This window comes from Lolium perenne, chromosome 4, assembly GCF_019359855.2.
Source record: "Lolium perenne isolate Kyuss_39 chromosome 4, Kyuss_2.0, whole genome shotgun sequence".
Classification (NCBI taxonomy): domain Eukaryota; kingdom Viridiplantae; phylum Streptophyta; class Magnoliopsida; order Poales; family Poaceae; genus Lolium; species Lolium perenne.
In genome coordinates, this window is record NC_067247.2 from 13,625,340 (window position 1) to 13,742,517 (window position 117,178).

General features: G+C 43.7%; 1 protein-coding gene and 4 long non-coding RNA genes across 7 annotated transcripts; 4 read left to right on the forward strand and 1 right to left on the reverse strand.

The window, feature by feature from the left end:
* Positions 1 to 5,999: 5,999 nt before the first annotated feature.
* LOC139830808 (uncharacterized) lies at positions 6,000 to 7,793 on the forward strand. Its single transcript, XR_011744287.1, has 3 exons — positions 6,000 to 6,264; positions 6,388 to 6,509; positions 7,497 to 7,793. It is a non-coding gene; the product is annotated as an uncharacterized lncRNA (long non-coding RNA).
* An 8,049-nt stretch (positions 7,794 to 15,842) lies between these two features.
* Positions 15,843 to 79,781, reverse strand: LOC127291808 (phosphoribosylglycinamide formyltransferase, chloroplastic). Of its 3 annotated transcripts, XR_007844741.2 has the most exons (6): positions 79,106 to 79,774; positions 78,898 to 79,009; positions 78,334 to 78,510; positions 74,984 to 75,110; positions 74,509 to 74,779; positions 74,240 to 74,425 (listed from the first exon to the last, which is right to left on the reverse strand). XR_007844741.2 is itself a non-coding variant. In XM_051321136.2 (5 exons), the coding sequence occupies exons 1-5, from the start codon at positions 79,428 to 79,430 to the stop codon at positions 16,015 to 16,017; spliced, it is 855 nt and encodes a 284-aa protein (XP_051177096.1). In that variant the 5' UTR covers positions 79,431 to 79,781; the 3' UTR covers positions 15,843 to 16,014. The 3 variants fall into 3 exon arrangements, 2 of the variants coding, with proteins under 2 accessions (XP_051177096.1, XP_051177094.1); XM_051321136.2 differs by lacking the exons at positions 74,240 to 74,425; positions 74,509 to 74,779; positions 74,984 to 75,110 and adding exons at positions 15,843 to 16,128; positions 16,337 to 16,463 and having other exon boundaries at positions 79,106 to 79,781; XM_051321134.2 differs by having other exon boundaries at positions 74,240 to 74,779.
* Positions 23,791 to 24,915, forward strand: LOC127291810 (uncharacterized). The gene is made up of 4 exons (XR_007844742.2): positions 23,791 to 24,182; positions 24,263 to 24,334; positions 24,552 to 24,675; positions 24,793 to 24,915. It is a non-coding gene; the product is annotated as an uncharacterized lncRNA (long non-coding RNA).
* Positions 38,827 to 39,633, forward strand: LOC127291811 (uncharacterized). Its single transcript, XR_011744288.1, has 4 exons — positions 38,827 to 38,900; positions 38,981 to 39,052; positions 39,270 to 39,393; positions 39,511 to 39,633. It is a non-coding gene; the product is annotated as an uncharacterized lncRNA (long non-coding RNA).
* Positions 52,691 to 54,356, forward strand: LOC127291812 (uncharacterized). The gene is made up of 4 exons (XR_007844746.2): positions 52,691 to 53,623; positions 53,704 to 53,775; positions 53,993 to 54,116; positions 54,234 to 54,356. It is a non-coding gene; the product is annotated as an uncharacterized lncRNA (long non-coding RNA).
* Positions 79,782 to 117,178: the final 37,397 nt, after the last annotated feature.

The following is a 117,178-nucleotide window of genomic DNA, read 5'->3' on the forward strand; positions in this document are numbered from 1 at the left end:
ACCCTACCGGCTCTCGTCATCGACTAACCGGCCTCGCGAAGCTGCTGCTGCTGCTCCTCCTCCTCCCCGACCTTCTACGCCGCATGGCTGGACTGGACCCCCTCGTCGGCGCTCCGGTCCGGCGACAAGGAGGCCGACCTGCTTCTGGCGCGCCTCTCCAACGTCAACGACGACGACAGGCTGCTGCTGCTCTCAACGACGACGACGGGCCGCCGCCGAGTAGGCCGGTGAGTACGATGGGGCGTTCTTCCCCGACCACCCACGCGACATGCACCGCCTCCCTGTCTCGCCTCTGCTCTAGCGGCGCAGGCGGGCGGCCGGCAACCATGGCGCATCCGTACGGTGACGGCAAGTAGCGGCAGCTGTGGCCGTGGATGGAGAAGGGGGTCCTTCTCCACGGATCAGGTTCGTCCGCGTCGAACTCTCTCTCGATGGTAACCCCCATATGTGATCCCCACTACGAATTCAGACCTAAAAAGGGAAGATTTTCAGCTGCGCTGTGTATGTTTGCTTGGCGTGTATGTGTCTGAAATCGGTTCATAAAAACTTCAGGCCTGTCACTATTTACAGGCACGCGTAGGTTCAGTTGTTAGCTTGAAACGACTAGTAGGATTGTTTTGCATCAAACTGCATTGAACCTCGCCTACTGTGATGATGCGGTGATTCACATGTAACACTGGGATGCATGTGGTCAATTGAAAGACGAGGCATAGTATGGACTTGGACTATGCAGGGGTACTGCTTTTTGTTTTCAAGCTAACAGTTAATGACTAGGATTGTTTTGCAAAGCCTTTGCTTGGCTATGAATCGAAGATTTTGAGCTGCACTGTGTATGTTTGCTTCGACAGCAGGCGCTCGTGTGTGTCTGAAAACACTTGGACTGAATCGGCATCAAACGCTGATTCAGTTAGTGAATCAATGTGGCGTACTTGGTTCAGGTGATCAGGTCAGGCGTGCATATGGTAGTTGTTGGTGTGAAAAGAACCCACGGCATGAAACACGGTGATACCTTAGACATGAATAATTATTGAGTTTCCAAGTTGACGTTACATGCTGATTCAGTTAGTGAGTCTTTGGTGTCATGTTTCTTGCCAAGAGTTTATTGGTGAGCTAGGTAGCAACTAGTAGCATGGCAGTGTTTATGGTGCCTGTTCATAGTACTAATCATCTCTTCGCTGACTTTTTCTTATCTAACAAACGCCCTTTAATCCTTTATATATCTCACCATGATAAATCTATGGATTTGTTAATTGACTTTATTAGGATAGTATATTAGTGATTAGGGATGAACAAAATATTGAATAAATATGTTCTTGGAGGCTCGTAGCTGTTGTGAAAGCTAAATGGGAGAAAGTATCTTCTTCGAATTTGTAGCTCCAGTAATCTTGAACACTAGTGTTTGTGGGGAGGGAGATATGTGGCGTAGGATATTCGGGGATAATGAACAGGTAGGAGGGAGGCTATGTGACCCTCGCATCGACAACTAGTTGTTGCGATAGGGGGTGGGGGACTAGCACTCCTAGGAATAAGGTCACAAGAGCCGAGGGGTGTTGTTGAATACTTTTAAGTACAAATTACATATATACTAAGAATATAAAATTAATAAGTACCTTTATGGGCAAAAATCTCCACACGGCGTGTTGATTCAGTACTATTTTTCTCCTTCTGGTAGCTGTGTCAACAACAAGACCATGAGTAGACTGTTAAAAGCTCGGCAAATTCAGTTTTTATCACGTGGTGGTTAACGCCGATATGTGTGCATGACCTGGATTGTTGTTAGTAGTTTAACTAGGGAGTGTGCTACATGCTAATGTATTCAATTTTTGAGTCAGTAACCAAGCAAAGGCTTTGCTTTCAACAGCTGCATTTTGGCTATAACCAGGATTTTTCTTTTCAATGTTCTTTTGGTACCCCGCTACTTGACCCGATTAAAAAGATTGTTGTCCTGTTTAACTAGGATACAAATTAACTAATGTAAGTACCAATAGCCTTTTCTTGCATATGTAGTTATATTCTTGATTACAAATCTACAATATAGTTTATAGAATTACCTCATAGTTTCATATATAAATACTAAATGAAAGAAAATTAGTAAGAAAGAAAAGAACTTGAATATATTGGCTATTTTAATACTCCTTTTGCGCAAGAATGAATCATGGAGTTTGACAAGATCCAAAACTTCAGTGGTCTTGAAAATATGACCTTCCTTTTCTATAGCAACCCTAAACTCTCCATTTTTGGTTCAGTGATTCTTCTATAATTATTATGAGTTTTTTCTGAGCAATAGAAGAAAAATAATTAATCATGGATGATTCTTTTATCCTTAAATACATTGTGTTCCTATTGAAGAACATCAGAACTCAAATTCAGCCCAAGCTTATTACGCCATATCAGCAACCTTATTGACTAGTCGCATTGACATGTGCTGGTCGTCGATTGGATCATGTTTCTTTACCCCTAATTATTCTGCTAGTCAGTTTTGTTGTTGAATGGGGCATGTATCACTGGCAATGAAATTGGAGTAAAAACCAGTCTTGATTTTTTTTGTACAATTAAGCTTGCTTAGTATGTATGAATCTGTCACTAAGTAGCTTGACAAACTGCTACCATTTGCTGTATATTGTTTTTTCTTTCTATAGAGTGTTTTTTGTACATGAAGAAATACGTTTACATGCTCAGTGGTCTTCATTTCACTTGATTGTTGTTGCAACCATACACTTGATTGTTGTTGCAACCATATTCTCAGTTTGTCATATCATCATGCAAGTAATTGTAAACATTTTTTCACTACTTGTGTATGGTGATATCTGCATGTACAACTGTCAAACTGATTTCTTGTGGATCATATATTGATCGGAACTGTGATGCTTTTGGTGAATTTCAAATTCATATGCAGCAAGCTGCTGGTGTTGGAGGCCGGCAGCAAAGAACAAGGACACACTGGGTGGTGGGAGGGCACAAGAATGGCAACAGGAGGCACGGAGGAAGAACTAGAAACCATCTGCCTGAGCTGCAGCTGCTGCTGGCGTCCATGTTACCAAGCTGCCGCAGCTGCGACTTGTGAGGTCTCTCTTCTCCTCCTTTCATGTATTCTTCCACGTAAAGTTTCCATCTTTTTCTCCGTTGATGAAATGTGTACATAAGAAGAACACATGTTTGGGTTTTGTTTATTTCTGCAATGCGACCAACATTTTTTGTATTTGCTAAGTGCAGTGATGCTCTGCTATTACCTACTTGGTAAGTGTGGTGGTGTGGTACGCTATTCTATTTGTACTTTTGTAGATGTCACTACACGTTATCCATTATTATTTGGCACTATAGGTCTGTAAATAATTTAGATATGCCAAGCTATATGTATTTCGATTTTTATGGTGTATGTATTAGCAAAGGTTTATGAGTAGATTTTTTTTTCAAAAGCACAAATGTTACTGTGATCCTCCAGTTTTTTGAAAGGATTTCTTCATTGGTATTCATCTATGTGGTCTTGATTTAATTGTAGCGTCATTCATCTATTCCATAAGTATTATTTACTTTTTATTGTATTTTTTATGATGGATTCATATTTTGCATTGGCGAATGCATATTTGTGGAATCAAAATTAAGTTAACTTGATATGTAAATGTGTAATTCAGACCCTGCTATTACAAATTGTTTATTCTTTACTTATATGAAAGGATGTTTCCTTCTTGATACATGACCCATGTATATAGCTTGTGAACCTTTTCCTTGGTAACGGGGTTGAATGGTGTGGAATCCGAAAGCGACACCCTTTGCCTGGGCAGTAACAGTGAAACTCAGTGCGACCTTAGACAAAATTTGTAACATGGAGAACTTTTCTTACAATCACCATTTTCTTCAGCGAGTCACATTTTGCTACTGGCTGTGCAACGGAATTTCAAGGTTTTGAGTCTCAAGTTTAGCATAGTATGGTCTGAAGTTTTGGTTGTCCTAGCCTACTTCACAGGCTGAGTTTCCAGTTGCTGTTACATGCTGATTCAGTTAGTGAGTCTCTCGTGTAATGTTAGCTATTGAATATGGTAGGAACAGAATCATAGCACACTTGATCCTTGCAAACTGTTGTATGTCTAATTGGCTACATTATACTATATAATAGATGTATTTACTGATATATTTCGGTTCTTTCTGCTTATGCTTATGCAGGTGCTGAAAACTTGTATATTTTCAGGTTGTAGGTCTAGTTGGCCCTCAACTTTGACTACTTCTGCCTTCCTATTGCGCGATGGCGGTGAGGTCACCGTGCCACAACCATGGGAGCGGTGGCGTTCTTCTACATGAGTGCATGGTAGCTAGTTTAACCATGTCCATTTTTTTAGATGGCGCTAAACAAGAAAAGAAGCGTCGTTGTCGCTTTGTTGACTCGCCGGATAATACTTTGGCTTGTAAATTTTCAGCAATCCTTTCATCATCTTTGACCTGTTGATTTTTCAGGCGACGGCATCGGATCTCTCCTACATGTGTAGGAGGATCTTCCTCGGTCGTTCTACTCGGCCAATGCAACGGGGGCGACAAGGACCAAGTTCCAGGATGGTGCCCCTCGTCTCTCCTTCCTCTTCGAGCTTCCCCGATTTATGCCAGAAGCTTGCCTTCTCACAGGCACAAGTAGAACTCATGACATGTTGTGTTGGAAGGTAGGCCTTCTTTTCTTTTGACTATAAATATCTATTACATGATCTTGTGTGTCACTGTGAGTTCAAGAAATGATTCGAAGGGGGTGAACAATTAGGATGAGCATGCTTAGCATGCTGTGTTTAAGTTCTTTCCTCTAAGTTGTATTCAGAGAATACACTCTATGATGATGTGTGTATCGGTTGATACTAGTACCGCATACTTGTAAATTCGAGTTGTTTCTATCCTATAAGAGTCTGAATATTTTGTCATTTTTGAATCGAGTATTGAAAAAACTTTCATCTTTGACTAACTAGCTTGACATAGGCTTTCTCTACTTGTGTACTTTGACACTTTGACTAGTGTCATGTTTCTTGCCAAGAGTTTACTAGCGTCTGGTTTTGTTAGTGCTAGGTACCAACTAGTAGCAAGAGTTTACTTTTTACTATCTTGGTTTCACTTATATAATTGCAAAGAAAAAACAGACAAGTTGGTTAGATGATAAACTGTCTCTTAGCTGACCTTTTTTTATCCAACAAACACCATGTATATATCTCACCATGATAAAGCTATGGATCTGTGAATTGACTTTATTAGGATAGTATAGTAGTGATTAGGGGTGAACAAAATAATGAGTAAATATGTTCTTGGAGGCTCGTGGCTGTTGTGAAAACTAAATGAACATTGGTGTTCGTTTGCAAATTTGTTGTTGAGAGCTATGTGGCTCAGGATAGACGGGAATAATGAACATGTAGGAGGGAGGCTATGTGACCCCCTCAAATCGACAACTAGTTGTTGCGATAGGGGGACACTAGCACTCCTAGGGATAATGTCACAAGAGCGAGGGGGGGGGGGGGTGTTGTTGAATACTTTTAAGTATAAATTACTCATATATCGAGACAATAAAATTAATAAGTACCTTAAGGGGTAAAATCTCCACACAGCATGTTGAATCAGGACAGTTTTTCTACTTCTCGTAGCTGCATCAACAACAAGATCATGAGTAGACCGTTAAAAACTCGGCAGATTCAGTTTTTACCATGTGGTGGTTAATGTCGATATGTGTACATGATTTGCATTTTTGTTAGTATTTTAACTAGCTAGTCAAAGGCTTATCTTTCAACACCTGCATTTTGGCTATAACCAAGATTTTTCTTTTCAATATTCTTTGGGTACCCTGCTACTTGATGGGTCAATATTGACTTGTGCATATCCACATTTTCTTTGATAGCCAAATTTCATATTTCACTTGGAAACCATGTTCTTGTCTTCGAGTAGATGAATACAATAAATATTCAGTATTGTAAGAAATTTTTCATTAATGATACATCATGCTATCTCCGTGTGTGCTTGTTCCGTGTTAAGGGATTACAACACATATGGCATGGGGTTGTAAATATAAATGGGAATGTTGTGAGTTTACCTTGTTGCAGCAGCCAATGTTGAGTGTTTGCTTTTAGTATACTCATGTTCATCCATCTCTTTTGGTACATAAAGAGGACTGTTGCTTCCTCGGTGTATGCGAGATGCCTCCCGCTGCCTTCTCTGAAGAAGTTATGATAGTTGTTCGATAGACACTCCTGGAAATATGATGGTGATATCAACATGCTTATTGACTAGACACACAGACATGTGTTGGTCAGTTCCTTGCATACTGTGTATAATTGGGAACATTATATTATATAAGAGATGTATTTACTCATCTTTTATATGTGCTTTCTGCTTATGCTGATGCAGGTGCTGGAACTTGTATATTTTCAGGTTGTAGGCCTAGTTGACCCTCGACTTTGACTACTTCTACCCTTCCTGCCGCATGATGACGGCGAGTTCACCGTGCCACAACCATGGTAGTGGTGGCATTGTTCTACACCTCCAGGATTTAGGTGAGTGCCCCTCGTATCCCCTTCCTCTTCGAGCTCCCCCGTTTTCTACTAGGAGCTTTCCTTCTCCGAGGAACAGGTTGAACTTGTGAAATGTGTTGTGCGGGCAGGTAGAAGTTTTGTTTTGAATATAAATATATATATTGCGAAGGGCGGGCCTGGTGCAGGGGTAGAGCCTCACCGCTTGTGACCGAGAGGTCCCATGTTTGAGTCGCGGTCTCCTCATATTGCACTTTGTGAGGGTAAGGCTTGCCACTAACACCTTCCCCAGATCCCGCACAGTGCGGGAGCTCTCAGCATTGGGTACGTCCTTTATAAATATATATATTGCATGTTTTTGTGTGTCACTGTGAGCTCAAGAAGTGATTTGAAGGGGGTGATGATTAGCATGATGTGTTTAAGTTATTTCCTGGAATTTGTATTCAGAGAATACACTCTATGTTGACCTGTGTATCGATTGATACTAGTACTGCATACTTGTAAATTCTAAGTTGTTTCTATCCTATACAAATCTGAATATTTTATCATTTTTGAATCCAGTGTTGAAAAAACTTTCATCTTTGGCTAGATAGACATAAGCTTTACTGTACTTGTGTACTTTGACACTTTGACTAGTAGTGCGTTTTCATGCATACATGAACCTGGATGCTTCTCCTTTTCTTATGATTCCACCCACCAGTAAGTGCCAGCTTTATTTTCAGCTAGATGTACATACAACTCATCATTTAAATACTATAGTTGCAGGTAATGTTTATTTTCTCTTGATGAAGATGGTCTACCTTGTTTTGGTTTTCTGCAAGTTTTGCTTCTAGTTAATTAGGTTGTTTCTACCAAAATTTCAAGTCTGTAATGTTGACATGTTCTTTCTTGTAAGTTACGCAAATTCCTTGGAAGATATAAGATGCTACATGAGCCTATGGTTTGTTTCAGCACTATGCAGATCATATTTTCTACAATCCTCTCATCATCATTCACTTGTCAAACTTCCAGGAAAAATATATTGGAGCTGAGGTACATGTGTTATAGTTGTTTCCTTGGTTGCTCGGCTCAGCCAAGGCAACAAGGACCGAGTTCCAGGGCAGCGCCTTCCTCTTCGAGCCTCCCCGCTGCCTGCGAGTAACATGGGAACAACGGTGGAAGTTGGACACCAGGAGCAGTCCTAGTTGGTCCACACGAAGGACGATGCTGGCGTCACACAAAAAACAAGAATGTAGCAGCTCTTTGGGTTCCTGGCAGCAACCTCGATTTTTCTAGGGCCAAGTTCCTAGCCGATGTCAATGCTCATGACGTCAGGTAGCTGATAACAAAATCTTCTGCCACTGACTTCCATTTTTGTAGTCTTAATGGTTGAGGTTGGATGCTGGTAAAGGACCATTTGTTATCGCATTAAGTTTGTCGGTGGCTTCAGTGTGGTTTTAATAACTTTTTTATAATAGCCCAACTTGTAAATGTCAAGCAATAATCTCGTGTTTATATACTAGTGATTTCTATGGTCTATAACTTGTCTATTTGAGTTGGGAATTCGAAGCATGGAAATTAAAAGCCTCGGAAATCTTACATGGTTTTTCTAACTTACTATAGGGTCACTCAAATCAAGATACTACCTGAAGCATGTTTCTACTTGCTAGTTTCCTTACTCCACCTAATGCATGTATTTATGCATTATGCCTACTAGAATTCTTTGGAAAGAACATTGGAAGCTTGTACTGCTGAACACATAATATCCTCCTTTGCCTCATTCTGCATAGTGCGCATTTTGAGTTATAGTGCCAAGAACACGGTTTTCATGGACAACTTTTCCATCCATTTTCTGCCCAAAATGCATGTAGTTAGGTTGGTTTTGTTTGCGTTGACATGCCTCCAGATTGGTTGACTTCTATGTGTGGCTGGTACTTTGTCTGGCATGTCCACGGGGACTCATTTGTGAGCATCATAATGTTAGAAGTGGGGGTCCATGTTCACAAATGATGACTTTTAGAAGTGGGGTCGATGTTCACAAATGTTGCCTGCTAATAAGTTTATTTTTATTTTTATTTTTCATCCATTTTTGAAATGTGTAAATACAAGTTTGAATAAGAAGTGCTTGTAGTGCCCACTAAATATTCCCAGCCCTCGTCCTCCTGCTAAGCTTAGCATTAGCATGTAGCAGAAATAATTAGTCCAACAACACACTAGGTTGCTTACTTGTTTAACTAGTGTCAGGTTTTATGCTTTTAACTGGGGACACATGAATGGTGTATTGTGTTCCAGACTTGTTTGCTACTTAATGTTCTGGAGTTCGGTTCCTATAGAATGCATGGATTCCATAGGGTGCTCGACTAATTAGGACCTACATACTTTTTTCTGATGTGCTTATAAAGTTTGTTCCAAATATTGCATTGTCATATGTACCATGCTATCCAATTTTCTGTAAACTGTATTTTGGATTTGAAATTGTTGCAGAAGTTCTCTACTTTGAGAGGCTGCCTTTTTGTTATGTAATGAATGGAAAATGTGATGTGCTTTAAAGCCCCAAAAAGATTCCTACTAAGTAATCTTAGTTTTGGGATCCATCCATATTTACAATAGCTATTTGTCAAGATTCAACATTGCTAGCAATTGGATTGGATGCATGCATGACTAGTATTGTGCTCATTCACAATGGCAACTCAAAGAAAGTAACAAACAATTTGTGCATATTGGTCGACTATAGTATCTTTATTTTCGTTGGGTCTGAAGTTTGAGCATGTTTGTGCTGGTGTAAGTTTTTCCGGGGAATGAAAAGCTCAGGTGATAATAAGGTCTTTTTTACCTTTCTTGCAGCACATGTGCTTCTGAGGATCTTCTCTTTATGAGTTACTCTCTTTTTCCATCGAGTTATTTTTTGTTTTCTTTTTTCTGCCCTAATTGCCAACTAGCTTGGTTAGGTTTCTTCTTGTGGCCTGTAACTTGAGATTATGGATATTATGAGCTTAGAGATAGTTTGATCTTATGGTGATTTCTGGCTGAACTGTAAAAGCCTTATTTTCTTCCTCTGAAGTCAAGGTCTTCAAAAGCTGTTTCCTCTTTGTCTTGCCTATCTGCAACAATTCTCATGTTGGGTTACAACACTATAAATACTTTTCTTTTGACATACAAGTGGTAGTCATAGTGAACCCTTTCTTGTGTACTCCCGGGCTGTCATCTTTGTATGGCTTCCTGGGTTGTAGCATTTGGTGGTACCCCATGTTTTCATTTTGCATTTGGTGGTACCCCATGTTTTTTTGTTTCCCATCATATTGATATGACTAAGATTTTGGTTCCAGTTACTTATATATTATATGTGTATCCCTTGATGTATGTAGCTGCTGCTGATGGAGGACGGAGATGCTGGGTCGAGAGGAGGGCTAGGCGGTGTTGGCGCCTATGAGCACCCATGCCCTGGCCTAGCTGACGACACAAGGTCGGTGATGTTGTCTGTCTACATCGATCAACCTAGTTCTGCCAAAAGGGTTGGTATAAATCCTTCAGTTCTACGTCTTTAAGTGTATGTGTGATCTGTTGATTAGATCTTTGAATCACCTAGTTTCTATGCAAACATTCAGATTTGTTACTCCACAACTGCAACCACCTTATTTCGATGCAAACATCATTGTCTTTCAGGTCAGCGTCTCGAGTTGGTTCGCACAAGCACTCCACAGGCCATCATTATGTTCGTGTCAAGCAATATGTGGCAGTTTCCACTCACAAGACTCCTTGTGCACAACAAGATGTTTTACTTCTGCTAGGAACGCCCATGAAGGTGACTGGCTGTGTTCTTTGGCTTGAACTATACCCTCTTTTTTTCGTTGTGTATGAATTTTGAGCATGTGCCGGTGTAACATTTTCTGGGGGAATGAAAAGCTCAGGTTATAACATGGGTCTTTTTTTTTTACCTTTTCTTGCAATGCATGTGCTTCTTAGGATCTCTTCTTGAGTTCATTATTTTTCCTTGAGTTATGTTTTCTTTTCTTTTTTCTGCCAACCAGCTTCGTTAGATTTCTTCTTGGGGCATGCAACTTGAGATTATGGATATTATGAGCTTAAAGATAGTTTGAGCTTATGGTGATTGCTGGCTGAATTGTAAAAGCTTTATTTTGTTCCTCTGAAGTCAAGGTCTTCAAGAGTTGTTTCCTCTTTCTCTTGCCTATCTGCAACAGTTCTTGTGTTATTTTACAACACTACAGATACTTTTTATTTGACATACAAGTGGTAGTCGTAGTGAACGCTTTCTTATGTATTGCTGGGCAGTCATCTTTGTATGGATTCTTGGGTAGTAGCATTTGGTGCTACCCTATATATGTTTTTGTTTCCCATCATATTGGCATGAACTAGATTTTGGTTCCAGTTACTTATATATTATCTGTGTATCCATTGATGTATGTAGTTACTGCTGATGGAGGATGGAGATGAGGGCCAGGCGGCGTTGGCGCCGATGAGCACCCGTGCCCTGGCTTAGCTGACGACAGAAGGTTGGTGATGTTGTCTGTCTACATCAACCTGTTCTGCCAAAAGGAGAGGAATAAATCCTTCAGTTCTATGTCTTTCAAGTGTTGATCTATGTGTGATCTGCTGATTTGCTCTTTGAATCACCTAGTAGATCAATCAAAAATTCAGATTTGTTACTCCAAAATTGCAACCACCTTATTTCATTGCAAAATCATTGTCTTTTGGATCCACGTCTCGAGTTAGTCTGCATAAGCACTCCACATGCCATCATTATGTTCGTGTCAAGCAATATGTAGCAGTTTCCACTCACAAGACTCCATGTGCACAACAAAGATGCTCTACTTCTTCTAGGAGCGCCTATGAAGGTGACTGGCTATGTTCTTTGACTTGAACTATACCCTCTATTTATGAGTTTAAATTATACATAAGCCACTGCTTGTTTTGATTGGGAGATAGTAGGTACTAGCTAATCATCTGAAGGTTTTTTTTGATTAGAAATCTTACAATCGTAAATTGTTTTTAATATTCAACCTATTTGGTCTTATAGCATTGTTTTCTGTGTTTTGCAGTCCCAATGGTGTCGTGGCATGGTCGTTCATCTACATTCCTAATAACCAGGCAGCATAGGTGAAGGTTAAGAGGCAGAGTTGTGTGTATTAAGTGATGATTAAGAAACCATTGTTTATATGATTGATTCGATGGTTAAGAATGCATTACTTGTATGATTGATTCTAACTTGTAGATGGGATATCCTTTGGTAGATGTGATATCCTCTGTGTATGTGCAGTATACTTCTCAATGGAGAATTATGTCGTGAGATAGACTATTCTCCGTATACTAGTGATTTGTGTTGAATTTTTTGAAAACTAGTCGACCAGTTAGGTCATTTATGATCACTAGAACTGCTGGACATGATACGTTTGATGATATCCTTCACTAGATGAATTTCAAAATTTCAGGGTAACGGCATGTTTCGAATATTCAATTGTTCATCTGATGAGGCTTCCTGCCTTAGACATGGAAGTTGAGCTATTTGTTGTTAAGATGCAGATAGATCAACTTGTTTGGATAGAATTACCTTGTAACACTGTATTTACTGCTTTATGGTTGGTATAGCTGCTGCAGGCTACATGCATAGTTCTAAATTACTGTATATATTCATCCTGGTACTAGCAGTACTGCATGGTTTAATGCAACATGTAATAGATTTTTGCTAATCATTATTCATTTTGGCAGATGATGGCTGCACTGGGATGTTAGGTTTGTTCATGATTACCTCCTTTGATAAATACTCAGTGAGTCACGAATTTCTTTTAGACTTTTACAGTCGAAATGGCTGATTTGCTATTCCTGCCATACTGAATAGTTGAATTAGTTCTACATGTATTGTTATCTTAGGATGCGCATGCAGATTTTTGGATGCATGCTTACTTGATGCACGAGAAGAAGACTGAAACTGGATATCTTTGCGGATGGTTTTTTTGCTTGTAGTGGCAGCGCTCTCTTTGCCTGTGCTGTAGGCAACCTATTGGAGCAGGGGCGATTGCCTCGTTTGCCCTTGTATTAGGCAACATAGCCAAGAACAGTGTTAGTTTGGTTGCTGCAGCTATACAGTAGAACACTTGATCTTTGTGATGAGGAAGAGCAACTTATAGCACATCAATTACAAAAAATTCATGCCGCTTTCATTTGAAAATTGAATCCGTATATGATTTGTTATTGCTCATGCGTCATGCGTAATTATTTTGCCATGCTAAATCATAACTAGCACATATTTGGTAATAGATAGAGACAGACAAGTATTGCAATCTGAATTCATTTTTTCTTTGTATTCGACTGGCATGCATGCTTGGGAACACTCAAGATTGTTGTCTATCACTAAGCAAGCGTGCATGCAGGACGACTGAGACACGCAGCTGGAGGTGGAGGGTCCTCTACAGCTCGGGCGAGTCCTAGTATCCTTTATGTGCTTCTTTACAAGTTGCTGGAAAATAATTTGATACCTCGGTGTCGTTTGTCCATGACAAACATCATCAAGTGTTCTATTTTCTAGCTTTGCTTGAGTATTTTCTTCAGCCAAATGAATTCATGATTGGTAGGCTAAACATATTTGTGGCACTGTATATTGAACTCTTGCTCTTGAATAATATATATTTGCTTCAGGATTATGCGTCCAGTCCGGCCTTGCACGACTCCTCTTCATGGGATTGCATTTGCAGGACGATGTAGAAGAGGAGCTGGAGCAGGCCAGGAGGCCCTCTATGACCCAGGCGGTGAGCTTCTCCTCATTGTTTCTTGTACGGTTTTTGTTGTTGTGATATAGGATGCCCATGGAGGTTGCTGGAAAAAATATATGATACGTGCTGGGAGTTTGTCCATTGCAACCAACATCAAGTGTTCTTTTCCTGGCTTTACTTGAGTATATTATCAATTAAATGTGTGATTGGTATGCTAAACAAGTATGCAACATTGTATATTAAACTTACATGTGCTATTGAACTATATTTGCCTCAGGATGGATGAGGCGTCCAAGCCGACTTTGCACAACTCTGCCTAGGATGTCGCCTCGCTGCCATATACGTGTGCGCCGGTCCATCAGCGGTAGCTCTGCTGAAGTGTTTATTTAATAGTATTGTTCAAGTTCTTGTAAGATTAAGTTGTCGTATTGTGGCAGCAGCGGTAGTGTTGTGCTGTATGTGTTTGTAAGATTAAGAAATGGCAGCTTTGGCATGCCAATAGCGTTGTTGTTGTATCACTACAGTTTAGTTTCATCTCTGAATGTATTGAGATAAACTTGTACTAATGGAAGAAAAGAGAGATCCAAATCTTTGTATTGATACAAGTCTTCCATTCCACGGCATTACAAATTCTAAGCAGTATCAGATACTACTGCATGTCCATACGTTGCTTGTTCTTTAAGCTGCACATTTAGAGAAAAGATGAAGGTCCCCTTTACATGTTAAAAATATTAGGGATTAATTTTTAGCTATTGCTTTGTAAGAAGTGAGCCAAGGAGTTACATTTGTGTCCATAATTGATCGATCTAGTACTAGGTAGGAAACAAGATGCAGAACCATGCCATGGAGTTATATACAGAGTCCATCCGTGTGTGCTACCATGCATGGGTATCCCGAGGAAGATATATCGGTTCATCTCAATTTTCATCTATCTACTCCTATAGTAACTGTAGGAAAAAATGGTGTTGGATATTAGGATGGCATGGTTGTCAAGAAAAAATGGTGTTGGGTATTAACAGGATCAGAGGGATCAAAATTGCTAATTTCGATAAGGCCAAACTAGAGCTTTGTGCAATATATGCACCGCAAGTAATTGGCCTGGATCATTCAATATGACGTTATGAACATGAGTGTCCCAAAAAACTTTCGTTTCATGTTGATATCTCTAAAGGAAGTTGCATTCTTGCTGGATGGTAGAACCACGACAAATAACACTGGAGAAAGGTTGTCATCCCATGTTCTCTGTAGTAGACTTCATTCTTGTCGTCGAGGTCTTGTTTGTGGAAGATGTATGCTTATATATAATTACATGCTCCTTTCATATGGCCTTTCATATGCGCCGAAAGTATAAGTTCAGGTTGTACCTTTCCGTTGTATGAGAGGAGCATCCCAAGAGGGCAAGTAAAATTAGTGTGAGAAACTAAAGATACACAGAAACCGAGGCGTTCACAATCAATCAACCAAGTTGTACTACCGGTGCGTGCATGCAGTCACATAATTAATAACCTATTTGGTTTCCCTAGACAGACCACTCTTGCTCCATGCCAGCAAAGCAACCACGGCGTGTATCAGAGTCGAAAATCTTGGACCCCTTCCCGCTCAGAATTTTCCCACAGAATTCACACATGGTTAGATATCTCTATAAGTACTAGCCCATCAGCACACACCGCGTGTGGATTGCGCGTGTGACTATGACTTAGACTTTGACTTTTACTTGTCGAGGAGAGGTGAGGAGTCATGCTACGAGCGAGCGCCATGGCCGACCACCGGAGCCGGGGGATGGCCATGTCCGGCAGTGATGCGGATGTGCTTGGGGAAGGTGAGGATGGCGTTGCGGAGATCCAGCAGGTAATCATTCGAGAGGTTCTCTCTCCTTTTTTGCCTTGGTTCCATGAATTTGTTCGGTCCTCTTCTTGGATGGATGAATAAAGGGTAGTTGGTCTCTTAATTTCCGGGCACACGCAATCGGCAATTCGTTCGGGGGCTTCCTAGTTTTCATTTGCGGCAGCAGCTACCATGCATGAGTGGATTGGCAAATCAAAGCTAGGTGCGATTGGGAGAACGAGTGCCCATGAGAGGAACCTGATGCAGACGAATGCTCCGTCGATTCTTCCATTGTAAAAACTCTCCTTGAGTTTAAATACACGCTGGTGTTCCTGTCGCTCAAAATCAGCCCCTCAAGTTGTGTGTTAGATGTTTACTACTCCAAACTGTACATGCTGTTACAGTCTGCTCATTCTGAAATATTAGGCATCGACAACCACAATCTGCGACTGAAAAGAAACACAGCTTGCATGGACGATTAGCCAACCACCCATCTTCCTCAGGATTGAAAACAAATTGAGATGGCAAAAGAAGAAAACCGTTGTAGTTGTCCAAGAATCATCTAACAACCTTAACTCAAAACTTAAATGGAGCAACTAAAATAAAAATGGAGGAAGACATGGCAGAACCTTGCTGACTCTCTAGGAATGGCTACCATTTGCACCACCCCCTCTTCTATCCCTCTCGCATAAACTAGAATGTCAAAGTGGCAAGAAAAACAAAGTTGCAATGAAAGATAGCACCGGAACTGACAGAAGATACTTAGATATGTCGTATGCAAAGGTTAGTAAGTGGAATACCCCTCTAAATACTTTGTCCGAGGCACAGATTATCATCAAAGCCAAACCACACAATGAGCAGAACAAAGTGCAGGGAACATATTATGTTTATCAGACATTCATTTCACTCAGTCAGACAAGCCGTATGAATTCACTCCATGCCCTGGGGAAAAATGGCACTTCACACGGGGCTACAAACTTCATTAGTGTTCAGGAGAACTATCACATATACTCATTGGGGTTTGCCTGACTTGTGATAAGCGGGACACCATCTTCCCGCCACACGATTCGGTCCTCACACAAGGCAGCAACTGCTTCAACATAAACTTGGTGCTCCTGGAATGTTGGATTAATAAATCAACAGAAAAAAAAATAAAGCCAGTGGTAGATTGGCAGTTAAGAAATACTTCCTCTGTTCCAAATTAATTGACACAGATTTGTCTACATACACATGTATCTAGACACAAACCGAGGGAGTGTTAAATAAGCATAATAATGTAGTGTGCAGCTACAGGGGGGAACCTCAGCAGCACATAAGACCCACCTCATGAAGAACCCTTGCAGCCAATTGTTCTGGTGTATCATTGGCTAAAACAGGCACAACTCTTTGGGCTAAAGTTCTTCCAGTGTCGAACTGCTCATCCACAAAGTGCACAGTTGGTCCTGAGTATCTGCATGGTTGGAAAATATCATCAAATAAAACAGGTAATCTCAAAATGGAAGATAACTCTGCTTATAGTGTAGCAACCAATGCTTTCATCAAACAAATCAACTTGACAAGGACAGCACGGTGCCAGTCGCTACAATTAGCACCTCTACTTAATAAGAGTAATCCACCGCCTCCCATCGCCCCAAAACCTAGATTCCTCCCGATTCCTCTCCACCCGAGAGCACAACCAGCTCACTGCCGCCACCCTAAATGCTTCTGCTTCCATGCGGCCCGAACCTCACCCCAGCTGAAGAGCAGGCGCAGCAGAGATGCGAGCATGGAGAGGCAGGGCATGTTCCCGCCGCGGAGGATGCGCGCGAGCACAACAAGCACCTCGGGCAGAGCCATCACCAATGAAACCGTGAAGCATTAGGCGGATGGTGGCAACATGCCAAATCCTCCAGCGACTCGATGCCAATGATGACCGTCATGGCCACGCGGGAGCCGGACACCAATGAAACCGTGAAGCATTAGGCGGATGGTGGCAACTGCCAAATCCTCCAGTGAGGACCGTCTTGTGAAGGAGGTTGGCACAAGTTTGAAGCCGGGCATTCTCGTAACTAGTCTTTGGGTATTGGTATCTATGGTCTGTATCTCTTGCTCGCTCAATTAGACCTGCGACAAGATCATCTCAAGCCAGCTTACCACGGTGCTGGTTACCCTTCACACGTCGCCTAGGGCTGACGTCACTTTTTAGATTCTCAAAATTCCAAATGAAAATACGAAAGCAGGAAAATTTTAGTTTTTGCTATAAATTATGGATTATATATTTTTAAATTTTTCAAAAAAATAAAATTAATAATTGCATCCAGCATAAAGATTATTAATACTTTTACCCAATTTTTAGATTTTCAAATTTTTAGGTTTTAGGTTTGGCAAAAAAAATATTTAAAAAATTTAAAATAATTAAAAATAATAAAAATTCTTTAATACTCCCATGAACTTCTCGAAGGGGAACATATTGTGTAGAAATACAGGACCGAGATTGGAAATCTCATCGACTAGGTGAACCAGGAGGTGCGTCATAATATTGAAGAAGGATGGCGGGAACACCAACTCGAAACTGACAAGACATTGGATCACATCGTTCTGTAACCGTGGTAGAACTTCTGGATTGATTACCTTCTGAGAGATTGCATTGAGGAATGCACATAGCTTCACAATGGCTACTCGAACATTTTCCGGCAGGAGCCCCCTCAAAGCAATCGGAAGCAATTGCGTCATAATCACGTGGCAGTCGTGAGACTTCAGGTTTTGGAACTTTTTCTCCGCCATGTTTATTATTTCCTTTATATTGGACGAGAATCCTGACGGGACCTTCATACTGCTCAGGCATTCAAAAAAGATGACCTTCTCTTCTTTGGTCAGAGCGTAGCTGGCACGACCTTGAAACCGTTCCGGATGCCGGTCATCAGGGTCTTTCAAACTTTGCTGGTCCTGCCGTGCTTCCTTTGTATCATTTGACTTCCCATACACGCCCAAGAAGCTTAGGATGTTCACGCAAATATTCTTCGTAACGTGCATCACGTCGATTGCAGAGCGGACTTCTAGGACTTTCCAATATTCTAGCTCCCAGAATATAGATTTCTTCTTCCACATGGCTGCGTGCCCGTCAGCTCCCTTCGGAACTGATTGTCCGCCAGGACCCTTTCCAAAGATGACTTTCAAATCCTTGACCATATCAAATACCTCAGCACCAGTGTGTTCCGCAGGCTTCGGCCGGTGATCTGCCTTGCCGTTGTAATGCTTGCCTTTCTTTCTTACTGGATGACCTTTCGGAAGAAATCGACGATGCCCAAGGTACACGTTCTTCTTACAATTTGGCAAATGTACACTTTCAGTCTCATGTAAGCAGTGCGTGCATGCATTGTATCCCTTATTTGACAGTCCCGAAAGGTTACTAAGAGCAGGCCAATCGTTGATGGTTACGAAAAGCAACGCTCGTAGGTCAAATTCCTCTTCTTTGTGCTCATCCCACACACGGACACCAGGTCTGCCCCACAGCTGTAAAAGTTCATCAACTAATGGCCTTAGGTACACATCGATGTCGTTGCCGGGTTGCTTCGGACCTTGGATGAGCACTGGCATCATAATGAACTTCCGCTTCATGCACAACCAAGGAGGAAGGTTGTAGATGCATAGAGTCACGGGCCAGGTACTATGGCTGGAGCTCTGCTCGCCAAAAGGATTCATGCCATCCGTACTTAGACCAAATCTTATGTTCCTTGCGTCAGCTGCAAAATCTTTGAACTCTCTGTCGATCTTTCTCCATTGCGTTCCATCTGCGGGGTGTCTCAACTCCCCATCCGACTTACGGTCCTCTTTGTGCCATCGCAACAACTTGGCATGCTCTTTGTTCCTGAACAGACGTTTCAACCGTGGTATTATAGGAGCATACCACATCACCTTGGCGGGAACCCTCTTCCTGGGTTTCTGGCCCTCAACATCGTCACCAGGGTCATCGCCTCTGATCTTATAATGCAATGCAGTGCATACCGGGCATTCATTCAAATTCTCGTATTCACCGCGGTAGAGGATGCAGTCGTTGATGCATGCATGTATCTTCAGAACCTCTAAACCTAGAGGGCAGACAACCTTCTTTGCTTCGTACGTACTGGCGGGCAACTCGTTATTCTTTGGAAACATATTCTTCAATATTTTCAGCAAGTTTTCAAATGCCGAGTCAGCTACACCTGCCTGTGCCTTCCATTTCAGCAAATCCAGTGTGCAGCCCAGCTTTTTCAGACCATCATCGCATCCGGGGTACAGCGCCTTCCTGTGATCCTCTAACATGCGATCCAAATTCTCCCTCTCTTTTTCAGTTTCGCAGCGTCTCCGTGCATCAGCAATGGTCTGACCAAGATAGAAATAAGCAGCAAGGAACCATGGATATCTAGAACCCTATTTACCACATAGTGCTTCTCCAAAGTCCTACTTACCTAATTTCAGGTGAAGAAGAAAATCCTTGTATCCCACGGTATGATTGCTGCACCCCCATGGAGCTCTCACAGGCGTTTGGATTTTCGGCCGTTCGATCGAGCTGACGTGGCGCGATCTCGACCGGCCGTTCCATCCAGGGCGCGAGGCCCTCCCGCAGACCCACGTTTTATCCATGGGTCGCTGAAGCCCGCCTGGCCCGGAACCTAGCTCCAAGCCAAATCCCCTCGCTTCCTCCCCCAATCGCGCCCCGTCCCGTCGCCGCCGCCGCTGCCCCCGTATTCCCCCCAATCGCGCCTCGTTTCATCGCCGCCGCTGACAGAGAAGACCAAGACCACACGCCTGCTCCGCCGCCCCTCTCCACCTATTCTCGCCGCCGCTCGCTCCTCCGGCCGCCCTCGGCCGTCATCGTCGCCAGATATTCCTACAGGTTCCCGTCGAGCTCCGCTTGGAGAAGGATTTGGCGGTGCCACGGTGGACGGATTGATGGCGAATTGCGACGGGTGCGGATTCATGGCGACCTTACAGCGACGGGAGCCGCTTCCGGCAGATGGAGAGGTGGAGCTCCACCGGCAATGGCATGTTCAGATCGTTAGCAGAAGGTTCGTCTCTCTCTCTCTCTCACTCATAGTATCCCGTTTACCCTGCATCAGTTTGGTAAAAAAAAGACTATGGTGGTCAGCCTCGTGTAGATCTATGTGTGGATTTCCTGAATTGGTTTTGGTGTTCATCTGCTTAGTGTAGATCTATGGTGACCGACAGGGAGGAGAGGGACGGGAAGGGGAAGAAGCCCCGCATCCTCAATGATGACAAAAATGGATGACGAAAATGGGGAGGATGCAAAGATTGGTTTCTTCTTCATCCAAGAGCTGCAGGTTTCTCTCTCTCTCTGGATCCCCTTCTTCCTGATGAACTAACTAATTCTGGTTGTCTTGGTGCATCACAGTTTGCTGATTTTCTTAATGCATTGCAAGTTTGCTACCAAATTTCTGAAAAGAACTAATCCCTTTTTGAATTACGTAGAGGTATTACCTGAAACTAGGGTATTCAGAGAATACCTAATATATTTGTGGACCATTACTTGTTCTGGTGATATAAGGTAAAGTTATTTTTCTGTAACCCTTTCAGAGTAGCTTTTATGCTCTTCTAAATATATGTGGACATCTAAAGAATCTGTGTTTTATATATTTGTTAGTTGCAATCGTGCATCATTGTATTTCATTACCATAGTAATCAGTTTGTTCTTTAATTTTTGCTACATAAGTATATGTTATATATATGACCTAGCGCTCGAAGATTATAAATTCAGAATCTTTCAAGTTTGCCAGAAAAATAGTCTACTTTCATGTCTCCAAGGAGACTGGGTCTAATCTGCTGTTACCCAAGCTTCCCAAGAAGGTTTCATAGAGGTGAGGTATTTGAACCTGAGATCTCATTACATGCTTTTATACAGTCCACAGCCAGTAGCAATGCCAGTTTTGTGTTTGCATTTTTTTCTATTCCCATAGAGTTATAATTTAGTAGTGCGTCTGCCTTATGTCCATTCAGTGTTGATGATCATAGTATGAAGAAAATGACAATTCTTTTGGTATGGATTAGTTAAATTAAACTCATATGAATTTATTTCAAAAGATGTCTGGAAGCATTTTTAGTAGCTGCTAGGTGCCTCGAAAGATAAACTCATATGAATTTATTTCCATTCAGACGAGAAAATGAGGCATACTCTGTTTATCTTCATATATGTAGGAAAAAAACATGATTACTTCATTGCATAATGTGCGAACAAATCTGTTACCATGTTATGCATGAAATTATTTGTAACTCATAGTTCAGATGTGATAGTACCAGGAGCACTTCCGTCAGTAATCACAAATGGTTTAGTTGTACTATTTATATGTTAAAAATCCTGTTCTATATCTTGCTTGCTCACTCTTTGGCCAGGCTCCTTTATTCCCTTGATAGATAGATGCATGACTCTGCATAGAACTCATTACAGACCACTACTGTATCTTCCATAGTTACTGCAGCCCATATACAAGGTCCTGGATTTGTTGTCCATTATTTGACTATCTTGACAGAGCATTAGATTTGTAGACAGGGAATCAAAATAAACATAATTGTTGGTTTTTCTCTTGTTATTTTGTGGTGTTGAAAATTTTGGCCCCTCTATTCAGGTGGGTATCGAAACATGCCAAAACAGGCTGTATGATCTTCATATGCCAAAACAGGCTGTATGATCTTCATATTACTTATTATCGCCATTTCTTCCTGTTGTTTTACAAAGATTTTTCTTTCCATATGGTGTTTCTCATCTCAAAATGGATTCAAACCAGATCACTTTTTATATATAGGTAAACCGCTTTGTCTTCATTCTGTCTTTGTTTCTTTGAGGTGTCAAAATCTTATCAAATGCATACTGTGTGGTGCTAAATTAAAAATATAAGCTATCACAACAGTATACAATATTTAGCATGTTTTTACATTACTTATACAATATTACAGGGTGCTTTTAGCTTCCTTTTGTATGTAAATGGTGCCTTTGGTATTTTCAAAAGTGTTTCAGAACCGGCCTGTTTATAAGATAATATAAGTAAGCAAAGGATACAACAGATATAGTAAGCAGGAAAGCAAATAGAATTATTCAGATGGAGAAATATAGTAGTAGGTACCAGGACACTTAATGGTGCAGTTTTTATGTTTGATCACATGGAGAATATATCTAAATTGATATATTTTCGCTCAGTAGAAAAATGGAATTATTTTGTGATAGATCCGAGCTACATATATATAGTCTTAGGTAGTGATGATCTATATGTTATTTGTTCCATTGCAGGTGTTAGAAAAGAAAGTTCAAGTTTTAAGTGTCTGAATTTTGTAGCAGAGACTTTATGAGGCTAGAAGGTACGGTATGCATTTATCTTGCCCATTTATTTTTGCTTTCTTTGTGTTCCTGCGATGGCTCATGAGCTGAGAATAAGATATTGAGTGAGCCCATTGTTATGTTTGATTCGGATGGTTTACATCCTTAGTTGAGGCATTACTGCAGATCTATCTCCAGAACCCTGTGACTCAAATATAAGCTGCAAGCCAGAAAGAATATGCTTTATTGTATCTCCCTTCCTTGATATTTTTTCTTCTTTACCTATGATATTTCTTTCGCAGAACCTGCTTTTGTTCCTTTCTCTGGGTGGTGGTTGGGATCATTATCTAGCCCCTCCTGTTTCTAATTGATGTTACATTTCAGCTCCTCTAGGATTATAGCCAGCAATGTACATAATAGATGAAGATAAAAAATTGTTTATGCTTCAAATGTTTTAGTGGACATATAACCAGGTATTTTATTCCTTGGCATTATAGCTAATTAGTTATATACTTCCTATTCTGTACCTAGATTGCACATATAATTGATCTACTGGTTGCCTCTTTTGTTTACCTAAATATAGCATCGAAAACGCGTCCAATAAGTATATCAAGCGTCCTTTTTCTGTTTATTTTTCTTTCTTTTACAGTATGAAATAAAGAGAGGAACCAATATGTTGTGAGATCTTCAGCATAATTTTACACATCGGACATTTGATCAAAGACCAATTACTTGACTTGAGACATCTATGCTTGACAATACTCTTATACAATTTTATCTATGGTGGTGATATGACGAGTGTCTTCTTTTTCGTTGGCGGTCAATTTTATCAAATACTCTTATACAATTTTACTTTTTAGTAGTTTTGGACACTCAAAAGTCTGGTGAAAAAAGGCCTTGGTAGTGCTGATTTGTAGGTTTGCTTCGCTACGCCGAAGGTGCAGTTCCCTCAGGGCTCAAGCTGAGTTTACCCTTCTGGCTAATACGGCAACATGTCATTTTGTTCGATGTCTATTCTTGCTTGCTGGTGGTGATATGACGAGTGTCTTCTTTTTCGTTGGCGGTCAATTTTATCAAATACTCTTATACAATTTTATTTTTTAGTAGTTTTGGGCACTCGAAAGTCTGGTTGCCTAACCACGTGCTATTCATTTTGGTGTTTGGCCCTCCCAAGGAGGTAACATATACATGTTGCTCATACTGGATTTTCTTTTATAACTTGGTCTATGTAACCTATTTTAGAGTATATAAAGCCTGGGCCACGAGTCCTTCCGTTTAAAAGGGATATAAATAGTTCTAAAAAAAGGGATATAAACCATCCAGCCAAACGTCATTCCACAAGGAACAATCACCTAGATTTTCTGTGCATGTTGTAACTCCTTTGTAAATAATAAACATGGCTAATTAATTGACGCGGTTAGCTGAGTTCCTGTTAGGATGTTGTAGTATCCAAATATGTTCAAGTTCGTTCAAAAAAATCTGGCTAGGTGAGTGCAAGTTTGTTTGGCTTCAGAGTCACAGAGTAATGCAGAATGTGTCCTTGCGTAATTTTCATACGTTATGAGACATCTGCGTTGTTTCCTTACGGGTGGAGCCTCAGCCTCATTTCGTCCAAACCAAGTTATAAAATACTCCAGCAATAATGCCCTTTAGTTGTCACTTACAAAAGATGAAAAGAGCTCAGTTCAGCAACCTATTTTTGTAACTGATTCATACTGCTGACTGAACTTAATAAAGCTTACAAATGAATAGAAGGATAGATCACAGCAGACGAAATTCTATAAAGTGGCTAAGTTGCAACTTATGTATAAAAGCAAAATTGCTATGTTTTCCTGAATTTTCTTAGTCGGATTTCCGTTGCAGTGAGCAAGAAAAGAACGTCTGGTAAATCTCCTTTCCATTTCGTTTTTATTTCCATTAATACTTGAGTTGGCATTTCTGATAGTTTTGGTTGCTGTTGGCAGCAACGAGGCGGATCATATTGAGTGGTGTAAGATCGATGATTGTATGAGAAATCCTCTGGCTGGCTTCTGAAGGTACGATGCATCATTCTGATTAGTTTATCTGACAGTGAAGTATGTGTGTGTGTGTGGTTCTTGTGATCTTGCATGATTTGAATGTTCAGTGAGCGTGTGAAGTGAGCACCAGATCTTATGATGTTTGATAATAATGGTCTTTTGTTCCTGATATATCAATTGGTGAAGTTGTAGGAATATATACTAATGTAGATGTTTATTGCTTTGTTATTTTCAGAAACTGATGTCATGTTCACATGTTAGAACATGGATAGGTACTTCTGGATTGTCCCTAAATCCTGGGCAGAGGCATACCAAAGAATTTCTTCTGATTGGTTATCATTTCTACACTCACCTGCATGGTTCACATTTTCTCCTAAATACATTTTCTTTGATAAAGATACATTTTCTTTGATAAAGATGCATGTCGCATGATGCTATTGAGTTCTGAATTGTGCATGGGTTGTTTTTTCATGCAGGTTAAAATTCAGGTTTAGCTGGTTGAGCCTCCAAAATATGCAGTCGCGGGGGAGAAGCTGACCTTTGCTGGGTACTCGGGCTGAGCGTCGGAAGATGATGAGGAAGCAATCCTAAACAAAAAACCATATTAGCAATGTCGTGTTACAAACAGAGTCTAAGTTTGCTTGCCACTATGAACACCGGAACTCACTCTGTTAGGCTCTTTGACCGTGCAATGGTGCTTCTTTGGAAACTCCATATTAGCAATGTCACTGGCATCTTATCTGATTGCTGCAATAGGCCTTTCTTTTTATAGAGTGCCATGTTGTTTCTAGGAAAAATCTGAACATACTCTTTACAGTATATAAAGAAAATGCATGTTGCATGGTCAAAGTTAAGTGACCCTGGTGAATTTTTTTTATTTCGTGTACATGACATGCTTGCTGAAATTATAAATTTTTTCCTCAGGTCAGTGAGAGTCTATACATTTTAAACAGACCAGTTCACAATTCTTTTCCATCATTTTACAAAATAATCATACGAACTATAAATTTGTGCGAATTCTACGGGGTCGTGCGCCAAGGCGCACATCTAAATCTAGTGTATATAAGAACTGGGTCCCGTGGCTTAATGAAGCGATCTGAATGGTGCAGCTCTTTGTGCCTCGGATTGATGACGTGGCTGTTCTGCGGCCGTGCGATGCTATTCGGCAGGACGGTGTCGATCCATCCTCGTCTGGCTCAGCACACTCCGACACGTAAGTAATGGCACGCAGAGTCCCGAGACCGCCGCCCTCTCCACTCACCAAAGAATCTTCCCTCTTCACTCCCCAAATCACGCCGAGCTCTCTTTCCCTCTCTCTCGCCGCCGCTTGCCTCCGGAGACACAGATCAGCCTCACAGCTCTCCGCCCCGGCCACCCCAGCCACGCCGCTCCCGTTCGAAATACCCTACACACGCCGCCCTCCGGCGACCTCAGTCGTGTCCCACACGCGAACACCCTACCGGCTCTCGTCATCGACTAACCGGCCTCGCGAAGCTGCTGCTGCTGCTCCTCCTCCTCCCCGACCTTCTACGCCGCATGGCTGGACTGGACCCCCTCGTCGGCGCTCCGGTCCAGCGACAAGGAGGCCGACCTGCTTCTGGCCTCCAACGTCAACGACGACGACAGGCTGCTGCTGCTCTCAACGACGACGACGGGCCGCCGCCGAGTAGGCCGGCGGGGACGATGGGGCGTTCGTCCCCGACCACCCCGCGCGACATGCACCGCCTCCCTGTCTCGCCCCTGCTCCAGCGGCGCAGGCGGGCGGCCGGCAACCATGGCGCATCCGTACAGTGACGGCAACAACTAGAGCCAGTTCTGGCCAAGGCTGAAGAAGGAGGTCCTCCTCCACTGATCCGGTCCGTCCGCCTCGAACTCCCTCTCGATGGTAACCCCGAGATGTGATCCCCACTGCGAATTCAGACCTAAAAAGGGAAGATTTTTAGCTGCGCTGTGTATGTTTGCTTCGACAACAAAGGCGTGTGTGTGTCTGAAAAGTGAAAACACCGAATCGGTTCGTAAAAACTTCAGGCCTGTCACTATTTATATAGGCACGCGTAGGTTCAGTTGTTAGCTTGAAACGACTAGGATTGTTTTGCATCAAACTGCTTTGAACCTCGCCTACCTGTGATGATGCGGTGATTCACATGTAACATTGGGATGCATGTGGTCAATTGAAAGACGAGGCATAGTATGGACTTGGACTATGCAGGGGTACTGCTTTTTGTTTTCAAGCTAACAGTTAATGACTAGGATTGTTTTGCAAAGCCTTTGCTTGGCTATGACTCAAAGATTTTGAGCTGCGCTGTGTATGTTTGCTTCGACAGCGGGCGTGTCTGAAAACACTTGGACTGAATTGGCATCAAACACTGATTCAGTTAGTGAATCAGTGTGGCGTACTTGGTTCAGGTGATCAGGTCAGGCGTGTATATGGTAGTTGTTGGTGTGAAAAGAACCCATGGCATGAAACACGGTGATACCTTAGACATGAATAATTATTGAGTTTCCAAGTTGACGTTACATGCTGATTCAGTTAGTGAGTCTTTGGTGTCATGTTTCTTGCCAAGAGTTTACTGGTGAGCTAGGTAGCAACTAGTAGCATGGCAGTGTTTATGGTGCCTGTTCATAGTACTAATCATCTCTTCGCTGACTTTTTCTTATCTAACAAACACCCTTTAATCCTTTATATTATCTCACCATGATAAAGCTATGGATTTGTTAATTGACTTTATTACGATAGTATATTAGTGATTAGGGATGAACTAAATATTGAATAAATATGTTCTTGGAGGCTCGTAGCTATTGTGAAAGCTAAATGGGAGAAAGTATCTTCTTCGAATTTGTAGCTCCAGTAATCTTGAACACTGGTGTTTGTGGGGAGGAGATATGTGGCGTAGGATATTCGGGCATAATGAACAGGTTGGGGGAGGCTATGTGACCCTCGCATCGACAACTAGTTGTTGCGATAGGGAGTGGGGGACTAGCACTCCTAGGAATAAGGTCACAAGGGCTGAGGGTGTTGTTGAATATTTTTAAGTACAAATTACATATATACTAAGAAAATAAAATTAATAAGTACCTTTATGGGCAAAAATCTCCACACGGCGTGTTGATTCAGTATTGTTTTTCTACTTCTGGTAGCTGTGTCAACAACAAGACCATGAGTAGACTGTTAAAAACTCGGCAAATTCAGTTTTTATCACGTGGTGGTTAATGCCGATATGTGTGCATGACCTGGATTGTTGTTAGTAGTTTAACTAGGGAGTGTGCTACATGCTAATGTATTCAATTTTTGAGTCATTAACCAAGCAAAGGCTTTGCTTTCAACAGCTGCATTTTGGCTACAACCAGGATTTTTCTTTTCAATGTTCTTTTGGTACCCTGCTACTTGACCTGATTAAAAAGATTGTTGTCCTGTTTAACTAGGATACAAATTAACTAATGTAAGTACCAATAGCCTTTTCTTGTATATGTAGTTATATGCTTGATTACAAATATACAATATAGTTTATAGAATTACTTCATAGTTTCATATATAAATACTAAATGAAAGAAAATTAATAAGAAAGAAAAGAACTCAAATATATAAGCTATTTTAATACTCCTTTTGCGCATGAATGAATCATGGAGTTTGACAAGATCCAAAAGTTCAGTGGTCTTGAAAATATGACCTTCCTTTTCTATAGCAACCCTAAACTCTTCATTTTTGGTTCACTGATTCTTCTATAATTATTATGAGTTTTTTCTGAGCAATAGAAGAAAAATAATTAATCATGGATGATCCTTTTATCCTTAAATACATTGTGTTCCTATTGAAGAACATCAGAACTCAAATTCAGCCCAAGCTTATTATGCCATATCAGCAACCTTATTGACTAGTTGCATTGACATGTGCTGGTCGTCGATTGGATCATGTTTCTTTACCCCTAATTATTCTGCTAGTAGGTTCAATTGTTAGCTTGAAACGACTAGGATTGTTTTGCATCAAACTGCATTGAACGCCTACTGTGATGATGAGGTGATTCACAGTAACACCGGGATGCACATGGTCAATTGAAAGACGAGGCATAATATGGACTTGGACTATGCAGGGTACTGCCTTTTTGTTTTCTTTCGTCACTGCTACATATGGTACTTGTTGGTGTGCAAAGAAACCACGGCCTCAGTGCGACCTTAGACAAGAATTATAACATAGACAACTTTTCTTACAATCACCATTTTCTTCAGCGAGTCACATTTTGCTACTGGGCTGTGCAACGGAATTTCACAGTTTTGAGTCTCAGGTTTAGCATAGTATGGTCTAATGTTTTGGTTGTTGTAGCCTGCTTCACACGTTGAGTTTCCAGTTGCTGTTACATGCTGATGAGTCTCTCGTGTAATGTTAGCTATGGAATATGGTAGGAACAGAATCATAGCACACTTGATCCTTGCAAACCATTGTATGTCTAATTGGGCACATTGTACTATATAATAGATGTATTTACTGATTTTTTTGTGCTTTCTGCTTATGCTTATGCAGGTGCTGAAAACTTGTATATTTTCAGGTTGTAGGTCTAGTTGGCCCTCAACTATGACTACTTCTGCCTTTCCTGCCGCGTGATGGTGGTGAGCTCACCGTGCCACAACCATGGGAGCAGTGGCATTCTTCTACAGGAGTGCATGGTAGCTAGTTTAACCATGTCCATTTTTTTTAATGACGATGGCGCTAAATAAGAAAAGAAGCGCTGTTGTCGCTTTGTTTTGACTCACCAGATAATACTTTGACTTGTAAATTTTCAGCAATCCTCTCATCATCTTTGACCTGTTGATTTTTCAGGCAACAACATCGGATCTCTCCTACATGGCCAATGCAACAGAGGCGACAACGACCAAGTTCTTGGATGGTGCCCCTCGTCTCTCCTTCCTCTTCGAGCTTCCCCGATTTGTTCCAGAAGCTTGCCTTCTCCCAGGCACAAGTAGAACTCATGGCGTGTTGTTGTGCTGGCAGGTAGACCTTCTTTTCTTTTGACTATAAATATCTATTACATGCTCTTGTGTGTCACTGTGAGTTCAAGAAATGATTCGAAGGGGGCGCACAATTTTTTTTTCGAGAAAACACAATGACATTGCGTTTCTTTTCATTGGATAGAAGAAGAGTACAAGCCTCCTAAGAGGGTTAGTGCAGAATTAAAGATATAGGGATTAGTGTACGTCCCAGGTGGTTGGGATGATGTCTCTAAGACCGGCTGCTCCGGCTTTCGCCCAAAGTGCCGCCTCACTCCTAATCCTATCTAGAGTTACAGAGACCGAGGGCCGCTCGTTGTCGAAGGTGCAGGCGTTCCTCTGTTTCCAGATCATCCATGCTGTTAGAAGCGTGGCGGAGGCCAGACCTTTGCGCATGGGTTTTGGCGTGGCAAGCTTGGCCGTGAGCCACCATTCGTTGAGCGTTGGCTCTCCATCAGGTGGCCGGCATATCAGCCGTAGCCAGGATAGTGTCTCATGCCACACTTGCCTTGAGAAAGGGCATGTGAGGAGTAAGTGATGCATTGTCTCCGGCTCTTGATCACACAGGGTGCACCGAGGGCTGTGTTGGAGGCCTCGGCGTTGCAAACGGTCGGCCGTCCAGCATCTATTCTTGTTGGCCAGCCATAGGAAGAATTTGACCCGTGGGGGCGCCCAGCTTTCCCAAATTAGTTTCCAAGCATTGCAAGTGGTCGATCCCTGAAAGGAGGCGAGGTAGCAGGAGCGCGCCGAATATGCGCCGCTAGGGCTCCACTTCCAGAGCAGCTGATCGGGCGTGTCTGTTAGGGTAATTAGTTGCAGTTGGCGCCAGATTTGGAGGTATTGCCCAATCTCGTGCACGCCGAGGACCCCGTGAATGTCGCGTGCCCATTTGTTGTCTAGCATGGCATCTGCAACCGTTCTTGTCTTCCTCCGCCTCTTGGGAATGCAGGCATGCAGCTGCGGGGCGAGCTCGCTGATGGAGCGGCCATTGAGTCATCTGTCATCCCAGAATTTAGCCGTACGCCCATCGCCTAGGACCATGCGTGTGGATGCGAAGAACAGGGCGAACAATTAGGATGAGCGTGCTTAGCAAGCGGTGTTTAAGTTCTTTCCGAGTATACACTCTATGATGGCGTATGTACCGATTGATACTAGCTAGTACTGCATCCTTGTAAATTCTGAGGTGTAGCTGTCCTACATGAGTCTGAATATTTTGTTATTTTTTAATCAAGTATTGAAAAAATTTCATCTTTGACTAGCTTGACATAGGCTTTCTCTACTTGTGTACTTTGACACTTCGACTAGTAATGCATTTTCATGCCACATGAACCTGGACGCTTCTCCTTTTCTTATGATTCCACCCACTACATAGTGCCAGCTCTAATTCAGATAGCCAGCCCCACTAGTAGTCAATTTTATTTTCTTTGGATTAAAAAGGTCAACCTTGTTTTTTTTTTGTAAGTTTTGCTTGTAGTTAATGAGGTTGGTGTTGTTATCAAAATTTCAATTCTGTATTGTTGACATGTTCCTTTTTTGTAAGCTACATAAATTCCTTGGGAGATATTAGATCCTACATGAGCCTAAAGTTTGTTTCACCACTATGTAGATCATATTTTCTGCAATCCTCTCATCATCTTTCACTTGTCAACTATTCAGGCAAAAATATTGGAGCTGAGGTACATGTGTTGTAGTCTGTTTGGAGGGGATGGGTAATTCCTGGTGGCACGGAAGGAATGGCGTTCTCTTGCAGGTGATATCGATACTTGATGAACTTGTTGTTGATAATGTTTAGCATTATGTACACAATTAGTAACTGATTTAGGCATCGAATTACTTGCATTGAAAGTATTTCAGCGTTTATTCTTGTGATCGGTGTATGGTAGTGCTTGTTTGGACAGAAACCCTACAAATAGACCATTGTAGTTCCATTTATGCATAGTTTTGATGGTTCTGGTTGGATGCTGGTAAAGGACAATTTATTATTGCATTTCGTTTGACAGTGCCTTCAATGTGGTTCCTAATAACTTTTTATAACAGCCCAGCATGTAAACTTCAAGCAATAATCCATTGTGTTTATATATGTATGGTTATAATTAACTTGACTATTTGAGTGGGCAATTCAAAGCCTGGGCACTCTTGCATATTTTGTATAACTTACTATAGGGTGAGTCAAATCAAGATGCTATCCAGCTTGCTTACCCGAATGTCTGAAGCATGTTTGACTAGCTAGTTTGCTTACTCTGCCTGATGCATGTAGGCATGCAGTATGCCTACAAGGATTATTTGGAAAGAACATGGGAAGCTTATCTGAACACATAATATCCTCGTTTGCCTCATTCCACATAGTGCACATTTTGAGTTACAACGCCAAGAACACAATTTTCATACATTTTCCATGGACAACTTTTCCATGCACTTTTTTGTGCTTAAAATGTATGTATCATGGTAATATTGACAGGGACGTGAAATTGTTAGGTTAGTTTCGTTTGCGATGGACATGCCTCCAGATTGGTCGGCTTCTATGTTTGTAACTCTCGGGATGGCAATGCAAGCAAATGTATGCTTGTGTTACTTTCTGTACCTAGCTAGCTGCTGGTGTTAGCAATGTTGAAGCATGTGATGAAATCTGGCTGGTACTTTGTCTGGCATGTCCACGGGCTTTTGTGAGCAATGTTGCCTGCCAATAAGTTTATTTAAGTTCTTATTTTTTCATCAACTTTTGAAATGTGTAAATTCAAGTTTGAATGCAAAGTGCTTGTATTGCCCAGTAAATGTTCTCAGTCCCATGCAATAATTAGTCCAGCAGGACACTAGGCTGCTTACTAGTTTAACTAGCTAGTGTGAGATTTATCCTTTCAACTAGGTACACATGAATGGTGTGTTGTGTTCATCACTTGTTTTCTACTTAATGTTCTGGAGTTTGGTTAACCTGTAGAATGCATGGATGCAATAGGGAGCTCAACTAATTAGGACCTACTGAATTTTTCTAACGTGCTTATAATGTTTTTCAAAATATTGCATTGTCATTTCTACCCTGCTATCCAGTTTCCTCTAAAACGTATTTTACTATCTAGGAGATATATTTGACTTTATTTTCTCAATTAAGCTGAAGAATGGGATATACTAGATGGACATGAAGCTGATTGTGATCGAATTATGTCTTAGTCCTCTGTCATAGCGGCCTCCTCCGACCTCCTTGCTAGGAAGAAGGCCACACATCTAGTGAGCCTCGTCTTCTCTCTCTCACAATGTGTAGAACCATCTATATTTATTGCAGGACTGCAGTCACTTTGTAGTTTAGATTGGTTTGAGTAGAAAGCTTGCGATTTTGTTTCTTCAAGGTTGGTTAGTAGTTGGAGTACCCAGATATTTTAGTCTACTATTCACATCACTTTGTAAGTTGAGCACATTATAGCTTCGGGAAACCTTTCTTTATGGAGGTTTTGATCACGGCCTGCTGGAATATATGGTTGATCTGTAATGGGAAAAAATTTCACCAAGAGAAACCCACATTTGCAAAGTGGAAGGCAAATTTTGTGCATGATATCACAATGCTTCAGTATAGAATCAAACCAAATTACAATGGTATTTTATTAGATTGGATCAAGGCTTTACCCTGATTCTGAGTGGTACCCATAGTGATGAGTTTGGTTTTTGTTTCCCTGAGGGTGAGTGAGTTTTGTTTGTTGTATTTCTAAGGGTGAGTTTTTTTGTACAGTTTTTATATATTTGAAATAAAGGGTTGTTGTGGGGCTGTTGCTCCACAGTTCTTGGTCAAACATAATGTGCTCATTCACGGTTGCTACTCAAAAGAAAGTAACATGCAATTCTTGCATATTGGTCGATTATAGTATCTTTATTTTTCTAGGGTGTGAATTTTGCGCATGTTTGTGCTCGTGTAAGATTTTCTGAGGGAATGAAAATCTGAGGTGATAATATGGTCCCATTTTTTTACCTTTCTTGCAGTAAAGGTGCTTATGAGGATCTACTCTTCTTGAGTTCACAATTTTTCTCTTGACTTGTGTTTTTTATTTTATTTTATTTCTTCCCACATTGCCAACCAGCTTTGTGGCCTGTAATTTGAGCTTATGGATATTATGAGCTTAGAGATAGTTTGAACTGATGGTGATTGCGGGCTGAATTGTAAGAGCTTTTTGTTCTTACTTCCTCTCAAGTCAAGGTCTTCAAAAGCTGTTTACTCTTACTCTTGCCAACTTGCAGCAGCTCTTGTGTTGGGTTTTACAAAACTATAGATTCTTTTTATTTGACATACAAGTGGTAGTCGTAGTGAACCTTTTCTTATGTATCATGGATAGTCATCTTTGTATGGCTTCGGTAGTAGCATTTGGTGGTACTCCGTATATGCTTTTGTTTCCCATCATATTGGCATGACCCAGCTTTTGGTTCCAGTTAATTGTATATTATATGTGCATCCCTTGATGTATGTAGCTGCTGACGGAGGACGGATAATGGATAGAAGGAGGGCCAGGCGGCGTTGGCGTCAATGAGCACACATGCCTAGCCGACGACACAAGGTTGATTGATGTTGTCTGTCTTGCCAAAGGGAGAGGTATAAATCCTTCATATCTATGTCTTTGAAGTGTTGATATATGTGTGATCTGCTGATTAACTCTTTGAATCACCTAGTAGATCAATCAGACATTCATATGTGTTACTCCACAACTGCAACCACCTTATATATAAAAAGCATGACATTGTTGTTTTTTAGGTATGCGTCTTGAGTTGGTCCACACAAGAACTCCAGAGGCCATCATTATGTTCGCGTCAAGCAATATGTAGCAGTTTACACTCACAAGACTCCATGTGAACAACAAGATGCTTTACTTCTGTTAGGAACACCCATGAAGGTGTTTGGTTGTGTCCTTTGGCTTGAACTATATCCTCTATTTATGAGTTTAAATTATATACAATAGACTTGGTGATCACATGTATAGGCGTGCATGCCTGTGTGTTTTTCAGTGAGTTGACGTTGACCCCCAAAAAAATCATACCAAAAATTTGAAACCAGTTTTGTACTTCATAAAACTGTGTTCTACTAGGAAAATTGGATAAAACTGAATTATACTACTTGGATTATGGAAAGCACGTATGTGCACACCAATCCATGTGATCACCGAATGCACACTTAAATTATATATAATTATTTGTATTAAATATATGAGGCTTATCTTTGTGTTTGTGATTTTCGGGTAAAGAGGAAAGGACCAAGACCTGAAATAACTTGTTTGGCCATGTGGCCGCCCTCCCTAGCTCACTGCCTCTAGCTGACCTGCTGCTGCTCCAACCTGTTGTGGAGTGGCTGCCTCCTCGTCGCCGAAAGTAAGCACATTTCTTTGTATCTCCCTCCTTATTGATCTTTGCTTTGGAGTAGATTCATCATGGCTGCAAATTGTGTTGCCATGGGGGAATTTTACTTTTTGCCCTGCTTTACTTTGGCACTTTATAATTTGCCCTTGTTTACTTTGACCTCTACTATTTGCCACTCTTTACTTTGCCAACTTAATTATTTGCCCCTTTGATTTATTTCTTTCCATTTGAGGATCTGAGAATAAACTTCATGACATAGCTGCCCCTGGCTGAATACATGAATAGAATCAGACATGTATCTCTTCTCTCTTCTCTTTAGAACGGGCCAGAGAAGAACACTACTGCGTAACGGCTGATGCTGCTCGCCGCTGCACCTCCTCCACCGCTCGCCGCAGCACCTCCGCAGCCGCTCGCCGCTGCACCTCTGCCGCTCGGGCTGCACCTCCATCGCTCGCTGCTGCTACCTCCCGCGTGATACAACCACACAACCGAACCTCCCATCTCCTCCTCTAGCTCTGCCACGAAGCCCTCATGGCCGAGGAGGACAGGCATGGGCGGGCATATGTGTATTCATGGGTATGCAGGTGAATACCCAAAATTTGTGTCAATTTTTTGAATTCATATGGTACAGCTATCGATTTTCTTTTACATTGTATAAAATCTGCTCCCGATATTGACATACATAACTTCTTGTTCCTCTGGCTAGAGGAAGTTGGCTTATATAACCACGTCCTAGGCTCGAACCCCGGTGTCCTCACTATATTTATTTTAATTTTTTTTTGTGTATTTTTAATTTTGAATACCCATTCACAAAGTTCTGGGCCCGCCCATGAGGACAGGGGAAAGGGATTGGAGGGAGGGAGATTGGAGCTTAGAGAGAGGAGGGGAATAGACGACAGGAGGAAACCGTGAGGGGTTCCGTCGGCCGCCGCACCCTTCCTCTGTTGGGGCCCCCGGGATTCCACCTCCGATCTCCCTCTCTTCCTCTGTGGGCCGCCGTGGGGAGGAGCCGTCAGGGGTTCCGTCGGCCGCCTCGCCGGGCCATGAACAGATGGGAACGAATAGATCAGTCGATCCTGGTCAAACAGAAAGAGGATATTTTCGTCATAGAATATGGGCCTGATCCAGAGAGGGGCAAAAAATAAAGACGCAGACTAAAGAGTGGCAAATAGTAGAGGTCAAACTAAACAAGGGCAAATCATAAAGTGCCAAAGTAAAGCAGGGCAAAAAGTAAAACTCCCCGTTGCCATGATAAGCATTCGATTTGTAATGACATAAGAGTAGAATGCACACATGTGTTTGAGTTGCTTAATGAGCTCGCTCAAATGCTTTTCTTTATTATGGTTGTATGGTTTTTGAGGAATGAAACTTTGTGCTAGTCATAAATAAATCAATGCTTGGGATTTGATCCTATGCTAATGATGCATAGTTGCTACTACTATGAATTGTGTGCTCATGCTCTAGATGCTGGTTTCTTATTTCATTGGTGCAAACACTAGTTTTGTTTATTCTAAAGACAGTACAAAGAAGATAGCGCAATTATGATTTTATACTAAAACATATATCATGTTACAAGGCACACGTCCAACCCTTGAAATAATGCAGATGTACATATGTAGCTTCAATTATATTATATTTGGTTGTTGGTACTCAAGCCTCTTGATTTTCAACATTTGGGACAAATTAATTTAAGGAAGTGGTTATATATAAAGTCAGTGCTTGATGTGAATAGGAGATAGTAGGTACTAGTCATCTGAAGTTGTTTTTTATTATAAATCTTCCAATCGTAAATTGTTTTGATGCATGCCTGTGGCCACCGCAGAAAGGAGATTCTAACATGATGTTGTTTCTACTTTCATCCTATTTGGCCTTATAGCATTTTTTTGTGTGCTATGCAGTCCCAGTGGTGTCACGCCATGGACGTTCATCCACATTCCTAGTAACCAGGTATCAACATTTTCTGAAGGTGTCATTGGATGGAGCACTATGCGGCCCGTCCAAGTGTGGCTCCGCATGGTCTATCGCCGATCGGCTCGAGCGGTGTGGCTTGCCTCCAATCCACCGTGATCTGGCGGTTCTGGCTCTGGCAGTTGCTGGTTGTGGCATATGTAGTACTGTTCCTGTTCTTGTAATCCTCAATGCATGAATTATCTTGTACAAATCAGAAGGCTTTATTCTCAACTTGGACTTGCTGTATTTAGTTCAATCATCATATAGGTTAAGAGTTGTAGTCGGTACTTCATTGTTTGCTGGGAAATGTCACATGAGTTGTGTTGTGTATATTGGTCATTATGTGTTGTTCGTGATCTCATTGTCCAAAGAAGAGAGGTCATGTCAATTTGTTTGTGTGCTAATTACCCTGTAATTGATTAGCTACCTTTTCTTTCCCTCAAATGGTCTAGCAGATCGTTGAGTCAGCTGACCATGAATTGGACTTTTTGTGTTGCATATGCACTTTTGGGTCAGGGCGAGCAGTGCCTAACGTGTATAGGTCGAGCTGGCTGTGTACCTAGTCGATTGAATTAAACCAAGTGTTTCTCTCTTTAATTTAAACACCGCAAGCTGATTGCTTTTTTGAACATTATTCTTTCTTGATCGTCCATTATTTGGCAGTGTGATGAATTAAGTGTTCAAAATGATAGTACTCTTTGTGCCATAAAAGATGTCTTAACTTTATCTAATTTTAAATGTATCTAGATACATCTAAATTTAGATGAAGTTAAGAATCTTTTGTGTAACAGAGGAAATAGCAAAGTCCATGGCTAAAATTCTAACAAAGGTTTTGCCCTATGCGAATGTAAGAAAGAGCACCTAATTGATTGATTCTAAGAAGATATGGCTGGTACATGGGTTGGATTTTTATCGTTGCTAATAGTTGCACTTTGGCGAGTCGACACGACGATGATACAATTGAAAGAACGTTTTTCTACAATACCCAGTGAAAGCAAAAGCTAAGGGAAACAAAATTCATATGTTTAGCTTCCCCATGTGGTACGCTCAGTCCACTATTTTAATGGACGTGATTGGTTCCAATGCACGCATGCACGGGCTGCACGCTCTTTGACATCAAGCAATTAAGTTAGACCTGCCTCGTTTAATAAAAAGATGTTCCGTATCTCGAGACTGGATGACATGTCAGCGATCCGTGTCTTGTCGCATCTTAGCCTTTCATTGACTCCATTCTCCAACTATCTGATATCTCGTTGCATCTTAGCCTTCCATTGTCTCCATTCTCCAACTATCTGCTTATCTTCATCCCTCCCACCTAGCTAGCTCTCTCTATAAGAAGAAGCCCACCGTCACCCACCGCGTGCGGGTTACGCCGAAGGTGCAGTTCCCTCAGGGCTCAAGCTGAGTTTACCCTTCTGGCTAATACGGCAACATGTCATTTTGTTCGATGTCTATTCTTGCTTGCTGGTGGTGATATGACGAGTGTCTTCTTTTTCGTTGGCGGTCAATTTTATCAAATACTCTTATACAATTTTATTTTTTAGTAGTTTTGGGCACTCGAAAGTCTGGTTGCCTAACCACGTGCTATTCATTTTGGTGTTTGGCCCTCCCAAGGAGGTAACATATACATGTTGCTCATACTGGATTTTCTTTTATAACTTGGTCTATGTAACCTATTTTAGAGTATATAAAGCCTGGGCCACGAGTCCTTCCGTTTAAAAGGGATATAAATAGTTCTAAAAAAAGGGATATAAACCATCCAGCCAAACGTCATTCCACAAGGAACAATCACCTAGATTTTCTGTGCATGTTGTAACTCCTTTGTAAATAATAAACATGGCTAATTAATTGACGCGGTTAGCTGAGTTCCTGTTAGGATGTTGTAGTATCCAAATATGTTCAAGTTCGTTCAAAAAAAAATCTGGCTAGGTGAGTGCAAGTTTGTTTGGCTTCAGAGTCACAGAGTAATGCAGAATGTGTCCTTGCGTAATTTTCATACGTTATGAGACATCTGCGTTGTTTCCTTACGGGTGGAGCCTCAGCCTCATTTCGTCCAAACCAAGTTATAAAATACTCCAGCAATAATGCCCTTTAGTTGTCACTTACAAAAGATGAAAAGAGCTCAGTTCAGCAACCTATTTTTGTAACTGATTCATACTGCTGACTGAACTTAATAAAGCTTACAAATGAATAGAAGGATAGATCACAGCAGACGAAATTCTATAAAGTGGCTAAGTTGCAACTTATGTATGAAAGCAAAATTGCTATGTTTTCCTGAATTTTCTTAGTCGGATTTCCGTTGCAGTGAGCAAGAAAAGAACGTCTGGTAAATCTCCTTTCCATTTCGTTTTTATTTCCATTAATACTTGAGTTGGCATTTCTGATAGTTTTGGTTGCTGTTGGCAGCAACGAGGCGGATCATATTGAGTGGTGTAAGATCGATGATTGTATGAGAAATCCTCTGGCTGGCTTCTGAAGGTACGATGCATCATTCTGATTAGTTTATCTGACAGTGAAGTATGTGTGTGTGTGTGGTTCTTGTGATCTTGCATGATTTGAATGTTCAGTGAGCGTGTGAAGTGAGCACCAGATCTTATGATGTTTGATAATAATGGTCTTTTGTTCCTGATATATCAATTGGTGAAGTTGTAGGAATATATACTAATGTAGATGTTTATTGCTTTGTTATTTTCAGAAACTGATGTCATGTTCACATGTTAGAACATGGATAGGTACTTCTGGATTGTCCCTAAATCCTGGGCAGAGGCATACCAAAGAATTTCTTCTGATTGGTTATCATTTCTACACTCACCTGCATGGTTCACATTTTCTCCTAAATACATTTTCTTTGATAAAGATACATTTTCTTTGATAAAGATGCATGTCGCATGATGCTATTGAGTTCTGAATTGTGCATGGGTTGTTTTTTCATGCAGGTTAAAATTCAGGTTTAGCTGGTTGAGCCTCCAAAATATGCAGTCGCGGGGGAGAAGCTGACCTTTGCTGGGTACTCGGGCTGAGCGTCGGAAGATGATGAGGAAGCAATCCTAAACAAAAAACCATATTAGCAATGTCGTGTTACAAACAGAGTCTAAGTTTGCTTGCCACTATGAACACCGGAACTCACTCTGTTAGGCTCTTTGACCGTGCAATGGTGCTTCTTTGGAAACTCCATATTAGCAATGTCACTGGCATCTTATCTGATTGCTGCAATAGGCCTTTCTTTTTTATAGAGTGCCATGTTGTTTCTAGGAAAAATCTGAACATACTCTTTACAGTATATAAAGAAAATGCATGTTGCATGGTCAAAGTTAAGTGACCCTGGTGAATTTTTTTTATTTCGTGTACATGACATGCTTGCTGAAATTATAAATTTTTTCCTCAGGTCAGTGAGAGTCTATACATTTTAAACAGACCAGTTCACAATTCTTTTCCATCATTTTACAAAATAATCATACGAACTATAAATTTGTGCGAATTCTACGGGGTCGTGCGCCAAGGCGCACATCTAAATCTAGTGTATATAAGAACTGGGTCCCGTGGCTTAATGAAGCGATCTGAATGGTGCAGCTCTTTGTGCCTCGGATTGATGACGTGGCTGTTCTGCGGCCGTGCGATGCTATTCGGCAGGACGGTGTCGATCCATCCTCGTCTGGCTCAGCACACTCCGACACAGAAGTAATGGCACGCAGAGTCCCGAGACCGCCGCCCTCTCCACTCACCAAAGAATCTTCCCTCTTCACTCCCCAAATCACGCCGAGCTCTCTTTCCCTCTCTCTCGCCGCCGCTTGCCTCCGGAGACACAGATCAGCCTCACAGCTCTCCGCCCCGGCCACCCCAGCCACGCCGCTCCCGTTCGAAATACCCTACACACGCCGCCCTCCGGCGACCTCAGTCGTGTCCCACACGCGAACACCCTACCGGCTCTCGTCATCGACTAACCGGCCTCGCGAAGCTGCTGCTGCTGCTCCTCCTCCTCCCCGACCTTCTACGCCGCATGGCTGGACTGGACCCCCTCGTCGGCGCTCCGGTCCAGCGACAAGGAGGCCGACCTGCTTCTGGCCTCCAACGTCAACGACGACGACAGGCTGCTGCTGCTCTCAACGACGACGACGGGCCGCCGCCGAGTAGGCCGGCGGGGACGATGGGGCGTTCGTCCCCGACCACCCCGCGCGACATGCACCGCCTCCCTGTCTCGCCCCTGCTCCAGCGGCGCAGGCGGGCGGCCGGCAACCATGGCGCATCCGTACAGTGACGGCAACAACTAGAGCCAGTTCTGGCCAAGGCTGAAGAAGGAGGTCCTCCTCCACTGATCCGGTCCGTCCGCCTCGAACTCCCTCTCGATGGTAACCCCCAGATGTGATCCCCACTGCGAATTCAGACCTAAAAAGGGAAGATTTTTAGCTGCGCTGTGTATGTTTGCTTCGACAACAGGCGTGTGTGTGTCTGAAAAGTGAAAACACTGAATCGGTTCGTAAAAACTTCAGGCCTGTCACTATTTATATAGGCACGCGTAGGTTCAGTTGTTAGCTTGAAACGACTAGGATTGTTTTGCATCAAACTGCTTTGAACCTCGCCTACTGTGATGATGCGGTGATTCACATGTAACACTGGGATGCATGTGGTCAATTGAAAGACGAGGCATAGTATGGACTTGGACTATGCAGGGGGTACTGCTTTTTGTTTTCAAGCTAACAGTTAATGACTAGGATTGTTTTGCAAAGCCTTTGCTTGGCTATGACTCAAAGATTTTGAGCTGCGCTGTGTATGTTTGCTTCGACAGCGGGCGTGTCTGAAAACACTTGGACTGAATTGGCATCAAACACTGATTCAGTTAGTGAATCAGTGTGGCGTACTTGGTTCAGGTGATCAGGTCAGGCGTGTATATGGTAGTTGTTGGTGTGAAAAGAACCCATGGCATGAAACACGGTGATACCTTAGACATGAATAATTATTGAGTTTCCAAGTTGACGTTACATGCTGATTCAGTTAGTGAGTCTTTGGTGTCATGTTTCTTGCCAAGAGTTTACTGGTGAGCTAGGTAGCAACTAGTAGCATGGCAGTGTTTATGGTGCCTGTTCATAGTACTAATCATCTCTTCGCTGACTTTTTCTTATCTAACAAACACCCTTTAATCCTTTATATTATCTCACCATGATAAAGCTATGGATTTGTTAATTGACTTTATTACGATAGTATATTAGTGATTAGGGATGAACTAAATATTGAATAAATATGTTCTTGGAGGCTCGTAGCTATTGTGAAAGCTAAATGGGAGAAAGTATCTTCTTCGAATTTGTAGCTCCAGTAATCTTGAACACTGGTGTTTGTGGGGAGGGAGATATGTGGCGTAGGATATTCGGGCATAATGAACAGGTTGGGGGGAGGCTATGTGACCCTCGCATCGACAACTAGTTGTTGCGATAGGGAGTGGGGGACTAGCACTCCTAGGAATAAGGTCACAAGGGCTGAGGGGTGTTGTTGAATATTTTTAAGTACAAATTACATATATACTAAGAAAATAAAATTAATAAGTACCTTTATGGGCAAAAATCTCCACACGGCGTGTTGATTCAGTATTGTTTTTCTACTTCTGGTAGCTGTGTCAACAACAAGACCATGAGTAGACTGTTAAAAACTCGGCAAATTCAGTTTTTATCACGTGGTGGTTAATGCCGATATGTGTGCATGACCTGGATTGTTGTTAGTAGTTTAACTAGGGAGTGTGCTACATGCTAATGTATTCAATTTTTGAGTCATTAACCAAGCAAAGGCTTTGCTTTCAACAGCTGCATTTTGGCTACAACCAGGATTTTTCTTTTCAATGTTCTTTTGGTACCCTGCTACTTGACCTGATTAAAAAGATTGTTGTCCTGTTTAACTAGGATACAAATTAACTAATGTAAGTACCAATAGCCTTTTCTTGTATATGTAGTTATATGCTTGATTACAAATATACAATATAGTTTATAGAATTACTTCATAGTTTCATATATAAATACTAAATGAAAGAAAATTAATAAGAAAGAAAAGAACTCAAATATATAAGCTATTTTAATACTCCTTTTGCGCATGAATGAATCATGGAGTTTGACAAGATCCAAAAGTTCAGTGGTCTTGAAAATATGACCTTCCTTTTCTATAGCAACCCTAAACTCTTCATTTTTGGTTCACTGATTCTTCTATAATTATTATGAGTTTTTTCTGAGCAATAGAAGAAAAATAATTAATCATGGATGATCCTTTTATCCTTAAATACATTGTGTTCCTATTGAAGAACATCAGAACTCAAATTCAGCCCAAGCTTATTATGCCATATCAGCAACCTTATTGACTAGTTGCATTGACATGTGCTGGTCGTCGATTGGATCATGTTTCTTTACCCCTAATTATTCTGCTAGTAGGTTCAATTGTTAGCTTGAAACGACTAGGATTGTTTTGCATCAAACTGCATTGAACGCCTACTGTGATGATGAGGTGATTCACAGTAACACCGGGATGCACATGGTCAATTGAAAGACGAGGCATAATATGGACTTGGACTATGCAGGGTACTGCCTTTTTGTTTTCTTTCGTCACTGCTACATATGGTACTTGTTGGTGTGCAAAGAAACCACGGCCTCAGTGCGACCTTAGACAAGAATTATAACATAGACAACTTTTCTTACAATCACCATTTTCTTCAGCGAGTCACATTTTGCTACTGGGCTGTGCAACGGAATTTCACAGTTTTGAGTCTCAGGTTTAGCATAGTATGGTCTAATGTTTTGGTTGTTGTAGCCTGCTTCACACGTTGAGTTTCCGATTCTTTGTTACATGCTGATGAGTCTCTCGTGTAATGTTAGCTATGGAATATGGTAGGAACAGAATCATAGCACACTTGATCCTTGCAAACCATTGTATGTCTAATTGGGCACATTGTACTATATAATAGATGTATTTACTGATTTTTTTGTGCTTTCTGCTTATGCTTATGCAGGTGCTGAAAACTTGTATATTTTCAGGTTGTAGGTCTAGTTGGCCCTCAACTATGACTACTTCTGCCTTTCCTGCCGCGTGATGGTGGTGAGCTCACCGTGCCACAACCATGGGAGCAGTGGCATTCTTCTGAGGAGTGCATGGTAGCTAGTTTAACCATGTCCATTTTTTTTAATGACGATGGCGCTAAATAAGAAAAGAAGCGCCTGTTGTCGCTTTGTTTTGACTCACCAGATAATACTTTGACTTGTAAATTTTCAGCAATCCTCTCATCATCTTTGACCTGTTGATTTTTCAGGCAACAACATCGGATCTCTCCTACATGGCCAATGCAACAGAGGCGACAACGACCAAGTTCTTGGATGGTGCCCCTCGTCTCTCCTTCCTCTTCGAGCTTCCCCGATTTGTTCCAGAAGCTTGCCTTCTCCCAGGCACAAGTAGAACTCATGGCGTGTTGTTGTGCTGGCAGGTAGACCTTCTTTTCTTTTGACTATAAATATCTATTACATGCTCTTGTGTGTCACTGTGAGTTCAAGAAATGATTCGAAGGGGGCGCACAATTTTTTTTTCGAGAAAACACAATGACATTGCGTTTCTTTTCATTGCATAGAAGAAGAGTACAAGCCTCCTAAGAGGGTTAGTGCAGAATTAAAGATATAGGGATTAGTGTACGTCCCAGGTGGTTGGGATGATGTCTCTAAGACCGGCTGCTCCGGCTTTCGCCCAAAGTGCCGCCTCACTCCTAATCCTATCTAGAGTTACAGAGACCGAGGGCCGCTCGTTGTCGAAGGTGCAGGCGTTCCTCTGTTTCCAGATCATCCATGCTGTTAGAAGCGTGGCGGAGGCCAGACCTTTGCGCATGGGTTTTGGCGTGGCAAGCTTGGCCGTGAGCCACCATTCGTTGAGCGTTGGCTCTCCATCAGGTGGCCGGCATATCAGCCGTAGCCAGGATAGTGTCTCATGCCACACTTGCCTTGAGAAAGGGCATGTGAGGAGTAAGTGATGCATTGTCTCCGGCTCTTGATCACACAGGGTGCACCGAGGGCTGTGTTGGAGGCCTCGGCGTTGCAAACGGTCGGCCGTCCAGCATCTATTCTTGTTGGCCAGCCATAGGAAGAATTTGACCCGTGGGGGCGCCCAGCTTTCCCAAATTAGTTTCCAAGCATTGCAAGTGGTCGATCCCTGAAAGGAGGCGAGGTAGCAGGAGCGCGCCGAATATGCGCCGCTAGGGCTCCACTTCCAGAGCAGCTGATCGGGCGTGTCTGTTAGGGTAATTAGTTGCAGTTGGCGCCAGATTTGGAGGTATTGCCCAATCTCGTGCACGCCGAGGACCCCGTGAATGTCGCGTGCCCATTTGTTGTCTAGCATGGCATCTGCAACCGTTCTTGTCTTCCTCCGCCTCTTGGGAATGCAGGCATGCAGCTGCGGGGCGAGCTCGCTGATGGAGCGGCCATTGAGTCATCTGTCATCCCAGAATTTAGCCGTACGCCCATCGCCTAGGACCATGCGTGTGGATGCGAAGAACAGGGCGAACAATTAGGATGAGCGTGCTTAGCAAGCGGTGTTTAAGTTCTTTCCGAGTATACACTCTATGATGGCGTATGTACCGATTGATACTAGCTAGTACTGCATCCTTGTAAATTCTGAGGTGTAGCTGTCCTACATGAGTCTGAATATTTTGTTATTTTTTAATCAAGTATTGAAAAAATTTCATCTTTGACTAGCTTGACATAGGCTTTCTCTACTTGTGTACTTTGACACTTCGACTAGTAATGCATTTTCATGCCACATGAACCTGGACGCTTCTCCTTTTCTTATGATTCCACCCACTACATAGTGCCAGCTCTAATTCAGATAGCCAGCCCCACTAGTAGTCAATTTTATTTTCTTTGGATTAAAAAGGTCAACCTTGTTTTTTTTTTGTAAGTTTTGCTTGTAGTTAATGAGGTTGGTGTTGTTATCAAAATTTCAATTCTGTATTGTTGACATGTTCCTTTTTTGTAAGCTACATAAATTCCTTGGGAGATATTAGATCCTACATGAGCCTAAAGTTTGTTTCACCACTATGTAGATCATATTTTCTGCAATCCTCTCATCATCTTTCACTTGTCAACTATTCAGGCAAAAATATTGGAGCTGAGGTACATGTGTTGTAGTCTGTTTGGAGGGGATGGGTAATTCCTGGTGGCACGGAAGGAATGGCGTTCTCTTGCAGGTGATATCGATACTTCTGATGAACTTGTTGTTGATAATGTTTAGCATTATGTACACAATTAGTAACTGATTTAGGCATCGAATTACTTGCATTGAAAGTATTTCAGCGTTTATTCTTGTGATCGGTGTATGGTAGTGCTTGTTTGGACAGAAACCCTACAAATAGACCATTGTAGTTCCATTTATGCATAGTTTTGATGGTTCTGGTTGGATGCTGGTAAAGGACAATTTATTATTGCATTTCGTTTGACAGTGCCTTCAATGTGGTTCCTAATAACTTTTTATAACAGCCCAGCATGTAAACTTCAAGCAATAATCCATTGTGTTTATATATGTATGGTTATAATTAACTTGACTATTTGAGTGGGCAATTCAAAGCCTGGGCACTCTTGCATATTTTGTATAACTTACTATAGGGTGAGTCAAATCAAGATGCTATCCAGCTTGCTTACCCGAATGTCTGAAGCATGTTTGACTAGCTAGTTTGCTTACTCTGCCTGATGCATGTAGGCATGCAGTATGCCTACAAGGATTATTTGGAAAGAACATGGGAAGCTTATCTGAACACATAATATCCTCGTTTGCCTCATTCCACATAGTGCACATTTTGAGTTACAACGCCAAGAACACAATTTTCATACATTTTCCATGGACAACTTTTCCATGCACTTTTTTGTGCTTAAAATGTATGTATCATGGTAATATTGACAGGGACGTGAAATTGTTAGGTTAGTTTCGTTTGCGATGGACATGCCTCCAGATTGGTCGGCTTCTATGTTTGTAACTCTCGGGATGGCAATGCAAGCAAATGTATGCTTGTGTTACTTTCTGTACCTAGCTAGCTGCTGGTGTTAGCAATGTTGAAGCATGTGATGAAATCTGGCTGGTACTTTGTCTGGCATGTCCACGGGCTTTTGTGAGCAATGTTGCCTGCCAATAAGTTTATTTAAGTTCTTATTTTTTCATCAACTTTTGAAATGTGTAAATTCAAGTTTGAATGCAAAGTGCTTGTATTGCCCAGTAAATGTTCTCAGTCCCATGCAATAATTAGTCCAGCAGGACACTAGGCTGCTTACTAGTTTAACTAGCTAGTGTGAGATTTATCCTTTCAACTAGGTACACATGAATGGTGTGTTGTGTTCATCACTTGTTTTCTACTTAATGTTCTGGAGTTTGGTTAACCTGTAGAATGCATGGATGCAATAGGGAGCTCAACTAATTAGGACCTACTGAATTTTTCTAACGTGCTTATAATGTTTTTCAAAATATTGCATTGTCATTTCTACCCTGCTATCCAGTTTCCTCTAAAACGTATTTTACTATCTAGGAGATATATTTGACTTTATTTTCTCAATTAAGCTGAAGAATGGGATATACTAGATGGACATGAAGCTGATTGTGATCGAATTATGTCTTAGTCCTCTGTCATAGCGGCCTCCTCCGACCTCCTTGCTAGGAAGAAGGCCACACATCTAGTGAGCCTCGTCTTCTCTCTCTCACAATGTGTAGAACCATCTATATTTATTGCAGGACTGCAGTCACTTTGTAGTTTAGATTGGTTTGAGTAGAAAGCTTGCGATTTTGTTTCTTCAAGGTTGGTTAGTAGTTGGAGTACCCAGATATTTTAGTCTACTATTCACATCACTTTGTAAGTTGAGCACATTATAGCTTCGGGAAACCTTTCTTTATGGAGGTTTTGATCACGGCCTGCTGGAATATATGGTTGATCTGTAATGGGAAAAAATTTCACCAAGAGAAACCCACATTTGCAAAGTGGAAGGCAAATTTTGTGCATGATATCACAATGCTTCAGTATAGAATCAAACCAAATTACAATGGTATTTTATTAGATTGGATCAAGGCTTTACCCTGATTCTGAGTGGTACCCATAGTGATGAGTTTGGTTTTTGTTTCCCTGAGGGTGAGTGAGTTTTGTTTGTTGTATTTCTAAGGGTGAGTTTTTTTGTACAGTTTTTATATATTTGAAATAAAGGGTTGTTGTGGGGCTGTTGCTCCACAGTTCTTGGTCAAACATAATGTGCTCATTCACGGTTGCTACTCAAAAAGAAAGTAACATGCAATTCTTGCATATTGGTCGATTATAGTATCTTTATTTTTCTAGGGTGTGAATTTTGCGCATGTTTGTGCTCGTGTAAGATTTTCTGAGGGAATGAAAATCTGAGGTGATAATATGGTCCCATTTTTTTACCTTTCTTGCAGTAAAGGTGCTTATGAGGATCTACTCTTCTTGAGTTCACAATTTTTCTCTTGACTTGTGTTTTTTATTTTATTTTATTTCTTCCCACATTGCCAACCAGCTTTGTGGCCTGTAATTTGAGCTTATGGATATTATGAGCTTAGAGATAGTTTGAACTGATGGTGATTGCGGGCTGAATTGTAAGAGCTTTTTGTTCTTACTTCCTCTCAAGTCAAGGTCTTCAAAAGCTGTTTACTCTTACTCTTGCCAACTTGCAGCAGCTCTTGTGTTGGGTTTTACAAAACTATAGATTCTTTTTATTTGACATACAAGTGGTAGTCGTAGTGAACCTTTTCTTATGTATCATGGATAGTCATCTTTGTATGGCTTCGGTAGTAGCATTTGGTGGTACTCCGTATATGCTTTTGTTTCCCATCATATTGGCATGACCCAGCTTTTGGTTCCAGTTAATTGTATATTATATGTGCATCCCTTGATGTATGTAGCTGCTGACGGAGGACGGATAATGGATAGAAGGAGGGCCAGGCGGCGTTGGCGTCAATGAGCACACATGCCTAGCTGACGACACAAGGTTGATTGATGTTGTCTGTCTTGCCAAAGGGAGAGGTATAAATCCTTCATATCTATGTCTTTGAAGTGTTGATATATGTGTGATCTGCTGATTAACTCTTTGAATCACCTAGTAGATCAATCAGACATTCATATGTGTTACTCCACAACTGCAACCACCTTATATATAAAAAGCATGACATTGTTGTTTTTTAGGTATGCGTCTTGAGTTGGTCCACACAAGAACTCCAGAGGCCATCATTATGTTCGCGTCAAGCAATATGTAGCAGTTTACACTCACAAGACTCCATGTGAACAACAAGATGCTTTACTTCTGTTAGGAACACCCATGAAGGTGTTTGGTTGTGTCCTTTGGCTTGAACTATATCCTCTATTTATGAGTTTAAATTATATACAATAGACTTGGTGATCACATGTATAGGCGTGCATGCCTGTGTGTTTTTCAGTGAGTTGACGTTGACCCCCAAAAAAATCATACCAAAAATTTGAAACCAGTTTTGTACTTCATAAAACTGTGTTCTACTAGGAAAATTGGATAAAACTGAATTATACTACTTGGATTATGGAAAGCACAGATGTGCACACCAATCCATGTGATCACTGAATGCACACTTAAATTATATATAATTATTTGTATTAAATATATGAGGCTTATCTTTGTGTTTGTGATTTTCAGGTAAAGAGGAAAGGACCAAGACCTGAAATAACTTGTTTGGCCATGTGGCCGCCCTCCCTAGCTCACTGCCTCTAGCTGACCTGCTGCTGCTCCAACCTGTTGTGGAGTGGCTGCCTCCTCGTCGCCGAAAGTAAGCACATTTCTTTGTATCTCCCTCCTTATTGATCTTTGCTTTGGAGTAGATTCATCATGGCTGCAAATTGTGTTGCCATGGGGGAATTTTACTTTTTGCCCTGCTTTACTTTGGCACTTTATAATTTGCCCTTGTTTACTTTGACCTCTACTATTTGCCACTCTTTACTTTGCCAACTTAATTATTTGCCCCTTTGATTTATTTCTTTCCATTTGAGGATCTGAGAATAAACTTCATGACATAGCTGCCCCTGGCTGAATACATGAATAGAATCAGACATGTATCTCTTCTCTCTTCTCTTTAGAACGGGCCAGAGAAGAACACTACTGCGTAACGGCTGATGCTGCTCGCCGCTGCACCTCCTCCACCGCTCGCCGCAGCACCTCCGCAGCCGCTCGCCGCTGCACCTCTGCCGCTCGGGCTGCACCTCCATCGCTCGCTGCTGCTACCTCCCGCGTGATACAACCACACAACCGAACCTCCCATCTCCTCCTCTAGCTCTGCCACGAAGCCCTCATGGCCGAGGAGGACAGGCATGGGCGGGCATATGTGTATTCATGGGTATGCAGGTGAATACCCAAAATTTGTGTCAATTTTTTGAATTCATATGGTACAGCTATCGATTTTCTTTTACATTGTATAAAATCTGCTCCCGATATTGACATACATAACTTCTTGTTCCTCTGGCTAGAGGAAGTTGGCTTATATAACCACGTCCTAGGCTCGAACCCCGGTGTCCTCACTATATTTATTTTAATTTTTTTTTGTGTATTTTTAATTTTGAATACCCATTCACAAAGTTCTGGGCCCGCCCATGAGGACAGGGGAAAGGGATTGGAGGGAGGGAGATTGGAGCTTAGAGAGAGGAGGGGAATAGACGACAGGAGGAAACCGTGAGGGGTTCCGTCGGCCGCCGCACCCTTCCTCTGTTGGGGCCCCCGGGATTCCACCTCCGATCTCCCTCTCTTCCTCTGTGGGCCGCCGTGGGGAGGAGCCGTCAGGGGTTCCGTCGGCCGCCTCGCCGGGCCATGAACAGATGGGAACGAATAGATCAGTCGATCCTGGTCAAACAGGAAAGAGGATATTTTCGTCATAGAATATGGGCCTGATCCAGAGAGGGGCAAAAAATAAAGACGCAGACTAAAGAGTGGCAAATAGTAGAGGTCAAACTAAACAAGGGCAAATCATAAAGTGCCAAAGTAAAGCAGGGCAAAAAGTAAAACTCCCCGTTGCCATGATAAGCATTCGATTTGTAATGACATAAGAGTAGAATGCACACATGTGTTTGAGTTGCCAGAATGAGCTCGCTCAAATGCTTTTCTTTATTATGGTTGTATGGTTTTTGAGGAATGAAACTTTGTGCTAGTCATAAATAAATCAATGCTTGGGATTTGATCCTATGCTAATGATGCATAGTTGCTACTACTATGAATTGTGTGCTCATGCTCTAGATGCTGGTTTCTTATTTCATTGGTGCAAACACTAGTTTTGTTTATTCTAAAGACAGTACAAAGAAGATAGCGCAATTATGATTTTATACTAAAACATATATCATGTTACAAGGCACACGTCCAACCCTTGAAATAATGCAGATGTACATATGTAGCTTCAATTATATTATATTTGGTTGTTGGTACTCAAGCCTCTTGATTTTCAACATTTGGGACAAATTAATTTAAGGAAGTGGTTATATATAAAGTCAGTGCTTGATGTGAATAGGAGATAGTAGGTACTAGTCATCTGAAGTTGTTTTTTATTATAAATCTTCCAATCGTAAATTGTTTTGATGCATGCCTGTGGCCACTGGCAGAAAGGAGATTCTAACATGATGTTGTTTCTACTTTCATCCTATTTGGCCTTATAGCATTTTTTTGTGTGCTATGCAGTCCCAGTGGTGTCACGCCATGGACGTTCATCCACATTCCTAGTAACCAGGTATCAACATTTTCTGAAGGTGTCATTGGATGGAGCACTATGCGGCCCGTCCAAGTGTGGCTCCGCATGGTCTATCGCCGACTGGCTCGAGCGGTGTGGCTTGCCTCCAATCCACCGTGATCTGGCGGTTCTGGCTCTGGCAGTTGCTGGTTGTGGCATATGTAGTACTGTTCCTGTTCTTGTAATCCTCAATGCATGAATTATCTTGTACAAATCAGAAGGCTTTATTCTCAACTTGGACTTGCTGTATTTAGTTCAATCATCATATAGGTTAAGAGTTGTAGTCGGTACTTCATTGTTTGCTGGGAAATGTCACATGAGTTGTGTTGTGTATATTGGTCATTATGTGTTGTTCGTGATCTCATTGTCCAAAGAAGAGAGGTCATGTCAATTTGTTTGTGTGCTAATTACCCTGTAATTGATTAGCTACCTTTTCTTTCCCTCAAATGGTCTAGCAGATCGTTGAGTCAGCTGACCATGAATTGGACTTTTTGTGTTGCATATGCACTTTTGGGTCAGGGCGAGCAGTGCCTAACGTGTATAGGTCGAGCTGGCTGTGTACCTAGTCGATTGAATTAAACCAAGTGTTTCTCTCTTTAATTTAAACACCGCAAGCTGATTGCTTTTTTGAACATTATTCTTTCTTGATCGTCCATTATTTGGCAGTGTGATGAATTAAGTGTTCAAAATGATAGTACTCTTTGTGCCATAAAAGATGTCTTAACTTTATCTAATTTTAAATGTATCTAGATACATCTAAATTTAGATGAAGTTAAGAATCTTTTGTGTAACAGAGGAAATAGCAAAGTCCATGGCTAAAATTCTAACAAAGGTTTTGCCCTATGCGAATGTAAGAAAGAGCACCTAATTGATTGATTCTAAGAAGATATGGCTGGTACATGGGTTGGATTTTTATCGTTGCTAATAGTTGCACTTTGGCGAGTCGACACGACGATGATACAATTGAAAGAACGTTTTTCTACAATACCCAGTGAAAGCAAAAGCTAAGGGAAACAAAATTCATATGTTTAGCTTCCCCATGTGGTACGCTCAGTCCACTATTTTAATGGACGTGATTGGTTCCAATGCACGCATGCACGGGCTGCACGCTCTTTGACATCAAGCAATTAAGTTAGACCTGCCTCGTTTAATAAAAAGATGTTCCGTATCTCGAGACTGGATGACATGTCAGCGATCCGTGTCTTGTCGCATCTTAGCCTTTCATTGACTCCATTCTCCAACTATCTGATATCTCGTTGCATCTTAGCCTTCCATTGTCTCCATTCTCCAACTATCTGCTTATCTTCATCCCTCCCACCTAGCTCTCTCTATAAGAAGAAGCCCACCGTCACCCACCGCGTGCGGGTTACGCCGAAGGTGCAGTTCCCTCAGGGCTCAAGCTGAGTTTACCCTTCTGGCTAATACGGCAACATGTCATTTTGTTCGATGTCTATTCTTGCTTGCTGGTGGTGATATGACGAGTGTCTTCTTTTTCGTTGGCGGTCAATTTTATCAAATACTCTTATACAATTTTATTTTTTAGTAGTTTTGGGCACTCGAAAGTCTGGTTGCCTAACCACGTGCTATTCATTTTGGTGTTTGGCCCTCCCAAGGAGGTAACATATACATGTTGCTCATACTGGATTTTCTTTTATAACTTGGTCTATGTAACCTATTTTAGAGTATATAAAGCCTGGGCCACGAGTCCTTCCGTTTAAAAGGGATATAAATAGTTCTAAAAAAAGGGATATAAACCATCCAGCCAAACGTCATTCCACAAGGAACAATCACCTAGATTTTCTGTGCATGTTGTAACTCCTTTGTAAATAATAAACATGGCTAATTAATTGACGCGGTTAGCTGAGTTCCTGTTAGGATGTTGTAGTATCCAAATATGTTCAAGTTCGTTCAAAAAAAAATCTGGCTAGGTGAGTGCAAGTTTGTTTGGCTTCAGAGTCACAGAGTAATGCAGAATGTGTCCTTGCGTAATTTTCATACGTTATGAGACATCTGCGTTGTTTCCTTACGGGTGGAGCCTCAGCCTCATTTCGTCCAAACCAAGTTATAAAATACTCCAGCAATAATGCCCTTTAGTTGTCACTTACAAAAGATGAAAAGAGCTCAGTTCAGCAACCTATTTTTGTAACTGATTCATACTGCTGACTGAACTTAATAAAGCTTACAAATGAATAGAAGGATAGATCACAGCAGACGAAATTCTATAAAGTGGCTAAGTTGCAACTTATGTATAAAAGCAAAATTGCTATGTTTTCCTGAATTTTCTTAGTCGGATTTCCGTTGCAGTGAGCAAGAAAAGAACGTCTGGTAAATCTCCTTTCCATTTCGTTTTTATTTCCATTAATACTTGAGTTGGCATTTCTGATAGTTTTGGTTGCTGTTGGCAGCAACGAGGCGGATCATATTGAGTGGTGTAAGATCGATGATTGTATGAGAAATCCTCTGGCTGGCTTCTGAAGGTACGATGCATCATTCTGATTAGTTTATCTGACAGTGAAGTATGTGTGTGTGTGTGGTTCTTGTGATCTTGCATGATTTGAATGTTCAGTGAGCGTGTGAAGTGAGCACCAGATCTTATGATGTTTGATAATAATGGTCTTTTGTTCCTGATATATCAATTGGTGAAGTTGTAGGAATATATACTAATGTAGATGTTTATTGCTTTGTTATTTTCAGAAACTGATGTCATGTTCACATGTTAGAACATGGATAGGTACTTCTGGATTGTCCCTAAATCCTGGGCAGAGGCATACCAAAGAATTTCTTCTGATTGGTTATCATTTCTACACTCACCTGCATGGTTCACATTTTCTCCTAAATACATTTTCTTTGATAAAGATACATTTTCTTTGATAAAGATGCATGTCGCATGATGCTATTGAGTTCTGAATTGTGCATGGGTTGTTTTTTCATGCAGGTTAAAATTCAGGTTTAGCTGGTTGAGCCTCCAAAATATGCAGTCGCGGGGGAGAAGCTGACCTTTGCTGGGTACTCGGGCTGAGCGTCGGAAGATGATGAGGAAGCAATCCTAAACAAAAAACCATATTAGCAATGTCGTGTTACAAACAGAGTCTAAGTTTGCTTGCCACTATGAACACCGGAACTCACTCTGTTAGGCTCTTTGACCGTGCAATGGTGCTTCTTTGGAAACTCCATATTAGCAATGTCACTGGCATCTTATCTGATTGCTCCAATAGGCCTTTCTTTTTTATAGAGTGCCATGTTGTTTCTAGGAAAAATCTGAACATACTCTTTACAGTATATAAAGAAAATGCATGTTGCATGGTCAAAGTTAAGTGACCCTGGTGAATTTTTTTTATTTCGTGTACATGACATGCTTGCTGAAATTATAAATTTTTTCCTCAGGTCAGTGAGAGTCTATACATTTTAAACAGACCAGTTCACAATTCTTTTCCATCATTTTACAAAATAATCATACGAACTATAAATTTGTGCGAATTCTACGGGGTCGTGCGCCAAGGCGCACATCTAAATCTAGTGTATATAAGAACTGGGTCCCGTGGCTTAATGAAGCGATCTGAATGGTGCAGCTCTTTGTGCCTCGGATTGATGACGTGGCTGTTCTGCGGCCGTGCGATGCTATTCGGCAGGACGGTGTCGATCCATCCTCGTCTGGCTCAGCACACTCCGACACAGAAGTAATGGCACGCAGAGTCCCGAGACCGCCGCCCTCTCCACTCACCAAAGAATCTTCCCTCTTCACTCCCCAAATCACGCCGAGCTCTCTTTCCCTCTCTCTCGCCGCCGCTTGCCTCCGGAGACACAGATCAGCCTCACAGCTCTCCGCCCCGGCCACCCCAGCCACGCCGCTCCCGTTCGAAATACCCTACACACGCCGCCCTCCGGCGACCTCAGTCGTGTCCCACACGCGAACACCCTACCGGCTCTCGTCATCGACTAACCGGCCTCGCGGCTGCTGCTGCTGCTCCTCCTCCTCCCCGACCTTCTACGCCGCATGGCTGGACTGGACCCCCTCGTCGGCGCTCCGGTCCAGCGACAAGGAGGCCGACCTGCTTCTGGCCTCCAACGTCAACGACGACGACAGGCTGCTGCTGCTCTCAACGACGACGACGGGCCGCCGCCGAGTAGGCCGGCGGGGACGATGGGCGTTCGTCCCCGACCACCCCGCGCGACATGCACCGCCTCCCTGTCTCGCCCCTGCTCCAGCGGCGCAGGCGGGCGGCCGGCAACCATGGCGCATCCGTACAGTGACGGCAACAACTAGAGCCAGTTCTGGCCAAGGCTGAAGAAGGAGGTCCTCCTCCACTGATCCGGTCCGTCCGCCTCGAACTCCCTCTCGATGGTAACCCCCAGATGTGATCCCCACTGCGAATTCAGACCTAAAAAGGGAAGATTTTTAGCTGCGCTGTGTATGTTTGCTTCGACAACAGGCGTGTGTGTGTCTGAAAAGTGAAAACACTGAATCGGTTCGTAAAAACTTCAGGCCTGTCACTATTTATATAGGCACGCGTAGGTTCAGTTGTTAGCTTGAAACGACTAGGATTGTTTTGCATCAAACTGCTTTGAACCTCGCCTACTGTGATGATGCGGTGATTCACATGTAACACTGGGATGCATGTGGTCAATTGAAAGACGAGGCATAGTATGGACTTGGACTATGCAGGGGGTACTGCTTTTTGTTTTCAAGCTAACAGTTAATGACTAGGATTGTTTTGCAAAGCCTTTGCTTGGCTATGACTCAAAGATTTTGAGCTGCGCTGTGTATGTTTGCTTCGACAGCGGGCGTGTCTGAAAACACTTGGACTGAATTGGCATCAAACACTGATTCAGTTAGTGAATCAGTGTGGCGTACTTGGTTCAGGTGATCAGGTCAGGCGTGTATATGGTAGTTGTTGGTGTGAAAAGAACCCATGGCATGAAACACGGTGATACCTTAGACATGAATAATTATTGAGTTTCCAAGTTGACGTTACATGCTGATTCAGTTAGTGAGTCTTTGGTGTCATGTTTCTTGCCAAGAGTTTACTGGTGAGCTAGGTAGCAACTAGTAGCATGGCAGTGTTTATGGTGCCTGTTCATAGTACTAATCATCTCTTCGCTGACTTTTTCTTATCTAACAAACACCCTTTAATCCTTTATATTATCTCACCATGATAAAGCTATGGATTTGTTAATTGACTTTATTACGATAGTATATTAGTGATTAGGGATGAACTAAATATTGAATAAATATGTTCTTGGAGGCTCGTAGCTATTGTGAAAGCTAAATGGGAGAAAGTATCTTCTTCGAATTTGTAGCTCCAGTAATCTTGAACACTGGTGTTTGTGGGGAGGGAGATATGTGGCGTAGGATATTCGGGCATAATGAACAGGTTGGGGGGAGGCTATGTGACCCTCGCATCGACAACTAGTTGTTGCGATAGGGAGTGGGGGACTAGCACTCCTAGGAATAAGGTCACAAGGGCTGAGGGGTGTTGTTGAATATTTTTAAGTACAAATTACATATATACTAAGAAAATAAAATTAATAAGTACCTTTATGGGCAAAAATCTCCACACGGCGTGTTGATTCAGTATTGTTTTTCTACTTCTGGTAGCTGTGTCAACAACAAGACCATGAGTAGACTGTTAAAAACTCGGCAAATTCAGTTTTTATCACGTGGTGGTTAATGCCGATATGTGTGCATGACCTGGATTGTTGTTAGTAGTTTAACTAGGGAGTGTGCTACATGCTAATGTATTCAATTTTTGAGTCATTAACCAAGCAAAGGCTTTGCTTTCAACAGCTGCATTTTGGCTACAACCAGGATTTTTCTTTTCAATGTTCTTTTGGTACCCTGCTACTTGACCTGATTAAAAAGATTGTTGTCCTGTTTAACTAGGATACAAATTAACTAATGTAAGTACCAATAGCCTTTTCTTGTATATGTAGTTATATGCTTGATTACAAATATACAATATAGTTTATAGAATTACTTCATAGTTTCATATATAAATACTAAATGAAAGAAAATTAATAAGAAAGAAAAGAACTCAAATATATAAGCTATTTTAATACTCCTTTTGCGCATGAATGAATCATGGAGTTTGACAAGATCCAAAAGTTCAGTGGTCTTGAAAATATGACCTTCCTTTTCTATAGCAACCCTAAACTCTTCATTTTTGGTTCGATTCTTCTATAATTATTATGAGTTTTTTCTGAGCAATAGAAGAAAAATAATTAATCATGGATGATCCTTTTATCCTTAAATACATTGTGTTCCTATTGAAGAACATCAGAACTCAAATTCAGCCCAAGCTTATTATGCCATATCAGCAACCTTATTGACTAGTTGCATTGACATGTGCTGGTCGTCGATTGGATCATGTTTCTTTACCCCTAATTATTCTGCTAGTAGGTTCAATTGTTAGCTTGAAACGACTAGGATTGTTTTGCATCAAACTGCATTGAACGCCTACTGTGATGATGAGGTGATTCACAGTAACACCGGGATGCACATGGTCAATTGAAAGACGAGGCATAATATGGACTTGGACTATGCAGGGTACTGCCTTTTTGTTTTCTTTCGTCAACTGCTACATATGGTACTTGTTGGTGTGCAAAGAAACCACGGCCTCGAGTGCGACCTTAGACAAGAATTATAACATAGACAACTTTTCTTACAATCACCATTTTCTTCAGCGAGTCACATTTTGCTACCGGGCTGTGCAACGGAATTTCACGCTTTGAGTCTCAGGTTTAGCATAGTATGGTCTAATGTTTTGGTTGTTGTAGCCTGCTTCACACGTTGAGTTTCCAGTTGCTGTTACATGCTGATGAGTCTCTCGTGTAATGTTAGCTATGGAATATGGTAGGAACAGAATCATAGCACACTTGATCCTTGCAAACCATTGTATGTCTAATTGGGCACATTGTACTATATAATAGATGTATTTACTGATTTTTTTGTGCTTTCTGCTTATGCTTATGCAGGTGCTGAAAACTTGTATATTTTCAGGTTGTAGGTCTAGTTGGCCCTCAACTATGACTACTTCTGCCTTTCCTGCCGCGTGATGGTGGTGAGCTCACCGTGCCACAACCATGGGAGCAGTGGCATTCTTCTACAGGAGTGCATGGTAGCTAGTTTAACCATGTCCATTTTTTTTAATGACGATGGCGCTAAATAAGAAAAGAAGCGCTGTTGTCGCTTTGTTTTGACTCACCAGATAATACTTTGACTTGTAAATTTTCAGCAATCCTCTCATCATCTTTGACCTGTTGATTTTTCAGGCAACAACATCGGATCTCTCCTACATGGCCAATGCAACAGAGGCGACAACGACCAAGTTCTTGGATGGTGCCCCTCGTCTCTCCTTCCTCTTCGAGCTTCCCCGATTTGTTCCAGAAGCTTGCCTTCTCCCAGGCACAAGTAGAACTCATGGCGTGTTGTTGTGCTGGCAGGTAGACCTTCTTTTCTTTTGACTATAAATATCTATTACATGCTCTTGTGTGTCACTGTGAGTTCAAGAAATGATTCGAAGGGGGCGCACAATTTTTTTTTCGAGAAAACACAATGACATTGCGTTTCTTTTCATTGCATAGAAGAAGAGTACAAGCCTCCTAAGAGGGTTAGTGCAGAATTAAAGATATAGGGATTAGTGTACGTCCCAGGTGGTTGGGATGATGTCTCTAAGACCGGCTGCTCCGGCTTTCGCCCAAAGTGCCGCCTCACTCCTAATCCTATCTAGAGTTACAGAGACCGAGGGCCGCTCGTTGTCGAAGGTGCAGGCGTTCCTCTGTTTCCAGATCATCCATGCTGTTAGAAGCGTGGCGGAGGCCAGACCTTTGCGCATGGGTTTTGGCGTGGCAAGCTTGGCCGTGAGCCACCATTCGTTGAGCGTTGGCTCTCCATCAGGTGGCCGGCATATCAGCCGTAGCCAGGATAGTGTCTCATGCCACACTTGCCTTGAGAAAGGGCATGTGAGGAGTAAGTGATGCATTGTCTCCGGCTCTTGATCACACAGGGTGCACCGAGGGCTGTGTTGGAGGCCTCGGCGTTGCAAACGGTCGGCCGTCCGACATCTATTCTTGTTGGCCAGCCATAGGAAGAATTTGACCCGTGGGGGCGCCCAGCTTTCCCAAATTAGTTTCCAAGCATTGCAAGTGGTCGATCCCTGAAAGGAGGCGAGGTAGCAGGAGCGCGCCGAATATGCGCCGCTAGGGCTCCACTTCCAGAGCAGCTGATCGGGCGTGTCTGTTAGGGTAATTAGTTGCAGTTGGCGCCAGATTTGGAGGTATTGCCCAATCTCGTGCACGCCGAGGACCCCGTGAATGTCGCGTGCCCATTTGTTGTCTAGCATGGCATCTGCAACCGTTCTTGTCTTCCTCCGCCTCTTGGGAATGCAGGCATGCAGCTGCGGGGCGAGCTCGCTGATGGAGCGGCCATTGAGTCATCTGTCATCCCAGAATTTAGCCGTACGCCCATCGCCTAGGACCATGCGTGTGGATGCGAAGAACAGGGCGAACAATTAGGATGAGCGTGCTTAGCAAGCGGTGTTTAAGTTCTTTCCGAGTATACACTCTATGATGGCGTATGTACCGATTGATACTAGCTAGTACTGCATCCTTGTAAATTCTGAGGTGTAGCTGTCCTACATGAGTCTGAATATTTTGTTATTTTTTAATCAAGTATTGAAAAAATTTCATCTTTGACTAGCTTGACATAGGCTTTCTCTACTTGTGTACTTTGACACTTCGACTAGTAATGCATTTTCATGCCACATGAACCTGGACGCTTCTCCTTTTCTTATGATTCCACCCACTACATAGTGCCAGCTCTAATTCAGATAGCCAGCCCCACTAGTAGTCAATTTTATTTTCTTTGGATTAAAAAGGTCAACCTTGTTTTTTTTTTGTAAGTTTTGCTTGTAGTTAATGAGGTTGGTGTTGTTATCAAAATTTCAATTCTGTATTGTTGACATGTTCCTTTTTTGTAAGCTACATAAATTCCTTGGGAGATATTAGATCCTACATGAGCCTAAAGTTTGTTTCACCACTATGTAGATCATATTTTCTGCAATCCTCTCATCATCTTTCACTTGTCAACTATTCAGGCAAAAATATTGGAGCTGAGGTACATGTGTTGTAGTCTGTTTGGAGGGGATGGGTAATTCCTGGTGGCACGGAAGGAATGGCGTTCTCTTGCAGGTGATATCGATACTTCTGATGAACTTGTTGTTGATAATGTTTAGCATTATGTACACAATTAGTAACTGATTTAGGCATCGAATTACTTGCATTGAAAGTATTTCAGCGTTTATTCTTGTGATCGGTGTATGGTAGTGCTTGTTTGGACAGAAACCCTACAAATAGACCATTGTAGTTCCATTTATGCATAGTTTTGATGGTTCTGGTTGGATGCTGGTAAAGGACAATTTATTATTGCATTTCGTTTGGATTGCCTTCAATGTGGTTCCTAATAACTTTTTATAACAGCCCAGCATGTAAACTTCAAGCAATAATCCATTGTGTTTATATATGTATGGTTATAATTAACTTGACTATTTGAGTGGGCAATTCAAAGCCTGGGCACTCTTGCATATTTTGTATAACTTACTATAGGGTGAGTCAAATCAAGATGCTATCCAGCTTGCTTACCCGAATGTCTGAAGCATGTTTGACTAGCTAGTTTGCTTACTCTGCCTGATGCATGTAGGCATGCAGTATGCCTACAAGGATTATTTGGAAAGAACATGGGAAGCTTATCTGAACACATAATATCCTCGTTTGCCTCATTCCACATAGTGCACATTTTGAGTTACAACGCCAAGAACACAATTTTCATACATTTTCCATGGACAACTTTTCCATGCACTTTTTTGTGCTTAAAATGTATGTATCATGGTAATATTGACAGGGACGTGAAATTGTTAGGTTAGTTTCGTTTGCGATGGACATGCCTCCAGATTGGTCGGCTTCTATGTTTGTAACTCTCGGGATGGCAATGCAAGCAAATGTATGCTTGTGTTACTTTCTGTACCTAGCTAGCTGCTGGTGTTAGCAATGTTGAAGCATGTGATGAAATCTGGCTGGTACTTTGTCTGGCATGTCCACGGGCTTTTGTGAGCAATGTTGCCTGCCAATAAGTTTATTTAAGTTCTTATTTTTTCATCAACTTTTGAAATGTGTAAATTCAAGTTTGAATGCAAAGTGCTTGTATTGCCCAGTAAATGTTCTCAGTCCCATGCAATAATTAGTCCAGCAGGACACTAGGCTGCTTACTAGTTTAACTAGCTAGTGTGAGATTTATCCTTTCAACTAGGTACACATGAATGGTGTGTTGTGTTCATCACTTGTTTTCTACTTAATGTTCTGGAGTTTGGTTAACTTTGTAGAATGCATGGATGCAATAGGGAGCTCAACTAATTAGGACCTACTGAATTTTTCTAACGTGCTTATAATGTTTTTCAAAATATTGCATTGTCATTTCTACCCTGCTATCCAGTTTCCTCTAAAACGTATTTTACTATCTAGGAGATATATTTGACTTTATTTTCTCAATTAAGCTGAAGAATGGGATATACTAGATGGACATGAAGCTGATTGTGATCGAATTATGTCTTAGTCCTCTGTCATAGCGGCCTCCTCCGACCTCCTTGCTAGGAAGAAGGCCACACATCTAGTGAGCCTCGTCTTCTCTCTCTCACAATGTGTAGAACCATCTATATTTATTGCAGGACTGCAGTCACTTTGTAGTTTAGATTGGTTTGAGTAGAAAGCTTGCGATTTTGTTTCTTCAAGGTTGGTTAGTAGTTGGAGTACCCAGATATTTTAGTCTACTATTCACATCACTTTGTAAGTTGAGCACATTATAGCTTCGGGAAACCTTTCTTTATGGAGGTTTTGATCACGGCCTGCTGGAATATATGGTTGATCTGTAATGGGAAAAATTTCACCAAGAGAAACCCACATTTGCAAAGTGGAAGGCAAATTTTGTGCATGATATCACAATGCTTCAGTATAGAATCAAACCAAATTACAATGGTATTTTATTAGATTGGATCAAGGCTTTACCCTGATTCTCGAGTGGTACCCATAGTGATGAGTTTGGTTTTTGTTTCCTGAGGGTGAGTGAGTTTTGTTTGTTGTATTTCTAAGGGTGAGTTTTTTGTACAGTTTTTATATATTTGAAATAAAGGGTTGTTGTGGGGCTGTTGCTCCACAGTTCTTGGTCAAACATAATGTGCTCATTCACGGTTGCTACTCAAAAAGAAAGTAACATGCAATTCTTGCATATTGGTCGATTATAGTATCTTTATTTTTCTAGGGTGTGAATTTTGCGCATGTTTGTGCTCGTGTAAGATTTTCTGAGGGAATGAAAATCTGAGGTGATAATATGGTCCCATTTTTTTACCTTTCTTGCAGTAAAGGTGCTTATGAGGATCTACTCTTCTTGAGTTCACAATTTTTCTCTTGACTTGTGTTTTTTATTTTATTTTATTTCTTCCCACATTGCCAACCAGCTTTGTGGCCTGTAATTTGAGCTTATGGATATTATGAGCTTAGAGATAGTTTGAACTGATGGTGATTGCGGGCTGAATTGTAAGAGCTTTTTGTTCTTACTTCCTCTCAAGTCAAGGTCTTCAAAAGCTGTTTACTCTTACTCTTGCCAACTTGCAGCAGCTCTTGTGTTGGGTTTTACAAAACTATAGATTCTTTTTATTTGACATACAAGTGGTAGTCGTAGTGAACCTTTTCTTATGTATCATGGATAGTCATCTTTGTATGGCTTCGGTAGTAGCATTTGGTGGTACTCCGTATATGCTTTTGTTTCCCATCATATTGGCATGACCCAGCTTTTGGTTCCAGTTAATTGTATATTATATGTGCATCCCTTGATGTATGTAGCTGCTGACGGAGGACGGATAATGGATAGAAGGAGGGCCAGGCGGCGTTGGCGTCAATGAGCACACATGCCTAGCTGACGACACAAGGTTGATTGATGTTGTCTGTCTTGCCAAAGGGAGAGGTATAAATCCTTCATATCTATGTCTTTGAAGTGTTGATATATGTGTGATCTGCTGATTAACTCTTTGAATCACCTAGTAGATCAATCAGACATTCATATGTGTTACTCCACAACTGCAACCACCTTATATATAAAAAGCATGACATTGTTGTTTTTTAGGTATGCGTCTTGAGTTGGTCCACACAAGAACTCCAGAGGCCATCATTATGTTCGCGTCAAGCAATATGTAGCAGTTTACACTCACAAGACTCCATGTGAACAACAAGATGCTTTACTTCTGTTAGGAACACCCATGAAGGTGTTTGGTTGTGTCCTTTGGCTTGAACTATATCCTCTATTTATGAGTTTAAATTATATACAATAGACTTGGTGATCACATGTATAGGCGTGCATGCCTGTGTGTTTTTCAGTGAGTTGACGTTGACCCCCAAAAAAATCATACCAAAAATTTGAAACCAGTTTTGTACTTCATAAAACTGTGTTCTACTAGGAAAATTGGATAAAACTGAATTATACTACTTGGATTATGGAAAGCACAGATGTGCACACCAATCCATGTGATCACTGAATGCACACTTAAATTATATATAATTATTTGTATTAAATATATGAGGCTTATCTTTGTGTTTGTGATTTTCAGGTAAAGAGGAAAGGACCAAGACCTGAAATAACTTGTTTGGCCATGTGGCCGCCCTCCCTAGCTCACTGCCTCTAGCTGACCTGCTGCTGCTCCAACCTGTTGTGGAGTGGCTGCCTCCTCGTCGCCGAAAGTAAGCACATTTCTTTGTATCTCCCTCCTTATTGATCTTTGCTTTGGAGTAGATTCATCATGGCTGCAAATTGTGTTGCCATGGGGGAATTTTACTTTTTGCCCTGCTTTACTTTGGCACTTTATAATTTGCCCTTGTTTACTTTGACCTCTACTATTTGCCACTCTTTACTTTGCCAACTTAATTATTTGCCCCTTTGATTTATTTCTTTCCATTTGAGGATCTGAGAATAAACTTCATGACATAGCTGCCCCTGGCTGAATACATGAATAGAATCAGACATGTATCTCTTCTCTCTTCTCTTTAGAACGGGCCAGAGAAGAACACTACTGCGTAACGGCTGATGCTGCTCGCCGCTGCACCTCCTCCACCGCTCGCCGCAGCACCTCCGCAGCCGCTCGCCGCTGCACCTCTGCCGCTCGGGCTGCACCTCCATCGCTCGCTGCTGCTACCTCCCGCGTGATACAACCACACAACCGAACCTCCCATCTCCTCCTCTAGCTCTGCCACGAAGCCCTCATGGCCGAGGAGGACAGGCATGGGCGGGCATATGTGTATTCATGGGTATGCAGGTGAATACCCAAAATTTGTGTCAATTTTTTGAATTCATATGGTACAGCTATCGATTTTCTTTTACATTGTATAAAATCTGCTCCCGATATTGACATACATAACTTCTTGTTCCTCTGGCTAGAGGAAGTTGGCTTATATAACCACGTCCTAGGCTCGAACCCCGGTGTCCTCACTATATTTATTTTAATTTTTTTTTGTGTATTTTTAATTTTGAATACCCATTCACAAAGTTCTGGGCCCGCCCATGAGGACAGGGGAAAGGGATTGGAGGGAGGGAGATTGGAGCTTAGAGAGAGGAGGGGAATAGACGACGGGGAGGAAACCGTTAGGGTTTCCGTCGGCCGCCGCACCCTTCCTCTGTTGGGGCCCCCGGGATTCCACCTCCGATCTCCCTCTCTTCCTCTGTGGGCCGCCGTGGGGAGGAGCCGTCAGGGGTTCCGTCGGCCGCCTCGCCGGGCCATGAACAGATGGGAACGAATAGATCGATCGATCCTGGTCAAACAGAAAGAGGATATTTTCGTCATAGAATATGGGCCTGATCCAGAGAGGGGCAAAAAATAAAGACGCAGACTAAAGAGTGGCAAATAGTAGAGGTCAAACTAAACAAGGGCAAATCATAAAGTGCCAAAGTAAAGCAGGGCAAAAAGTAAAACTCCCCGTTGCCATGATAAGCATTCGATTTGTAATGACATAAGAGTAGAATGCACACATGTGTTTGAGTTGCCAGAATGAGCTCGCTCAAATGCTTTTCTTTATTATGGTTGTATGGTTTTTGAGGAATGAAACTTTGTGCTAGTCATAAATAAATCAATGCTTGGGATTTGATCCTATGCTAATGATGCATAGTTGCTACTACTATGAATTGTGTGCTCATGCTCTAGATGCTGGTTTCTTATTTCATTGGTGCAAACACTAGTTTTGTTTATTCTAAAGACAGTACAAAGAAGATAGCGCAATTATGATTTTATACTAAAACATATATCATGTTACAAGGCACACGTCCAACCCTTGAAATAATGCAGATGTACATATGTAGCTTCAATTATATTATATTTGGTTGTTGGTACTCAAGCCTCTTGATTTTCAACATTTGGGACAAATTAATTTAAGGAAGTGGTTATATATAAAGTCAGTGCTTGATGTGAATAGGAGATAGTAGGTACTAGTCATCTGAAGTTGTTTTTTATTATAAATCTTCCAATCGTAAATTGTTTTGATGCATGCCTGTGGCCACTGGCAGAAAGGAGATTCTAACATGATGTTGTTTCTACTTTCATCCTATTTGGCCTTATAGCATTTTTTTGTGTGCTATGCAGTCCCAGTGGTGTCACGCCATGGACGTTCATCCACATTCCTAGTAACCAGGTATCAACATTTTCTGAAGGTGTCATTGGATGGAGCACTATGCGGCCCGTCCAAGTGTGGCTCCGCATGGTCTATCGCCGACTGGCTCGAGCGGTGTGGCTTGCCTCCAATCCACCGTGATCTGGCGGTTCTGGCTCTGGCAGTTGCTGGTTGTGGCATATGTAGTACTGTTCCTGTTCTTGTAATCCTCAATGCATGAATTATCTTGTACAAATCAGAAGGCTTTATTCTCAACTTGGACTTGCTGTATTTAGTTCAATCATCATATAGGTTAAGAGTTGTAGTCGGTACTTCATTGTTTGCTGGGAAATGTCACATGAGTTGTGTTGTGTATATTGGTCATTATGTGTTGTTCGTGATCTCATTGTCCAAAGAAGAGAGGTCATGTCAATTTGTTTGTGTGCTAATTACCCTGTAATTGATTAGCTACCTTTTCTTTCCCTCAAATGGTCTAGCAGATCGTTGAGTCAGCTGACCATGAATTGGACTTTTTGTGTTGCATATGCACTTTTGGGTCAGGGCGAGCAGTGCCTAACGTGTATAGGTCGAGCTGGCTGTGTACCTAGTCGATTGAATTAAACCAAGTGTTTCTCTCTTTAATTTAAACACCGCAAGCTGATTGCTTTTTTGAACATTATTCTTTCTTGATCGTCCATTATTTGGCAGTGTGATGAATTAAGTGTTCAAAATGATAGTACTCTTTGTGCCATAAAAGATGTCTTAACTTTATCTAATTTTAAATGTATCTAGATACATCTAAATTTAGATGAAGTTAAGAATCTTTTGTGTAACAGAGGAAATAGCAAAGTCCATGGCTAAAATTCTAACAAAGGTTTTGCCCTATGCGAATGTAAGAAAGAGCACCTAATTGATTGATTCTAAGAAGATATGGCTGGTACATGGGTTGGATTTTTATCGTTGCTAATAGTTGCACTTTGGCGAGTCGACACGACGATGATACAATTGAAAGAACGTTTTTCTACAATACCCAGTGAAAGCAAAAGCTAAGGGAAACAAAATTCATATGTTTAGCTTCCCCATGTGGTACGCTCAGTCCACTATTTTAATGGACGTGATTGGTTCCAATGCACGCATGCACGGGCTGCACGCTCTTTGACATCAAGCAATTAAGTTAGACCTGCCTCGTTTAATAAAAAGATGTTCCGTATCTCGAGACTGGATGACATGTCAGCGATCCGTGTCTTGTCGCATCTTAGCCTTTCATTGACTCCATTCTCCAACTATCTGATATCTCGTTGCATCTTAGCCTTCCATTGTCTCCATTCTCCAACTATCTGCTTATCTTCATCCCTCCCACCTAGCTAGCTCTCTCTATAAGAAGAAGCCCACCGTCACCCACCGCGTGCGGGTTGCGCGTGTGACTTAGACTTTGACTTTTACTTGTCGAGGAGAGGTGAGGAGTCACGCTGCTAGTCGAGCGCCATGGACAAGAGTCTGAGATGGTGATGATCACCATGGACGACAACGGCATGCAGAGGTACTCGGCGAGGTGCTGATAGATGTTGATATCCGGCTGACGGACGAGGTAAGTAATGATCGATCGTTCCTCTTTTCCTTTTTGGTTCCACGAATTAGATTGTTCTAGTTCTTTTAGCCATGGAGATATCTTCCAGTTCCACTGTTCGACAAATAGGCCGAAACGCTGCAAACTTGATCATGTGGATAACTTGATTATGTATGTAGTGAGTGTATATACTTGTGAGAAGAAAAGGAATTGTCTGTCTTAGCATACTTCCATCTCTAAATATACAAAATCTGGGATAATAGATTGCCAAAGAACTCGGCAAGCAAGCTAGCTGAGTAATTTTGTTTGTTCCTCTCAGTTAGTAAGAATAAACAAGGTCCTAGAAATTAGGCAAACAAAAGTGAAGCTAGCTACTACGGAATAGTTTTCTTGTTTCCAGTGAATTTATTTCAATATTCTTTCAATGATATGGATAAATGATTCCTAAGTTTTCAAATAGTTTTCTTGTTTTCAGGAAAAACGCTAAATGGCTTAGCTTTTCTATAGCGAAGTTACACTTTCTTAGCTTCTTGAAAATGCCACCGCTAAGAAGCATAGCCTGCTATTTTAAACTTTCGTATTTATACTTCTAAGTTCCATTAGATTCTGTGTTGATTCTCCCTTGAAGTTTCCAAATATTGTGTATCCATTCGAGTGATACTAGTAACTTGGACACTCTATAGTTTGCTACAAAAACAAACTATGGATCCACACAACATTAATACAAAAAAGATGAAAATGAAAAAACAATCACGTTACGGTGCTTAAAATCTTGTAGTTGCAACACAAACCATTACCAAGATAGCACACGTAGTCCATGGTATTAAAACAATACCTTTAGCCTGCAAATGGTATACATATAACAGGAAATTAGAACCGCAACAAATGCACAAACATGCATGGGCAGCAACTAGGCAGGACAAGTCCGGGCATTTAAGTTTTAACCATCGATTAGACCTTCGTTGGGTTGTGGATCGAGTGGTTACAAGCATGTACGTATTTCATAGGTAGCCCTTGTGTATCCCCAGCCGTTTTCTGATTTATTATCCTATGCTTTTATTTGGAAAATGAGATACTTGGGATACGAGTATCCCATGCGTATCCCCGTGTATCCACGTCCTGTGCCATATCCCTACATCATACTACAGCTGGGCATGGGCAGCCCGGCCCGGAGGACCCGGCCCGACCCGGCCGAAAATCCCGGGCCAGGCCGGGTCGGGCTTGCACTTTGGGTCGGGTTTGGGCTTGTATTTTGAGCCCGAACATCGGGTCGGGCCAGGCTCGGGCTTGCAATTTTCGCACTTTAGGCAGGTTCGGGCCGGACTTCTCGGGCCGGGCCGGGCTTTTTGCCTGCTCGGGCCGGGTTTGGGCTTAATTTATAGGCCCGACGGTCGGGCCGGGCCGGGCTCGGGCTTGGGATTTCACGTTCGGGCTTTTTCGGGCTTGGCCCGAAGCCCGGCCCGGCCCGAGTTTTGCCCAGGTGTACATCATACTACCTCCATTCCAAGGCTTAACGTTTATATTTTTTTAGAAAGTCAAACGAGGTAAAGTTTGACTAAATTTTTAGAAAAATTTATGAAAAATATGATATTTTGTAGGTACCATATGAAAATATATTTCATTATATCTAATGATATTGATTTTGTACTTTTCATGTTAATGATTTTTGATAAATACTTAGTCAAACTTAACATAGTTTGACTTTCTGAAAAATATAGGACTTAAGTCTTGGGATGGAGGTAGTAGTCACTAGCTACTAATGTACTTTATTATAGCCCTCAATTGTGTGTACCTTTTATCAATCAATCAATCAAAGCTATGTGTTTTCTTCCATGTAAATCTGTACTGTTTCCCTATATTTTCCAATTCTGACATTTATTTAATGAGCAACATGTTCCCTCACAAAATGATAGTCAATCTCTATGTGCTTGGTCCGTGCATGGAACACCGGATTCGACGATAGAAACATGACACCGATGTTATCGCACCAAAGGACCGGTGGATGAGGCAGAGAAACACCCCAACTCCTGAAGAAGGGACTCAACCATATAAGCTCAGCGGTTGCATTGGCAACGGCCTCCATTTACATATAATATCATGAAACTTCCCCATTTCAAATAGTATGAGGCAATCAGCCAAGTATTTTCCACCTGCGAAAATTCGGTTGCACTGTATACGTACCGATATCACCACCGCAGCGTACCTCCATGGACCCCCATAGAAAAATTGGAATCTATCTGGGATATAAATATTCATCAATTATAAAATATTTAGAACCTCTAACAGGACCTGTTTACAGCCCGGTACGCTGATTCAATTTTTGATGAGGATCATTTCCCGGCATTAGGGGGAGAAACAAACCACAAAGAATGCCAGGAAATAGATCTGAATGTAATAGGCATCCAATCCTTAGATCCACGTACTAGAGAATCTGAATCTGAAGTTCAGAGAATAATAGATTTGCAACACTTTGTCAATAACTTGCTAGACACATTTACTGATCACAAATGTGTCACTAAATCATATATTCCCGCAGTCAATGCACCAGAACGAGTAGAGGTACCAAATAAGACTACTCAACTCCGAATTGCAAATAAAAGGGGGAGAAATCTGATCTCAAGGGAAAAGACTTCTCCAAAGCCACCGCGAAAACAAAAGAAAATCTATGACGGTAAATGCAAATCAACCTGAAGTTGATAGACACCAAGATGATGTTCAACATCAAGAACCTAGCATAAATGTGCACACAAATTCTAATGTTGGGACATTGAAACAACTAGACTCCATTATTATAGGAAATCACAGGGTGCCTGAAGAAATTAATGAAGTTTCCACAAACTATATCGATTCGGGAGAATCATATAATATAAAGACTACAATTTTCGACACATATTTCTCCGCTAAAATTGATAAAACCCTTCAACTGGATCCAGAGCCAAAATCTATGAAAGAGTGCCTGAAGCGCTCGGATTGACCTAAATGGAAGGAGGCAATTGAGGCAGTAATGCGAAGCAGGTCACACCTCAAAGCTAAATATTGTATCTATGTGCCTTCCACCACACATATATACATATACTAGGGCCACACATTTTATGTCGACCACTATTTTCCGGCCGTCGGCGTAGCCTTCCTTATGCCGTCGGCCTCGATAGAAAAGGCCCTCAGCAAACATTTTGGCCTTCGGCATTCACCCATTTTCCTGTAGTGATTTTCTAGCGCGTGTCAACTAAATTTTCACAGGTGTAGTCTTGTACGCAATGGAGGGCAATACAAGATTTGAGACATGACACTAATTAGTTTTCAATGTGTTACTTTTTTTGGATAAAGGGAATATATTAATATCAAGAAGATACCAATTACACCCAGCCTCTGCAACAACGCACCACCCTAATGGCACTACGGATGCACACAGCCAAAAAAAGGAAAAGAAAACTAAGAAACAAAAGTCCTGCTACAGTATCTTGGGCCTAACAACAGCAGTACATCCACCGCCAAGACAACACCTGAATTACAGAATCTCCAAAAAACGACGCCTCCAAGAAGGGAACGGTGCTCAAACACCATCGTCGTCCGATCAAAGATCTTAGGTTTTCACCCTGAAGATAGTCCCCGCTCTCAAAACAATGCCTCCACCAAGGCCATTGCCAGGCACAACCAGTTAAGGCCAGACCTTGGGTTTTCACCCTGAAAGGTAGGACTCTGCGCTTCACCTGTGTTGTCGCCCCCACTTTCATACCGCTGCTGTGAAGCCCGGAACACCAAGCCAGTCTCTCAACAGCGCGGAGACTTGAACCCCCCTTAGCTAGTCCTCCCCTCCGGCCTTTATGAAATTCTCTTCTTCTGACTTTCATCATGGATCCATAGTCACTTGATGTCAACACAGAAAAAGAGCTTCGCGCCGCTCCCTACAGAACCAATCGGTTGGAATAAAATTGTGTACGAACAGTGTGCCTCCTTTTGTAGTATGAAACCGGAACGGAACAGTACGTTGCATTATATTCAAATCACGATCTAATGAATCGAAAGTCGAAACTTGTCATAGTACAAATTGATCTACTTCTACTAGTAATTACATTCATAATCACTATGTTACTACTGTATATTATTGCATAGTTATTGCTGGCTCTGGATTCTGCTTGTTTTTACGATCGCATCAACATCAGGCGGCGACCGGAGGTGCGGACGGGAGCTGGAAATATAGAGCCAAGAGCCCCACCGCGACGGCCGCCCTGCATATACGCCAGGCCACCATCCGGCAGCGGCTGCCGCATGTGGCAACCTCGCCGGTCATCTCTTCTTCGTCGTCACTGTCACTCGTGGCCTCTTCTTCTAGTTCATCGTGACTGTTGGTCCGCACCTCGCCGTCGTCCACGGTGGCAGCCGCCTGCTTGCTACCCTTGGCAGCACCCTTCATTTTCTTCTTCTTCTTATTCTTCTTCTTCTTGGTCTTCTTTGCATGTTTTGGCGGACTGGCGCCACCAGCTAAAAGTACGCCATGAGCTATACCGTCGACAGTATCATCAGCCGGCAGCGCCTCCTCTACCTCAGCCACGGCGGTGTCTTCATCGCTGAGGAGAGCCCACATGTTGGTGCCGGTGACCGTGAAGCCTTCCGCGCCGGCCGGCTTGCATGTCGGCGGGGCCACCGTTCGGCGTTGCCCGCCACGTCTAGCGACAAGGACAAACTTTTCCGATTTCTTACTAGTTTCTTCTTGTGACAAATATCTGCGTATCCACATGTCGGTCAGCTCCTCGTCGTCGGACGCCCCGGCCTGCTTGTTGTCACCAGCGTCGCCGTTGACCTGCACCTTGCCACCACAGTCCACGCTGGAAGCCGACGCTGCTGCCGGATTACTGCTCCGGCCGGCGGCGCGTTTCTTACTCTTCTTGGTCTTGTCGACACGTTTGGCTGGCTTGGCGACGTTGGGAGCCGGCGGTGCCTCCTTTAATTTGACGGCGGCGACGACGGGGGCTGCTTTCTTAAGCTTTAGATCGATGGCATCCACGGCGAGGTCGCTGGTGCCTGCGCTGTGGCCGGGGTCTTTGTCGAGGAGGAGAGCCCACATATTGGCGCCGCCGATCGCGATTCCTCCCGCTGTTCCCATGACGATAGAGATGGATCGATCAAACCCAAGCTTGTTGCAACAACGAGAGACTTGATCGCGTAGTAGAGTAGTACATAGGGAGGTAGTAAGGTGGGTATATAATTAAGAAACTGCGGTGCAGTTCGAGTTAATCTGGAGCAGCGTTCGTCTCGGACATGTACTCCGAGTCGATCTGACGGAGTCATCAGAAAACAATTGGGAAAATAATTGGCCGACCGAATCCGATGCCGTCCCTCTCCTGAAACATGATTATTTTCTTTTTCCAGGGAAAGGTTGTTTTGGCTCCAGGGTCAGTGTGATCCCTTAATTTAATTTATTCTCAAAACATAAAATCGTACTCTATTTTGAAGTTTTAGAAACATAATTTAAAAACGATTCCACGTGTACATAGGGATGTGATCAACATGATTGTAAATTTTTGTAAATATGTTCATTTGTGGACTTCACAAAAATAACAAATGTGTGGCTCTATAATTACGAATAGCAGATCTATTATAGTTCCACGTACTTTTTATTCTTGTGTAGCTCAAAAACAACCATATTTGTTCTTCAAAAAGATAAATTTGAGCGTTCAACAGGAAGGGCCCTCACATGATGAGCACCATAAGATAGGGCGAAAACACCCCACATCAGGATACAAAGGAAGATGACACCGTTCCGGTTCTTCCACACATGCCGTCGGCGGCAAGGAGAGTGGCAGGGCAGCTCACATCAATGGAGGTCCAGAAGCGCTGGGCAAAGGAGCACGCGAACATGATGTGTGCTGCCGTCTCCAATGCCGTGCCACAGCGTGGGCACCCATTCTTATCGGCGGTGAGGATCGTCTTGTGAAGGAGGTTGACACAAGTTTGAAGCCGGGCATTCTCGTAACTCGTCTTTGGGTTTTGGCATCTATGGTCTGTATCTCTTGCTCGCTCAATTAGACCTGCGACAAGATCATCTCAAGCCAGCTTACCACGGTGCTGGTTACCCTTCACACGTCGCCTAGGGCTGACGCCACTGGCTACAAGTACTGCAAGTCCTACAGAACTGGGTGCTGAGCCGCTGACACTGGTCACATCACATTTTTTTTTGGATCAACTCTGCAGCCGCTACACAGACAAAAGGTAGTGATATACAGGGGTTGCAACTAGCAAGAATTATCCTGTTAACGCTCAGAAGAATACAGCAATTCTGCAAGTCTTTTGGAAACTGCAGTTCTTTCACTCTTATTTAAAGTATTTAGTACTCCCTCCGATCCATAATAAGAGTCGAAGATTTACTACAAAACTATACTAACTTTGTACTAAATCCCTGGCACTTATTATGCATCAGAGGGAGTACTTGAATTTTTATGAACAATCAAATGAAAATTGTTTTGCCAATGAACCAAAACATAATACTGGACGTCGTTTTGTATTCCTCAGACGATGAACTGAACTTTCCCCTCCAATCATGTTTTCTGTACGTGGCCATGATGCATAGATTCAGTACAGTCTGCTCATTCTGAAATATTAGGCAACGACAACCACAATCCGCGGCTGAAAAGAAACACAGGCATGGACAATTAGCCACCCACCCATCTTCCTCAGGATTGAAAACAAATTGAGAAGGGAGATGGCAAAAGAAGCAAACCATTATAGTTGCTCCAGGAATCATCTGACAACCTTAACTCAATACTTAAAAGGAGTAACTAAAATAAAAATAAAATGGAGGAAGACACGGCAGAACCTTGCTGTCCGAGAGGACTCTCTAGGAATGACAACCATTTGCACCATCCCCTCTTCTATCCCTCTCGCATAAACTAGAATATCGAAGTGGCATTAGCACCGGAACTGACAGAAGATACTTAGATATGTCGTCTGCAAAGGTTAATAAGCAGAATACCCTCTAAATACTTTGTCCGGGACACAGATTATCATCAAAGCCAAACCACACAATGAGCAGAACAAAGTCAGACAAGCCGTATGAATTCACTCCATGCCCTGGGGGAAAATGGCACTTGACAGGGGGCTACAAACTTCATTAGTGTTCAGGAGAACTATCACATATACTCATTGGGGTTTGCCTGACTTCTGATAAGTGGGACACCATCTTCCCGCCACACGATTCGGTCGTCACACAAGGCAGCAACTGCTTCAACATAAACTTGGTGCTCCTGGAAATGTTGGATTAATAAATCAACAGAAAAAATATATAAAGCCTGTGGTAGATTGGCAGTTAAGAAATACTTCGTTCCAAATTAATTGACGCAGATTTGTCTAAATACACATGTATCTAGACACAAACCGAGGGAGTATTAAATAAGCATAATAATGTAGTGTGCAGCTACAGGGGAAGCTGAGCAGCACATAAGACCCACCTCATGAAGAACCCTTGCAGCCAATTGTTCTGGCGTATCATTGGCTAAAACAGGCACAACTCTTTGGGCTAAAGTTCTTCCAGTGTCGAACTGCATATCCACAAAGTGCACAGTTGGTCCTGAGTATCTGCATGGTTGGAAAATATCATCAAATAAAACAGGTAACCTCAAAATAGAAGATAATGCGGTTAATAGTGTAGCAACCAATGCCTTCATCAAACAAATCAACTTGACAAGGACAGCAGGGTGCCGGTCACTACAATGAGCACCTCAACTTAATGAGAGTAAACCACCGCCTCCCATCGCTCCAAAACCTAGATCCCTCCCGATTCCTCTCCACCCGAGAGCACAACTGTAGGGTATCACCGGCTCACTGCCGCCACCCTAACTGCTTCTGCTTCCACGCGGCCCGGACCTCACCCCAGCTGAAGAGCAGGCACAGCAGAGACGAGCATGGAGAGGCAGGGCGTGTTCCCGCTGCGGAGGATGCGCGCGAGCACAACAAGCGCCTCGGACCGAGCCATCACCAATGAAACCGTCGAGCACGAGGCGGATGGCGGCAACACACCAAATCCTCCAGCAATTCGATACCAATGATGACCGTCATGGCCACGCCGGGAGCCGGACACATGGTCTGTCGCGATCTAGAATCCCCGCCGCCACCAAGGACGGCCGTCCTGACCACACCAATTCATTGCTAGATTGCATGTTGAATATTAGCAAAGTATGATTCGAACCGATCTTGAAACTCCCCAAGGTTGATTAACTTCGTTTTACTATATAATAATTAATTATGGGCTTTCAGGATGTGTGTTCATGTTCAGCTATGTCAAACAAATATCTGCAGGTTTGAGGTGAAATCTGCATGGCACAATAAGTGAAAGTCACAGAAAACTCGGTAATTTTATCAAAACAATATATTCTTGCATGATTTGTACTACAAATGGGTTTAATATCGTATACTGGCTTAGATTGCTGATGGGACGATCATGTTATACTTCTATTTGAAACACATGATAGTGCTATTTGAAATACAAGTATTGTGATCATGTTTCTTGCTTATGACTGCTAAAACTATAGGTGAGATGGACTATTTAATTCCTTTGCACGTGATAAGTACTTAAGGCTTAGGTCGCTTATGTCCTGCATGCTCCAAGCATCTCCCCTCGCGCGTTAAGACTGCCCCTGAATTTTGAGCTTAGTTTACCTATGTACCAGTGCAGTTGTGTTTAGCTTCCATTGGCAAGTAAAAATATGTAACAGGAAGCTTTGTCCTGGTCATTTGGGTGGCCCGGCCGGTGCTTGTAGGAATGCTTCTGCATCAGTGTACACATGTCTGACTTTGCAGTTGCAGGACATTTATTGTAGGATGTGTGGTTTAGTCCCAACAATTAACAACAAGAGAGTTAAAATGAAATTTGCATGCCTAGCAGATTAGCTTTCATGTAAACATTCAAATGTGCATGATTTATATGTAAACACGGTATATCTTAGACCCTTAGTACTAACTATTCGTTTTCAATGACTTATCAGCTACAAATGGCATGCTTATGTGGTCATCTCACCTTGTTGTGGTAAGAAGCTGCATATGAATATAGCACCATTTATGAGGGAATGCGAAGACTTCCATTTTTTATGTTGGTACAACACAGAGTGTTTACATTCGAAGACAATCCAAATGCAAGGCAATTATAAATTGGCTATTTGGCTCCTTCTGTTAGTATCTCTAGCCTCACTTTCATGAAGAAGAGGATGACACTAGGAGAGTTGGGGCAATTTTCGTTGGTTTATTTCACACACATCTCACACAAATGCCATCACCAACCTGAGGGTTGGGGATACAGATATATAGCTGCTAGCCAGCCACGAATATGCTAAGATGCTAGTCTAACTGTCAGTCCTTGATGCCCCTAAAAGCAGTCAAGGGTGCTGCTAACTGCCAGTCCTTGATGCCCCTAAAGGCAGTCAAAGATACTTTCCTATCCTAACAGCAGTCCTTCACAAGGACCATGTATGCTGCAGCCAGTCCTCCACAGGACCATGTGCAGCAGCCTCTCCACAGAGACAACACTACAGGGACTTTATCCAACACCTTCAAATTTTTGGTTAGATGTTGAGTTGATTATAAAACATGTACTTCAGTTTACGTAAGAATTTCGGGTCCAACGGATGATGATCGACACTTTGCAAGAAGTAATATAATTTGCAAGGAGGCGACAAATTTATGATACATGTGAATGCAACGCACGTCTCATAACCTACAATAAAGCATCTATTTTGAATTTATCAAATGAGACTTCTTTTCAGAAGCCAGGGAGGTGCATGAATGCAATGTTTATAATCAACTATTTGGAAGGGGAAATGTCAGAGTTGTATATTTCTATTTTTGCGCTTATGACTTTAGGCATATTGATCAATAGTTGACAGTTTGCACGTGCAAGCTTACTAGTTATCTTTGGATCCCGAATAGTGCTGACCACCGTCCTATTGGCAGACCTCATTCTCAGGTGCTTTGGGTCTGCGGTCTTATTCAAAATCCTGAGGAAATGACAGGGCTCATGGCAATGTTCCTAGGGGTTTTCTGCAGTGGGCGGGAGACACAGCCTTTGATTTGCTTCAGGCTGATAGCAAACCTCCACACTCTGTACCGACTGCTGCACAGGCAGGCAATGTTCAGTCGCAACAACCGAAAATGGGCCTTGTCATGGTGAATTTTGATGCCCTCTTACATCTCCGCTAATGGTTCTGGTGCTTCAGGGGCTCTTATTAGGGATTCTGATGGTGTCTTTTAGTAGCTCGTGCCTATGGTTGACCATTTGGCCTCTATGCTGGATGCGGAGGCTATATCAGCTGCAGATGGTCTCCAGCTAGTTCCGTCTGGGAGGCACCACAAGGTCATCCTCAAGAGCAACTCTCCTAGCCGGTGCAACTCTGGCGAAAGCAAGACTCTCTCCGTTTTGACATCTCGCCATTCATAAAGGAGATCAAGGAGCTCAGTAGCAGCTTAGTTTCTATTGAATTTGTGTATGCTAAACATTGCTGTAATGAAGCTGCACACATGTGTGCTAAAAGAGTATCAGGGGAACACCATCTGAACTACTGGGTTAGCAAGGTGCCGGCGTTCCTCTTTGTTTGTCTGATCAAGGATTGTGTGCCACTACCTGATTAATTAATCTGAGCTCATGTTTGCAGGAAAAAAAAAATCAACTTGACCAGTTATCACAAGACGCCAAATAGTTATGCTTACACAGCAGCTTACACGACAGTTTTCTTTGAATACTCATTTTCATTCAGGTGAGTACAGATAGGAATGTAAGATGTTGGAATGTGCTAGACAATATGTAAAGTACCTGGCTCCAGATGCAATAACTGCTTTATGCACTTTGGAACCATAATAACCCTTGCCACCAAATGCCGGGAGGAGTGAAGGATGTATATTCAGCATGGATCTGGGATATGCCTGAACTAGCTCACCAGGTATGAGCTTCAAGTAGCCAGCAAGTAGAACAAAGTCTACCTTCAGATCCCTGTTTCACAGTAGGAATAACCATCATGAGTTAAGACATCCTGCATGTGTCATGAAATACAATCTTCACAATTGGCAAACCGAAGTCCATGAGTGCATTTGGGGGGGGGGGGGGGGGGGGGGAATATATATATAACCAGCTTGTAGACAGTGGGTTTCGGTCAGGACAATCACGCTGAAGCAACTTATGAACACAAATTCATGCAGCTACAAGAGAGCAACATATCGCTAAATCACAAAGCCCATCCTAAATCGGAAGTTATGTGTGTGCATTTTACAATCAGACTAGAAGCGGAAGCATGAAGAGGATATTTTTCTTGCACAATGTCAAGTATAAACTACAGAATGACAAATCCCAGCCATTAGATGAGAGATCAACAGAACCAACCTGAGAACATTGAGAAGTTGATCCGTGGACACCCCCTCCGGCGCTGATTTCGACTTGGGGAACACAACCACCGGTACGCCGTTGCACCTTGCATAGTCCGCGCCACCGCAGCCTGAAGCATTCCATTTGGCCGCATCAGAAACCACAATCTAATCCACAGCACAGTCCAAAGCTTTCAGGCAGGAAGCAACCAATTAAGCATCCTCACCTGGCTTATCCGTGACGAGCACAGCCACATGACCGTTCACCTTTCCACCGAGAGCTGCCTCGTGGACGGACCGGAAGTTGGAGCCCCCGCCGGACACGAACACCGCGAGCCTCTTGCTGACCCCGGAGCACCCAGCTCCGCTATCAATCGCCGCCGAGTATGCGCTGGCGGTCGGACGAAGCAGCAGCAACGGCCTGCAGGTGGCGGCACATGACTGCCGCGTGGTCGTGAAGCGCACCCGCGCGCTTATCTTGTGCGGGTTCGGGACAGGGTTAAGCGAGCAGCGCAGCCCGGTGCCGGAGGAAGCGACGGCGGCCGCCTCCATCGGGATATTCCGAGGCCAGAAGATTGGGAGGTTCAATGGAAGGAGCAGAGATAGCTGGAGAGGAGGGAGATGAAAGCGTGGAGGGTGGTCAGGCGCCGGAGAGGATGGAGTGCAAGTGAGGAGTTGGCCGGCGTTCGGCGGTGGCGAGCGGGCGGCGAACGGCCAGGAGATGCGCGCGTCGAGGGGAGAGATGCTGAGATAGAGGGCGCATGGCGGCGCACGCCGCACGGTGCGGACGGACTAGGGGCAAACCGGCTGTGTAGCACAACTACGGCGAACTGGCGGCGACCGGCGAGGGTTGGAGAGAGATGGTGGCCGGGAGCCGGGAGCCGTGCGCCTGCAGTTACGCCTGGGCTGGGCCAGTGTACAGACTAGTTAGTCTGTCAGTGGGTTATTCTTGTCTGTAAGTGGGCTATTCTTTGGACTGTTCTGACTTGACGATAAATACTTACTACTCCAAAGTATTTATAAAAAAAACGATCAGGATAACCTGAACCGATATACCGAACCGAAAAAACAGGGACCGAACCGATTAGACCGAACCGATCAGGTTAACTAAATTTAAATTTTGAAAATAATGCACTTTTTTTCGAAAAAATGACATGAGAAGTTGTGCATACCAAATGCATGTTGATGTGTCTAGCAAGTCAAGTTGTGTGTACAAGAAATTTGAAGAATTCATAATTTTATGGTAGTCGGTTATTACTGCTTTTTGGTAGCCAATATATATAATGCATGCATTGTCGGATTATTAATGAACAGACTGTAACTTGTAAGACTACAAAAAACCGGTAGACAGTCAAGGAAATGGCCCAATTTATGCTCTAAACTTTCCTAAAAATAATTTGACATAATGTTACACTAGAAATCTCGCTATTAAGATATTTTTTAGGATATACTCAAATAGATATACCTACCAAACTATTAAGTGTATTTAAACATTAATGCAGATGAAAAATATAAGGATGCGTACTTTGCCAATGTTTGTATAGGAGAAAATAACACAGTTTTGTTACAAAATATATTTGTTTAGCATAAGGTAGGTCTAATAATTAATATAGACTACGATAAAAAAGAATGAGACAATTAATATTAGTAATATTTCATATTTGATTAACTATGCTAAATGTGTAATGGGGAAGGTGTATAATAAAATATTTTATACATGAGTATAAAAGTTTAGTGTAAATTTTATTTACATCAGATATATCTAAACATATCCTTAGCCAACAATAAAACCTTATCTAAATAGGTAAGTATTACTATAATAGACATAGCAGGAAGCAATAACTTCTTGCAAATCCAAACTTACCAGCCTAGCTCAGCAGATCGGGGTGCATCGTGACAATAGCCACGATTATTTTTGCCACCAAATTGCATTTCCTGCCTCCATTTTTAGTGCTGAATGGAAGAGAAACTATGATTGTACTAGATCTTCTTCCAGGCTAGGCTATCACGAGGGCAACATATATTGTGAGTTGGGATCGCCACGTTAGGGCAAGCGAAGCACATTAATAATCAATTGGATTGTCCATTCACCTGAACGTACATAAAATATTTCATGGTTTTCCTTCCTGAAGAGTTTCACATAGCTCCATTCAGAACTTGTGGTTGTTGCCTTAATAAAGCCAGATACTCTTAACGGCCATCAAATAGCACTCTTTCGGGTTAGCTTGAAATCTAGCACACATGCACACACTAAGCATAATATCGGGCCTAGATGCGCACAAATAGAGTAGAGAGCCGATCATGGAGCGATATACCTTTTGGTCGACAACTTTCCCTTCTTCATTGAGCTTAGAATGTCCATTTGCTGGCATGGGAGTCTTGATAGGTTTTGCATTTGCTATGTCAAATTTCTTGAGCATATCATGGGTATACCTTGTTTGGCTGATAAAAGTCCCTTCCTTCAATTGATTGATTTGAAATACGAGGAAGAACTTCAACATATCTTTTTTGCAATCCTACTACATTGCTCAAAAAAAGAATGATTAGTACAACCAAATATTATGTCATCGACATATATTTGGCACACAAATATATCTCCATTGAATTTGTGAGTGAAAAGGGTAGGATCGGCTTTGCCTATTTCAAACTCTTGTTTAAGCAAGAATTCCTTAAGGAATTCATACCATGCTCTTGGTGTTTTCTTAAGCCCATAGAGAACCTTTTGGAGTTTATAGACATGGTTGGGGAACTTGGAATTTTCAAAACCCGGTGATTGCTCAGCATAGACAAGGATGAGGATACACCCTGGGGGGGGCCATCACCAGGCTCACTCGCCGTATAAAGAGAGCCCATGATAGTTCCAGTCATCGGGCGACTAGGCCTAAAACCCTAGCTACTAAAGCCAGGAGCGGGAACTTGGAGAGTAGGTCAAGGCCTTCCGGCCTTTTAGCTTGCAGATGTGTTCGATCTTATCAGTGTAAACCCTAGACCAGAGGTGCCCATATAAACCACCGGGCTAAACCCTAGAAGGGATCCGATCACCCGATGTTTGTATCACCTAGCTTGTAGTCGCCGTAGAGGACTCGTCGAGCACCCCCACTGTAATCTCATCAAATCAATTCAAGGATGTGGGTATTTTACTCCTCAGGGAGGGGTTGAACCAACTTGATACAGAACTTTGCAAATCAATAGAGCTACACCTAAGTCCAAACCCGCAAAAAAAAGTCCAAACCCCGCTCGTACTTACGGAATAAGCTTCTCCGAAACGGAACGGCTGTCTCCGATCCCGAACTGAACACCCAATCGCATGCATACCGAACATATATATACACACATGGGCGAGGGGCCAAAACCACCCGACGACCCTAGCTACAAACGAACCCCCCTTCCCGCCCTGGTTAAATTGGGGGCGGGCGAGATTTTTCTTGGGTCCCCGAACTCAGTTTACGGGCCAGGCCGCGAGTTCAGGCACTGCTCTGGGCCACTTTCGGCTCGAACCCGTAAACTGACCGGAAAAGTTCGGTTCCGGTGTGTTTTAGGATTATGCTAGAGATGTTCTGACGAAAAAAGAAACTGTAACTAATTACCCATTCTATACTCTATACTGCCTACGTACTGACCAACTTGATAGAGCTACACCTAAGTCCAAACCCAACTCGTACTTACGGATTAAGCCTCTCCGAAACGGAGCGGCTAGGTGTGTCCGATCCCTAACTGAACACCCAATCGATGCATACCGAACATATATATACACACAGGGGCGAGGGGCCAAAGCCACCCGACGATCCTAGGTAGCTTCCAACGACGGATCGAAGCATATAGCAAAGCGACGACAATGGCAGCCACCGGCCGCAACGACGATCCAAACCGGGTCTACTGCCTCGTACAGTGCTTTGTCTGCGTCTTCCTGCTCCTCCCCGCCGTCTACTACATCGGGCTTGCCTGCGTCTTGGAAATCCCCCACAGACGCTACCACATCGTCGTCGACTCCGCCTCCGGCCTCGACCTGCTGGCGCCGTCGCAGGACCCGCAGTTCAACCTCACCTTCCGCCTCGCCTCGTCCAGCCTCGGCCGCCGCGCGTGCGTGGACGCGGGCACGTACGTGGTGGTGTCCTACCGCTGCGTCCCGCTTGCCGCCAGCGGCCCCGCGCGGCAAGGGCTCTGTGTCGGGCCGTGGAAGTCGGTGAGCATGCCCATCTTCGCCAAGGGCACCGGCGTGCGCTTGCCGGGATACATCATGGACACCCTCGCGGCGGACCTGCGAAGTCACGTTCAACAAGCTGTCGGGCGATAACCAGCAAGACGTGGTGGCGTCCTGTGGCGCCATGCGAGTCGGGGACGTCGCTGCCGAGTGCAATCAGAGGCACACATGCCCTGGTAGTCGCGACCAGACCACCGCGAGTTCCCCGCTGAAAATATCGAGCGCTCCGGTGATCACTGGCCGATGAACGCTTCACTACGCGTTTAGGATGCATCACAGTATTGTAGTATGATTTCAGTTCATCTTTAATTAATGTGCTCTAGGCAACGTTTAGTTGGAGTATGTGTTTATCGTCCATTGTCCTGTTTGTCAATGATCGAGTTGTACTCCTTCCGTCCACAAATAAGTGGACGTACGGGATTTTCAAGGTAAATTATATAGTAAAATAAGAGAAAAATTGCATTACTAGGAGGATGCAACCAATATCTCTCTCCTCTTTAATTATTTCACCTCCAATAGGCTGAGTGCATGTACAAAATTAAGATAACATGTGATGAATATTATTGGGTTTGATTTCCGTGCAATGAGAGAAAAATAACTTTTGCTAATTTAAAGTACATTGGAAACATAGAAGTACACTCTTTCATGGACAAAGTTTGAGACTAGATGTCCACTTATTTAAGGATAGAGGGAGTATATTGTAGTATAATGAAAGTTGTGATATAACTATTGAAACATTCCGTTGGCACAAAAAAGCTCCACTGATCCTCTTTACTAAAAAAAATAAAAAATATCATATCTATAAGTTTCATGTGATTCTTTACAATTTTGTTATGGGCCATAAGTTGTGTGGAACAGAAGGAGTATTATATTTTTACAACTATGTAAAGTCGCAATGTGAAATTGTTTTTAATATGGATTACACAAAAATGATAAAATCCACAAACTTTTGCTATTTTTGTACAACTCAAAATACAAATTATTTCTAGGAAAACTTTTTGTTTCATCGAGGGAATCACTTGCTACCCTTCCCCTAGCTCCTCCGCTTGACATGCATCTCTAACAGTGACGGAACAGAACGAGACAAGGAGGGTCCCACCACCACACGCCTCCTTCCTTATCGCCTCCCGCATCCTCGACGCTGAATTTTATCCTTCGTCTACCCCATCTTCTCCGTTGTGTCTTGCTATGGAGGAGCTATCGCCACGGCTAGCTAGTTCGACGTCTGAACCTCACGCCGCCACACTCTACCCATGAACCGCCCCAGTTCTCCTTCCTTTCTCTCAGTTGTTGCCAACCAACCCGTTTCCATGGCTTCCCCCCTTGAACCATTGCACCAAATCCCCTATTTTGGATGTGGCATGTGTCTTCCTTGGACGCTCCGCTGCTACAAGAGCTCACCCGATATCGCACTACAATGGTGCTCTCTTTTTGCTACAAAAGCTGGCCGAGGCTGCTGCAGAAGCTGGCCAAATCTGCTACAAGGAATCCTCCATGGCAGCCCCTGCTGCAAGTCGTCAGCCGGTCGTTGCAAGCGGTTTAGGGCTTCTACCTTGGTTGCCCGGCTTTGCTGCCTTGGGCATCCAGTCGTTCGTGCGTTGGGAGTTGGGAGGCCGGCGTTGCTTGCAACCCTTGACAGCGTTGCTGCAAATGGCAAGCGATGATGCTGCTAGTGCTGCTACCAGCGTGGAGGTGCAGTGCTACCTCAGGACGACGATGTTGCTATAGAGGCATGGTGGACCTGCTGCCACTGCTAAGGCACGGTACTGCCAGAGCATGACGATGCACCTGCAAGCCGGCGTCGATGCTACAAGCCAAAATCAAATGGTGTGGTGCTTTTTTTCAAGGGGCGGGGCAGAGCTCTTTGAAATGCGGAGCTTCTTGATGTTGCCGGGCTCGGATGGTGCTACGGGTACATCCGCCGGAGTGGTAGGAACTAGGAAGTAATATTGTGCTGCGGCGAGCCGATGATATTGCTGGACCGCTGAGCAGGGGGGCAGGGTAGGAGCCGAGAGCACTTACATGTACGCTGACAAGGATGCAGATATTTCCATGTGGTGGTGGTAGGTCCACATGGGAGGGGTGGCCGTCTTTTTGATCGAGTGGCCATGCACGTCTGGATCTCCCCTGATTCAACCACTCCGACTCCCCGGAAGATGCTCAGCATTGCCCTTGTTTCTAATTGATAGATTACACGATTTCATCACTAGGCTACATCCTGATTTTTCTCAAAATTGTCTGGAACACAGAAATATGAATTTATTTTTATTATTAAATAAAATGATCACTAGTGCCCATATGTACACCAAATCTCCACTCTATCAGTGTTACAATTCGTTTTAGTAAAGTAACTTTTCTTTGGGTTAATTAAACGTACACCAAACTTGCACAAGTTTAAGTTTTTTTAACATAAGGCCAGCGGCACAAGTTAGGGGTGTATCACGGATAACGAATTTTACCAGAAGTTTTTGTGCCTGGTCCACATTGTCATTCTGTATAATATACCAGATTTCTATTTCACATTAAGTGACACAGGCAGATACATTAATTGGCATAGGACCGCTCAGGTTAAATAAAAAAAGGTCAATCGGTCTTTTGTTTGAAAGAGAGATAACAGTTTGAAACCATGTCCAGGTTATACCTGTGCATTTCTCGGCCAGGCCAACCAAAGCCCGATGCAAAAAAAATCCTGGCCCAGGCCCAGCCCGGCCCGACCGTCGGGCCGGAAAAAGTGGCCCAAGCCCTGCCCATCAAGTAGAAAGCTTGTTGGGCCTCAACCTCAGGCCAGGCCGCTTCTGTAAAACACATAAAATGACGGCCCAGTCTTGGCCCGGCCCAAGCATCAGGCCACAAAATCAGGCCCAGGCCCGGCCCGGAGACATGATCAGGTCGGGGCTTGGCCCGGGAATTTTGGGCTGGGCCAGGCCGACCGGGCTGGGCTGCCCATGGCCAGATATAGTCCAGATTAGCCAACACGCACCTTGCCCATCCCGATCGACTCTTCGCATGCACATATGCAAACGATTGTGTTCCCCCGGGGGATCGCATCTAAGCGATCGTCCGGGTGTGTGCCAGCGAGGCTTGGAGGCCCACCCACGTGCCGATCCCTTTCTTCCCCTTTCAGTATCTCTTTGCTCGTTTCCAGAGGTCGTCGTCTTCGACCGGCTTCCAGATGCCCCGCAATCTTCCCTGCGTCCTTTCTTTCGTCCTTGATCCCGAGCGAGGAGCCGCATCTCCCGCCGCCTGCTACTCCTCCGTCACCACCGCCGCCTAGGAGCCCACCTCAACGTCGGTTGCGTCCTCTTCTGTTGGCTACCTCCACTGCGCCCCACCGCACCTCTCTCCCACCGATTCGAGATACTCTAGCGACCGCTGGAGCACGTCGTCGTCGGCGGCGGCCTTCTCCAAGATCTCCGATGGTCCCTTCTCCCGCTAGTGCTTCGAGAGCTGACCGTCGCTGCTACAAAGGGCGGTCGGCGCTGCTACAACTTAGAGCCACCGGCGCTACATGCCGCTGCTACCGGTGCTACATACTGCTGGTGCCGCTGCTCATCGCCGGTACTACAAGGGAATGTGGCGCTGCTGCAACCACTGGGCACCAGCGCTACGTGTCGCTCGCGGCAGTGCTACCATGGCTGACCACCATTGCTACATGGGCTGAGTGGCGTTGCTGCAACATCCGACCACCAGTGCTACATGCCACCGGCGGAGCTGCTGCCAGCGCTCAAAGCCGTTGGTACAAGGGCTGAGTGGTGCGGCTGCAACCGTTGCTGCATGCCGTCACCGGCGCTGCTGCCAGCGTTGCTGCGAAGCCAAGTCGCCAGCCGGAGCACGTGGCGGGCCGGAGATGGGGCGGAGCGGTGGCGGACGAAGATGGGGACATGAAGGAGCGCGCCGGCTGCCGAAGAGGGGGGCGGGGCAGAGTGGTGGCGGCCGGAGATGGGGGCGGGGCGAATCGCGTCGGCCAGCGATGGAGGCATGGCGGAGCACGCCGGCGTTCAGAGATGGTATTGGGGCAGAGCAGGCAGCAATGCTGCATCACGAGACAGAGCCGAGGTAGCGGGGTGGGGTAGCTTCGATGAGCTAAATAGTGCGGTCTTCGTGTCCCCATCGTACGGCTGTGCACCCGGGGGATCGGCGGATTAGATCCCCGGAGGACGCTCAGCGCCAACGCTTTTTAAGGGGAGCTAGCGTATATAAACAACCTTGGTACAAACGAAAGTTCTAAATAAAATAGCGGCAGTCTCATTCAGACGATATAGACGCTATATCATGCTATATTTTAAATAGCTTTTTGAAAAATACTAAATATAGCCTAAAAAAAAATCGCTAAAAAGGTTGGTCATGTAGGTTTAAAGCACCATTTCGTCTTTTACTAGAAAGGGCTGCACCTTGTAGCTAAGCTAGGGTTTTGCACGAGCGCCTCCTATGATACCTACCATACCGTCTTGCGATTAGCATGCAGCAACAACAATATATTAGCCCTATCAGTGTGTCGCTGACCACTAACTAGACTTGGCATCATCTGCATCCCGAGTAGTCAAACTCCTAGCTTTCTTATTACTGATAAAAATCGTATGGTGTCGGGTAGTGCCAAGGTGCTTTTCGCTGTCCCGCAAGAGCCCCTGCATTTGCGTCTTCTTCAGGTACCTATAGCTAGCTATGCTTTGTGCGCAGCAAAATCGGCCAAAAGTAAGAGCATTTTATCCATGAACTTCATAGGAAGAAAATGGATGGGGTCCTTCTAAAACTAGATTTTGAAAAGGCATATGATAAAGTAAGGTGGCCTTTTTTACAACAAGTGTTGCGCATGAAAGGGTTCCATTCTAAATGGTGCCAATGGATAAATAATTTTGTTACTAAAGGGACTGTGGGTATTAAAGTTAATGATGACATAGGTCATTATTTTCAGACTAAAAAAGGTTTGCGCCAGGGGGATCCCTTGTCTCCTATGTTGTTCAATATTATTGCCGATATGTTGGCAATTTTAATTGAGAGGGCCAAGGAGGATGGCCAAGTGGAAGGTTTAATACCACATTTAGTTGATGGGGGTATTTCCATTTTGCAATACGCTGACGACACGATCATTTTTCTGCAGCATGATTTGCAAAAAGCCCTCAATATAAAGTTAATTCTCTGCATTTTTGAGGAGTTGTCGGGACTGAAAATTAATTTCCATAAAAGTGAAGTGTTCTGCTTTGGGGCGGCTAAAGAGGTTGAACATGAGTATACCACTCTCTTTGGTTGCGGGGCAGGTTCATTGCCCTTTAGATATTTAGGTATTCCTATTCACCATCGCAGGCTTACGAATAGTGAATGGAAGGCAATTGAGGATCGGTTTGAGAAAAAGCTCGCTAGTTGGGCTGGGAAGCTTCTCTCTTATGGTGATCGTCTGGTACTAATTAACGCAGTGTTAACTAGTTTACCAATGTTCATGTTATCCTTCTTTGAAATACCTAAAGGGGTGAGAAAAAGACTGGACTTTTTTAGATCAAGATTTTTGTGATGGCCACAAAAAGAAGTATAGACTTACTAAGTGGAATATTATTTGCCGACCCAAGGATCAGGGAGGTTTGGGCATAGAAGTGCTTGACTTAAAAAACAAATGCCTATTAAGTAAATGGCTTTATAAGTTGTTAACTGAACGTGGTGTTTGGCATGAACTAGTTACTAATAAGTATCTTCACTCCAAGTCATTATCCCAAGTAAAGGCTAGGGCAAATGATTCTCCCTTTTGGAAAGGTCTCGTTAAAAATAAGGAGGATTTTTTTAGTAGGGGCTCTTTCAAAGTGGGCAGTGGTGAACAGACCCGTTTTTGGGAAGACACGTGGTTAGGAGACACGCCTCTTTCCCAACAGTATCCCTCCCTTTATAACATAGTGCACGCTAAACAAGCTTCAGTGGCTACTATTATGGGTCAATTGCCTTTGAACATAGGTTTTAGGCAAACGATCACGGACAATAGGGAGGTTAGTTGGACTCACCTTTGCAACAGGCTTATTAATATTCACTTAACCACACAGCCCGACACTTTTGTTTGGAAGTTAACTAAATCGGGCATTTTTTCGGTCAAATCCATGTATCTAGACTATATGGATGACCATACTAAATTCCTTCGTAAATATATTTGGAAGATTAAGGTACCACTTAAAATTAGAATTTTTATGTGGTTCCTTCTTAAAAGAGTGTTGCTTACTAAGGATAATCTAGCGAGAAGGAATTGGCAAGGGAGTAAAAAATGTTGTTTTTGTGACGAAGATGAGTCAATACAACATCTTTTCATATCCTGCCCATTAGCTAAAATTGTGTGGCAAATTGTTTATATGGCCTTTAATATTACCCCGCCTACTAATATCACAAATATGTTTGGGAATTGGTTATCCGGGGTAGCAAAGGTGAATAAAGCGCATATAAGAGTTGTTGTGTGCGCTTTATTATGGGCGATCTGGAACACGAGAAACGATTATATTTTTAACAAGGCAAAATCTTCTTCTTTTATGCAGGTTGTTCCAATGGCTACTCATTGGATCCGTATGTGGTCCTACCTACAACCAATGGAGAAACGCAAGGATATGGATATTGGGTGCAGCCGCCTAGAGAGGGTTGCACGGGATTTATACAGCCAGTTCAGTTGGCGTTTTGATCGTAGATTAACATGTTAGTGCAGAGTTGCTTCATGTTGTCTTTTGTTTTTAGATGGTTGATTCATGTATCGACTTTGGGCGACCCATGATGTAATCTATTGTAAGACAATACTTAAAATAATTAAATAAACGCCGTATGCATCTATCGATGCAGAGGCCGGGGCACTGTCCTCCATTTCGAAAAAAGTGAGACGATAAGCTGCCATCGATATGCAGACCGAAGGAGCCGTGACAAGTGCCTGCACCATATGATGCCTCATCCATTTCAGCTCTGATGCAGCACCGAGACGTAAACTTCATCAGCATGCACTCAGCAGCAACTCGATCGATTGGCTACCTTTTTCTCCTAAGAGCATGTCTAACAGCCCCCTTATAACCCGTCTACCCCGTAAAATTCCGGCGAGATACGGGGCAGGCGCGGTTTAGGCCGTCTAGCAGGCCCCGTATTCGGGCCGCCCCGTTTCGGCGGAATACGGGGCCCAGGAAATCGGCCCCGTCGCCCCGTACTTATAGTGGGCGCAGGTGCGAGTGAGGGGTTAACCCCTCACTCGCAACCCTAGCTCCGCCGTGCGCCGCCGCCTCCTCCTCCTGCTCCGGCGAGCAATTAGTCACTCCCCCGCGCCGCATTCCACCCACCGCCACCTGCATGGACTCCCGCCGCCGTAGTAGAGCCTCGCCGGCGAGCGGATCGAAGCGATCCCGCTCGTCGGACACCGTGGAGGAAGCGTGGCGGCGACAATGCAAGAAATCCGCCGCCGGCAGCCGTCGCGCGGCCTGCAAGTACGACGGCGCCGCGTACGTCCCAGACAAGCTCATCGACTTCGCGCGGGGCGGGCGCTGGTACAACGAGGATCCGCCGATGAAGCCGATGAGCGGGCCCAAGTTCGACGAGTGGCGCGCCGACTGGGAGCGCCGCCGCTGGGCGAAGGAGGCTTGGAGCAGCGGGAGCACCAGCGCTAGAGGAGCTCCGCTCGCCGGCGATGACGAGGAGGCCCCCGACTTGTTGAAGGAGCTACGGCAGTTCCTCAAGGACGACGCCAAGAGGAAGAGGGCGGAGGAGGAAGAGGTGGCGGCGGCCATCGCCGCCGCGAAGGAGGCGGAGTTGCGGGAGGCGGAGGCGGACTCGTACCTAGTCGACCTCCCCGAGTAGGATCATGCATTCTGGATGTAGAATCGTTGATCCGTATGTATGATCCGTAGTATGATCAATGAAATCGAACTTCCCGGGTTTTTTATTTTTGAAAATACGGGGCGAAATACGGGTTCTGCTAGACGGAATGACTCTTCCGTTGGCAACTTTTCGATACGGGGCGAAAAAGCAGCGAGATACGGGGCAGAAATATAAGGGGCCTGCTAGACATGCTCTAACCTAGCCAGTTTCCTGGCTTCGACACATTAGTTAATTAGTCTGATGCCAAGCTCATTGAGTTTCCCTTTGATCTTAAGACCGAGCTTGTCTGTCGAGCAGTCGACACATCCTTGTGCACTATAGTTCAAAAATAACTGAACCATACAAAAAAGAGAAAATGGCTTCTATACCATTGACAAACACATCAATAACTCACTACTAGGAAAAGGCCTAGCCGTAAGATTGACATCAGTGGCGCACCATGATGGCCGTGCGCCACTACTACTTAGCAGTGGCGCACCAAAAAATGGTGGGCCACTGTTACAAATGTAGTAGTGGCGCACCTTGTTTGCGGTGCGCCATTGCTAAATACTGGCAGGAGGCCAGCTCCTACCCCAACCTAATAGTGGCGCACGTCGGAGTGGTGCGCCACTACTACTTCACTTACCTATGGCGCACGACATCGTGGTGCGCCACTGCTAGGAGGTGGCCAGGGCACCTTTAGAGATGAGGTCCTTAGCAATGGCGCACTGCCGTGGTGCGCCACTACTAGCTATGGCGCACCACCAATAGGGTGCGCCACTGCTAAGTTGGGCAGGGGCGCGTGGTGCAGGTACCAGGTGAGCAGTGGCGCACCACCTAGCAGTGCGCCATTGCTATGTCACCCTAGCAGTGGCGCACGGCTCTGTGGTGCGCCACTGCTAACCTGGGACCATCTTCCTGCTTTTACCCCTCCACTCACATGTGCCACCCACTTTCCCCAAACACTCTTCCACCACCACCTCCCACCAAATCTGGATCTGGTCGTGTTGCCCCTCCTTCCCACCTCATTTTCACCTCTTCATTCACCAAAATTAAGTTGGTAAACTTAATTTTCTTCATAGGTAAGTAATGGTGAAGCTTTCTTAGCTCAATACCCTACTCAATCTCAACTTTTTACCTCATCCAACACTCTAGGTCTCGCCGTATCGGTAACTTTGTTAGTTTTATTCTTTGTGTGTGACCGGTTCCGATATGATCGTCTTGCACACACGTCACGTACACGTGTGTGTGCACATATGTTATGTGCGAAGCTTGATGATCATGTGTGTTGTGCGCATGCGCGAAAAGCGTCACGTGCATGTGTGTTGTATGCGAAGCCTCCACACATGTGTTGTATGTGTTTTTGTTTGCAGGGATTTGAAATGCGATGGAGTTGCCAATATTTTGCCGAAACGTTGATTCATTTCCATTTCGGCGAATGTTGGGCATACTACGCATATACATATGTCCTATTTTTAGGGAAGGTCATGCCAAAATTTTCTTTTGGTATGCTAAGATATCTATTTTCTCTATACCCGCAGGCGACCATGGTCCGCATGATGAGCGAAGGCGTTGTGGCTAGGTTTTTGAAAGCCGCGACAGCCGAGATGATTAGAAATAACCAAAAGGAGATAAGATGTCCGTGTCGAAGATGCAAGCTGACGAGCCTTATGGACCCTAAAGCCGATATGGTGCGGGACCACCTTCTCATGCGTGGTTTCATGGATGGCTATCGGTGGGAAGGCGACGAAGATGATTATGAATTTGTCCATGGGATTTCAACAACAAATAAGGAAGGAGGTGATCAGGATGTAGAAGATCTCGGACATGATCAGGATGTAGAAGATACCGGAGATGATCATGATCACAATGTAGGAGATCCTGGACCTGATGATGAGGAAGATCAAGATGGAGGTCATCATGACGATCATGAAGATGAAGACGATGGACCATCGTCGATGGACTGGGTGCAGGATCCTTATCTTCAAGAGCTGCTTCTCAAGCAGACGAGTAACGCAAGAGCTGCCGCCCGAGAGAAAGCCAAGATGGATCAACTGGAGGTAGACGTGGTTACTCCATTGTATGAAGGATGCAGGCCGGAGGATACCCGCCTGAAAGTAACGCTCATGGCTCTGGAGATGAAGGTAAAGCACAGAATGACGGACACATCCTTCAACGACAACATGTTATTCTGGCAGGAACGTCTTCCCAAAGGTAACACGTGCCCGACTAGTATCGAGGAGGCCAAGAAAATCGTGTGTCCTCTGGATTTACCGCATGTGAAATACCATGTGTGCTTGAACGATTGCATCATTTATCGGAACGAGCATGCGGAGTGTACCATATGTCCGGTGTGCGGCGTCAGTCGGTACAAGAAGGGGAAGAAAGCTCCTCGGAAGGTTGTGTGGTACTTTCCGATCACTCCTCGTCTGCAGCGGTATTTCGCGGATCCTAAGCAAGCAAAGCTAATGCGCTGGCACGCGGAGATGAGGAAGGGAGAAGATGACGCAGATGATCCGAAGAAAAAGAAAAAGGACAGGATGTTGAGACACCCTTCGGATGCTAGCCAGTGGAATGCGTTGAACCTCGAGTACCCAGAATTTGGGGACGATCCTAGGAACATAAGGCTGGGCGCGAGCACCGATGGAGTCAATCCGTTTGGCAGCAGAGCAGCACGCATAGCACCTGGCCCGTGTTTGTGTGGATGTACAACCTCCCCCCTGGTTGTGCATGAAGAGGAAGTACATTCAAATGAGTATGCTAATTGAAGGGCCAAAACAACCAGGGAACGACATCAATCTGTATATGGGGCTTCTGAAAGAGGAGCTAGCCACGCTATGGGATGCGCCTGCCAACACGTGGGACGCCGCCGCAGAAGAATATTTCCTTATGAGAGCCGCGTTGCTCACGACGGTGCACGACTTTCTCGGTTACGGATATGTCGCGGGGCAGGTGGTCCACGGATTCAATGCATGCGTCAGGTGCATGGACGACACAACGTACCGCCAGCTAGATAGAGATCCTGGGTCCTCGAAAACGGTGTTCATGGGACATCGAAGGTGGCTTCGCGAGGACGACCCATGGAGGAAACGCAAGGATCTGTTCGATGGTCAAGACGAACCACGAAGACGGCCACGTACGAGAAGCGTCGAGCAAATAGACGAGCTATTGAAAAATTGGAAAGAGTGCCCACCGCCGGGAAAGAAGCGAAAGGCGCCGGAGCCGCTGCTTAAGGTATGGAAGACGAGGTCTGTTTTCTGGGACTTGCCGTACTGGAAGATCCTCCGTGTGCCTCACAGCCTTGATGTCATGCACATCACGAAAAACGTGTGCGAGAGTCTGCTTGGTACCCTCCTCAACATGCCAGAGAAGACCAAAGATGGGCCGAAAGCAAGGTACGACTTGCAATCAATTGGGATCAGGGAGGAGCTTCACGCGGGACGCCCTAATGATGATGATGATGATGATGATGACGATGACGATGATGAGGCGGAGGACACACAAAGTCGTCGCAAGGGCAAAAAGGCCAAAAAGATCGAATATTACTGCCCCCCCCCCCCGCGTGCTTCACTCTAAGTCAGAAGGAGATCGAGCAGTTTTTCGACTGTCTCCTAGGAGTAAAACTTCCTTATGGTTACGCGGGGAAGATAAGCAGGTACCTAGCCAAAGCGAAGCAGAGGTTCAGCGGGATGAAGTCTCACGACTGTCACGTGCTGATGACGCAGATACTTCCGGTTGCAATCTGTGGGATCATGGACGCGCACGTCCGTGAAACGCTTTTTGGCCTATGCAACTTTTTCGACGTCATCTCTCGGAAGTCTGTTGGCGTGAGGCAACTTAGAAGGCTACATGAAGAGATCGTGGTGATACTGTGCGAGCTTGAGATGTACTTCCCGCCCGCATTCTTCGACGTTATGGTGCATCTGCTGGTACATATCGTGGAGGATATCATCCAACTGGGGCCGACGTTCCTGCACAGCATGATGCCGTTCGAAAGGATGAATGGTGTCATCAAAGGGTACGTTCGCAACAGGGCACGTCCAGACGCAAGCATAGCCAAGGGCTTTCTGACCGAAGAGTGCATCTCCTTCTGCACGAGTTATCTAGAAATCGAGAATCCCGTCGGTCTGCCCGTAAACAGGCACCTCGGGAAGCTCGCTGGATGGGGTCACCGCGAGGGTAGCCGTGAAATGCATGTCGACTTCAAGGGTCGAATCGCCGACTTTGAAAGAGCAAACCTAGTCGCGCTACAACACATAGACGTGGTCGATCCTTTGGTGGTAGAGCACAAAACCTTCATCGCCACGACGTACAATGATCAAGGCCAACAGAGGACGGACAGAGATATAATCAAAGAGCACAACTCAACCTTCACGCGGTGGTTCAAGGACAAGATGCTGACGTACCCTATAGACGAGGATTCTTCTGCGGAAGAAAAACTCATCTTCGCCTTGTCACAGGGCGCCGAACACAACCTGATGACATTTCAGGCGTACGATATCAACGGCTACACATTCTACACCGAGGAAAAGGACATGAAGAGCGATTATCAGAACTCCGGGGTAACGATGGAGTCCTACACCGGTGACATCAAGCAGAGATACTACGGAAAGATCGAGGAGATCTGGGAGCTGAGCTACGCCGGAGAGAATGTGCCGATGTTCCGTGTCAGGTGGGCCAAGAACGTCGTAAAAGAAGACCGACATTTCACCACCATGGTTATACCCGAAGCCAAATCCAAGACAGCGGGCGCAAAGGTCACCGCGAAATATGAGCCATGGGTACTAGCTTCCCAAGTGGACCAATGCTTCTTCATTACCGACCCGCAAAAGCCCAGCCATGTTGTCGTGAGGAGAGGCAAAAGGAGCATCATCGGAATGGATGGAGCCACCAACGAGCTAGACTTTGACCAGTACGGCGATCCGAAGATGGAAGATGACGACGATGATGATGAAGAACCATACACAACAAGAATAAGCAGGACCACCCTACCTAAAGGCCGTCCATTCAAGAGAAGAAGTCTAGGAGTTCCGGGGCTAAATTATTCAACCGCGAGAAAGAAGGGCAAGAAGATTGTGAAAAGATAATTATGTATCATTTTCTTGTATGAATAATAGATGTCATATTGTTAATCTACACATTGTACCGATCAAAATAGACATATAATTCATATTTTTGGATATTTTCTAGATTCTATATTATTTTAAATACTCTACATAATATTATTATTTATGCCTTTTATTTTGGTGTATTATGATATTTATCACATGGTTAAATCAATTTTTTTAAAAAAGGAAAAAAATTGGGGCCGCCAGGGTTCGAACCTGGCCGGCCAGGGTAAACCTAACATAGGGGGAGCTAGCCACTGTGGTACAATTCGGTTCTTGTCAATAGTACGTGCCGACCATGTTTTGACCTAAACCTAAATAGGCAGTAGCGCACGACGAGAGGTGCGCCATTGCTAGGAATCACTGTGGCGCACCCCTACAGGTGCGCTATTGCTAAGGGGAGTCGGGGATACTTAGCCAAATCCCCACCCCATCCCGATCGAGGCATACTGTGAGATCTCGATTCCCCTCTCGATTCCCCGCCGGCAACCACCTCTCCCACCGCCGGCGACCACCTCTCCCTGCCTCCTCCCCAACCACCGCACGCCGTGGAGAAGGACGTCGTCTGCGACCCCATTCACCGACGCCTCTCTCCACCGGTGCCCCCTCTCCATCGACGCCTCTCTCCATCGGTGCCCCATCTCCGCCGACACCTCTCTCCACCGGCGCCCCTCTCTCCACCGACTCCTCTCTCCACCGGCGCCCCGTCTCCATCGACGCCTCCCTCGACCGCTCGACCGCTGACGCCGCCACGCCCTCGACCGCTGACGCCTTCCAAGGTAGCCACCGCGCCCCTCCTCCTCCTCGATGTTAACTGCTAGGAGCTGCTAGTTTGCTTGCTACTGCTGCTGCTCGGTGCTCCCCCTCGAGCCGGCGCTGCCATGTCCCTGCTGCTGCTACTAGAAAGGTTGTTGCTTGCTAGGTGTTGTTGCTCCTAGCTTTCTGCTGCTAGGTTGCTGCTAGGTGTTGCTGTTAGGTGCTGCTGCTATTAGGTGCAGTGGTGGCGCCAGGTTTCAGTTGCTAGGTATTCATTGTAAAATAAAATGCAATATACTGTAGTATGATTTAGGAGCACTTCTTGGAAGTTAGGTCTGATCTAGTAAGCTGCTATGCGCTGTGCGCATGCGGCTGAAGAAGTGAAAATTACCCGGTCGGCTGGGCGCTGCGTTATGTGCTTTGCCGTCGGCCATCGCCGTCGCCACAGCCTGCTCCGCCTCCGCAGCTTCGCGGACGCTGCTCCCCTTCCCGCCCCGCAGGGCCGCCGGTCGCCGTCGCCTACGACTTGCTCAGCCTCACCGCCTCCGTTTGCCGCCGGTCGCCGCCAGGCGCTGGCACGCCGCAATCAGTAGTCGCTAGGGCTCCGCGCCGCCTGCATGCGTTGGCCGAGAGGCAATTCTGTCGAGAGCGCGTGTGTGCCAGCGAGCAGATCGTCATGTGCGCGCTCTGAGTTGGCCTATTGGGCTGTAGTGCTCAATGGTGCTACTGCTATCGGCCAGATCCCAGAGGAGAACATGTATAAATTTTATTTTTGCAACGATTCTTGGGTATTCATCTGAATACAGGTGCATACCCCCAGCGCCGCCACTGATTAGGTGCTGCTGCTAGAAATGAGATAACCTTGGGTAGCACATTGTTCAGTAGACCTGTGGGTGATGACCTACAAGTATAGGGGATCGCAACAGTCTTCGAGGGAAGTAAAACCCAATTTATTGATTCGACACAAGGGGAGACAAAGAATACTTGAAAGCCTTAACAGCGGAGTTGTCAATTCAGCTGCACCTGGAAACAGACTTGCTCGCAAGAGTTTATCGATGTAACGGTTTTATAGCGATGGCGGTAGTGAAATAACAGCAGCAGAGTAACAAAGACAGCAGTAGTGATTTTAGTAAACAGCAGGATTAAAATACTGTAGGCACGGGGAAGGATGACGGGCGTTGCATGGATGAGAGAAACTCATGTAACAATCATAGCAGGGCATTTGCAGATAATAATAAAACGGTGTCCAAGTACGAAGCAATCAATAGGCATGTGTTCCAATTATAGTCGTACGTGCTCGCAATGAGAAACTTGCACAACATCTTTTGTCCTACCAGCCGGTGGCAGCCGGGCCTCAAGGGAAACTACTGGATATTAAGGTACTCCTTTTAATAGAGTACTGGAGCAAAGCATTAACACTCCGTGAACACATGTGATCCTCACATCGCTACCATTCCCTCCGGTTGTCCCGATTTCTGTCACTTCGGGGCCATCGGTTCCGGACAGCGACATGTGTATACAACTTGCAGGTAAGATCATAAAACAATGAATATCATGATGAAACAATAACATGTTCAGATCTGAGATCATGGCACTCGGGCCCTAGTGACAAGCATTAAGCATAACAAGTTGCAACAATATCATCAAAGTACCAATTACGGACACTAGGCACTATGCCCTAACAATCTTATGCTATTACATGACCAATCTCATCCAATCCCTACCATCCCCTTCGGCCTACAGCGGGGGAATTACTCACACATGGATGGGGGAAACATGGCTGGTTGATGTAGAGGCGTTGGCGGTGATGATGGCGATGATCTCCTCCAATTCCCCGTCCGGCGGAGTGCCAGAACGGAGACTTCTGGCTCCTGCGACGGAGTTTCGCGATGTGGCGGCGTTCTGGAGGGTTTCTGGCGACTTCGACTTCTCCCCGTGCGTTTTTAGGTCGAGGCCGATAAGTAGTCCGAAGGAGGGCGTCGGAGGCCGGCCGAGGGGGCCACACCACATGGCCGCGCGGGCCCCCCTGGGCCGCGCCGCCCTATGGTGTGGGGCCCTCGGGCCTCCACCTTATTTGTCCTTCTGGCTCCGTCAGTATTCTGGGAAAATAGGGCCTTCTGCATAAATTCCGAGGATTTTCCCGAAAGTTGGATTTCTGCACAAAAACGAGACACCAGAACAGTTCTGCTGAAAACAGCGTTAGTCCGTGTTAGATGCATCCAAAATACACAAATTAGAGGCAAAACAATAGCAAAAGTGTTCGGGAAAGTAGATACGTTTTGGACGTATCAACTCCCCCCAAGCTTAGCTTATTGCTTGTCCTCAAGCAATTCAGTTAACAACTGAGCGATAAAAGAACTTTCACGAACACATTTGCTCATATGATGTATATATTCTCATGCTATGGCTAATACTTAAGTAGTTCATAGTGAGATACATGCAAATAAAATCATCTAACCGCTATGTCAATCATGGAGAGGTACCAACAATTAATAATAAGCATCATGAATCATGCATATAAGCAAGATTGCAATGTTCATAAGAGAGTATGATAAAGTGGTATCTCGCTTGCCTGTATTTGATTGGCAAAACATAAATGCCCGGGCACCTCTGGAGTTCATAGAAATACTAGAAGTAGTGATTGTCAAAGATAAAAGCATCAAAGTTGTACCACAATCAATCATATTTTGAGACAAGCATATTATACTAAGAATGACAGTTGTGCTCTCAAGATAGTGCTCAAAGAAAGAATGAAGACACAACATAAAAGTAAAAGATTGACCCTTCGCAGAGGGAAGCAGGGATTAACATGCGCTAGAGCTTTTCATTTTTGAAATCAGGAGTAAAATTATTTTGAGAGGTGTTTGTTGTTGTCAACGAATGGTAATGGGTACACTAACTACCTTGCCAACCGGACTCCCAAGAGCGGCTCCCATGAATTATTTGCATATTTATGTGGCACTCCTTCCAACCTTTCTTACACAAACCATGGCTAACCGAATCCTCGGGTGCCTGCCAACAATCACATACCATGAAGGAGTGCCTTTTTATTTTAGTTTTATTATGATGATGACACTCCCCCCAACCTTTGCTTACACAAGACATGGCTAACCGAATCCTTCGGGTGCCATCCAACAATCACAAACCATGGAGGAGTGTCTATTTAAGTTAATTAATTTGGGACTGGGAATCCCATTGCCAGCTCTTTTTGCAAAATTATTGGATAAGCGGATGTGCCACTAGTCCATGTGAGAGTCCGTCAAAAGTAAATGACAAGGTTGAAAGCTAAACACCACATACTTCCTCATGAGCTATGAAACATAAACACAAATTGGGAAGCATTTTGAAGGTTTTAAAGGTAGCGCATGAGAATTTACTTGGAATGGTTTGAAATGCCATGCATAGGTATTTATGGTGGACACTTTGGAACAACTTGGTTTTCAGGTATTTGGAAGCACGAGCAGTGTTCCCGCCCAGTACAAGTGAAGGCTAGCAATAGACTAGGGAGCGACAAATCAAGAGAGCAGTAACTGTCATAATCTTGCTTGCGGCAAAATAAATTAATGGAGGCATAAAAGTGATACAAGCACTCTGAAGCAATATAGATCATCGAGGCTTAATTGACTTTTTGTTCAGTCATATGCATGCGTGAGCATGTGCCAAGTCGATATAAATGAATTATTCAGAGGAGGATACCACAATGCCATACCTACTTATGAATAAAACAATGCAAGCAAACATCCATGACATGCTACTCATATTAATAAATTGGAGTTAAACATGAGAGATCATGAACTACTAGACTTTCTCAAATAACATATACCTCACATGAACCAACTAAGCATGCTCACATGGATGAGTATATGTACAAAAATGAAAACAAATAGAGTTCATACCAGCCTCTCACCACAATCAGATTGTCGTAGATCGTCATTATTGCCTTTTCACTTGTATAGCTTGGATAATATGAAATAAAAACCACGCTCCAGCCACCGAAGACCATTGAACTCATAATGAACTTTACAAACCAAAGAAGAACAGCAAATATTTTTGGTGTTTTCGAATTAGAAACAAGAACGAAAGGAAACAAGCAAACAAAGCAAAATCTTTTTGGGTTTTCTTGTAGCAAACTAGCAATAGCAAATAAAGCGAAACAAATGCAAGAAACCAAAGCAAACAAATTATGAAGAGAAACAACAGAAATATTTTTGGTCTTTTTGTGTTTTGGAAAGGAAATAAAGCAAAAACAAGAAATAGCAAACTAGAAGAAACACAGAAAAGCGAGATGGCAGAAATCTGCCAAAACCTGACAGCAGTACAGAAATCGATTTTTACAAAAATCTTACGTTGCTCAGCTCGAAAAGTGTTCAACTAATGAAAGTTAGATAACAACCTGGGGAACCTGCACAAAAATTGGCAGCTCAAAATAACATTCTGGCTGTGCGCACGAATTTTTTTAGTAACAGTCCAGAATCTGTTTTCAGGCAGCACTTCCCCAAATATCATCTCCCTCTCATTAGAAAACCACTCAAAGAGACTAAACAAGTATGTACAAGTATCCAGCAACCATAATATGCAAAGAATGAGTGATTCCGGTATACCTCCCCCCCAAGCTTAGGCTTTTGGCCTAAGTGGAGTTCAGCCCCAACGAGGGTCGCTGTTCCTCGCCGGTGGATAGTTCATGGCGTAGTCATAGTAAAGTTCCTGTGCAGAAGAAAAGCGTGGAGGCTCCACATGCCCAACATGTTGATGCGAGGAACTTGCTGCATCGGATGATGAGTTGAGGTGCTCCTCGACCTCCGTGTCGTCTCTTGCATGATGGCCTCCTCCCTCTATGTGTGCATTCAGTGCACCTTCTGTGACCGACCAATCTTCCCTGGAATCAAGGTTAGACAGAACAGGCGCAGGCAATCTTACTAGTTTCTCAGTTTTCTTAGTTATTCTCCAGACTTTCTTATAAAATGTCATCTTGTAAAACAGGTTACCCAAGTTGGAGGAATCAGAAACAAATTCATGTTTAATCATAGAGGCTATGTCAAGTTTTTCTATGGAGAATGGAATATCCAAATGATGAGGTTCTACATTATGAAAAGCTAGTAAACGAGAGGCGATGAGACCTCCACAAATTCCACCTTTCTCACGGTTAGTAGCGAGTCTATAAGCTATCAATGCCCCCAAATTATAAGTTCTACTACTTTGCAGTGCCGCAGCTAGAAAAGCTAAATCCGGGATAGAAAGTTTACCACCAATCTTTCTAGCAAGAACGCATTTAGTAATGAAATAGGCAAAGTAGCGGATAGCCGGGAGCTGAATGCTAGTGATTTTACCACTATCCTCTGAGAAACTCCTTCCATAGCAAATCATCTTGATGAGGCTTAAGAGTTCTTGCGGCGATCCCCTTATCTTCTCGCATGATCCCCATTGCGGTACTCTAATTGCTGCACAAAAATCACTGAATGGCAAGTTGACAGCTTTATTATAAATTTTATACTGAACCGTGGGGTTAGATCGCGACCAATTGAACTTAAAGTCCTGCACAAAAGACATAGTTAATTTTGCATATTGTCTTGGCTCTCCTTCAACAAAATCACTCAGCCCTGCTCGAGAAATTAGACTCCGAACATCTTCCAATATTCCCGCGCTTCTCATGAAATCCGCGCACGGGTAGTAAGAGGGGTATACTCCCTCTTCACGATTCACTCTCATAACTTGTTGGACCTCCAATTCTTGTTGGTTAAGGTGATATCTACTCCACTCCATTTTCTGAAATTTTCAACAAACAATATAAAATTTGATTTGGTGACATATAATCAAGGGGAACTACTATAGGAACTTGCTAAAGTACTAATCATGCATCAAAACTAGTTTATACAACTTAGAACAAGCATGCAAGCTCACTAAACATGTTACCTACAGCAGCAAAATATTCAAGATATACTCAACCAAACAAAATTCTACTTGGATAGGTGGAGGAGTCACATACCGGAGAGCAAATGTGCCAAATTTCAGACAGAAATCTGGGCTGAGCAAAGAGATCGAAAAATCCTGAGCTCTTGAGCAAAAACGCGAGTGAGAGAAACCTGGTGTGAGTTTTTTCGGGAGAGAGAAGATGCTAGGAGAAAGAGATGAGATAGTGGGGCAAGGAGGGGCCCACACCACAGGGTGGCGCGCCCCCCTCCTTGGCCGCGCCGGCCTGTGGTGTGGCACCCTGTGGTGCCCCACAGGTCATCCTCTGGTGCTCCCAGGTGCCTCGTCGAAAAATAGGACCAACAGTATAATTTTTGTGAATTTTTGAAAACTTTGAAAAATGCACATTTCTGGGTATTAAGTTTATTATTACTGGCCAGGAAATTTTTTGAAAACTCTAATTAAGTAAGGAACTTTGCAAATTAAAAGTGCTACAGCAACTAGAGCAAGTTGAGGAAGAAAGAGATGTTGTTTACCTCTTCTATGCATATAAAAAAAGTATTTGTTAACAAGGTTGATCAGGTCTTGCCACCAAATAAATTTTACATAGCATAAGAAGAAATAAACCTCAAATCAATCATGTTACCTTGAATTGTATTGATATGGATCCAATCACGAGAGTTTGATATTCTTCTTTAGGCTCATATATAGGACAATCAATAGTTCCCACTTTGATAGTTCTCACATTAGAAATAGTATTAACTCCACATACTTTATCAATCTTCTTGGGGAAATAGACGGTATGCTCCTTATCATCAACATTAAAAGTAACCTTTCCTTTATTGCAGTCAATAACAGCCCCTGCGGTGTTAAGAAAAGGTCTCCCAAGAATAATAGACATATTATCATCTTCAGGCATTTCCAACACAACAAAATCAGTTAATATCAAGCAGTTAGTAGTAACTTGAACAGGAACATCCTCACATATACCAACAGGAATAGCAGTAGATTTATCAGCCATTTGCAAAGATATATCAGTAGGTATCAACTTATCTAGGTAAAGCCTCTTATAAAGAGAAAAAGGCATAACACTAACACCGGCTCCCAAATCACATAGAGCAGTTTTAACATAATTATTCTTGATAGAACATGGAATAGTAGGTATACCTGGGTCGCCCAACTTCTTTGGAACTTTGCCATTGAAAGAGTAATTAGCAAGCATAGTGGAAATTTCCTCATTGGGGATTTTCCTTTTGTTAGTAACAATATCTTTCATATACTTTGAATAAGGTGGCAATTTAATAGCATCAGTCAAAGGGATTTGCAAGAATAAAGGTTTCATCCAATCACAAAATTTATTATAGTGTTCTTCTTCCTTTGATTTTAGTTTCTTAGCAGGAAAAGGCATTTGCTTTTGAACCCAAGGTTCTCTTTCATTACCATGTTTCTCAGCAATAAAATCTTCTTTAGTGTACTTTTTATTTTTAGCATGCTTTTCGGGTTCTTCTTCAACAACTTCTTTATCAGAAGCATCATTCTTATCATTATCTTTATCATGTTCATTACCACTTTCAGTTTCAGCATCAGAAATAGAAATACTATTAGGATCATTAACAGGTTCAGAGGATTCTTCAACATTCTTATGTTTCTTTTTCTTTTTCTTAGATGGAGCACTAGTTTTAGTTCGTTGAGAATCTTGTTCAACTCTTTTGGGATGTCCCTCAGGATATAAAGGATCCTGAGTAGAAACACCGCCTCTAGTTGTTACTTCATAAGCATGTTTTTCTTTAGAATTATTCCCCAACAAGTCATTTTGCACTTTAGTGAGTTGATCAATTTGAGTTTGAACCATATGAAAATGTTTAACAAGCATCTTAACATCATTGGAGGTTCTCTCTACAATATCATGCAATTCACTAATAGCTCGAGAATTTTCCATTAAATGATTCTCTACTCTCATATTAAAATTTTCTTGCTTAACAATATAATTATCAAACTCATCTAAGCATTGTGCAGGAGGTTTCGAATACGGAATATCTTCCCTAGTAAAGCGTCGAAGGGAGTTTACCTCAATCATGGATGAAGGGGGAATTATCTCACATATATCTTCTATGGGAGGAAGATTCTTCACATCTTCAGATTTAATACCTTTCTCCTTGAGAGACTTCTTGGCTTCCCTCATATCTTCATCATTCAATTTAATTAAACCCCTCTTCTTTAATATTGGCGTTGGAGTTGGTTCAGGCGTAGTCCAATCATCATGATTCCGGCCTATTTTAGCCAATAATTCTTCAGCGTCGTCTGGAGTTCTTTTCTTGAAAACACAACCAGCACAACTATCCAGGTATGCCCTAGACTCAATGGTTAGTCCACTATAAAATATATCAAGTAAATCATGCTTTTCCAAATCATGGTCAGGCCGAGCTCTAATAAGAGAGCAAAATCTCGCCCAAGCCTCAGGCAATTTCTCTCCATCTTCCTGGTCAAAATTATAGATTCTCTGCAAAGCAATATGTTGAGCACTAGCAGGAAAGTATTTACGGAAGAAAACATCAAGCAATTCTTTTGGACTTTTAATAGAATTAGGTGGCAAACTATTATACCAAGTTTTAGCGTCATCCTTTAATGAGAATGGAAAGATTTTAGCAACAAAGTAAGTACGCATCTTGACATCATCATAAAACAAGCTACTTAGAGTAGATAACTCAATCATGTGTTCAACAGCACTTTCTTTTTCAGTACCACAAAAGGGTGTTTTCTCAACAATAGCTATATGAGATAGATCAAGAGAAAAATCATAATCTTTATCCTTAATGTTTATAGGAGATGTGGCAAACTTAGGATCAGGAGACAGTTTATATCTAACAGCATGTTCTGCAAGCAACTTTTTAATTTTTCTTGCATCAGTAGTAGCATTGCATTTTTCAATAAAATCATCATTAAGCTCCACATAATCTTCATCAGGATCATCACTAAAATAATCAAGTTCAGGTGAATTAACAGGTGTAGTAGCATTTTCATTAGGAGTTTCAGTATTTTCAATTTGTCTAGACCTAGCGATTGTAGCATCTAGAAAAGATCCCAATGAACCACTATCATCAAATACAGCAGAAATATTATCAATATTATGAGAATTTTCAGATTCAGCAGACGTACCAGCTTGTGGTGGTGAAACAAGTTGACTTATCACCGACGGTGAATCAAGTGTAGCGGAGGTACTCAGAATTGTACCTTTTCTTGTAGTGGATGGTAATATGGCGACTTTAGAATCGCGAGGTTTACCCATGATGGAGAATTTGTAGCGAACAATATTAATCCAAGTGAACTTCCAAATAAAGCTATGCTCCCCGGCAACGGCGCCAGAAAATAATCTTGATGACCCACAAGTATAGGGGATCGCAACAGTCTTCGAGGGAAGTAAAACCCAATTTATTGATTCGACACAAGGGGAGACAAAGAATACTTGAAAGCCTTAACAGCGGAGTTGTCAATTCAGCTGCACCTGGAAACAAACTTGCTCGCAAGAGTTTATCAGTAGTAACAGTTTTATAACAGTAGCAGTAGTGAAATAACAGCAGCAGAGTAACAAAGACAGCAGTAGTGATTTTAGTAAACAGCAGGATTAAAATACTGTAGGCACGGGGAAGGATGACGGGCGTTGCATGGATGAGAGAAACTCATGTAACAATCATAGCAGGGCATTTGCAGATAATAATAAAACGGTGTCCAAGTACGAAGCAATCAATAGGCATGTGTTCCAATTATAGTCGTACGTGCTCGCAATGAGAAACTTGCACAACATCTTTTGTCCTACCAGCCGGTGGCAGCCGGGCCTCAAGGGAAACTACTGGATATTAAGGTACTCCTTTTAATAGAGTACCGGAGCAAAGCATTAACACTCCATGAACACATGTGATCCTCACATCGCTACCATTCCCTCCGGTTGTCCCGATTTCTGTCACTTCGGGGCCATCGGTTCCGGACAGCGACATGTGTATACAACTTGCAGGTAAGATCATAAAACAATGAATATCATGATGAAACAATAACATGTTCAGATCTGAGATCATGGCACTCGGGCCCTAGTGACAAGCATTAAGCATAACAAGTTGCAACAATATCATCAAAGTACCAATTACGGACACTAGGCACTATGCCCTAACAATCTTATGCTATTACATGACCAATCTCATCCAATCCCTACCATCCCCTTCGGCCTACAGCGGGGGAATTACTCACACATGGATGGGGGAAACATGGCTGGTTGATGTAGAGGCGTTGGCGGTGATGATGGCGATGATCTCCTCCAATTCCCCATCCCGGCGGAGTGCCAGAACGGAGACTTCTGGCTCCTGCGACGGAGTTTCGCGATGTGGCAGCGTTCTGGAGGGTTTCTGGCGACTTCGACTTCTCCCCGTGCGTTTTTAGGTCGAGGCCGATAAGTAGTCCGAAGGAGGGCGTCGGAGGCCGGCCGAGGGGGCCACACCACATGGCCGCGCGGGCCCCCCTGGGCCGCGCCGCCCTATGGTGTGGGGCCCTCGGGCCTCCACCTTATTTGTCCTTCTGGCTCCGTCGATGCAGGAAAATAGGGCCTTCTGCATAAATTCCGAGGATTTTCCCGAAAGTTGGATTTCTGCACAAAAACGAGACACCAGAACAGTTCTGCTGAAAACAGCGTTAGTCCGTGTTAGATACATCCAAAATACACAAATTAGAGGCAAAACAATAGCAAAAGTGTTCGGGAAAGTAGATACGTTTTGGACGTATCAGTGGGTACCATGTTTAGAGTTCAATAAGAGAACAAAACTCTCTTAGGCAGATTAATTCAACATTATAAATGTTATAGCTGGCGATCAAAAAGGCAGTACTCCAAGAATAGAACAACTATTTATCATGTTGCTTAAGGATTAGTTTTTGCTTGCTTGATGATGTTGTTCAACCATGTTGTTGCTTGCTTGCTGATGTTGTTCTGGTTCCTAGATGTTGCTTCTGCTGCTACACTAGCTATTGCATGCTACTGGTATCTTGCTGCTACTTCTAGTTGTTGTTGTTGGTAGCTTGCTGCTATGTGCTTGCTAGCTTGCTACTTCTAGTTGATCCATCTGTTGACATCTACTGCATATAATTTAGATGCTAAAAATTTCCTAGTCAGAGAGCAAAAGAAAAGGTTGCTAGGTTGCTTGCTGCTGCCGCTAGGTTGTTAGTTTCTAGGTACTTGATGTTAGCTAGGTTGCTTATTAGCTAATAGTTACTAAAATTTAGGTTTAGGAAATTTAGGTTTAGGTGGCAGTAGCAAATTTAGGTTTAGGAAATTTAGGTTTAGGTGGCAGTAGCTTAGGTTCATCCACTGCTGCTGCTACCTAGTTGCTCCTCAGCTGCTACCTAGCAAATTTAGGTTTAGGAAATTTGAATGCACCAACCAATTTACCCAAAAATTCAAGATAAGGAGAAAGATGGTCAATATATTTCTCTGTTTAAGGTATTTTACATTGATATATCAAGCAGTATTGAGTGAATATATGGGCTTGTTCATATCTAGTATTTTTTGCTTGCTGCTGCTAGGTTGCTAGGTTGATTACTGCTGCTGCTAGGTTCTTGAAGTTCACATTTTATACTGATTTGTTACTATTTTTCCATTCAAATGCATATAATTTGGGATCAGAGTGAAGGGTTGATGCTCACAGTGTTCATTTTGATGTTTACAGCACTAGTTGTTGCACGCCGCGCCGCCCTGACCTCCACGCGCACCTTGGAGCAGCAGCTGGAGAAGCACGCCGCGCCGCCCTCGACCGCTGACGCCGCCGGAGAGGACCGCCGCCGCACTTGCAGACAGGTAGCTGCCATATCTTCCTCGACCCGGGGCAACACCTCGCCTCTCAGTGACTCCACGCGACTCACGGTGAGCATGCTGCTAGATGCTAGCTGCTGCTTGTTGTTGATGCATGCTGCTAGCTAGTTGATGATGCTAGCTGTTGATGCATGCTGCTAGCTGCTGCTGCTACTAGCTGCTGCTAGCTTGCTGCTGCTTGCTGTTGATGCATGCTGCTAGCTGCTGCTGCTACTAGCTGTTGTTGCTGCTGCTGCTGCTAGCTGCTGCTGCTTGCTGTTGATGCTGCTGGTGTATATGGTGCAAGGTTTTAAATAGCGCGCAATTTCGCCGGTTTTAGCGCGCAATAGCAGATTTCGACCCTCCACGTTACATTTGACAGAAAATGGTCGCTACGGTGCTAAACACGAAATAACACGCTAAATCATGCTAAATCGCGCTAAAACACATAACATGTAGCGGCGCTAAAACGATGCCGCAGGAAAATCACTCACCAGGTTAGAGCTGACTAGAACCTCCTCCTCATCCTGATTTGTAGATGCGTAGATGTATTGAACTATTGATGTGTAGATGACTAGATTGGTAGTGTACGAGCTATGCTCCAATTTGTAGATGAAGCCATGCATTCTTCTTCCGATTCTGAACGAGTGTTTTCACCTCTGTTGTTGCCTTCTTGGCTCTTAATTTATAATGTTAGTATGTCTTAAAAAATCTTGTCTTTAATTTGGTCCTAGGAATCTACTTTGAACTATTTGGTTATGCAATTAGTCTGCTAGACAAGATTTTAGTTGCTGAAATACTTAACATTTGCATGTTTTTTTGCAAAATGCTATTTTATATATAGCGCGCTATAAGGCGCTATAACGTGCATAGCGTTTGGAGAAGGTCCTCGCTAAATGAAATAGCGCGCTATTTAAAACCTTGATATGGTGTCATATTCTTGTGCATGTGCCATGGTGCTCAGCTGGTGTATATGAGGAACAATTGTACATGTGCCATGGTGCTCAGCTGGTGTATATGGTGACATATTCTTGTGCAGGGATCGACAGAATTGCCCATTATCGCCGAAATGTTGATTCATTTCCGTTTCGGCGAAAATGGGGCACTCATATGTACATAAATTAGCATAGGTCATGCCCAATTTTGTTAGTGGAATGGATCGTAATATGGTTCAAAAATGTAAACATGTAGGATGGCCGGTCCCGGTGGCCGGCGAGGCGGTCGAGGCCGCGGTCCTAGGCGCCCCCGGGGCCGGGGAAGGGGCCGCCGCGGTGGAGCAGCAAGGGCCCCACGGTCACCGTCACCTGCATCCTCCTCGTCTTCGCATGAGGAACGCTGCTTCGAGTTCCTCCTCCGCATCGATGACGACCCACTCGGCATCAAGAGGCTACCGGACAAGTTCGCCGAGTTCGTCGATGGCGTCGAGCCGGCGCACTTGCAGCTACGGGAGGCTAGCTACAACTTCTGCCGCTGGTCCGTGGAGGTCCTGTTCGACGGGCAGGGCAAGATGTACCTGCACACGGGGTGGGACAAGTTCGCCCGTGACCTCCACCTCGAGCCCGGCTGCCAGCTCACCTTCCTGTACGAGGGGGACGGCGAGATGATCGTCAAGGTGTTCGACGACACCGCCTGCCGTGTGCACTACCCCCACACCGGCGAATCCGGCTCGGACACCGATAGTTAGAACTTAGAGTGTTGTCAACTCTATCTTCGTTGCTTCGTGTTGTTTGAATTCTATCTTAAATTGTATGAAGCTACGATGTTAGGTATGATGATGTTATGTCCATGATGTGTGTACGAATTGGCTGTTTTCCATGATGTGTGTACGAAATGTTTGGTCAACTGAGGACCCCGAGGTGACGCAAGTGAGCCGGGTGCGATGGCGCAAGTATCAATCTCTTGTGCATCCTACCTGGCCTCACTTACGCCATCCCGGGATGTTCATATTTGTTTGGACCAACAATGTATGAGACCATCGTCATTCCATTTGCTTTGGTTTTTCAGAATGCCGATGATTAGAATGTTTGGTCACCTATACACTTGGAGGAGGGGCCAGTGAACCTGGTGCGATGACACAAATATCAATCTCTTGTGCATCCTACTTGGTTTCGCTTACCCCTTCTCTAAATGTTAATATTTGTTCCGACCAACAAAATATGAGGCATTCCATTTAGTTCATAATAGCTACTTGTCTCTTATTTGAGTTGGCACTTCTTAATTGCATTGGCCTTTCTTCCATTTTAGTGCCGATGATTAGAATGTTTGGTCAACTGTACACTCCGGGGTGATGCCAGCGAGCCTGGTGCGATGACACAAATATCAATCTCTTGTGCATCCTACCTGGCCTCGCTGACACCATCCCGGGATGTTCATATTTGTTTGGACCAACAATGTATGAGGCATTCCATTTAGTTCATACTAGCTACTTGTCTCTTATTTGAGTTTGCACTTCTTAATTGCATTGGCCGATGATTAAATTTTGTGGTCACTACACTCCGGGGTGACGCTAGTGAGCCTGGTGTGATGGCACAAATATCAATCTCTTGTGCATCCTACCTGGCCTCACTAACGCCATCCCGGGATGTTCATATTTGTTTCGACCAACAATGTATGAGGCATTCCATTTAGTTCATACTAGCTACTTGTCTCTTATTTGAGTTTGCACTTCTTAATTGAATTGGCCGATGATTAAATTTTGTGGTCACTACACTCCGGGGTGACGCTAGTGAGCCTGGTGTGATGGCACAAATATCAATCTCTTGTGCATCCTACCTGGCCTCACTAACGCCATCCCGGGATGTTCATATTTGTTTCGACCAACAATGTATATATGAGGCATTCCATTTAGTTCACACTACTTGGATCGTTTTTGAGTTTGCTCTTATTCGTTGCAAACATCTATGAGCATGCACTAATGTTTCTTTGGCTTGTTCATATATGTGCAGATATGACGTGGTATGTCGTGTACAAGGGCAAGGTTCCCGGAGTATACAACGACTGGGAGGAGTGTCGGAGACAGGTTCACCGTTTTAGCGGTAACAACTACAAAGGGTACACCACTAGAGCGGAGGCCGAAGACAGATACGCACGCTATCTATCGGGAGAGAGGACGGAGCGGAGGAGGAACCGGATGAAGACCACTTTCATCGGGACGGTGCTAGTAGTGACTCTAGCTCTCTTCTATGTGATGCTAGTTTAGATGATCGACCTTGTGTAACCACTAGCTCATTTGTGACTTGTAACACCGTAACACTTATCTAATATTTGAAATCTTGTGAATCATGGAGGCTAATGTGAAGGACTATGTATTGGTATACTGTGCTAGCTGCTTATATGTGTTATATATACTGTATTTGTGTTGTTATAGTGTGATATACAACCTGTACAAATACCTGCCAGGAATACAAAAAATAAAAACGAAATACTAGCAGTGGCGCACTAGAGGACCATCAGTGGCGCACGACCAGTAAGTAGCAGTGGCGCACTAGATTAGACCTTGTGGCGCACTAATCTCTGATCCCCTTTCGAAAGTAGCAGTGGCGCACCGCATCTGCCAGCAATGGCGCACGTCTGAGAGACTGCAGTGGCGCACTTGAACAGGCAGCAATGGCGCACCAGAACGCAATAACAGTGGCGCACCCCAGGAGGTAGCAGTAGCGCACCGACACCATAGAGTAGTGGCGCACTGCTGCAGAACAACAGTGGCGCACCCCTTTGGGGTAATAGTGGCGCATCACTGACTTGTCAATGGCGCACCACGTAGTGCGCCACTGTTACTTAGGGTAGTTGTGGCGCACCACTAGTGCGCCACTACTAAAACTTAGCAGTGGCGTGATAACAGTGGCGCACCACTAGTGCGCCACTGATGGGTAAAAGTGGTGCGCCACTGATTGCCCTTTTCCTAGTAGTGACTCATTTGCCATGCAACAAATCAGAAGTGCTCATGTAGCAAACACAAATAAAATCCAGTGCTTATGTGCCACTGGCTGTTAGTCCACCGTTGCCTCACACAATTTGTGCAACAAAAGGACTACATTGCCCTCAATGGCAAATAAGCAATAATTTGTACAGCAGGTCTGGTACAAAAAAAAATGACAGCATATTTGCTCTATTTTTAGCATTTCAACCAAACAACAAGGATATAATAGAACATGTGAAACAACATGGATATTTCAGCAGCAAAATAGCAGTTGATCCAAGTTCAGATCATGCATAACCAGATTCACATGTTCTAAAAGCATAATCAGGTTCACATCATCTATAACCAAAACAATACAACCTCTCCAATAAATCATGACATGCATGAATAAGTGCAGTATGTAAACAAACGAGCCCAGAATTTTAGAGTTTCAACTTCTTTTTGGTTGGAGGGGTCTTTGCTTGGTTGTTTGGCACAATTCTCTTCTTGCTTCTAGCGCTCATTGCAGAGATATCATGCGCAGCAGATATAACCTTTGATCTACATCATAAAAAATGCAGAAGAGAAAGAACAAACTTTTACCTAGCACAAATTGCAGAGAGGGATGTGGAGTCCTCATCCTTGTCGTCCTCCTCAATGGGCCTGGATATCTCGAGCAGAGGAGCTGCATCGACATGGTTTACCTCGCCGGAATTCCCAACCCTAGGTTTCTGGGCGACATGCTTGGAGGGAGAGGCTGTGTGGGCGGACGCTGTCGAAGACTCAGAGGACGGCGGGGTGAGAGGCCCGACCGTGACCGAAAGCGGCGGCAGCATCGCGAGCAGCAGGGGAATCGCCGGTGACGGTTCCACCGATGGCGTTGAAGGAGCAGCGGCAGGGCACTCAGGCACATCGGCGAGGACCGTCTGCAGCGGTGGAGGTTGGTGGAGGGGTGGCGGAGGTTTGGGGAGGGACGGCGGAGGTTTGGGAGAGGCGGCGGGGAACGAGCAAGCGCCGGCGTTGGCTCCTCCATCGCGTGCGTGAGGACGCGGATAGGGTCCAGACTTCAGGTCGCGTGCGTGCGTGGAGAGTTTCTGGTTGCGTCGGGTCTGTCTGGCCGACCGTGTGTGTTTCATTTTTCATTTTTTTCTTTCTTCTCCTCCATAAACCAGGGGTAAATCTGGAATTTTGAGAGAAGGTGACAATAAAACGGTGACATTCACATAAGGGCGATGGCAAATAAGCACTAAATTTCCTTTGTGTCAAATAAACCATTGACTTGTTCGTCAATGGTATAGAAGCAATTTTCTCTACAAAAAATAGATCTAAAATTTTCTAGAAGGCTAACATCAGCATTCCACAAGACAACAACGTAGTACAAATTATTTATTAAGATTCATCATTATCTTCTGATCCAGAATAGAAACCAACAGATTGTAGTTCCTCACCACGAAAAAGTGAAAGCAACTTAGTTGGAAAAAATAGAGCACTAACGCTATGAAGTTTTAGCGCGATATAACATGCTATTTTGCAAATAGTGCCATAGCGAGCAAAATTACTAAAATTTAGCGTGAAGTCTCCAAATATGCTATAGCGTGCTATTAGCTGAGAAATATCGCGCTATTTTAAACCTTGGTAGAAACCCTAACCCTATATCTATACCTAATCTATACCTAATAATAAAGGAGCTAAGGTTTCTGCCAAATTTTTCGTCCAACTTTTATTTGGACTATTTTGCCCTCCCACCAATTTACATATAACGCACCCGTGCCACCGCGTGAGGAAAAACGATTCAGAAAAAGTGTATCGATCGATTGAATCGTCCGTGCTGTGCGGTGCGATGGCTCGCTTCATTTGACGTGGGCCAGCCAAACGGCCCAATTCACCAGCTCGCTTCATTTGAAGTGGGCCAGCCGAACGGCCCAATTCACCAGCGAAGGGAATCGGCATTGGTTTGTCGTAGCATTACTTTTATAAGATATTCTTGTTGTTAGTCCCACCTCGGTTTCTCATAGGAACTTTCACCTGTTCATATACCACAAAAATTAGATGTATTATCAGCAAGGTGTCTTCAAAAGGACAAGCAGCAGATTGGCTAATTAACTGTTGCACGTATGGACGGATATGGATAGGCGGCCAAGGTTAAACATTGGGGAAGGACCAGAGGAGGCAGCGGAGAACACTGGCTATGGAATGAAGCTACACACAGCAGCTCCACAGCAGTCAGAGGACGACCAGAGAAATGAGGCGACAGGCGGACGAGCGGGAAAAAAAGAGAGGGGCGGCCGGCATGGGGAGCACCTCCTAGATCTCCGGTGGAGGAAGCTGATGATGCGGCCATGGAGATGCGCCATCCCCTGCTCCAAGTCCGGGGAGAGCGGAGGAAAAGAGAGCTCGAATCTCCGGCGGATGAAGCCCTGCTGCGGCCACCCCCTGCTCCGAGTCGGGCGGCGAGCTTTGGTGCCGGTGTGGAAGGATGAGCGAAGGAAATTTGGGAAAGTGGACGAACAGCAGTTGGTGTGCGGCGCCTGAGAAAACGAGAGGACTGGTCGCGTGTGGGGTTTCTAGGGCAGACCGGAAGAGGCCTTGGGCCGGGCTCTCCTCTAGGACCAGGCCTATCGATCTGAACGGTTCAGCGTTGAGGACTTGAGGTGTCAAACAGCGATAGCAGCTAACGCAGGCCGATTTCAGTCATATGCCACAATCTGAGTTCAGTGCTAATGTGAACAGATTCAAATCAAAATAGCTAATATGAATGGAACATCTAAACATGTGTATTTAGTTGGAGCTAGACGAAACTAAGTGAATAGAGGATTTTGTACTTCTCGTGGACATGTACGCATAAGTACATATAAACTTGAATTCAAATTTAAAATATGTCTATAAAAAGGAGGTCGCTTTTTTTAAACAAATCTCCACCATTCTTTTATGAAAACGAATGGAGTATTTGAAGCACTGCAATATTTAATTTTATATTTAAAAGAAGATTTGTTACTATTTTGTTTTGAGAAATCGAACAAATAAAGATGTCCACAGATAAATGGGGGCGTCGTTGGGTACGATGGCAAATTAGACACACACACAGCCCCTCCTCCCCTCGCCCCCCTCAATTTTTTTTTGGTTCCAACAAAGCGGGTGATATTTGAAGACAGGTTTGAATTTTGGTTCTGGTGAGCCTAGGACTGGACACACAAATTGCTTGGTTAATTGTTCAACAAAGAGTCACAACATTGTTCAGCAGTAGTTGATTTATTTGTTTCTAATTACTATAACTGTGGTGACCAATTGATGAATCTTCAGAAAATGTTAAGGAAGCCAGGGCTGCTCTGCTTTTATTAAAAGATACAAATATAAATAAGCCGTGAAGAAAATATTATCCACATCTATCTTTTTTTAGTTTTTCTGCCTTAATATCAAAACGAGAAAATGAATAAATATTTTATTTTTGACTTGATGAAGAAATATATCTCGGCATATGAGTCCTGTCAAGAAAATTGGAATTTTGATTAATTAAAATTTTCTTTCCTAAATAAATATTTAATAAAAATTAAATGTAGCAATGTTCGGTCATTTCCCGGTGCAACGCACGGGCACTTTTGCTAGTAATAATAAAGGAGCTAAGGTTTCTGCCAAAATTTTGGTCCAACTTTTTCTTGGACCGTTTTACCCTCCCACCAAATCACATAATACATCAAATTACCATCCAACTGTTCCAGTTCCAACCTTATTTTCCTGCTCCCACCGAGATCCTAGGAGCGCAAGACCTGGATCTGTTTGTGTTTCGTCCGTCGAGATTCAATCTGTCTTGGGCTTTCTCCCGTCTCTCCACGCGAATCGTAGTATCGAGTAACTACCAAACACGATTGATTTCTTTCCCCCTCTCCACGAAAATCCCCAATATATCTTTGTGCGGGATTCTCACGTCTCACGGAACCACCGGATTTAGCTGAATCCGCCGTCCCCCATATCGAGCAGCACCGCCCTCCCTCTAGAGACAACCCTCCAATGGCGGCACTATTCTCTGTGCGTGATTCTTGCAGAATCACCAGATTCGGCAGAAGATGGCCTGTCTCAAATCAAGCAGCGTCGCCATCTGTAGCCAAGCCTTCGATGGCGTATTCGACCGAAGCCTCCGTGCCTCAAATCGAACAACGCCGCCCTCTAGAGCTAGCCTACACGGAGATGAGATTCGTTTAGGACTTTGATGATTGGATCCTTGCTTCACCCCCACCACCGTGGCCGTCAATGACTCCTCCAACCAGAGGAGATGTAGCACCAAGGGGAACTGGTTGCAGTCTCCTAGCGTCCGAAGGTGTGTGCCTCCGCCACAGAGCATGCCACTGCGCGAAGAACAACCGTGGAGGCAGAGGGCGACACTCAGGTCTATCAGGCGCGGCTGCTGAATCTATCCAATCGGGAGCTAGCTGGGTGGAGGATGAACTTCTCCCGTAGACAGCGGCGAGTTCAGTGGAGGAGCGGCTGAGCGCAGGCAGGTGGGGGATATGGATCATCAGCACCGCGTCGTCCATTGTCGGACTCTCGGAAACCAGCAACAACGATTATGTCCTACAGGGGAGGCTCGGCGCGAGCGAGCGAGCAGTCCTGAGTGGCGGAAGCCGGTGAGCTCGGGCAGGGATGGGCGCAGCAAGCTCCAGCAGCCATGGGCGAGCTCCGCGAGCGAGCAAGCGCGGCGAGCTCCGGCAAAGGACGATCGGCGCGCGCGAGCGAGCAGGCGCAGGCGGCCTCCGCGGGCGAGCTCGGCAGGGGATGGCCGCTGCAAGCTCCGGCAGGGCGCCCGCCTGCGGGCCA

Excerpts from the sequence above, each read along its gene's own strand:
- LOC127291808 (XM_051321136.2), bottom strand. The coding sequence starts at position 79,430 with ATGGAGGCGGCCGCCGTCGCTTCCTCCGGCACCGGGCTGCGCTGCTCG. Across the intron at positions 78,511-78,897 it reads CAACTTCTCAATGTTCTCAG|GGATCTGAAGGTAGACTTTG; the intron begins GTTGGTTCTGTT and ends ACTGTGAAACAG. Across the intron at positions 16,129-16,336 it reads CTGCAAGGGTTCTTCATGAG|GAGCACCAAGTTTATGTTGA; the intron begins GTGGGTCTTATG and ends CCAACATTCCAG.